At 44.0% G+C, this 144,179-nt stretch overlaps 3 protein-coding genes across 5 annotated transcripts in view; all 3 read left to right on the forward strand.

Annotated features, from left to right (window-relative positions):
* Positions 1–4,231, forward strand: part of LOC144510662 (3-phosphoinositide-dependent protein kinase 1-like) — a 94,363-nt gene extending 90,132 nt beyond the window's left edge. Inside the window, exons 13-14 of the mRNA XM_078240349.1 lie at positions 2,509–2,661; positions 3,787–4,231. Of these exons, the coding sequence (XP_078096475.1) occupies positions 2,509–2,661; positions 3,787–3,900 (267 nt within the window). The 3' untranslated portion in view covers positions 3,901–4,231. The remainder of the gene's footprint in view (positions 1–2,508; positions 2,662–3,786) is intronic.
* Positions 4,232–14,975: 10,744 nt separating this feature from the next.
* On the forward strand, positions 14,976–82,608 carry LOC144510663 (BTB/POZ domain-containing protein KCTD5-like). Of its 2 annotated transcripts, XM_078240351.1 has the most exons (8): positions 14,976–15,232; positions 53,511–53,619; positions 55,907–55,998; positions 59,066–59,161; positions 61,846–61,962; positions 74,228–74,353; positions 78,335–78,365; positions 81,995–82,608. In XM_078240351.1, exons 1-7 carry the CDS (start codon positions 15,011–15,013, stop codon positions 78,362–78,364), a joined length of 792 nt encoding a protein of 263 aa, XP_078096477.1. In that variant the 5' UTR covers positions 14,976–15,010; the 3' UTR covers position 78,365; positions 81,995–82,608. The 2 variants fall into 2 exon arrangements, with proteins under 2 accessions (XP_078096477.1, XP_078096478.1); XM_078240352.1 differs by lacking the exon at positions 61,846–61,962.
* A 16,904-nt stretch (positions 82,609–99,512) lies between these two features.
* On the forward strand, positions 99,513–132,493 carry LOC144510664 (SUMO-conjugating enzyme UBC9-B-like). 2 transcript variants are annotated; one of them, XM_078240353.1, is made up of 7 exons: positions 99,513–99,717; positions 123,481–123,557; positions 124,234–124,317; positions 124,402–124,474; positions 125,916–126,025; positions 131,677–131,756; positions 132,066–132,493. In XM_078240353.1, exons 2-7 carry the CDS (start codon positions 123,492–123,494, stop codon positions 132,127–132,129), a joined length of 477 nt encoding a protein of 158 aa, XP_078096479.1. In that variant the 5' UTR covers positions 99,513–99,717; positions 123,481–123,491; the 3' UTR covers positions 132,130–132,493. The 2 variants fall into 2 exon arrangements, with proteins under 2 accessions (XP_078096479.1, XP_078096480.1); XM_078240354.1 differs by lacking the exon at positions 99,513–99,717 and adding an exon at positions 100,363–100,370.
* The last annotated feature ends 11,686 nt before the right edge of the window (positions 132,494–144,179 follow it).

The raw sequence follows: 144,179 nt of genomic DNA on the forward strand, positions 1-144,179 counted from the left end.
CTAAATTTCTAAAGGGGGTGTGGGATCGGAGGGACCTGGGGGTGTATGTGCACAAATGGTTGAAGGTTGCAGGGCAGAGTAAGTAAGTATTTGATGAAGCATATGGGGCCCTGGGCTTTATAAGAAAGGGCATGAAGTATACAAGCCAGAACGCTCTGATATACCTGTATAAAACACTGGTTCGGTCTAAGTTGGAGTATTGCGTACAGTTCTGGGAAACCACACTCTAGGAAGGATGTGAAAGCATTGGCGATGATGTAGAAGAGATTCACGAGAATGATTTCAGGGTTGTGGAACTCAGTTATGTAGATAGATTGGAGCAGAGAAAGTTTAGAGGTGATTTGATAGTTATTGCAAAATCATGAGGGGCCTGGACGGAATTGTTCAGAAGAAACTGTTCCCAATGGAACAAGAACCAAAGGACACTGATTTAAGGTGATTGGCAAAAGAAGCAAAGGCAACATCAGGAAAAACTGCACAGCAAGTGGTAATGATATGGAAGGTACTTTGAGAGTGTGGTAGAAGCAAAATCAATTGCGACTTTCGAAAGAAAATTGGACCATTATCTGAAGAGGAAACGTTTGCAGGGGTGCAGGGAAACAGGGAAATGGGTGAATTGCTCTTGCAGTGAGCCAGTACTGACATGCTGAGCCAAAGAGCTGCCTTTGGTGTTGTAAGATTCCTTTGATCTAGTGAGAAAACTCCACAAATGTAATCTGTTACATCCCCAGGAGATGAAAAGTTTCATTACTATTACTTTTCTAATGTGGACACTTCCACATCCATATAGCCTGCAAATATTGTCTCAGCTTACTAAAGCTGAGTGAGAGGAATGGAAAAGCAGGTGTGGAATCACACTTCATAATCCACTGCCTTCATGCAATTTGTCGACCGTGTCACAAATCAAGGATGTTGCTGGACTGCAGCAAGGCAGTTATACTGCACTACCAGGAATATTTGTTGTATTTGTGTTGGTGCTACTGAAGATGGTTCTAGTTATCCTGTAAATCTGAATGGACTCTGCTCGGTTCTGCTCTCCTGCCTCGTTCTAAATTCTAAGATACGTGAGATTCACTTCAGGACAGGAGCCACAAACTAGAATGACTTTCAAATACTCTATTGTTAGAGATGCTGCACTCTTAGACTAATGGACTACTGGCCTTTATGCCAAGAGACCTAAAGTACAAGGGGGTGGATGTTACACTACAGCTATAGAAAGTTCAGATTAGATCACACCTGAAACACTGTTCAGTTCTGTGCTCCATGTCTTAGGATATATTGACTTTGGAGGGAGTGCAGCATAGATTACTACAATGATACCTGAACTCTAAGGGTTAAGTTACAAAGATTACAAAAATATTGTGCAATTTAGTGATGAATGAATTGCAGTTTTTAAGGTATTAAGGAGACCTGACAGAGTAAGAGAGGTTCTCTATGATAGGGTAGGTGCAGAGAGGCCCCCCTCCCTCTAATAGGATTAGTGCAGAGAGAGCCCACCCACCCCCCCTCTCCCCAACCCCGGATAGGGTAGGTGCAGGGAGGATGAGTAGAGATTCTAGGATGAGGGGAAAGAACCAGGCCCCTCAGGAATAAAGCTAGGAAGCACTTCTATGTGCAAAGATGGTAAATGTTAGTGATAAGAAGTGCTGGAAATACTCTGCAGGTCTGACAGCATTAATGGAGAGAGAAACAAAGTAAATATTTTGAGTCCAATATGACTTCAGAAGTTTGTAATTTCTCAACTAACAGCATTTGATGTTTAGTCAGTTGATTTGAGGTTGATAGATTTCTGATAACTGAAGGTGTTTAGGGATATGGAGCAAAGGTGAGTATTTGGAGCTAGGCAGACGTTCAGCCATGATCTGAACTGAATGATGGAACATTTGGGTGAGGTAAAGGCCTCAGGCTTGATGTTGGCCTGAACAATGATATCAAAAGGGGTTGAGGTTAGAATGATCTGTGATGAGTGGAAATGTTGGACTTGGAATAGAAGGGTTGTAAGGGGAAGGAAATGGAATTGGTTAGGTGCATTGGCCATGTTAAATTCTCTCTCCGCGTACCCAAACAGGCACCGGAGTGTGATGATTAGGGGATTTTCACAGTAACTTTGTTGCAGTGTTAATGTAAGCCTACTTGTGACACTAATAAATAACTTGAAACTTAAACTTTAAATACCACAGTGCTTGGGTAAAGTCTGTCAGAATCTGAAAGGAGAGGGGAATTGACATATCGACGGCACTGGATCGTAATACCGGGGACCAGGAGAAATAGCGGTGGATATTTGAGATACTGGTTCGCTGCTAATCAGGAAAGCTGATAACTGGTGGAACATCAGCAGTTGATTCTGGTGGGGTGGGATTGCCCAAATGAGACGGATAAACTGAGGATGTATCAGGGTTTTGTGTCCGTTATTTGCCACAATAATCTTGATGTAGCTGTGGCTTTGCCCAGCTTTGTGTTGATATAAATTGAGCTTGTTGCTTTAATTGGTGATTTTTGGTTGTGCAGGGTCTATTTGCACGACGTCGACAGTTACTCCTCACTGAGGGCCCCCACCTCTATTATGTAGATCCTGTCAACAAGATTCTGAAAGGGGAGATTCCCTGGTCACAGGAGCTGCGTCCAGAAGCCAAGAACTTCAAAACCTTTTTTGTTCATACTGTAAGTATGGGATGGACAGTTTGTTTTATGCATGGGCCTGGATCCAATAATAAAATATTGTAATTGGTAGATCCACTGCCAACTCTTCAATATTAGACACTGGCACGATATCATTCCAATGCAGGGCTTTGGCTAGAATAGTGAGGGCCAATTGTGATATTCAATCATTTTGGTTGGGCCACATGTGAAAAGGGTTAGGGAGGGAACAGTTGTGAGTGTGGACTGTTGAGAGCAGGAAGCAATGGTTTTGTTCACAGTTGTTCTGTGGCTCTGGAAGCAGCGCTCATGTCTCACTTATTACCTTCGGCCATGACCTCTGAATCGTGGCAAGAAAAGAAAAATCATGTGCCCGTGTGTCATGGGAACGTGGAATCAATTCCTGGCTCCTCTTGTCAGAATTGCCCCATGACGGTCAGCACTGCTGCCTTGGAGGAGAAGTTGTGAGTAGCAGCTTTGAGACCCCCTGGCTTAGGCAATCAATTTGGCTTCATAATATGATACAAAAAAATGACCAGGGGAGGTGTAAAGTGAAGAGCCATATGTGTGGTTTAGATTTAAGGTGCCTTTTACTATCCAAGATGTGTGCTCATGAGTCTTGAAGTCTTAAGCTACAGTTACATTAATCTATGCTGGTGCAATGCCATCCCAGTTCCTGTAGTCAGACCAAAGTCCACTTGCTAGCTTGGCCAAGGCCCTGGAATGCTTCAGTCATAGTGTCAACTGTATAAAACCCAAAAATCAAAGTGGCAGCAGTGGTGATATAAAAGCAGTTTTGAACTGGTTATGGTGTGCAGATTGGACCCTCCAGGTGACTCTGAAATACAACAGGGTCCTTGTGTGGAATTGTGCAGGAATCAATGCAGCTCAACAACCATTCTGTGCTCCATTAGGGTGTTGGTACTGTGGAAGTGCTTCGATACAAAATAATTCTGAATCCAACTCTTGGTATCCCACAGTGGGTAAATACAGCCACATTTGAACAAGAAGCATTGATGAGAATATTTTGAGTTCTCTCTCTCTCCCTTGGAGATGTGTGCAAGCAAAGTGAGTCTTTATAATGGGGAGTATCAGTGAGCTGATATGAAGCTATTACAGTGTTACTTACTTGGTTTTCTTTTTGTGCAGCCTAACCGGACATATTACTTAATGGATCCCAGTGGAAATGCACACAAATGGTGCAGAAAGATCCAGGAAGTGTGGCGACGGCGGTACCAGAGCCAACAGAATGCTGGCACCTAGCAAATTGCAGCTTACATATACGGAGAAGCTTCCTCTCGAGCTGCTGATGCTCCTCAGTCAGAGCTGTAGCACTGCAAAGAAAGCCTCCCAACCCCCTCATCCATTTCTCTCTCTTTCTCCCCCCCCCCCCCCCCCCCCCCGCTCTTTCTCCCTTCTCCCCCCCACCCCCATCGCTCTTTCATCCCCCCCCCACTCTTTCTCCTTACCCCCCCCCTCGCTCTTTCTCCTTACCCCCCCCTCGCTCTTTCTCCTTACCCCCCCCTCGCTCTTTCTCCTTACCCCCCCCCTCGCTCTTTCTCCTTACACCCCCCTCGCTCTTTCTCCTTACCCCCCCCTCGCTCTTTCTCCTTACCCCCCCCTCGCTCTTTCTCCTTACCCCCCCCTCGCTCTTTCTCCTTACCCCCCCCTCGCTCTTTCTCCTTACCCCCCCCTCGCTCTTTCTCCTTACCCCCCCCTCGCTCTTTCTCCTAACTCCCCCCTCGCTCTTTCTCCCTTACCCTCCCCCCTCGCTCTTTCTCCCTTACCCCCCCCTTGCTCTTTCTCCCTTACCCCCCCCTCGCTCTTTCTCCCTTACCCCCCCCTCGCTCTTTCTCTTCTCCCCCCCCCCCCCTCACTCTTTCTCACCCTCTTTCCCCCCCCCCCCTTTTCTTCCTAACTTAAAACGAAACAGCCTATGGCATCCAGATGAATTGTTATATTTGTGTGTGTGTGGGTTGTGGTGGGGGCAGGCTTGTTCCAACCTTTTTTTTCTTCCTTCCTTTCCATGTAAGTGGGATTGCGGGTTGCTTTGCCTGCTCTTTGTGCTGCAGGCCTATCGTATCACAGATAGGAAGCCCTTGTCTCTCTATGCGTACCGTCTGCTGTCGTTCCAGGTTGCTGAATAATTGATGCTTTTAGAAAAAAATCACGCGTTTATAAACTGCTTCACAGGCAGATTGCAAAACTCAATCTGTGCGTGTACCCGCAACCCCCATTCCAGTTCAGGCAGCCCTCCATTTACACAGGGCCTGATCTTTGTGATATTACCTTTTTATTTTTTGTTTTACTTTTTTTTAAATTATTCAAGAGCTGTGTAAATTTTCACTTCCATTCTTGCTTTCTTCTGGCCTCTTGACTCCTGCAGCATTGCTTTCTCATTTGTACGAATGCCAAGGGTATATAGTGGTACTGAGAAGTCGATCTGCATATAAACACACTTCAATGCAGAAGGAAATCCCTTATTTATGCAGTGACTTTCCCAGAGTGAAGCTGTTATTGATCTAACCTTACGGCTGGTCCTGTTTCTCCAAGTTGGTTATGGTTGATCAAGCTACACACTCAAAACAGAAGATGAAGTTTTGTAATTAATTGACCTGTTCTTATCGAACCAGTCCCATGTGCTGCGGTAGAATTCTGTACATGTCTTATTTTATATAATTGTTTGCCCGTTCTAATTCAGTTTCAAAGCAGGCTGCTGTTAAGTTGTTGCCCGTAATCAAAAGGATTTAAATGAATTATTGTTCTTAGACAGTCAGTGCATTTTGCTTGGCTGAAAATATTAATCTGAGCAAGTTGGGTTCATCACTGTGCAAAGCACTGAACTAATACACGCTTAAACCAACAAGTTATTTTGCTGCTTCTCCCTGCCCTTAAATAATTGAAGTATCCAAAACTGTTTGTGATGGTGCAATATTCGCTTGCTAAAATTTAAACTTGCTTTGTGCTAGATTTCTGTCATGGAGTCAGGCTTGTGGGCAGCTGGAAAACGTTTATGCAACCAGATGTTCACTTTCCAAGTTGCAGCATTTTGTTTACTGCTGGTGACTCCAATCTCAGCATAGTACAACATGTGCCCAAGATCTGCCTTTGGCCATTGGTCTCTGACCAACGGAACAGGGTGTTGAAGGCAACAGGGATTGAGGTACTTGGCTGTGCTCAATGCTACACACTCGTACACGTGACTGGATTTGAAAGTACCCAGTCTGCTGTGTATAACTTCTGTAAATTTTCTGTGTGTATATATGTGTGTGTGTTTGCAGGGGGTGGGTTAGAATTACGCCTGGTACTTGTGTAACCGCAGTGAGACACTTCCAGGATTCTCCCTGTGTGCGCAAACAAAATTCGGAAGGTGTTGGGGGGAGGGGGGAGGAAATCCACTTGAAGCAACAAAAATTATAGCTGGCCAGGGCTTCCCAATGCTTCACCTGTAAGTAGCTAAGTCACCTGTAAGTAGCTAAGTCACCTGTAAGTAGCTAAGTCACCTGTAAGTAGCTAAGTCACCTCTAAGTAGCTAAGTCACCTCTAAGTAGCTGAGCCACACAGACCCAGAGGTTTCTGGTTCAATTGTTGACAAGGGCAACAGTTCACCTTTGCATCCTCGGGTTAGCGCGATACAATTTAGCCCGGCTTCCTACTCCAGTTTATTATCCCTGGGCAAAGTGGATATTTAAGGAGGATGGGTTTGGACTTGGGTGTCGAGCCACTCTGCCCCACTGAGCATGAATTGCCCACTGGCTTACCATCAGGTCATCCAATGAGAATAGCCACCTCGGCAAGGACAGAAAGAGTAGTCACTGCTCATCTAACCAAACTCGATCACAATCCATATCCTAGGGAAGGGGAGAAACTAACACTGCTAATCTGTAACAGCGGGTCATGTATGGGGCAGTGCAATGCTTAAAGACTGAGGGTTTTGCCAAACCAAATGGTAATGTATATTTAAGAGTGATGTGCTGTCTAGAACAGAAACTGTCCATTACACAACAAAACCCGAGACTAATTCAATTGCAAAGTGACTTACATGAAATGTGATTTGGAATACAGGCAGTGAAGCTCTTCACTTGTTCTCCCTTTGTGTTTTGTTTTTATTTTCCCTCTGTTTTGCTACAGTCTGAGCAGCCCATGATCTGTGTGGGTGTCTGGTGAGGGACTGCTGGCTTGCAGGGTGAGCTGTGAATGCAGACGACCTGTACCCAGGGCCCTGCCCATCGGCTACCTACATTCAGTAGGTTGACCACTGCAGCATGTGACTTAAACATTTGATTTCTGATCCATCCACAGGTTGGCTGGCTACTGTAACTTGAAAGGGCAGCCTCCAGTCAGTCTTCCAGTGATCATCCAACAGCAGTATAAGCCTTGTTACAAGAGAGGGTTTGGGCCCAGGAATGGGTTGCAACTGCTAGAATAGAAACCATCTATTAACATAATCCATCACCTTGTCACTTTCCACTTTTCACCCCAGTACACAAGGTGAAACCTCTGCATTTGACCTCTGAAACCTGACCAGGTGGAGCCTCAGCTTCTGCTGTCATAGGATGGCCATTGTTGTACTAGTTTCATTTTCTCTAAGCCATCAATATCTTGTCCCAGCTAATTTTGTCCAGGTTGCAGAGCCCCGCTTCATTAGATCTTTAACTCCTGATCAGTTAATAAGTTTTATCAGGTTTTATTTTTGTAGATGTTCTTGTGTAGGTCCCTATTCAACCACAAAAGCTTTAGAAGGAGTAACCTGCCCTCTAAACACCTTTATAACAGCAGGAGCAGCCATTGGGACAAAGGGGATACTGTGCTTGCTCTCTCAAATGCTTTTACAGCATTTGTTTTGAAAGATCAATGCTTGACAACTTGCTTTTAACGGGTGACAACTGCTTATGGTGTGTGTAAAACATATGGCAGTTTCATCCCTTAAATATTGTTGTACGTGCGGGGGGTGACAAGAATTGAGAAAGGTGCAATTTGGAAAAGTGAGTTGACAGTGATGCAGATTTTACAGTTTAAAGATGAATAGGTAGGTGTTTCATCTTTGAGTGACCATGCATTGGCTGCCTCACTGACTACACTCATTAAAAGGCCTCCTTATTGCAATAGTGGAGACACAGCTGTCTTTTTTTGTGGATCTTGAGTTGTCTGTGTATTTATCAGCCCTGTAAGACACTGGGTAAAAAAAGTAAACAAGGGGAGAAGCAACAGGAATCCAGTATCTCATCACTCCCAAACCATAGCAGCATTAAAACAACATAGAGTTAGCACTTTGTGTTGTTAGCTGGTGCATATAGTTTGTGATCAGACAATGTCAATCAGAGTACAACAGTTTCCTCCCCTTATGTACTTTTGTGGGAGTGTAAGTTGACAATTTGATTATACTATTCGACATCATGGTGAGTTGTACTTTATGGATTTACTGTTCAAAACACCATTTTGTGTTTCCTTGTGATTGTACAACTGATGACAGCATCCATGGCGTGCTGCCTTAATCTGGGAGTCCTTTCCAAGTCTACTCTGAGCATGTGTGTGTTTTTGTGTAGTGTGCTTTTTTTAAAAAAATGTGATTTCACGTGTTATGCTTCACCGTGTTTGTATAAATCTGATGCACTTAGACATGCCTGCAGTGCAGTGAGAACTGAGCAAACTTCAATCTTGGCACTTTACAGCTAGTGCTCTTTCAGCGAGCAAGTGCAGATTGTTTAAGAAAATTCACCACTCCCATTCCTCCTTACCCCAACCAATTCTCAACCTTGACACATATAGTTGTAGTATTGCTAATTTCTGCAGCTAGAATTCTGTATGGTCCTGAACAGCATATGTGTGTTTGGCGCCGTTGAAACCTCACTTGCAGTAACCTTATTTATCTCAAACGGGTTAGCATCCAAATTGTGGAGCGAGGACTTTCAGATAAAGAGCAATAAGCTCACGTACTCTGATAACCCACACTGTTGATCTCAGAACCCCTGTTTCGTGAGCAATTAAGGAGAAGAAATTCTGCCTCACTCCCAAAAATTCCTTGCCGCTTGCACGTTTTGTCCAGGTTGGTGATCATAGTGATGGTCATATGGTGTCAAGATCCTGACTGGGTTAGAGACCAGCGGCACTGATGCACAAGGGCAATGAGCTAAGTAAAACCAGCCTGAAGCAAGTAATGCAATATATTAAACCCCACACACTTTATTTTGTTTTTGTCTTATTCTTGTCAGATTACTTACTGGTTAAAGCTAGCCTGTAGTTCAGTCTGTTATTTAAATTCTAATATATGAGTTGCATCTGGAGATAATTCATGTTCAGGGGCCATGTTGTGTATGTATGTGATGTTCAGCCTTTGAATATGAATAACTATTGTAAACTATAATATTTTGACTTTGTTTCCAGGCTTTTATTATATAAATTTTCTATTTGGTCAATGATTTGAATCATATTCCTCATAATTTAATGAACGTATAATACTTTCTGAATATTTGTGCTTTGGATGGAGCGGAATGATTTGAACTTTTCACGTAATGCTCAATAGTTATGTAATTAAAGCATGTAGGGGTTGTAGGTATAAAACATCAAATCTTTCTCTTGCCTCGTTATTTGAACAGTAATTTCTGTATCACAGTTGGTCACAGTATTGCCTCTGGGACAGAAGGTTGTGGTTTGAGTAGGGTTAACCCTAACTTCTGCTCCAGGCTGCTAGTGCAACCCAGTACTGAGGACGGACATACTGTCTAGTGAGCATCTAAAAGATAACAAAAACACACTTCAAAGAGCAGGGAGTTAGTTTTATTGCTGCCATTATGCCTGAAACAGCATCACCAGAAATATTTCACTTGTACATCTCATTGCTGATTCTGGGATCCCGCTTTCCTGTACAAGTGTCTCAGAGCAACTGGATGAGTGTGCGCCACCTTGATGTTCCATGAGGTGCTGTATAAATGTATATCTGGTGCTGATATTGCAAAACCTGGAGAGATGGCCTTGAGTCTTTTGTGCTTCTGCATTAGTTTGTCACTTAATATAAAAACCTGCTCGCAGTTGAGTCGTCTTAACGCAGGAAACTCCACTGCTGGCTTATCTGCTGTGTGTACCAGTCATGCACAACATGCTATGCTGTTGGCTAATTTCAGAAATGTTAGATCATAAAAAATGATGTTTGCTTCCTGATGCCTGTGTCTCGGCCCCTGTCAGGGATGGAGCCGGCTCCATAAGCACTGTACAATCCACTTTGGCCAAACTGCCTGCCAGCAGTCTTGGGCAAAATGGCCACTTGGGTGACGTGCAAGAATGTTGCTGATGTCCAGGACGTTATACTTCCGTGTGAGACAACACTTGAGAATGATACAAATTCTAGGCAATAAAATACAATCGGTTAATTGACTGTAACCCTGTGAGACATGCAGTGTGAAGTTGTGAAAAGTAGCCCAACAGTTGTCTTATTGTACTGGTGGAGATGCACCAAGTATTACACGGCTGGGGCACACAGTTGTCACTACACCATTCTGGAGGTGATAGAGCAGCTTCTTATGTTGTGGTTAGATTATGAAGAAAAATGGACCAAATGTTGCTGTGGAGGGGCATCTAATAATGTCCGCCACTTGTTAGACTCTCTAAAACATGAAGGAATGTGATACTGCACTTGTAATAATTTTCAGTGCCAAAGCTCTTGTTTAGAAGTAATATTTGGCACGTATCTCATTAAAGGTTTCTCGAACTAGACTGAACTTCCTATTTCGCGAACGTGACAACTTCACGCCACTCAATGCATTTGAATGGTGGGACATGGGGGAGGGTCATAGGACAGTTATCAGGAATGGGAATCCACTCATTGTGTCCCTATCATTCCAGCTGAGATCAGCTTCAATAAGAAGTTTCATTTGGATGTCTATAAGACTATAAGACATAGGAGCAGAATTAGGCCACTTGGCCCATCAAGTCTGCTCCGCCATTCAATAATGGCTGATTTTTTTTCTCATCCTCATTCTCCTGCCTTTTCACCATAACCCCTGATCCCCTTATCAATCAAGAACCTATCTATCTCTATCTTAAAAATACTCAATGACCTGGCCTCCACAGCTTTCTACAGTAAAGAGTTCCACAGATTCATCACTCTCCTGCTGAAGAAATTCCTCCATCTCTGTTTTAAAGGATCGTCCCTTTAGTCTGTGGTTGTGTCCTCTGGTTCTAGTTTTTCCTATTAGTGGAAACATCCTCTCTACCTCCACTCTATCCAGGCCTCGCAGTATCCTGTAAGTTTCAATACAATCCCCCCTCATCCTTCTAAACTCCAACGAGTACAGACCCAGAGACCGTTCCCCATACAAGCTCTTCATTCCAGGGATCATTCTTGTGAACCTCCTCGGGACCCTTTCCGAGGCCGGCACATCCTTCCTTAGATATGGCGTCCAAAACTGCTCACAATACTCCAAATGGGGTCTGACCAGAGCCTTATACGGCCTTAGAAGTACATCCCTGCTCTTGTATTCTAGCCCTCTCAACATGAATGCTAACATTGCATTTGTCTTCCTAACTGCCGACTACACATTGACTTTAAGAGAATCTTTAAACAATGACTCCCAAGCCCTTTTTGTGTTTCTGATTTCCTAAGCATTTACCCATTTAGAAAATAGTCAATGCCTCCATTCCTCCTCCCAAAGTGCATAACCTCACACTTTTCCACATTGTATTCCATCTGCCACTTCTTTGCCCCACTCTCCTAACCTGTACAAGTCCTTCTGCAGCCCCCATGCTTCCTCAATACTACCTGTCCCTCTACCTGTCTAGCATGCTGACCTCTTCTCCCACTGTAAATACTGACAAGTCATTATTTGGCATGCCTGTTATTTTCACTGACATCGGCTTTCAAGAGGCCCACATTGCTTTTATCCCCTCATATGTAATTGTAAAAGTTGTGTTGATTGTGATATTCCTTGTAAGTTTCTTTTCATACTGTTTCTGCATTTACTCTGTTTTGTCACCTTTTAGTGCACTTTGTATCTTTGAAGATGCTGTATTACCATAGGCCAGAATTTTTGTTTTTCCTCTTAGTTTTATGTTCTGTCTTTTCTCTTCAGTTATTCATGACTGCTTTTACTTGACAAATAAAACTCTTCCCCTTTAGGGGGATTAATGCATTGCATTAAATGCTTTATTTGAACATCTCCCGTCGATCTTCTGTCATTTTACTTGTAAATTTGCCCAGTTTCCTGTGGAAAGACTATCTCGTCACATTGAAGTCAGTTTTAATTAAATCTAGAATCATAGTAGGTGTTCCTCTCTTTCAAACTCGAATCATATTATAAATGTTAAATTGTTAACTAAATCTGGTCTCTTACTTATTAGTAAATCGAATATGACCTGACCCTTAACTATCCTGTTATCCAAGATGTTGACCCAGCAACAGTGAAGGAACTGTGATATATTTGCAAGTCAGGGTGCTGAGTGACCCTTCCAGGGTGGAGGTGTTCCCAGGTATCAGCTGCCCTTCTTCTTCGAGATGGTAGCGATCATGGGTTTGGAAGGTGCTGTCTGAGGAACACTACTGAGTTCCTACAGTGCATCTTACAGATGGTAGACACTATTGCCACTGTGCATCGATGCTGGAGGAAGTGAATGTTTGTAGAAGGGGTGCAAATCAGCAGGCTGGATGGTGTTGTGTTTCCTCAATGTTGTTGGAGCTGTACTCATCCAGACAAGTGGAGAGTCATAGAGGTCTACAGCACAGGAAAAAACCCCTTGGCCCATCGCGTCTGCACCAGTCCAAGACAAAACACCTAACTATTCTAATCCCATTTTCCAACACTTGGCCCCATAGTCTTGTATGCCTTGTCATCGCAAGTGCCCATCTAAATACTTGTTAAATGTTATGAGTATCTCTGCCTCCACCACCCTTTCAGGCAGTGTTCCAGACTCCCTAACATTGTCAATTTTTCCTTACATCCCCTCTAAACCTTCTGCCCCTTACCTTAAATACATGCCGCCCCCAAATCATTGATTTTTCCACCACGGTATTCCATCACATTCCTGAGTTTCTTGTCAATGGTGGACAGCTTTTGGAGAGTTAGGAGATGAGTTACTCGCCACAAGATTCCTGGCCTCTGACCTATTGTAGCACATTATTTATATAGCTGTCAATGGTAACTCCCAAGATGTTGGTAGTAGGGATTCAGCAATGGTAATGCCATTGAATATTGAGTGGTGATGGTTAGATCCTCTCTTGCTGGAGATGGTCATTGCCTGGCACTTGTGATGCAAATGTTACTTGTCACTTGTCTGCCCAAGCCTGGATAATGTCCAGTTCTTGCTGCATTTGGACATGGATTGCTTCAGTATGAGAGGAGTCACGAATGGTGTTGAACATTGTGCAGGCATCAGCAAACATCCCCACTTCTGACCTTATGGTGAAGCAACTGAAAATGGTTGGGCCTCGGACACTATCCTAAGGAATTCCTGCACTGACTTCCTGTAACGGAGATGATTGACCTCCAAATTACCACAACCATCTTGAGAAAATGCTGGAAAATCTCAGCAGGTCTGGCAGCATCCATAAGGAAAGAAAAGAGCTGACTCTTCTCAATTCTTCTCTCCTTACAAATGCCGCCAGACCTGCTGAGATTTTCCAGCATTTTCTCTCTTGGTTTCAGATTCCAGCATCTGCAGTAATTTGCTTTTTTTCACCATAACCACCTTCCTTTGTATCAGGTATGACTCCAACCAGCAGATACATATTTTCCCCTGATTCCTATTGACTCTTGTTTTGCTAGGGCTCCTTGATGCCACACTTGGTCAAATGCTGCTTGATGTCAAAGGTGGTTCTCTCCTCACCTTAAATGTGGTGCGATGAGTAGGAGAGTGGAATTAGACTTGGTGGGACATTAGAGGGTGCAGGGAGAGAAAGGAAAAATGAGATGAAGGATTTGAGGGGGATGGTGGAATTAGTTTGGCGGAGGAGGAGCGGTTTGTTGAAAAGAGTGGGATTAGTTTTAGTGGGTATTGCAGGATAGGCTGCTAACGGAGTGGGCTGTGTGTGGCTGGATAGAGAAGGATGAGGATTCAGAATGTGATTACAGGTTATTTTGGAATTACGTTTAAAATTATTGGCCTTGCAGAGTATGAAGTGCTCAGATACTATCTTGGTTCTTTTCCTGGACGATCTGGACTCAATAGTTCTCATTTGCATGACTGGCATTCCGCAATGCAACGGTTGAGAGATCTGATCCAATGCAGGTAAGGATTTGCGTGGAATATAAAACTACAATATTCTGCAAATATATAGTGAGGCCGCTTGCCTGTAACGTTTACAGGTCATAGAGGTTTATAGCATGGAAACAGGCTCTTCGGCCCAACTTGTCCATGCTGCCTTTTTTAAAACCCCTAAACTAATCCCAATTGCCTGCATTTGGCCCATATCCCTCTATACCCATCGTACCCATGTAACTATCTAAATGCTTTTTAAAAGATAAAAGATACTTCTGGCAGCTTGTTCCAGACACTCGCCACCCTCTGGACACTTTTGTATCTCTCACCTTAAACCTGTGCCCTCTAGTTTTAGACTCCCCTACCTTTGGGAAAAGATATTGACAATCTACCTTGTCCATGCCCCTCATTATTTTATAGACCTCTATAAGGTGTGGACGGGTGCTGATCCTCCCTCAGAATTACACCTTGCTGCCACTAGATGGCGGTTTCCACCAGGAAACGTTACAGAGACGGGTTGCAATAAGTTGCAGAACTTTCCAAATGTAATGGGAACAATGTAAACCGGACTCAGTGCAACATGTGGAAACCGTCATCTTCTCATTTCTAACATTTATGTAGGGTTGCTATATTCCAAGAGTTCCCCTGAACAAAGGCCTTTTTTACAGTAGTCAAAGAAAAACATTCCAATAGCTAAAACTGACTAAATGGTAATGCAACAGACGTTAATGCATTCGTCGTTAACATACATAAACATTTAACGTGATAAATATATCCTTTCCCATAAAGAGGAACTCTGGTAGTTTATATATAATAGGCCATCTGCCTACATACAGAATTTCTGGGACATGTCACCGAAAGAATAAATATGGCGGACGAGTGAGGTGGAACGGGACGCAGCATAGCTGCCGGAAGGTGGGGCAGTGGGTGGCGCGGAGGCTGCCGGGAGGTGGGGCAGTTGGCGGCGCGGAGGCTGCCGGGAGGTGGGGGTGGGCGGCGCGGAGGCTGCCGGGAGGTGGGGGTGGGCGGCGCGGAGGCTGCCGGGAGGTGGGGGGGCGGGCGGCGCGGAGGCTGCCGGGAGGTGGGGGGGCGGGCGGCGCGGAGGCTGCCGGGAGGTGGGGGGGCGGGCGGCGCAGAGGCTGCCGGGAGGTGGGGCGGGCGAGAGGCGCGGTGGCGGTTGGTGAGGATGGCGGCGGTGAGCGGATCGTTGTCGGAGGTCTCGGAAAACTTTAACAGTTCCCTGTGTCGGAAATGCTCCGGTCTGGAGCGTGCGGCTACTGCTGCCAAGTGGGTCCGTCTGAATGTTGGCGGCACCCGGTTTCTTAGCACCCGCCAGACGCTGTGCCGTGACCCCAAGTCATTCCTTTACCGCCTGTGCCAAGCCGACCCGGACCTGGATTCCGACAAGGTACCGAGAGGAGGGGATGGGAATGGGGGTGAAGGGATGCATGGGAGGGAGGGGGGTGTGGGGAGGGGAGAGGAGGGGAGGGGAGGGGGGTGTGGGGAGGGAGGGAGGGGGGTGTGAGGAGGGGAGGGAGGGGGGTGTGAGGAGGGGAGGGAGGGGGGTGTGAGGAGGGGAGGGAGGGGGGTGTGAGGAGGGGAGGGAGGGGGGTGTGAGGAGGGGAGGGAGGGGGGTGTGAGGAGGGGAGGGAGGGGGGTGTGAGGAGGGGAGGGAGGGGGGTGTGAGGAGGGGAGGGAGGGGGGTGTGAGGAGGGGAGGGAGGGGGGTGTGAGGAGGGGAGGGAGGGGGGTGTGAGGAGGGGAGGGAGGGGGGTGTGAGGAGGGGAGGGAGGGGGGTGTGAGGAGAAGAGGAGGGGGGGGATGGGGGTGTGAGGAGGGGAGGGAGGGGGGTGTGAGGAGGGGAGGGAGGGGGGTGTGAGGAGGGGAGGGAGGGGGGTGTGAGGAGGGGAGGGAGGGGGGTGTGAGGAGGGGAGGGAGGGGGGGTGTGAGGTAGGTGGGTGAGGTAGGTGGGTGAGGGAGGGGGGGAGAGGGTGGGTGAGGGAGGGGGGAGAGGGTGGGTGAGGGAGGGGGGGGGAGAGGGTGGGTGAGGGAGGGGGGGGAGAGGGTGGGTGAGGGAGGGGGGGAGGGTGGGTGGGTGAGGGAGGGGGGAGGGTGGGTGGGTGAGGGAGGGGGGAGGGTGGGTGGGTGAGGGAGGGGGGGAGGGTGGGTGGGTGAGGGAGGGGGGGAGGGTGGGTGAGGGAGGGGGGGAGGGTGGGTGGGTGAGGGAGGGGAGGAGGGTGGGTGAGGGAGGGGAGGAGGGTGGGTGGGTGAGGGAGGGGAGGAGGGTGGGTGGGTGAGGGAGGGGAGGAGGGTGGGTGGGTGAGGGAGGGGAGGAGGGGGTGGGTGAGGGAGGGGGTGGGTGAGGGAGGGGGGAGAGGGTGGGTGAGGGAGGGGGTGGGTGGAGGGGGGGGGAGGGGGTGGGGGGGGGAGGGGGGGGAGGGAGGGGGTGGGGGGGGGAGGGGGAGGGAGGGGGGGGGGGGAGGGAGGGGGTGGGGGAGGGAGGGGTGGGGGGTGAGTGAGGGAGGGGGTGGGTGAGAGGGAGGGGGTGGGGGAGGGAGGGGGTGGGTGGGTGAGGGGAGGGAGGGGGTGGGTGAGGGGAGGGAGGGGGTGGGTGAGGGGAGGGTGGGGGTGAGAGGTAAGGATAACCCTGCAGTTTAGGATGCAGAATTATAAACCCTCTGGTTAAAAGCGAGCAATAAACTTCCGTCAATATGGTTTGCATAAACTCTGAGCTATTGAGCGGAATGTTTGAGCAGAAATTCGTAGCGTATGACCGAGTGTCCCAGGACATGGCAATTTCCCCAGAATACAAGAACTCTTAATTCAGTATAATTGTCTGATGCATCATGACTTTAGGGAGGGGGAATAACAATTGTCAGTCTGGTAGATATTGTGTACAAACATTGAGAGCATTGTTTTCTAAGAAACGCCATGTTCATCAGCAACTGTACAAAGTTTGCAGTGGTGACAGTTAACCCTGCATCAAGAACATGTACAGGTGAGGATAAAAATGCATAGAACATATCTAAAGTTTATCCTAAACTTTATCCTTTGCTTTGCTATCCAGATGCTGATGGTGTGTATTTTCTACTATAAATTTGTCCTGAATATTAATGGTAAATTATTTTGCCTGGTTTTGTAGTATGGAAACATAGTGCCCACTGAATAAGTGTTTTACAAATTTAGCGGGCAGGGTGCTGGAGAAAGTCCACAATCCGTCGAGTTTCCTGTACTATCTAACGTAGCGGACTGAAAGGCCAATTTTGATATCTGTAAAAGACACTCATGTTTGTTCCAGCAGTTGTTTGTTGCATAGTGAGGCTTCCAGGAGGTTAGAAATTAGATGGGAAGATGCCCTGTGCTTGCTTGCTGACTTTCAGGTGAGGTGCTGTAATTGTCTTTGCCACAACAGAGAGCGTAATCTGCCAGATTTGTCAATGAATATATCTGTTGGTGAGGCTGAGTAAAGGGCAGTAAAGGGATTGGTCTTGCTTCTGATGTTCCATGATAATGGTTGATTGTCACTCGCTATCTAAGTACAAGTCAAGGAATCTAGTAGTGCTGTGCTGTCAACCAGCCATTCCAAATTTTGTTTTGGGATTCGATTTTTTTAACCTAATGAGATCACTCTTCCTTCCCTTTAAACACTATATCTTCAATCACAGCATGCATGCTAGTACACGGCTTGGAAATAACATAGCTCCATAAGAGGTCTGATTGAGATCTCACCACAGCTATTATCTATTGTCTTGGAACTTGTGTTTTAAACACATACGGAGGAATGTATCTGATAGCAGTTTGTTTGATCTTTAGAAGGAAAAGGGAAACCTGAAGGGAGAGGGTTGGACCAAAAGCAACGTTGGAAAGGTGAAGTGATGTGGGGGAATGATTTTGGGCAGGGGCTCGGGAGCAATGGGGTGTAGTGACCAGAAATGGTATAACTTTTATTGAGACAGAGTTTGCCTTATTGCGAATTGCAATCCCGCTGACCTGCCACTCTGCATATGCTTAATATAAAAATCTGTTAATCTCTAGAGGACTACAATATCCTTTACAAAAAGCCTGTTGTATCTTTTGGAACAGGCTGTTGCTTTGTTCCTGAAAATAAACTATTTTCTTTATTTGAAATGTTTAGATTTTGTCTGAACTCCTTGAATCATGTTATTGTCTAAGCTTAAGCGTGAAGCTTCTGGCCTTGTGTTTGATTTGTTGAGATGCTTGAGGCCACAATATCAAGGTCAATGGCCCTGGTTAGTAGCCAGACTGCATCAATGTAATAGACTGTCCAATGGAAAGCGTGTATAAACTGGCCAGAATTCAGTGGGTGGTGTAGCAAAGCTCAGTGAATGTCAGTTACCCGAGGATGAGGGATAGGTATAATAATCTATAGGAAGATGACAATGGGGAGATAAAACCTATCTCAATTAGGATTTCATTTCTGATGAGCTGATATTTTGAGAATGTAGGAGACTGACCGTGTCGATGTTGAACAAACTCTGAGAATTCTTGTCATATTTTTTGACTGTGGGAACAAGTGTAAACATTTCATCATCTGAAATCACTCTTTTTGTATCCACCGAGAGATTGGCCCTGAGAGCTGGCTGGGAAGAAATCCATATGCAGCTTGCAGCAGAACCATAACAGGTGCATGCAACAGGCAGGAAATCCTGCCTCTGAGAGCTGTGGAGTCTGCTGATTCCTTCCTCAGTTCGATTCCAGGCTTGGGTCGCTGTCTGTGTGGAGTTTGCACGTTCTCCCCGTGGCTGTGTGGGTTTCCTTCGGGTGCTCTGGTTTCCTCCCACAGTCTGGAAGACGTGCTGGTTAGGTGGGTTGACTCGAACAGGCGCCGGAGTATGGCAACTAGGGGGATTTCATAGTAACTACATTGCGGTGTTAATGTAAGCCTTACTTGTGACTAATAAATAAACTTTAAACTCAATCCCCTTACCCTTTATGAAAATGTAGTTGTTTTCTATCGCAGCTTCAGGCACTTCAATCAGCAAAGTTTTCCGAGGCCTTCTGGGAAGGTGCGATTCTGTCTGATTTAGTTAGGAGAAAGATGCATGTAGCAATGTACTTAAGTCAATTAAAACAACAGATTCTGTTGTGGAAAACATTTGGAGCAAATAGGATGAGAAAAAAAACACTGGATGCTGGAATAACTCAGGCAGGTATCATCTGTGGTGAGAGAAACAGTCAATGTTTCAGATTGCCTTCCTGACTTGGCGTTGAGTTCAGTCATTTCAAATCATAAACTGCTGTTCTTTTCAGACAGCAGGTTCTGGCCATACTTCTGCTCTTGCCATTGACACGTCCTCTAGATCCATCTTTTGTTTTTTTACTTCCCCTTATCGCCTACCTTTGATTTGCACCATTATCTCTTTAGTCATTTCAGTCACTCTTGCCTTCCACCCTATTGCACACCCTCCATTCTGTTCTTCCTCATCCTTCTTTTCCTGCCCCTGTGCTGGCTTAAAATCGTTGCATTTCTGACTGTTGACAGTTCTGGCAAAAGGTCATCAGCTTGAAACGTTAATTTTATCCATAAATGCTCTCTTTGGGATAAAGAAGCTTTATCCAGTAGTGAGTATGATAAACAAGCCATCTGGGCACCATGCTGGCCTGAAATTAACTTGGGAGCATGCAGCCCTAGTCATCTGTTACTACATTAAACTCCACACTGAGGCACTATTGGAAATCCACATGGGAAAAATGCAGGTGTCTGCAATCATTATTTAACTGTTACCTAGTTTTTGGGTCTTTCATCTCTCAGAGTAAACCGACATGTAATCCTCCATCTGTTATGAAAAACTACTCCAAATGTTGAGTGCTCCTCCAACTTGAACGCTGGAGTGTGTGTTGTAATTGAACTGCACTGTCGAAGGTTTCTCATCCTGTTTGCCTCTCCCAGAGTATACTCCCTCATTACTACCAGCATTTCGGTGGAGAGGAGAGAGAAACAATGCCTGTAATGCGTGTGACAAAACATTCGACAGATTGTTATAAAACTGGTACTAGTTTGATGCACTTCCATTTGGAAAGCTTCTAATTAATGCTCCATCTTGATTTATAGGAGACTGAAATATTGTTGCACTGAAATATTGTTAAATGCTTTGTACTTCAAACGTAACTTGTTATTTTATTTCACTGGTTCCCATCTATGAAATCCTGTACCAAAAAGCACAAAGAGTCTGATCTGGAATAATAGGCGAGAGATGGTAAGGATGGAGCCAAATTGAGGGCTACAGTAACCAGAAAAACGTAGACAGGATAACTGTTTTTGGAGCTCTGAGATAATCACCAATCTCTGATCTAATTTATTCGGCCTAAGTTTTGAGGTGGCACTTTTCTAATTGTCTGTACTTTTTCTGTAATGCAAAACACTGCTTTTATGACGTGCAGAATGGCATCTGCAAATTATATCAATAAACGTTGCTCCCTGAAAGTGCGTGGAAATTTGGGGCCAGAGTAGAAACAGCCTCTGAAAAAACTAAACGCAGAGGCTGATGACACCACCGTAATGGGTCGGATCTCAAACAATGATGACACAGAGTACAGGAATGAGATAGAGAACCTGGTGAACTGGTGCGATGACCATCTCTCCCTAACGTCAACAAAACGAAGGAGATTGTCATCGATTTCAGGTAGTGGAGGACATGCCCCCGTCTACATCAGTGGGGATAAAGTAGAAGTGGCCGAGAGTTTCAAGATTTTAGGTGTCCAGATCACCAACAACCTGTCCTGGTCCCCCAATGCCGACACTATAGTTAAGAAAGCCCATCAATGCCTCTACTTTCTCAGAAGACTAAGGAAATTTGGCATGTCAGCTACGACTCTCATCAACTTTTACAGATGCACCATAGAAAGCATTCTTTCTGTTGTATCACAGTTTGGTATGGCTCCTGCTCTGCCCAAGACCGCAAGAAACTACAAGAGGATGTGAATGTAGCCCAATCCATCACACAAACCAGCCTCCCATCCATTGACTCTGTCGACACTTCCCGCTGCCTTGGCAAAGCAGCCAGCATAATTAAGGACCCCAGGCATACTCTCGTCCACCTTCTTCTGTCGGGAAAAAGATATAAAAGTCTGAGGTCACGGGCTAACCGGCTCAAGAGCTGCTTCCCTGCTGCCATCAGACATTTGAATGGATCTACCTCGCACTAAGTTGATCTTTCCTAGCTATGACTATAACACATTCTGCACTCTCTCCTTCTCTATGAACGGTATGCTTTGTCTGTATAGCATGCAAGAAACAATACTTTTCACTGTATACTAATGCATGTATCAAATAAAATAATGATAGAATGAGGTGATAGAAGCCACTAGGATCCATTTGTATAATAACAGTGCCATGCTTTTTATCAAGAAAAATGCAGTCTTTTTAGAAGCTGATGGGAGTTGGAGGTTTTCACCTTTTGGCATGGTTGGTATATCTGAGCACACAGTATCAGTCTGTGCTGACAGTTTGGAACATACCCGCTTCCCGATGCTGTTGAAGCAGTATGGGTAAAAGCTATGTGTATGTACCAACAACTAGTTGGGCATATTCTCCCAGGAAGAATGTGTTAAATAACACAGGTGTGCTGTGAGCAGGGCTAGTTTACGATACTGTGAACTTGTTTATGTTGCATATCATGAGGCAGTGGTTTGAATCTCTGCCATTTCCATTGTTGGAAACAACATAGATAGTTGACCACAGGAACAGAAGAGTGATAGCTTTCTTGTAAGGGAAACAGTAGAACTGTGGTAACCACTCAGTTTCTACAATTTAAAAATGTGCAATGCTATCTTGTGAATGACAGATCAACATATATATATATTTTTTTTATATGCCCAGTATACGTGGAGCATTACAACTAATCACAAACTGCTGCCTGCCAGACCGGGGTTCACCCTTCGGGTTAAATCAAGCACCTTTAGGGTTTCTTTTACTGCAGTAGAACCTTTCCGAATGCAGATAGTTGTGGAAAATATCAGATGACTGGGACTACATCGGTGTTCTGAAACACTGCTGGGGAAGGGTATTTCCAATGGCAGTTCTGAAAGTTTCCATTACTGTAATATTTCCATTGTTGTGCACTGGGTTAGAACTCGGTCAGGTAAGTATTTTCCAACCTTTTGAAATGTTGTCACTGAGCTCTGTAATGATGGTTGCAGCTGCACATTAATGGGTTTTGCAAGTTATACATAGCCATGAGTGTGAGAAACCCAGTGGTGCAGTTGTCATAGATTTTTTTTTAAGCGAAACACAGCAGGTCAGTCAGCATCTGAAGAAAGCAGCCAGGTTGCAATTTAAGGCTTAATTAGATCTGAGGACATGAAAGGTGTAGAAAATGTTAATAAAATTAAAACAGAGTACAGGAGAGAAGTGCAGAAGTGAGCAACTTTGGCAGAATGCCCTGTACCTAGCTTCAGGCAATGGAACAAATCATTAAAGTCATTCGAAAGACAAAGATTGTGTAAATAGCTACAGCACTGATGGGCAGGAAGAGACAAAAGCTCAAAGACATGAAAACCTGTAGATCAATTTTGCAAATAAAACTTCAAATGCTATTAAATAGAATAGGGTCCACTGTGTGCCAGTGGAGTGAAAGCAGATAGAGTTTCCACCACAAGTCTCCCCTGGACGACTTATATCTTATACCTTCATCCCTTTTTACTGTAAAGAAAGCCTGTGGTTCAGGTCTAAATTGAAAAATTCACATTCAGGCCAAAAGACTGCACAGTGACTTAGATAAAGATCAAATGCCATAGCTGGAACTCGTGTTGAGCTTCTGTTAACCTTTGTATGACTGAAAATGGAGAAGCTGGAATGGGAAACGAGCAGTGGGGAGTTCATGGCCACATATAGAATGGCGAAGTTTACAGAACAGTCTAGGTGCGATTGTACTGTGAACAGTGGACACAGTGTGCTAAACTGGCAGGAAATACTTCTATATCTCACATCTAAGCTGGGCAGTGGAATGAGAGGAAATAACTGAAAAGGTGTTGCATTACCTCCGCTTGCATGGGTAGTCAAGCAGTGGAGATCTGGGGCCCGAATTCTCTGACCGTTCATCTCCTGCTGCCAGAGAGGATGGAAAATTTGGCGCTCAGCGGGAGGGGAGAATCCCACTGGCATGACTGGCTGGAGAATCTTGCCCTAGGTGTCATGGGGTGCTTTGATGCTGGTTTTTGTAAATTTTGGAAGTTATCTGGCAAATGTGAAGGATGGTGATGAATGGGAGGTGAGAATAGAAGGACCCTGCAGCGGGATTCAGGAGTGTGTGGCTACATATATATATATATATATATTAACAAGATGGAATACTGGTTGGAGTGATTGAATATTAAATAATATTGGTTGAAGTGCTGTTTTGGTGCAAGGAGCTAATGTTCGAAGATTGTGAAGTGATGCTTAGCTTGATTCTGCATCGAAACATGTGGTGTGTTCATTTAGCTTAACTCTCTGGGACAAAAACACATTCTTTAGTCTTGTTCTAACAACCTATTCCTGCTTGGGGCTATGAGGGTTGGCCTAGGCTGTTAAAAGTTACTTCTTGCTTGGGGAGAGGTGTGATGGAAGCTTTTAGTTGAGTGAAATATTGCAGCTCCACTGTATTTGTTGTGCAGAAAGCTTTTGAATTTTGTATATTAAATAGTTTGTGTGTTTGGTGGATAAAGGTAACCAAGGTCTCGTATCGTGTGACTCTTTTAAAATGTTTTAGCATTCATAACATAATTACTCTTTTGTAATCTTCAGCTCAGTTGCATTTGTTTTGCTTGTCAGGTTTTTTGGGAGTTTTTTAGCTCTCCGTCCCTCAACCTTCCTTCCATCAGTTTGGCATTCTTCAGCAACATGTAATTTCTCCACTGAGAGTTGTCTTTCTTCACTTTACAAGTGTTGGTGCTTTAATGTCTCCATTTTAATCAGTGACTTCTGTTGCATGCGTGTGTGTGCATTCTGGGTGAGACCAAAATTAGGTTTACTTCAGATACCTTGCACGATTATCCTGCTGCTGTCTAGATTCCTTTGAAGAATATCACTTGAAGCACTGCAACAGACTGTCATGTGTAAAAGCGGGCTTCAATAAAGCTAATTGTTGTGATCAACAATATAGAAATCTTATAACTTAACATTTAGTTAAGACTACATCTCAAATAATGTACCATCTGAGTTTTGGCTGGACATCAAACTCCAAACCCTTGATTTGTTGTTCAATTCGGTCTTGGTCTATTAAAAAATGCCAATTTTTCACTGGCAGATTGCAGCATCAGTCCACAACGTAGCAACATTCTGGTTCACTTAATCTGAAAGAGGTTTTGGTCAGTATTTTGTATCATGGCCATCAGATCTTTTTAGATAACTGCAAGATAAATGGGAGAAGAGAGATACAACTGACTTAGCAGTTGAAACTGAGAAGTAGTTTGGATACACCAATTCATTTTTTATCTGTGGGCATGTCTGGCAATGCCAGTAATTATTGCTGTTCGCTAATTGATTTTGAGAAGATGGTAATGAGCCATTGCATTGCATCACTGCAGTCCGCGTGGTGAAGGTGTTCATGCACTACTGCTAGGAAAGGAGATGCATGACTCTGACCTAGCCTTGACAAAGAAGCAGCAATATATTTCTAGGATTGTGTGTGATTTGATGGGATCTTTGCGCCTGTTGCCTTTGTCCTGGGTGGTAGAGGTCACAGGTTTACGTGGTGCTGTTAAAGCCTTGCTAAGTTGCTGAAGTGCATTGTATAGATGGTGCGTGCTGTAGCCACAGAGCTCTGGTGGAGCAAGTGATTTGATTTATTATTGTCACATGTATTAGCATACAGTGAAAAGTATTGTTTCTTGCGCGCTATACAACCAAAACATACCGTTCATAGAGAAGGAAAGGGGAGAGTGCAGAATGTAGTGTTACAGTCATAGCTAGGGTGTAGAGAAAGATCAACTTAATGCAAGGTAGGTCCATTCAAAAGTCTGACAGCAGCAGGGAAGAAACTGTTCTTGAGCCAGTTGGTACGTGACCTCAGACTTTTGTATCTTTTTCCTGAAGGAAGAAGGTGGAAGAGAGAATGTCTGGGGTGCGTGGGGTCCTTAATTATGCTGGCTGCTTTGCCAAGGCAGCGGCAAGTGTAGACAGTGTCAGTGGATGGGAGGCTGGTTTGCGTGATGGATTGGGCTACATTCACGAACCTTTGTAGTTCCTTGCAGAGCAGGAGCCATACCAAGCTGTGGTACAACCAGAAAGAATGCTTTCTATGGTGCATCTGTAAAAGTTGGTGAGAGTCATAGCTGACATGCCAAATTTCCTTAGTCTTCTGAGAAAGGAGAGGCATTGGTGGGCTTTCTTAAGTAGTGTCAGCATGGGGGGACCAGGACAGGTTGGTGATCTGAACACCTAAAAACTTAACTCTCGACCTTTTCTACTTCGTCCCCATTGATGTAGATGGGCATGTTCTCCTTTATGCTTCCTGAAGTCGATGACAATCTCCTTCGTTTTGCGAGAGTTTACGGTGGTGCTTAGGTACTGATCAAGTGGACTGCATGTTCCTAGTGATGTTGAACTTCATGTATATTGTTGAAGCTGTACTCATTCAGGCAAATGAGAGAGCATTCCAACACACTTCTGACTTGTGGTCCTGGATGGTGGAAAATCAGGAGGTGGGTTACTCAGTGCAGAATACTTATACCTGCTCTTATAGCTACTGTATTCATGTGACTCACCCAGTTAAGATTCTGGTCAATGCTAAGCCCTGCGATATTAATAGTGGGTGATGCCCCGTTCCCGGCGCGACTCTGCCTGACCGGCCCCGCTCCCGGCACGACTCCGCCTGACGGGCCCCGCTCCCGGCGCGCCGTCTCCGCCTGACCGGCCCCGCTCCCGGCATCTGCTTTTACAGTGCTTCATTCTACATCGGGCCTGCCATTTAATGCCCTTCCTGCTGGTGGTACAGGTTGTACTCTGGGGTGGTGATGGAGAAGTCTTGCATGTTTGTATGATTCTATGAGTATGACAATGTCAGGCTCTTAACTATCTGATTGTCAGACAGTTCCAATTTTGATAAAAGTCCCTAGATATTAGACTTTGCAGGGCCATTTGGCTAAGTGTAACCGTTGTCATATTCATTGCCAAGGTAGCCGGTCCAGTTTCGTTATAATAGTTTATCATGGCAGTTTTGCTACAGCTGAGTGGCTTGCATTGGCTACTTCAGAGGACAGTTGAGAACGAGGGTCTGGAATTGCGGACAAACCAGACCGGGTAAGGATGGCAGATTTCCGCACTGGAGTAAACCAGCTGGGTTTTTACAACTATCCTTCAAAACCTCTATTTTCAACTATTTTTCTATGGTAGTGCTGATTAAATATTGTGTAGTGCTTTCCCAGCTCCACAAGGGTGGTACTGTAGCATTTATTTTTTATGGTTTACCGCCTGGTCTTTTTGCTACCACTTTTTTCCTCCCAAATACATTACCTCATGTTTTTTGCATTACCATTCATCTGCCTTATTTATTAACCTGTCTGTGTACTTCTGATGTTGTTTAATGGCCTCTTCATGTCATTATATCCCGGAGTTAACTTACCATGCCATAGCAATATCCAACTTTTTAATTAGGCTATGACTTTTGCACTTAAAATATATTAGTTTATTCTGTCTTTAATTATTTAGCTTGTTTTTATTTAATAGATCAGAATAATAGTTAACCTTAATTGCCGTGGCTTCACTGAGCTTCATATTATGTAGTGTGAATATTTGTGTGAGATTCCTGAAGAGCTGAGTCAAACTGGTGTTTGGAGAGGGGAATCGCTAGCTTTGTAAAGAGCTGTTCTATATTTAGTGCAGGTACTGCACCAATCAGGAAGCACGGCTCATGGATTTGACTATTGCTGATGTGATTGAACAATTACATTATTTTTCTTTAATAATGAGTAAACCTGATTGCCATGCAGCCTGTGCGGGTGTGAGTTGCCTGAAGCACCAGGTTTACTAAGCAGAAAGGAAATTCCAAATCTGAAGCACATACAAAATCTGAATCATTCAAATCTTGTCACCGATTTGGAGTGGGGAGAAATGGCTGTAAAATTATCAAGACTTGTGTCAAAGAGCAATGAGATCATAAATCAAACCATCTGTCTTTATTTGTGGTCCTGGTTAAGACAGGTGATTATAAAAGGGAATTCAGATTCTTGTTAAAAGAACAATGTGGAGAAATTGGTATTTTTTGAATGGTTAGAGTATGGGATGAATTTAACAGTCCAATGGATAGCACTCTCCTCCCAAATCATATAGTCATAGGTTCAATCCAAGGACTAAAATCAAATCACAGCTGTCACTCAAGTACAATACTGAAGCAGTGCCGCAACATTGGCGATGCAGTCTTTTGGATGAGAAGTTAAACTAAGACCCTATGTCTCCACTGGATACAAAAGGTTTAAAGCTGATTTAAAGTTATTTATTATTTGATCTTATCATAGAATCACCACAATGCAGAAGGAGGCCATTTGGCCCATCGAGTCTGCACCAACCACAATCCCACCCTAGCTCTATTCCCATAATCCTATTTATTTACCCTACTAATCCCCTGGCACCAGGGTCAATTTAGCATAGTCAATCAACCTAACCCGCACATCTTTGGACTGTGGGAGGAAACCGGAGCACCCAGAGGAAACCCACGCAGACACGGGGAGAATGTGCAAACTCCACACAAACAGTGACCCAAGCCGGGAATTGAATCTGGGTCGCTGGAGCTGTTAGGCAGCAGTGCTAACCACTGCCATCGTGCCGCCCATTTTTTTTTTACCCTGGTCCTCATGCTGCCAAGCACATCAGAACCCCTCTGGAGGTTTGAACACCTTCATTCAAATATTTCAATCTATTTCTGCTATTCCCTATTTTAAAGCATTCTTGTAACCTTTCCCAGGATGGCTGATGACATTGTTCAAATATCTCCGTTCCTTGGCTTCCCTTGGTAGTTTTTCATTTACTTGCAAAAGCCACCTTTTAAAAAAATGCTCTCTCCAGTCATCCTTTTGGTAATCTTCTTTCTCCACACTCATGCTCAAAAGCATCCTACCATTGTAAAGTCTTCCAGAATCACCTTCAAATGAGAACTTACTTAATAAAGCTAGTATAAAAACAATTAATTGTAGATGTCCGTGTCAGCATAGAGCATTAAGCTGTTCCATGTCCAGGCCATGGTATTGTCAAGAGATGTTCTTTGAAGGCTAATATTTAACTGAGTGGTAAGTAGATGGAGGGGTGGGGGGAATTTCTTGCAAATACACATTTATGCTTACAGAACAGCCTCATGATATGGATTTTCATGAATCAAGTTTTTTTTCTAAACATATATAAAACATGTCAGGTACTGAACTTAGTCCATTCATTTAGTAAAAGGAGTGTGGTCTTTGGAATGTGAAGTCGTGTCTCTGAGGACTGTATTGATGTTCAGGACGTTGTTATGGGCAGTGATTTACTTAATATGACCTGACTGGTCGCAAACTTGTGTTGGATTGAGTGGTAGCATTTAGGTACTGTTTTTGTAAGAAACTGCCTATTGGTATCTGAGGCACAATCCCTGCATTATACATGAATATTAATCTGTGTGGGTGTTGCTCCTTTTTGTTTTATAGGACCAATGTCCTCCTCTCGAATTCAACAGAAACATGTCTTAGGTATCCTGAGGGCTCAGGAGCTCAATATGCTGCTGCCAAGCAACACGCACCTAAAATGTTCCAGGTCATTAACTGATCTCAATATTGGAGGGGTGATGCAGCAATGTCCTGTTCAATGCCACGGGGAAGGGAAAAATCATAGGTGCAGAAGTAGGCCATTTTGGCCACTTGAGTCTGCTACAGCATTCAACTAGATCTTGGCTGATCTTTTACCTCACATCATTTTCCTGCAATAGCCCATAACACTTGATGTCGAGAAATCTATTAATCTTTGAATTGAACATACTCAATGATTGAGCCTCCACAGCCCTGGTTTTGATCCTGCAAACTGTAATGAGTTCTGTGTGTGGATGCCTAGATGAACAGTTTTGGTTCAGCAGTAGTACTACCCCAATCCTTCTTAACTTATCAAGGAAACAGGAGAAGGAGTAGGCAATACTGCTGGTGCCTGATCTTTGAATTTATCTCCATTTTCCTGCCCTAATCCCATTATCCTCAATTCACTTGGTGTATGTCAATTTCATTCTTGATTTGAGCAGCCATAGACAGCACTCAGAGATAGAAAATTTCAAGAACTCTCAACCTTCTGAGTAAAGAAATGTCTCCTCATCTTTAAATTATTGTCCCCCTCACCCTGAGGCAATAACCCCCTCGTTCTGGACTTTCTAGTCAAGGGAAACAGGCACACAGCATCATCACGTTACGCCGCCTTTGGAAATTTGTTCATATAATTCAGTTCACTTCTCATTCTTCTCAACTCCGGAGAATCTAGGCCCATTTTACTGAATTTTCAGAGCAATCCTATCATGCAAGTGGACCTTTGTTGCAAACACTCTAAGGGAAGTAACTTCTTAACCTAAAGAGACCAGAACTGCGCACAGTACTATGGTTGTGACCCCACCAAAGTCTTTTATAATTGCAACAAGACTTCCTTCCGTTCTCTTATATTCTGACCCTCTTATGATAAAGAGTAAAACACTGCTGCTTTTCTAATTGCTTTCTCTTCCTCTATGCTAACCTTGTGATTCATACACAAGGACTTCCAAATGCCCCTGAACATCAATATTTACTAGTCTCTCGTCTTTTAAGAAATGTTTTTTATCCTTCCTACTAAAGTGGGCAATTTCACATGTACCCACATTCCTGTGCACTTACTTATCTATATCCCTTTGCGTCTCCTCATAGCTTACCGTTTTCTAATATTGTAACAAAGCAAACTTGAATACGTTTCACTCAGTCCTCTCATCCAGGTTATTGATGTAGATTGTAAATAGCTTTTTGTTTTCACTGCATCACAGAATATGAGAATCTGCAAGTCCATTCCATATCTCCAATTCAATATGAAGAATTTGATATCAGTTCTAAATTTTCCCTCATTGGTTTGAACCTGTGCCTCCTTGTTGTCTTTGAAAGTTTATTGTTACACAGTCGGTTGACTGTTCCTATGCGGTTTTCTATTTGATGTATCTCTAACAATTCAAGTGTGCAAACCCCAGGTTTCTTTGTTCCTTCTTCAAAATTCAGTTTCCTACACTGGAGACCAAACACTGAAGCCAATGAGATTTAATGCTCTGCAAAACGCTTCACATATCATCACTTTAAATTGCACTCACCACTGTCGGTGCCAGTTATACAGTTTGTCTTACATTTTTGATGATCATCTCAATGCAGCTCAGGTTTAGATGAACTGGAATTGTCTATCTATTATGCAATACTGTCTTTATTGAAGTCCTACTGAAGATACTGCCAACTATTGTGCAGAAATGGGGTATATGGCAATTTAAGATGTAGCCTCATTGGATGCTAGCTAGTAATTTTTCCAAAATCTAAATTACTTCAGTTTTTATCGTTATGCATATTATATTAAGTAGATGTTCAGTAATAGTACCTAAATTTTGTCATTAGTTCAGATTTTTGATATCCTAGTTGTTAGTGATCATATTATACATGTGCAATTAGCCAAAATGTTGCTATTTCAAAGAAGATGTACCTGTGTAGTTGGTGCATATGTTTTTGCCTTGCCAACAGTAAATCCTGCCTGAAGTGGTCACGTGAGGGTCTGTGTTACTGGATCGATAGTTCTCTCTTGGAGGAACACCTGAAATTTGATCCTGATCTAAACTGTATCATCGTGATCTTATCAGTGGAGTTCTTGGCACCAACAGAGAAATTGGTCCTGAAAGAATGAATTAGAATTGCAGATAATGCATCGATTCTTGACTTCAATATAATGTCCTAGCCAAGAAGCTTCTTTAAAGTAGCTACATTTTGGCTAATTGCACACGTATGATATGATCACTAACAACTAGGATATCAAAAAATCTGAACTAATAAATTTGGGTACTATCGCTGAACATCTACTTAATATATAACAAAACTGAAGTAATTTAGATTTTCAAAAAATTCCTAGCTAGCATCAAATGAGGCTACATCTTACATTGCCATATACCCCAGTTCTGCTCAGTAGTTGGCAGTATCTTCAGCAGGACTTCAATAAGACATTATTAAATAGTAGAATCTAGATGGGAAAATGTTGCACCATTTTTTTGGAATAGTTAAGAATGCAGAATCTGAGTAAACTCATCTTGTGGAGTATGAAGGGAACACAATGTAGTGAAAGAAGCTACATCCCTGTAAATATTAACAACCATTGGGCTCATTTTAAGATGAGTGTTTGCTGATTAGTGCAGCTCCTCATCTTCAGTTGGTTAAGGGAAACATTTCTTTTTTAAAACGCTGAATGTTTTGTTTCAAATATTTCTGTTTAAACAAAGTGCAGCTGCTTAGGAAGGAGTTACAAAGCCTGCCTAAGAGCTGCATTAACATCAGTAAGGAGGATTAACTCTGACACTTCAGCAATGTGCATTCATTGTGCTACAAGACCCAGCCATTTCTCTGCAACCACCTTCCCCACCCCCATAATATGACCACACAGATACCCCTGCAAAAATAAGTCGTATGGGGATTGAAAAACCATGAGTCTTGTGATTCCTAGCCCTACAGATCTAAAGGTCCCAAGCTTTGCCACATCTGAGTTAGCTTATGCACCTTATGGGAATTCTATATTTGACCTTTGTGATGTACGTGGGAGATGGGAAATCGGTCAGGGTTTTTGTAAGATCATTATCTAGTAACCCCCACTGTGTTGGTGAAAACAGAATTGGCCTGAAATAATGGGCATGTGAGGATGCTTTGAAGGCAGGAATATGTATGAATACTTCAAAGCAGTTATAATTGCCATTTTACTCTTTTTATCTAACTGGGAAAGACTTGCCAGACCCGCTCCAGGATGTAAACTGAACAGATCCTGATTTATTCCGTTTAACCTAACGCATTCATCTTGCCATGCTCCACACACAGAGTTATAGAGGTTTACAGCATGGAAACAGGCCCTTCAGCCCAACATGATTCTGTGGAGGAAAGGTTTATGACCTGTCGAGGTAATTCAGCCTGATTTGCTTCTGCCTGATTTGTGTTGCTAATTTAATTGTCGTTGTTTCAATCCTGTTCACTTGTTCGCAAACTAATAATTTTATTTCATGAGTCTTTTGCAAACAAATGGTCTGAGGTTACACTCTGACGTCAGGATCAAAAACTTAGTATCTTAGTCATCTAGTCAATTTGATGTAAACATTGCTATTTATCTCTAGGTGACTCATTCAATGAATAGCGCTGCGTGCAATGCTAAATACTGACGTTTACATTGTGTCATCAATTTATTTATTAACCAGATCTAGTCTTGCCATCTCCAGGTTCACCTCTCCCTCCTCACCTGGTATCTCTTAACTAAAAACAGTTGATAAAGTTTGCCCATCTGTAATCAGTTCAATTGCTGCCTTGTAAAATTTTCTAGATATCCATTATTTCATAAGTCATAGAATCATAGAAACCCTACAGTGCAGAAAGAGGCCATTTGGCCCATCGAGTCTGCACCAAACACAATCCCACCCTGGCCCTACCCCCATATCCCAACATATTTACCCGCTAATGGATGGAGGGTTATAGGTAGGCCTAAAAGGTAGGGATATGTTCGGCACAACTTGTGGGGCCGAAGGGCCTGTATTTGTGCTGTAGTTTTTCTATGTTTCTAATCCCTCTAACCTACACATCTCCGGGCTCTAAGGGGCAATTTTTAGCATGGCCAATCGACCTAACCCGCACATCTTTGGACTGTGGGAGGAAATCGGAGCACCCGGAGGAAACCCACGCAGACACAAGGAGAATGTGCAAACTCCACACAGACAATGACCCAAGCCAGGAATTGAACCCAGGTCCCTAGAACTATGAAGCAGCAGTGCTAACCACTGTGCCGCCCTGTCAGCTGATAAAAGATTTACATGACTATGTAAACAGCAAGAGCAAGGCTTTGACCAGTTTATAACCGTCACTTGAGCCACAGGTTAAGCTACTGTACTATTTATAACATAGTTAATAGAATTGAATTGCATTAAACTTGGTAATGACCAACTCAACCAAGACAGGACAATTATTATACTTTTCTCGTTTGCAGCGTGTTTAATTTCCAATGGATCCAAAATTTAGTTTAGCAATGTTTGTATTTTAATTTGCATTATAACCCATGGTAATTTTTGTCCAAGATTACTCCAGTAAATAATGTGGTGCATTTCTTCAGTAACAAACTACATTTCAAATAGTTGTTAATAGAATCCAAGTCAGTTGGTAATGACAAAACCCAGACACAGAGCTTTTCCTTTACTAAAATAGTTTATTGACTTTGTTCAGTGTCCCAGCTGTCCCCTGTTTATATGTGATTAAAATACACAAACAATGTTCTTTACCTGTGTATCTTAACAATATAAACAATATAATTGAATAGATTCCCTACAGTGCAGGAAGTGGTCATTTGGTCCATCAATCCTGCACAAACAACAATCCAACCCAGGCCCTATCTCTAATCCCGCATTTTTACCCGCTAATCTCCCTGACACTAAGGGGCAATTTTAACCAATTCTAACCCACACATCTTTGGAGTGTGGGAGGAAATCAAAGCACCTGGGGGAAACCCACGCAGACACTGAAAACATGCAAACTCCACATGGGCAGGAGTGAACCTGGTTCCCTGGCACTGTGAGGCAACAGTGCTAAGCACAATGCCACCATGCCATCCAATATAGTTAACATTGATCAGTTCTGATGAAAAGTCACAAACCTGAAATTTTAACTTTTGTTTTCTTTCCGCAGATGCTGCCTGACCTGAGTATTTCCAGTATTTTCTGTTATTTCAGAATGGCTGTTTGAAATGAATTATAAACTGTTGAAAAAAAAATTATGGCCTTCAAGTGCATTAAACCCCGTCCAGATCAGAATTTGTTAGTCTGCAATTCGCTCATATGCATCTGGGATTTTGGACTAGTCGATCATAACTTTGGAGCCATTGGAAATTTATCAACATGTAGTCAACATGACTCCTCAATGATAAAAGTACACGTGCTTTGTGAAAGGTTGGACAGGCTTGGCCTTTACCCATTTAATTTGCAGTTGGTGCTCAGAATAATGAGTGGTGATCTTACTGAAATGTATAAGATCCAGAATTTTTGATAGACTAGGGAGTTGAGAATTATGGGAGCCAGGAAAGTAGAGTTGAGACCACAATCCAATCAGCCATGATCTTATCAAATGGTGGAGTCGGCTTCAAGGGCCGGATGGCATGTTTCCTACTCATAAATCCTATATTCCTATTCCTATAAAATAATGTGTAAGTAACTAACAAAGATGCTAGGATGTTATGCAATAACATGTAGTAGACTGTAATTTCAAGCAGTATCTGCCCTGTCTCCTCAGTTGTTCACTCCAGCACCAATAGTGCTGCAAATCTCCGTGCATTCCATCACGAGGCAAATCATACAGGAATGTTTTGTTATTACCTTCATTGCTCATTACCAGATCCAAGATGGCCTGTTCCCTGGTTGGCTCCATGACATATTGCTCTAGGGAATTATCCCGATTGCACTTTAGGAATTAGTTGTCATAGCTACCCTTTCACCTTCATTAATCCAATCAACGTTTAGGTCAAAGTCACCCATGACTATTGCTCTATTCTTTTTAACATGCTCCTATTATTTGCTGATCTATACCCTTTCCTAGAGTGTGGCTACTGTTCGGGGGTCTATACACCACTTCTTTCCCTTGCTATTTTTTACCTCCAGCCAAATGGACTCTACATCATCCAAGCCTAGATTGTCTCACAACTGACCTCATTTCATCTCTTATTAAAGTGCTGCCCCACCACCTTTTCTTTCCTTCCTGTCTTTCTGAAAGGCCAAATATCCCTAAATATTAAGTTCCCAGTTTTGATCTCCTTTTAACCATGTTTCCATAATGACTATAAGATCATATCTATTTCCCTCGATTTGCGCTGTCAGTTCATTTACCTTATTCCAAATGCTTTGTGCATTAAGATACAAAGCCTCGAGGCTTGCCGTCTTGCCATTTCTAATCATCCTAACTTTACTTTGTACTATGGCCCTATTTGCTTCTCGCCCTTGATTACCCTGTTTACTGTTTTTGGATTTTACTGTTCTTTTATTATTGTCCTTGTTTCTCTTTCCCTTGTCATCCTGCTTAGGTACCATCCTCCTGCCAATCTAGTTTAAACCCTCTCCAATTACACTAGCAAATACTTGCCCTGGTCTTGCCCAATATAACCCGTCCAGTGTGCATCAGTCCCACCTCCCCCCAGATGGGTTAATAGCATTGTTTATCAAATACAAATTTATTCATAAAACAATCAAACCACCTCCTTTCTAAGGAATGGAGCTGCAAAACGGTTGCCATGGTAGTGAAATCTTGATTTGAAAGATTACCTGCTGCAGAATCCCTGCTAATATTTTTTAGTAAGCAAGACATGAAATACTGTTCAATAAGAGGTAGCTGTTGGGTAGCTCAGTAAAATCCTGCAATCACACAGCACTTTTAATGTTGAAAAGCATCACAGTTGACTTCAAAGTGAGGATACACACAACTATCCTAGTCCTACCTTACCAGACAGTGCTGATGAACATGTAAGCAGGGAAGAAAATGGGGAAAAAAATTGGACAATGCAGGTATAAGAGACCAACTGTTTATCTCAAACATAAATCCAATCTGGGATGTAAACCTCCTGTATGAAATGTGTTTGGGTCCAACACACAAAACTGGTATTAAGTGTCAATTTCAAACATTCATTAGAGGGTGGCCAGTGTTGGAAATGGAAAATGTCTCACTGGTGGAGTAATGACATGCTCTCGAGAGTTTGATGCAAAGTTCTTTGATAGCAAGAACTTTACTCAACAGTTAACTCTATTACCAGTTTTAAAAAATGCCATTCCCAAGCAATTGTCCAACAGGCTCATTTTCTCAGATGGTTGCACTTCCACGCTTTTGAGTAATGATAGCAAGAATTTTAATCAGCAGTTAACTTCTGAAATCATTCCTTTTTGACATTTGGACCACCTGCCCCAAAATCTAGCTTCCTACGCCCTACTTCCCCAAATCTCCCAGTCTCTTGTGAAGTGCTTTGAGACATTTTTACTGCACAGGTGAACTTTAGATGTCAGTGCATTTTCATGTTTGTTAACACCAGTTATCGATGGTCAAATAACTTTTGGCATAAATAGATATTGTCAATGCAAAATTTATCAAATCTTTATATAAAAATAAATTCATAGACCATGCAATAAGCAAAAGGTCAGAAAAAAATAAGGCAACGCCTATGTAATGTGTAAGGTTGGGCACTCGTGAGTTAGTCCGACACACTGCAAGCCCTACTTTCCAATCCAATGTTTGAGTCTGTGTCAGAGGGGCAGTATCTATACCACCAGCTGATATTGTAGATCTGTTAGCCTCTTTGTATTAAAGCCAACAGCAGCACATTGATATTAAAGCAGTTAAAGTACATATTAGCACTTGTATTTTAATGAGAGAAAAACTCTTGTGAAAATCTTATTTGCTGCAGTCAGGAGCAGATGTTTTAATGATTAGCTAATGTGCTATTTTAATTGAGTAGAAATTGATGGACATTTTCAGCGGAGTAAGGAATCAGCAAAAATGCCTCCTTTTATTATCTCTGCTTCCTCACGAACATGTAGTGCACTATCCTTAAAGGCCATGTCGTATTTTGCAATGTGGTTAATTCCGTCAGTGGACAGTTTAAATGTTGCTCTGCATTATTCATGTTAGTTCCATTACAGCTGCAGATGGAAGTCTTTTGCAATTTGTTGTGTAGGAACTGGCATGAAACCAATGCCTGTGCAGTGTATTAAATTATCAAACAGAGTAAACACTGCTGTTCAGATATTTCAGTGCCCCCCACCCCACAAGCCCACTTTCTCATTAAGCTCAAGTATATATTACTCAAAAGTGTGGATGTGCAACCATCTGAGAAAATGAGCCTGTTGGACAATTGCTCAGAAATAGTATTTTTATTTAAACTGGTAAAATCTGGGTGCATAGATTAACTGAAGCAGCTGAGACTTGTGCTTAATAATTGATGTTGTAGTCAGCAATTCTCTTGTTGCATAATTAATCTACCCAACTGAGTCCGAGCCATGTTTTTTTTCCCTAAGGAAGCGACCCAATATGCTACAGTACTTTACAAGGACATGACAAAAGACTGCAGCAGCACTTTTGTTTTCCCCTAAATTTGCTTTCCCACTGAGGCTATGTATCTTGCTCTGTCCTAAGCTCAACACCTGTTTCCTTTATTGTATATCATAAAATCTCTACAGTGCAGAAGGAGGCCATTCAGTCCATCAAGTCTGCACTGACTCTCCGACAGAGCATCCCACCCAGACCCGATCCCCTTAACCCCACATAGTTACCAAACTAATCCCCCCAACCTACACTTGTTGGGACACTAAGGTGCAATTTAGCATGGTCAACCCATCTAACCTGCACATCTATGGTAAACATAAGGTTAGTTCTTTGAAGCATCGTGTATCCCTGCATTAAGGAGGCAACAGGAATGCTAATGGACTCTTTGCCAAAGAAGGCCCTCCTGTTCCAACTCCTGTCGGCTCATTTTCTCTTCCCTGCCCCTAATTTTAACCTGTTTTTGAAAGATCCAAACTAAACCCTGAAAAGCTGCAGAAATGTTATTTTACAAAAAGTAAAGCCTGAAAATGTGGGGCTTCAATAACAACGCAACTTAGTACTCTGGACATTTATCCCATCCATTTCCTGTTCTATAGAATGTGTTAACATTCAAATAATAAAGGTTCTTTCTGGCCTTAAATTTCTTAATTGAGCATTGATACATTACTGAATGGAAAGCATGATGTCAATGAGCTGAGCTTGGTTTCAGTTGATTGACCACAGCTACAGGATGTGGAATTTATGGTGGTTTAATATCTGCACCTGTTTCTTGTATACAATTGCAGAAATACTCCAATGGTCCAGTTCAGTTTTTATTTTTTTAACACTGCTCAGCATTCTGACTTAATAGGGATGTTTACACTGCAGCAAAATGATAATTGGTTTGAAAAGCAAGACTGCTATGTGGAGGTGTATAGTTGGTTGTTACCATTCCCTGTTATAAGAGAATCTTTATAATTTTGCAACTCAGCTTCTGTTGATGATGGAAGAGTGAAAATCTGCAGTTGAGTCTATCCCTTCACTTCAAAGGAGTTAGTTACATGCATGTAATGCTATTTCCTACCTTTTGCTTTCCTGTTACTGTAATACTCAGCTAAAAGAGGAACCCTGCCTGTAAAACAGCCATACTGTAGACCCTCATCGTAACTAGTCTGTGTGCGCAGACTGTTCAAATTGTCAGCTACATTCAGTTGTTCAACAAGTTGCAACAACCTGGAGGAAAAAGCACCTCTACTCTAGAGACTGGAGAGGCCCAGAGGTTAAAAATAATTTGGAACGGTTCTGGTCCCCGGGCGAGAACTAACAATCATCTTGTCGCAGCTGGATTCAACTTGTCTCTAATGCATTTGAAATGTGCAAGACAAAAGGCACAGTGGATGTACAGTACTTGCTCGCGCGGGACTGAGTTTTTGCTCACTTGTATCTAGAATACTCAGTAATCTGCTTAAACTTCGCCTGCTGAACTGTAATAACTAATAGCTGAGCCAGGATAGTAGAGTCCAAACTCTTACCTGTTCTCTCTGCAGCTGTTGACAAATTTGTGTTTCTGTTGTTGAATTTCTGTGATACCAATGGGAATTCCTGTTTTTTATGTTGCTGGCGGGGGGGGGGTGTGAAAGAAGGAGAGAAACACTTGAGTGTTATTACTACTCGTAAGTATTTTTAGTTTTTAACTTCAATTCCTGGAGTTTGTTCCGTAAGCTCTACTTGGATGCAAGCAAAACTAATCAAAAGGTGCATGCTATTAGCCAAGGCAGAAATAGTATCATTGCAATTGACCTAATCTCCCTTGGACTGGGAACTAGGTAGAAACAAACCATTATGTGGTGATTCCTTTTTGAAAGGGCATGTCTGAATGTGAGAATGGGTGTAATAATGCCCTCTGTCTCCACTATGATCAAATAGTCTGCCAGCGCAGGTTGATGTAGCTCCTGTCTTTGAATATTTCCAGTGAGATGTTTGATTTCTGCCAGTGTTTGTGGAACTATTTGTAGAGGCCAACACTCAGAAGAGGAGGAGAGAAAAACTACCGAACAAAAAACTAAGAGTGCAATTGTTACTGACCATGTCAACACACGTGACAGGAATCTATCTGTTACACTGCCTCTGGTATATGTTTCCTTGTATAAGGAGACGAAATTGTACAAAGTACTTCAGGTGCGGTCTCCCCAGTGTCTTGCCTAATTGCAGCAAGACATTCTTACACTCATACTTTATTATAAAGATTGGAGTATAACATGATTTTTCCTTTCTAATTGCTTGCTGCGTCTGAACATTGTGATTCGTTATAAGAATATTCAAATCCCATGACTTTCTCCTTCACTCCCTAAAGCAGTTGAACATCTCCCTTGTTTCTTGGCCACCCAACAGCCTGCAGCAGTTAATCTTAAATGATACTGGCAACTTTCTCAAAGCCCTTAGGCACTGGGTCCAACCTTGTGACTTTTGTTTGGACCCCTTCCAGTGCTTGTCTCCCATATATCGCGATGACCAGAACTGGCTACTGCGCTCAAGATGTTCCTTGGAACATTCATAAGATAATTACAAATTTGATTTTGGTGAGGTTGGGCTGTATCCAATTGTTTCCATGGTCAGGTGCCCAAGTCACTTCACTGTAGATGTTGATTTTGTTCTTTTTCCTTTCCCTCTCCCTTAATCTTGGTATTAAACTGCTTGTTAATCTGAAGTTTGAAACATTGATCCTTCCATTTCCCTGTCTGCAGATGCTGGATGACCTGTGTCTCCAGCATTTTTTGCTTTTGATTCTCCCCACCTGCTCTTCTAATTGGCAGTAGAGCTGGTGACAGCAGATTGTTGGGCTGGCCTTCTGTTTATCTGCTTTATAAATATCTTGAAATCTCCTAAGGCAGCTTTCCATGCTCATGAAAGAAATGACATTTCTTTGACATGATAGCAGGATGGAGGGAAGGAAAATAAAGATGAAAAGGATATTTTGTGGCACCATGGGTGGCTCAGCTGCACAGGACGGGAGGAGGAAGAGTGGAAGTGTTTTGTGCTAAGGGATTCCATAGTTAGAGGAGCAGACAAGCTTGGGCATGACTCCAGGATGGTATGTTATCTCTCTGCTGCCACGTTCAAGGATGTCACAGAGTGGCTGCAGAACATTCTTTTGGGAAGGGTGAATAGCCAGAGGTCATGGTCCACACTGGGACCAATGACATGGGTAGGAAAAGTGATATGGTGATATGGTTTTGAGAACAGATTTTGAGGAGTTAGGAAGAGAGTTAAAAAGCAGTACCTCGAGCAGTGATCTCCAGATTGCACCTGATGCTGAGTGCTGGTGAGCATAAGAATAGTAAGGTTCATAGAAACCCTACAGTGCAGAAGAAGGCCATGAGGCCCATTGAGTCTACGCCAACAACAATCCCACCTAGCCCTATCCCTGTAACCCCACATATTTACCCTGCTAACATACGCATCCCGGGACACTGAGGGGCGATTTTGCATAGCCAATGCACCTAACCCGCACATCTTTGGACTGTGGGAGGGAGCCGGAGCACCTGGAGGAAACCCATACAGACACAAGGAGAACGTGCAAACTCCACACAGACAGTGACCCAAGCTGGGAATCGAACCTAGGTCCCTGGAGCTGTGAGACAGCAGTGCTAACTGCTGTGCCACTGTGCAGTTCAACACGTGGCTGGAGAAATGGAAGAGGGTTTGCAATTTTTGAGGAGTTGGAACTAGTTCTGGGGCTGGTTGGACCTGTACAAGAAGGATGGGTTGCACCTTTGATATATGGTGGCACAGTGACTAGCACTGCTGCCGCACAGTGCCAGGGAGTTGCTTTCAATTCCAGCTTTGAGTAACCGTCTGGAGTTTGCACGTTCTCCCCATGTCTGAGTAGGTTTCCTCCCACAGTCCAAAGATGTGTAGATTAGGTGGATTGGCCGTGCTAAATTGCCCCTTAGTGTCCCAAGATGTGTGGATTAGGGAGATTAATGGGTAAATACATGGGGTTACGGAGATAGGACAGGGATGGGCCTGGATAAGACACTTTGACAGAGACTTGGCGCAGACTTGATAGGCCGAAGGGCCTCCTCCTGCATTGTAGGGCTTCTACAAACTCTGTGAACTTATATGAACCTTAACAGGACTGAAACTAATGTCCATTTGGGGAGGCTTGCTCATGCTGTTAGAGAGTGTTTAAACTAGATTGGTAGGGGGGGTGGGAACCTGAGGGGAAATTTGGAGAGTAGAGAAACTGGCAGTCAGAAGTAGAGAAGTATTAACTGATAAGGAGGCTATATCAGAGAATAGTATCAAGGTAAATAGAATACTTGGAGAGTTTGATGGAATTAGAGTAGGCAATCATTAGACGGTCAGAAAAGGAGGTGGGGGAGAACTAATGATTAAGGATGGCGCATTACAGTCCTGGAGAGAAAGGATGTTCTAAAGGGGTCAAGGATGGAATCTGTGGCTGGAGGCAAGGAATGAAAAAGATGTAATAACATTGATCGGTGTAATACATAGGCCACCAACTAATGGAAGGGATGCAAAGAAACAAATTTGCAAAGAACTTAGAGGGGTGCAAGAATTATTGAGTAAATATAATGGGGACTTTAATTATCCAAATATAGACTGGGATGGGAATAGGGCAAAGGGACAAGAGGAGCGAGAGTTCCTGGAATGTGTTCAAGATCATTTTCGGTAGCAGTAGGTTTCCGGTCTAACAAGAGGGCAACAGCTGTTAGATCTGGGGAATGAATGAATCAAATATCAGTGGGAGAGCATTTGAGGACAATGACATTGTCTCATAAGGTTTAGGTTGGCCGTGAAAAAGGACAACTAACAATCCAGAGAGAGATAATTAACTGTGGGAAAGCCAAATTCCATGGCATGAGAATGCAGCTGATTTGAGGGAATTGGAATCAAATGTTGGCTGAACAACGGGGGAGGTGGCTAGATGGGTGGAGAACTGGCTTGGTCACAGAAGACAGAGGGTGGTAGTGGAAGGGTCTTTTTCCGGCTGGAGGCCTGTGACTAGTGGTGTTCCGCAGGGCTCTGTATTGGGACCTCTGCTGTTTGTGATTTATATAAACTATCTGGAAGAAGGTGTAACTAGGGTGATCAGTAAGTTTGCGGACGACACAAAATTGGCAGGACTTGCAGATAGTGAGGAGCATTGTCAGAGGCTACAGAAGGATATAGATAGGCTGGAAATTTGGGCAAAGAAATGGCAGATGGAGTTCAATCCTGATAAATGCGAAGTGATGCATTTTGGTAGAACTACTGTAGGGAGGAGCTATACGATAAATGGCAGAACCATAAAGGGTGTAGATACGCAGAGGGACCTGGGTGTGCAAGTCCACAGATCCTTGAAGGTGACGTCACAGGTGGAGAAGGTGGTGAAGAAGGCATATGGCATGCTTGCCTTTATAGGACCGGGCATAGAGTATAAAAGTTGGGGTCTGATGTTGCAGATGTATAGAACGTTGGTTCGGCCGCAGTTGGAATACTGCGTCCAGTTCTGGTCGCCACACTACCAGAAGGACGTGGAGACTTTGGAGAGAGTACAGAGGAGGTTTACCAGGATGTTGCCTGGTATGGAGGGGCTTCGTTATGAGGAGAGATTGGGTAAACTGGGGTTGTTCTCCCTGGAAAAACGGAGGATATGGGGAGACTTAATAGAGGTGTATAAAATTATGAAAGGCATAGATAGGGTGAACGGTGGGAAGCTTTTCCCCAGGTCGGTGGTGACGTTCACGAGGGGTCATAGGTTCAAGGTGAAGGGGGGGAGGTTTAACACAGATATCAGAAGGACATATTTTACACAGAGGGTGGTGGGGGCCTGGAATGCGCTGCCAGGCAAGGTGGTGGAGGCGGACACACTGGGAACGTTTAAGACTTATCTAGATAGCCACATGAACGGAGTGGGAATGGAGGGGTACAAAAGAATGGTCTAGTTTGGACCAGGGAGTGGCACGGGCTTGGATGGCCGAAGGGCCTGTTCCTGTGCTGTATTGTTCTTTGTTCAATGGGCCACCTTCAAATAAGTAGTATTACAGGAAACATCGAGTTATATTCCCTTGAAGGGGAAAGGTAGGACAAATAAATCTAGAGCACCCTGGATGACGAGAGAGATGATGGGGAAGATGAAAAGGAAGAAGTGCAGATATCAGATAGAATATCTAATGGAGAATCAGGCTGAATATAGAAGGACCAGAGAGGAAGTAAAAGAAAAGGAAGGAAAGAGCATGAAAAGAGACTGACAATTAAAATAAAGGGGAATTCTGAGGTTTTTAAGTATGTAAATAATAGAAGAGTGGTAAAAGGAAGAGTAGAGCTGATTAGGTATAAAAAGGGGACTTGCATGTGGAGTTGGAGGAACAGCAGAAGTTTAAAGGTTTACTTTGCATTTGTCTTTATAAAGGAAGAAGATGGAGGTGAGAGAGGAGGTAACTGGTATACTCAAATAATTTACAATTGAGAAGGTGGTGTTAGGCTACATGTACTTAAAATAGAAAGGGCACCAAGACCAGATGAGATGTATCCAGTCATTTTGACTTCAGTGATGAGGAAACTTCTGGAAACTATAGTTTGGGACAAATTCAACAGTCACTTGGGTAAGTAATTGCAGGGTAATTAAGAAAAGCCAGCGTGGATTCATTAAGGGAAAATCATCTTTAACTGACTTGCGAGTTTTTTGAGGAGGTAACAGAGAAGGTTGCGGCCAATGCTGTTGAGGTGATGTATATGGATTTTCAAAAGGCATTTGATACAGTGCTACACAACAGACTTGTCAGCAGAATTCTACCTTAATGGAATAAAGGGGAAAGTAGACACTTGGATAAGAAATTGGCTGAGTGACAGGAACAAGTAGCGATAAATGGTTGTTTTACAGATTGGAGGGAGATTTGTCATGGAGTTCTCCAGGGGTCAGGGTCGGGACCCTTGGTCTTCCTGATGTATATTAATGACCCAGATTGTGGTGTTCAGGGCATAATTTCAAAATTTGCAGATGATACAAACATTGTCAATTGTGAAGAGATAGTTTTGAACTTCAAAAGGACATAGTCATGTTGGTGGATTGGGCAGACAAATGGCAGATGAAGTTCAATGCAGAAAAGACTGAGGTGATTCCTTTTGTCAGGAAAAATATGAAGTGACAGTATAAAGGGAGAAACTCTGAAGAAGGTGTAGAAACAGAGGAACCTCAGTGTATATGTACATAAGTCATTGAAGATGGCAGGGCATGTTGAGAGAGCAGTTAAATCATATAACATCTTAGACTTTAATAATAGGGGCATGGAGTACAAGAGTAAGAGGTCATGTTGAATTTGTATAAGACACTAGTTAGGCCTCCTAGAGCACTGCATCCAGTTCTGGGTGCCATACTTGAAGGATGTGAAGATATTGGGGAGAGTACAGTGGAGATTCACAAAAATAATTCCAGAGATGAAAGAACTGTAGCTATGAGGATAGATTGGAGAAGTTGGGACTGTGTTTTATTTTGAGAAAAGAAATCTGAGAGGAGACTTGATAGAGGTATTCAAGATCCTGAGGGGTATGAGCAGGGTAAAGATTTGCACTGCTACCTCACAGTGCCAGGAACCCAGGTTCAATTCCAGCCTTGGGTGACTGTGTGGAGTTTGCATATTCTCCCTGTGTCTGCATGGGTTCCTCTGCATGCTCTGTTTTCTTGCACTCCCAACGATGTGCAGGTTAGATGGATTGGCCTGCAAAATTGCCCATTTGTGTCCAAAAATGTGTAGGTTAGGTGATTAGCCATGGTAAATATACAGGGTTGCAGGGATAAGTTGGCGGGTTATGCTCTTTCGGAGAGTTAGTGCAGATTCAATGGATGGAATGGCTTCCTTCTGTACTGTAGGGATTGTATGATTAAATAACGAGAAATTGTTCCCACTCGAGCATCAAGAACTCGAGGGTACAGGTTCAAAATAATTGGCAAAAGAAGTAAAAATGCCCTGAGGAAAAAAAAAATTCACCCAGAGGGTTGTTGGAGTCAGTTAAACTTCTTGAGAGGGTGGTGGTGGAGGCAGGTTCGATTGAGAGATTCAATAGGGAATTGGATTGCTATTTGAAAAAAATGTACAAGGTGGTTCTTTCACTTGATTCAATATGAAGTTTGCCAGTTTAATTGTATTCCGAACAGTGTAGTCACTTCACTGCATGTTTCAATACTGCAATAAGTGGTACAAATGGTACGTGTAGGTCTCTTTTTTCTGAGCAGTTACATTGAGTATTAAAAATCAATTAGCATTCTCAAATAATTCTGTCTGGAGCAATGATACTTACATTGCTGTTCACACTGGAAACACTGCCTTTGAGAGGAAAAGAGGAATGTTGCTGAAATCCAGATGCACAATTGCCTCATTTAAACATAATTCCTATCGCCAAATTCCTGCCCTTGTCTCCTGTAGATATTTATTCCTTACTTGGAGTTTGGTTCTGCAGTTGCTAGTCACTTCTGATACCTCACTCAAGTGACCAGAGGTTCTTTTATGCAGAGAGATGTTAGGGAATAGAGTACCTCCAGGAATCATAAAGTCCAAAGTTGATGGAAATTTGAAAACGGAGCATTAAAAAGCTGTGGGGAAAGGACAGGGAGTTTAGGACTAAGTTGATAATTTTCAGCAAAATCACACAGACTCCATAAGTGGCTGCCTCCTGGGCTGTAAATTTCTTTGACCTGGGATTTATAAATACCAGGGATCTGGAGCTGTTGTGGTTCAGTTATTAGTGCACAAACCCTACTGATTCGTAGGAAAGGAAGAGAGAAACAGACTGCTTAGATTCAACTCTATCGATCAGGTTGCAACTTTTAATCAAGAAATTTTGGCTGTTCATTTCACAAAAGCATTGTAATTATATAGCTACCACTTAGACTTTCTGCTTTAAAAAGTTTAGTGATGCGTTTGCGTTGTACTGATTTGATACTGCGTCACACAGGATTTAATTTATTGCAGCGTCTACTTTTCAAATGTCTTTTAAATGTGTTTGGATACCTAATGCAGCTTTCTGAGGCTCCTGTTTTATGGATTGCATGCTTTGAGAGTGCCACTGGCTCCCAGTGTGCACTGCCTGTCTGCACAAAGGGTCTCTAAAGTGATTAACAGGCTTCACTAAAGCTGCAAAACCCATTTTAAAATTAAACACCCAAGCCTTCCTGAAGGTGGCCTTTGGCGGCTCTCAGGTTTATTCTGGGGCTATTAATTATAAAAGCAACTAACTTTGGTATTTGCACATTCTCATGTAGTGGAGTGCTGCAAGGATCAGTATTTAGAACTTAGCTGATTACAGCCGAGATTAATGACTTAGATGAAGGACTGGAGTGTAATACATCTTGCGTTTGCTGACAAAACAAATCTAGATGGGAAAGAAAGCTATGAGAAGGACACAAACTACAAAAAGATATAGACAGGTTAATTGAGTGGGCAAGAAGATGGCAGATGGAATATAATGTGGGGTAGTGTGAGATTATTACCTTTGATAGGAAGAAGAGAAAAACAATGTTTTTTAGATAGTGAGAAACTATTAAACATTGGCCCTCGGAGGGTTCCTTGTACACACAACACCTAATGTTGACATCATGAGCTTTAGTGAAACCAGCGGCAAGAATATGAACTTGAGATAGAAGATCAGCCAACATTAAATGGCAGAGCAGGCTCATTCCTGCTTCACCCACAATGTTGACCTATCTTTGTTTGATTCCTTGTGCTCAGTATCTGGAGGAGCAATTTTGCATTGATGGTGTCAAGAAGTTGGGATAAAATGAAAATTAAGCAATCTAATAATTGAAAATGTGTTCTGGTAGTGTATGATTAAAAGATAGCAAACTATTTTTCAAATGGTAATTGGTTAGGAAGACAGATTGGCTGAGGTGAAAGAACTGAGGTCTTCTATATGCGGATTAGCCTAGCAATACCATAAACAGAGGTTTACCTAAGAGAAGTGGATAACAAGTGGGGCGGCACGGTAGCAAAGCTGCTTCACAGCTCCAGGGACCTGGGTTCGATTCCCGGCTTGGGTCACTGTCTGTGTGGAGTTTGCACGTTCTCCTCGTGTCTGTGGGTTTCCTCCGGGTGCTCCGGTTTCCTCCCACAGTCCAAAGATGTGCGGGTTAGGTTGATTGGCCATGCTAAAAATTGCCCTTCGTGTCCTGAGATGCGTAGGTTAAAGGGATTAGTGGGTAAATATGTAGGGATATGGGGGTAGGGCCTGAGTGGGATTGTGGTCGGTGCAGACTCGATGGGCCGAATGGCCTTTCTGTACTGCAGGGTTTCTACGATTCAATAGGGCATAGAATTCCAGGAATTAAAGCAAAGATTGTAAAAGTTCAAAAGAGATGAGGATGAATTTCACACTTGCATTCTAAAAGGGTGAGCTCGTGTAAGAAATGTCATTAAGACGGGCCTCTAAGACAGGCAGTTCAGGTAAGAAAAGATAAAGCAGTATATTGGTGGCAGAGTTCATCCTATACAGAGAGCTTGCCCAAGATCATGGCCACACACAGCAGGATGTTGTGTTCACTCCCAAACCAACAAATGCCTGGAGAAATCATGTTTGAACAGCCATTTTGTCTCTAAGCCAGAAGCAATACCGCAAGAGATATAGGTGCCGACTGGTAACTTGCTGTATTTTGCATATAGTTTAAACCTATGGGATGGAGCTCTGAGGCTGGAAAAGTAGAGGGATTTGGAACTGGGTCAATTTAATTGTGTATAGTTATTAATGTAGTTAAGTGTATGTTTTTAGTTGCCTTTTTTGCAGTGTTTTACTGTTTAATAAACATTTTATTTAATTATTGCAACAAGACTGGGACATTCTACCCGGTCTCCACATCGTTCCTCACATTATACCAAATTGCAAAAAATACAGTTAGGAATCAGCATTCCAAGCTGCTTCACTGGGATTTGGAATACCCGAGCATTTAACTTTGGCTGCTGGGTTCGTAACAATGGAGAGTTGTCATTGTCCCACTCATGGCCTCCACCTCCTCAGCATGTATTCTAGAAACGAGCTAGTTTGGAATTAGTTCAGTTTTTTTGCCCAGTTGCAGAACAGCTGATCATTTCTGAATTTTTCCAGTAAATTAAGTTCCTACATTACAGCAATGACAAAACTTCAATAGTACTTAATTGGCTGTAAAGTGCTTTAAAATAAGGTGTTCATGAAAGGCGCCACATAAATGAACATTGTTTTAAATTCTGTGTGAATCATAGATATGTTTTAAATTCTGTGTACTTTTAGTATCTAAGCATGTGGAGGTGCAGGATGACCTGGTGACTTGTTTTCCATGGACACCATTTGTTCAATCCCTTATATTTCTGGTAATGGCAAAGTGTTCCCTGTCTTGTGCTTGTTTTGCTATTAGCTTTTCTTTAACAGTTTTCTTGATGCAGCTGTGTTGTAGAATGGTTGCAGGCTTCTTTGTTTATCCTTAATCTGAATATTTAATGAAAAACTATGTAATTTTCCATTCAAGCAAAATAAGCATATAGATTTTAGGGGTTTTATGATGTGCTTTGAGCTTGCTGTTAGGCAGTTCAACAGAGTGATCAATTCAACAGCAGTGGAACTTTGGAGAAGCAGCTCTGGGGCCAAGGGCCAGAGGAGATCAGCAAATGCTGCTGCTGGTATTTGTGTTGAGTTCATTGTTTGATGCTGGCATATGCAAATCTTTATCATAACATCAGAAATGTTAAAGTCAGTCATAAATGTGTTCAGTCTTGAACTGCACCATCATGAACATCCCATCTCTTTCCCTTTAACCCAGTTTCTGATCTTTCCTGTGCCATGTTTAGAGAAGCCTTGTAAAGTGGTCGGAATTTTTTATACTATAATTGAAGGAAGATACTTGCCTTTCTGTAGTAGCTTTCATGTTCATTTGATGTCCCAAAGCACTTTATGTATGGTCCACTAATAACTTCTGAAGTATAGTAACTGTTGTTATAATGGTCCATTTGCACAGAACAATGTCCTACAAACAACAATAAGATAAATGACCACCAAACTCATTTGGTCAATTATCTTATCGTTGTTTGTAGGACATTGTTTGGTGGTGTGGATAAACATTGGCCAAGGCACCAGGGGATCACTCTATTTTTCTCCAAAAAGTGTCTGGGATGTTTTTTAAGGTGCACCTGAGGACAAATGGAGTTACAATTTAACATCATCTCTGACAGCACCGCATTCCCTCAATCTTGCACAGGAATATCAGTCTATAGCGGAGCTTCAGCCTTTTGAATCGGGTGTAAATGCTACCACCAGAGTTATGTTGACAATTAGAAGTGAAAGTAGCTGTAAGTGAAGGTTAGATTATTGTGAAAATTGAATGCAAACCAATCAGTGATATCCAGGATCCATGGGGTGAATGTTTAAGTCCCAGTGGGGCCAAGTATGGAATCTCGCACTGCCTGCTGGTGTTTGCCAGTTTCCTGGATCCATCCTGCCCCTGGGTTATTTTCCCAGAGGTGGATTGGGGAGTAGCAGGGCTACCCTTCCACAAGCAGCAGATAATCAAAGGTCTACTAAAGACTATTGTTGGAGGCTAACTGGAAAATTCAGGTTGGCTGCCAGATTCTTGGAGCAACCAGGAAGTAGTCCTGCCACCTCCTGATGGCAGGCCAGGAGTTTTAACGCTCCAAAAAGGCTTGGAGGCCTGCTTGCCAGGCTTCACTTGTAATCACAGGCCACCATATAGAGGGACTCCCCTTCCAGAGGTGGCCCAATGCAAAGGGCGCCCTCTCTCTCACTTTTCTTGAAAGGCGTCCTGCTACTATTGAGCTTGGCCTCTCTTTATCCCTTCACTTCAAGAACTTGTCTGTTGCCCTTATTTGAATGGTGAGCTCATCCTTTTCTGACTTCCATTTAAGCCTGATGGCCTGAATCCCACAATGAAAATCCTGCCCCATAAATTTGAATCTAATAGACTGACAAGTCTGTAACATCCTAAAACCTTGTGGTGGGCTATAGAAACCACATTTAGTCAACTACTACATGGTTGCGTTAAAGCCAGAAAGGAAGATAATGAAAGCCACTAAAACAATGGGTGACATTTTCCAGTCAATGGCTTGTTGGAGCCTGGACATAAAACTGAGATGTATGTTGGGATCCTGTGGACCACCATAGGAATTCCCCAGGAAGTTTGAATTTTCGATAGGCAATTCTGCTGCTACCCGGGATCCTTCGTAAATGTCTCCAACACTGCATTAAAGTCTGGGACTTCAGACAATAAGGAGTCTAACAACATCAGGTTAAAGTCCAACAGGTTTATTTGGTAGCAAACGCCACTAGCTTTCGGAGCGCTGCTCCTTCGTCAGGTGAGTGGGAGATCTGCTCATAAACAGCAAACGGCATATAAAGACACAAACTCAATTTACAGAAAAATGAATAATGATTGGAATGCAAGTCTTTACAATGTGAGTGGAGAGAGCATTAGCACAGGTTAAATAGATGTGTATCGCCTCCAGACAGGACAGCCAGTGAGACTTTGCAAGTCCAGGCAAGTTGTGGGGGTTACAGATAGTGTGACATGAACCCAAGATCCCGGTGGAGGCCGTCCTCATGTGTGCGGAACCTGGCTATCAGTCTCTGCTCAGCGACTCTGCGCTGTCGTGTGTCGTGAAGGCCGCCTTGGAGAATGCTTACCCGAATATCAGAGGCCGAATGTCCGTGACCGCTGAAGTGCCCTCCAACAGGAAGAGAACAGTCTTGCCTGGTGATTGTCGAGCGGTGTTCATTCATCCATTGTCGTAGCGTCTGCATGGTTTCCCCAATGTACCATGCCTCGGGACATCCTTTCCTGCAGCGTATCAGTTAGACAATGTTGGCCGAGTTGCAAGCGTATGTACCGTGTACCTGGTGGATGGTATTCTCACGTGAGATGATGGCATCCATGTCGATGATCCGGCACGTTTTGCAGCGGTTGCTGTGGCAGGGTTGTGTGGTGGCGTGGTCACTGTTCTCCTGAAGGCTGGGTAGTTTGCTGTGGACAATGGTCTGTTTGAGGTTGTGCGGTTGTTTGAAGGCAAGAAGTGGGGGTGTGGGGATGGCCTTGGCGAGATGTTAGTCTTCATCAATGACATGTTGAAGGCTCCGGAGGAGATGTCGCAGCTTCTCCGCTCCGGGGAAGTACTGGACGACGAAGGGTACTCTGTCCACCGTGTCCCGTGTTTGTCTTCTGAGGAAGTCGGTGGCTAGCACGAGGGGCCATAGCTTTAAATTGAGGGGTGAGAGATATAGGACAGATGTTAGAGGTAGGTTCTTTACTCAGAGAGTAGTAAGGGCGTGGAATGCCCTGCCTGCAGCAGTGGTGGACTCGTCAACGTTGAGAGTGTTCAAGTGGTTATTGGATAAACATATGGATGATATTGGAATAGTGTAGATTAGAGGGGCTTTAGATTGGTACCACTGGTCAGTGCAACATCGAGGGCCGAAGGGTCTGTACTGCACTGTAATGTTCTATGTTTTACACTGTGGCACGTCGGAACTGTCGATCGATGAGTCGAGCGCCATATCCTGTTCTTATGAGGGCATCTTTCAGCGTCTGGAGGTGTTTGTTGTGATCCTCCTCATCCGGGCAGATCCTGTGTATATGGAGGGCTTGTCCGTAGGGGATGGTTTCTTTAACGTGTTTAGGGTGGAAGCTGGAGAAGTGGAGCATCGTGAGGTTATCCGTGGGCTTGCGGTACAGTGAGGTGCTGAGGTGACCGTCGTTAATGGAGATGCGTGTGTCCAAGAATGCAATCGATTCCGGAGAGTAGTCCATGGTGAGTCTGATGGTGGGATGGAACTTGTTGATGTCATCATATAGTTGTTTCAGTGATTGTTCACCATGAGTCCAAAGGAAGAAAATGTCATCGATGTATCTAGTGTATAGCGTCGGTTGAAGGTCCTGTGCGGTGAAGAAGTCTTGTTCGAATCTGTGCATGAAGATGTTGGCATATTGAGGTGCTCGGATGAGGAGGATCGCAAAGGACACCTCCAGACGCTGAAAGATGCCCTCATAAGAACAGGATATGGCGCTCGACTCATCGATCGACAGTTCCGACGTGCCACAGCGAAAAACCGCACCGACCTCCTCAGAAGACAAACACGGGACACGGTGGACAGAGTACCCTTCGTCGTCCAGTACTTCCCCGGAGCGGAGAAGCTACGACATCTCCTCCGGAGCCTTCAACATGTCATTGATGAAGACTAACATCTCGCCACGGCCATCCCCACACCCCCACTTCTTGCCTTCAAACAACCGCACAACCTCAAACAGACCATTGTCCGCAGCAAACTACCCAGCCTTCAGGAGAACAGTGACCACGCCACCACACAACCCTGCCACAGCAACCGCTGCGAAACATGCCGGATCATCGACACGGATGCCATCATCTCACGTGAGAACACCATCCACCAGGTACACGGTACATACGCTTGCAACTCGGCCAACATTGTCTACCTGATATGCTGCAGGAAAGGATGTCCCGAGGCATGGTACATTGGGGAAACCATGCAGACGCTACGACAACGCATGAATGAACACTGCTCGACAATCACCAGGCAAGACTGTTCTCTTCCTGTTGGGGAGCACTTCAGCGGTCACGGACATTCGGCCTCTGATATTCGGGTAAGCATTTTCCAAGGCGGCCTTCACGACACACGACAACGCAGAGTTGCTGAGCAGAGACTGATAGCCAGGTTCCGCACACATGAGGATGGCCTCAACCAGGATCTTGAGTTCATGTCACACTATCTGTAACCCCCACAACTTGCCTGGACTTGCAAAGTCTCACTGGCTGTCCTGTCTCGAGACGATACACATCTCTTTAACCTGTGCTAATGCTCCCTCCACTCTCATTGTCTGTACCTCTAAGACTTGATTAGCTGTAAAGACTCGCATTCCATTCATTATTCTGTAAATTGAGTTTATGTCTTTATACGCCCTGTTTGCTGTTTATGAGCAGATCTCCCACTCACCTGACGAAGGAGCAGTGCTCCGAAAGCTTGTGGCGTTTGCTACCAAATAAACCTGTTGGACTTTAACCTGGTGTTGTTAGACTCCTTACTGTGTTTACCCCAGTCCAACGCCGGCATCTCCACATCATGACTTCAGACAGTACCAGTGACAGAAATTGCCACCCCCCAAGCCCCCTAACCATTTACCCATCCCTAGCATTCATTCACCAGCATTCAGACTGAATATTTAAACCTACCATACGGCAGCTAGTGCAGTAAAAATTGGGTGTGTCCTGTCGTCACCCAACTGGGACAACCAGGATCAATAATTTCCAGTGAAATACGAAGCAGTGTTCGGTAGGGAAAATTTCCAGACACACTGGCAATCTGACGATGATTGCTACTCCTCAAGATCTGAGCCAATAATTTGATGAAACTAAAATTAGTAAAAACTTGCCAATGTGATTTTTCTTTTCTAACCAATTTATTCTGTGTTTGACATTTCAGGATGAGACTGGTGCCTATTTAATAGACCGAGATCCTACTTACTTTGGGCCTGTGCTTAATTACCTGCGACATGGAAAACTGGTTCTCAATAAAGATTTAGCAGAGGAAGGCAAGACTTGTTTGTTATACCTTCAATTTTTGCTTATCATTATTACATTCTTTGATTATAAATAAAGGACATGGGGAAATGTTGTGTAACTCTTGTATTCAAATTCTACTTGTTTTGAGTGCTACCCAGTTCTGTTTTGCTGCTGCACTGCAGACATTATTCAAGATAATTGTCATACTTTTGGTGAAAAGATTCTTTCCATATCTGTTCAGGATTTATTTTCCACTAGTTTATATTTGAGGCCTTGTCTAAGCTACTGAGTAGCTTCTATACTTTATTGAGGCCCTTGAAAATTCATGGCTGTAAATTCCGATGATGGCTTTCATCCTGAGCGATGCTTTGTTGAATAAGATGAGACCAGTAAAAGGCAATATTTAAAATTGACTTTATGCCCAAGGGGTGTACCTAAAAATGTGGTGCCAATCTGGTGAAGCTGCAACACAGGACTACATGCTTGCAAAAGTGGAAGGAGCATACTGTAGACAGAACTCAGCTATCCCGCAAGCAACTAATCAGATTAAAATTCTGGAGCCCTGCCACATTCATTCGTGAATGATGATGAGCAATGAAACAGCTGAATGAGGAGGATGCTCGACAAGCATCTCATCCTCAATGAATTCAAAGACTAGTACGTCAGTGCAAAAAATAAAGCTTTTGAAGCATTTGCAACCAGCTTCAGTCTGAAGTGCCAAGTCTGAATGATCCATCTTGACTGAGGTCCCAACTAACATAGATAGCGGTCTTCGGCAATCATTCACTCCATGTGACATCAGGAAATGAGTGAAGGCTTTGTATACAGCTGTAAGACTTGTGCTCTGGAACTAGCCGCACTGCTATCCAAGCTGCAGCAGTGCAACTTTAGCACTAGCATCGTACTGACAGCGTGGAAAATTGCATGTGTGTCCTGTCCACAAAGATCAGGACAGTTCCAGCCTGGCCAATTACTGCCCCATTGGTCTACTTTCAGTCATGAAAATGGTGGAAGGTGCCATTGACAATCTTATTAAGCATCAATTACTGCTCAGTTTGGGTTTCACAGGGCCAATTGGCTCGAGACTTCGTTATAGCCTTGGTCCAAATATGGACAAAAGACTTGAACCTCAGATGTGATGCGAGAGTGACAGACCTCAAAATCGAGGCAACGTTTGACAATGTGGCATCAAGGAGCCCTAGCAAAATTGAAGTCAGTGGGAATCAGGGAGAAAACTCCCAATCAGTTGGAATCATATTTTTCACAAAGCAAGATGGTTGTGGTCGTTGGAGGCCAATCATTTCAACCCCAAGACAGTATCATGAGGAGCTTCTGCAGCAACGTCCTAGGCCCAACTATCTTTAGCTGCTTCATCAATGACCTTCCCTCTCTTATACGTACTGAAGAGGTAATCTTCACATTGTTCAGTACCATTTGGGGCTCCTCAGACACTGAAGCAGTCCGTGCCCGCGAACTGCAAGATACGGACAATATTCAGGCTTGAGCTGATAAGTAGCAAGTAACATTCATGCCAGACAAGTGCCAAGCAATGACCATCTCCAGCAAGAGAGAATCTGACCATCTCCCCATGACATTCAGAAGTGTCACCATTGCTGAATTCCCTATCATCAGTACCCTGGGGGGCACCAATGACCTGACAGGAACAGCCATATAAATACTGTGGCTACAAGAGCAGACTGTAAATTCAACAGCAAGGAACTTGCCTCCTGACTCTCCAAAACCCTTCCATCATCTGCAAGACACAAGTCAGGAATGTGTTGGAATATTATCCACTTGCCAGATGAGTGTAGCTTCAATAACATTCGAAAGCTTGTCAGCATCCAAGATAAAACAACCCACTTGATCCCCTCCACCAATGCCACACATTGGCAGCAGTGTACACCAATTACAAGGTGTATTGTAGAAACTTGCTAAGGCACCATTGACAACTTCCAAATCCGTGATCACTTCCACCTAGAAAGACAAAGGCAGCAGTCACATGGGAATACTATCCCTGGCAAATTCCCCTAGCCACACACCATTCTGACTTGGAAATGTATTGTGGTTCCTTCAGTGCCACTATGAAAATCCTGGAATTTCCTTTAACTGAACTGTGGATTTACCTATGCCAAGAAGACAGCTCATCGCTATCTTCAATTAGGATGGACAACCGATGCTGGGCTTGCCAGCAGTGCTCCCATCCCAGGAACAAATAACAAATTGCAAAATATTGAGTTGTACTTGAAAAGAACTCTCTCTAATCTCTCTGCAGTATTATAGATTGAGAATAGTTGATGCTAATTTGGTCCCTTTCAGGTGTGCTGGAGGAAGCAGAGTTTTACAACATCACATCACTAATAAAGTTAGTGAAAGACAGGATAAGAGAGAGAGACACCAAAACATCACAGGTGAGTGAAAAGATGTGAAAGTGCAAGTATGTGAAATGATCTTGGATTAATGGATGGAAGCTAGGAACCTTTAAAGGTTGGAGAGAGAACTGAACTATTTCCAATAATAGAGTTCACTCACTTTCTGAATGGATCTTTGGGACTCACTCAGTGGTATTCTCTCAGTCACATTTTTCCCTTTTATTATTGATCATGCAGCCTCTTGCAGCAGCTCTGGAAAGCAGCACATGCATGAGGACCATGAATAAAAGAGGAGGCCATTCAATTCTTTGAGCCTGTTCCACTATATGCAATTGCCTTCCACTCTCGGGCTGGGTGAGGAGGCAGGTGTCAGGTTTACCTCAGACGGAACAGGAATCAAACTCACGTTAGTATTACTCTAAACTATATTTGAATCATCATCACCAACTGAGCTAACTGGCCCCCATATCCTTGATATTCTTATCTACCAAATATCTATCCATCTGAGTCCTGAGTTGTTTCCACACATATATCACATCCATTCTTGTGGGGGTGGTCCAGATTTTCACTATCCTTTGTGTTGAAAAAATGCTCCCTGATTTTGCATGTAAATGGCCTGGCTCTAATAAGATTATGTCCAAAGCGTCTGTAATCTCCACCAGGGGAAATAATTTCTCTATCTTTTCTATAGAATCCGTCAATCATTTTAAACAATTAAATAACCCCATGACTTTCTAAACACAAGCCAGTTTTAAGCAAACCACCCTTTTGATTTAACCATTCATGCCCTGTTATTCTGGTGAATTTGTGCAGTGTCCCCTCCAAGGCCGCTGTATCCTTCCTGAGGTGCAGTGTCTAAAAATAACCACAGTGCTCCAAATGGGAGTCTGACAAAGGTCTGTACAGCTGAAGCATCATTTTCTCCACATTGTATTCCAGCCCCCTTGCGATTTAAAAACAATCATTCAATAAACACTTTGCTCTTTGTACCTGTGCATTAGTTTTTAATGATTTGTGTCCATGGATACTGGTCTATGGACTCCTCAGATCCTAATCCCTCTGCATTATTGCATGTTCTCAGCACTATTGCATGCCCCTAGTTGTTTATATCTAGATCACTGGATTGATGGTGGGCCTGCCCACCATCTAAAAGGCACAGGCCAGGAATGTGATAGGAGACTCTACCCCACTTGCTTGATAAATGCAGCTCAACGCCATCCAGAATAAAGCAGCCTGCTTGCTTGGCACCCCACTTTCCACCTTAAACATTCATCCCCTTCACCACCAACAAAATGATGTACCATCAACAAGATACACTGCCACAACTCATCAAGACTCCTTCAATAGTACCTTCCACACCTGTGACCCCTACCATCTAGAACAGCAAGGGAAGGTGACTATAAGTCACACACCACCTTGTCTTGGAACAATGTCACTGCTCATTTGGTGTCGCTGGGTCAAAGTCCTGGAACTCTCTCCTTAATGCCACTGTGGTTGTATCTACACCAGATGAACTGGAGCAATTCAAGAAGGTCGCTCACTACTATCTTCAAAGGCAATTAGGGATGGACAATAAATCCTAGCCTTGCCAGCGATGCTCACTTCCCACAAAGTATTTTTTTTAAAGTGGTTTTGTATGGGTCTCCTGCACAGGTATCAGCAAGTAACTACCCATGTTTGTGTATAAAAGTAAAGAATGAATTGACCACATAAACCTGCAGTGACCTGTAGCCGATATTGAGTTAGTTGATCAGGGTTGGAATGACATTCAGTCTCTGGATTTAAAAGAGAAAAGTCAGCTTTAAGCTTCTGTTCTTGATTACTATCCAGAGCTGGAAAAATGCACTTGGCAGTGGGTGCAAGAAAGGGTCAGACTGTGCTTGGCCCTGGATCAGATTGCCTGTTGACACTCAATCCTTAAGGCTGAAGAATGGCCAGTTAGACACAGTGTCAGAAGATGACCTGCTCAGTAGAATTGTACCATATGTGAGAGAAAGTAAAGGGGAAACCAGAAAACTTAAAATGTGGTGATGGAGATTTACATGGCGATCTAACACCCAGCGCTTTTTTCAGAAAAATTGTATTCAAGATTATATCCACAAAAAGTCCATATTTTGTAGATAAATTTTAAATGAGGTGGAGATCATTATGGATTGCCAGAATATTTATAGCGCTTATTAGAGTTAACTACTGCCAAGCAAATGCAAAGATTTCAGCAACAGTTCAGTATATTTGAAAAGTGCTGCAATAAACGTTTTCAGAAATACAAGCTGTTGTCAGAGATCTGAAAGAAACTAATGCAGTTCAGTGTGCACAGATGGTATGAGTGTTGAAAACAGTATGCTGTTTTAGTTATCGAGAGGAAAAGCTACTGAGAGGAGCTGCCAAGCCAGGTCTGTAGTTCAGTAATAGCAGTAGCTTCAACTTTGCATAGCTTGTTTAAAAAAACACACACAAAGTGCTGTGGAGCTGCAACTCCCTGCATGGTTTCATTTATACAGTGAAGCCAAAGTCCTGAGTTCAATCTTTGTCAGTGCTGAGTTTGCTGATCTAAGTTGTAACTATGTAAGAATTAATAGAATTGGCTTCTGTTCCTGTATTAGGGGAAAATCAGCCAGGATTTCTTGCTCCTTTTACCTATCCAGAAATCCCTCGTAGAAATGCATCTATCTGGGTGAATTGGGACAGGGTCAGGTTGAGCTGTGAATAACCTCATTTTTTAGTGTCATGTGAAAACTGGCCAGGTACCAAAACAAGGAGTTTGATATTGTCTGTTGGATAAAACATGATGGCTTATTTGATGGCCTAAAATAAGAGCAGTTCGCATTGAAATACACAGTACAACTGATGGGGTGATTCAACTTTCATTTATACCTGTGCACAGGATGCATGCCTTCATTGAAGTTATATATGTTATCAAATTTTGAAGGATAACATGTACCGATTATTTTTTCCTTCCTTTCAGCTGCACTTTAAGATTCTATCCCAAGATTTAATATAATTTTGCCAGCGCTATTTTCATTGTTGGGACATCCTCAATGTTTAATAACTGATTTCATTATTTTCTTTAATGGGTCTTTGATTCCTCTTGCCTTGTAACCCTCAGATTCCAATGAAACATGTGTATAGAGTGTTGCAATGTCAGGAAGAGGAGCTCACCCAGATGGTATCTACGATGTCTGATGGTTGGAAGTTTGAACAGGTAAAGATGTTAAAACAGTCACTTAGATTTTGAGATTAAATCATAGTTGGGAATAATGCAAGAACTCTCACTCTGCACCACACCATGCCATTAGAAACGAACTGATGTGCTGTATCCATTTGAAGGCAACCTCGATTGTTGGCTGAACCAAATACAGGTTCAAAGACCTGTGACATTCCTGACCAAATTCTTGTTTCAATTTTTATGGCTACACAATTAACACATTTTTTGGAGCTGTATGTTTGAAAAAAGATCTGAGTGTGACTAATCAAAAGGTGTATGAGCATTTAGTGATGTAAACAAAGTCCAAATTATCAAAGCATGCACTGTATAAATTATTTCCAAACATTCTTTGTATGATTGTGGGGATAAGGGTGGTTTTCCAATCTAAGGGAATGTTTTCTAAAAAAAAAATCCACATGCTACAATCCCCTTGCGGTAATCAGAAGCATAACTGGGCAATGTATTTATAATTGTGGCATTTGCTATATTGTAACTCAATTTTGTCATTATACCTTGACTAAAATAATTGGATCTACTAGTTTAGATGCATCAGATTGTGCTGATGGCAAATGTCCACACTGAACCCTGGAATATTACCATTCCTTACTAAGGATCACATTTATGTTGTTGCATTACTTCAACGTATCTTTTATGGGCGTGAGGTGATGTACTAAATTTTATAAATGCACATTTATGGATTAGAGCATGTAACCATAAGTTAGTATACTTGCCAAAAGTTTCCATTATAAATTTGCATACCTATAGAACTGCAGTGCTACCACTGACAGGAAGGTGTGATTACATGACCAGTTTACATGGAAAATTACTATTATAAATGTGGATCTAGGGTATTTATGATTTTTTAAAAATTCAGGATGCTTAAATATAACAGGGATAATATATCTCAGCAGGCTACTTATTATCCTAGCTGGGCTTGAGTTTGACCTCACTTGATAAATACGAATTAAGCCTTTCCATAGCAGTCACTGGGTCTTATTCAACACCAGGAACACAGAATGAGCCTGGGCTCATTGTTCTCCTGTCTTCTAACCCACCTCACCTGAAGACTACACTTTGACTCCTATGTGTAACACCACAGGAGTTCAACCAATATATGTAATATAGCTCTGCAGCCTACATCTGTCAGAGGTCCTGGAGACAGTATATTTATCTTTTTATGTTGTATTTACAAATATTTACATGGTGTCTAATTCCACTTTTCAAGCACCTCAGTGTTTGACATGCAATGGTCACATGTTACTTTTGTAAGGAATCATTGGGCTGATCGGAAAGAGATCTGCCCTTTTTTCTGAGTAGACTGAACATTCTGTATCGGTTGCATTTGGCTCTGTTTACATTACGTCTCTCTGACCTGTCCACATGCACCAAAGCTGATTGTTTGACTCTCCTGATGTCCCAAGTCCAGTAATTCTTCCCTGGCATCTGCTGTTTCCTGATTCCCAGCATCCCTTACGCAATTCAACCTTTATGACTGGGTTTGTATTTCCATCATGTTGTTTCGGAAAATGTCGATTTGACTTGAAAACTGCTGTTTCTCCTTCCAAAAATTGATTGGCCTAAATTAGCTTTTAAAAATTGAAATCAATATTTTTGTGCCATAGAAGGATCTTAAATGGCTTGGTTGAAACGCAGTAATTTTCAGTGTTGGACTTAGTAAGGATTTTTAATTCAAATAACTTTATATCTTGATCCCCTTTTTGTGAATGGTTTATATTGTAAAATTATCATGCTGCACATTCCAGAAAGTGGCCACGCTTGAACTGTGCCATTATTTTTTTCCACCACCAATTTAAATCTCACCTTTTGAATTAAAACGCAACTATTTTTCCTGCAAATCTGCCCCCCTTCTGCAAGGGATGCCAATTAGGATAGTTTTCACAGCTGCTGGGTGCACATAGGTACCTGCTCTACATGATCATTCTTCACGTATGAGCCAAGACAGTGGTGTTCACAGGATATTCTGCTATGTAGGACATCAGTGTCAGACTCCATCCTGTCCTTACCAAACATACCCTTTCTAAGAGGGTGTCAGTGGATAACTAATTGTAAGTCTTGCTGATTTTTTTCTCTTCCTCTACCCTAAGCCAGAGATACCAAGGGTGATTGTAACACCACAGCTACAGCCCTGACTAATGTGCTAATATCATGCAAACCAGGAATTGAACCTGGGATATTTGGATCTCGGTCATTCTTGTCCTCTTCCCCAACCTGCGCTTGTACTCTTTCTGTTTAAGTAAATATAGATGGTATCACTGGCAGATCTCTTGATAGCTTCTCTATAACCAGTCACTGCACTTTGTGTAGGACATATCTATGGGTAGTTCTTAATCCCTCGGACAAAAACAAAGCCTGGTCTCGATTAACTGCTTCCATCCCATATAATGACTGGCATCACTGAACGGGTAATCACAGACTATCTTTCACTACTCTGTGACACAGAAGATTCTAATGGAAAGTAGGAATTGTTTGCTGATCAATATTTCTGATGCATATTTTAAATAATTGCCACTCTACCTGTGTTGTAAACTACGGTTAGTGTATTTGAAATGTTATAAAAATATAATTTTAAAATGTGTTTAATTTACACTTTTTGAAACTTGAAATGAAAGAACTCCTTTAGCATACCTAGTGTTGCAAACTTTCTACTCTGGTTGTTACAGCTGGTCAGTATAGGTTCCCCGTATGGCTATGGGCGGGATCATCAGTCAGAGTTTCTGCTGATTGTGTCGCGGGAAGTGAAGGGGGAGGAGACCAGTTTCCACAACAGCAGCAGCGAGGTCTGTCCCAGTAATACCCTCACTCATTCTAACAACGCACGGCCAGTTTCCCTGCTTGTAACCATTGCTTGCTTTATATTACATCTTCCCATTCTTTGAAAGATCATTTTTCATCTGTGTCTCAATTCTGTGGTGTGATTATATATGTGTGAGTGTATATAATACATTTAGTGTACACACAACATATTTTTCACAATTTTGTACACTGGCTGTATGCACTGCTTAAAACATGTTTTTGCTTCTCATGTATTTTTTAACAGATTTCAAAAAATGGAGACCTAAAATACATGTTATGAAAAATAATATTCAAAAATGTTTCATGTGACCAATTTTTTATTCGAAAATTCCTGGTTTGCACAGTATTTTGGTGAAACCTGCAGCAGGCTTGGTTTAACATTTAATGAGAAAGTCAATTCTCAGCTGTATCTTGCACGATGATTGCTTTCCAATTGGGCTGTGTCTAAAAGATTTGAGAACTGCCTGTTTTTAAAAAAAGGCTATTTTATAACTATTTTGAAAAGCTTGTAGAGTTGCCCTTGAGCAGCAACATTGAAGTTCTGGTGTAAAAGCAGAAAATGGCAAAACACTCAGGCTGGTCCGTATCTCTGAACAGAGTTGTGTGAGGTTAATGTTTCTAGTAGATGCCCTTTCCCCTCTTCACGTACTTTTTCTGACCAGCTGAGTGCTTCCAGCATTTTCTGCTTATGTTTGAGTTCCAGCTTCTCCAATATTTTGTTCTTTTGTTTCAATGAAGTACTAGTGCCTGAAGTGCAGAGTGAATCTAATGAGGCAAAGAACCTCTGTGTGCACAGGCTCACTCAGCATAATCAATACAAACTGCAAATCTGCTGAGAACTCCTGTTAATTTAGGTCTAATTTCAAAGTGGAATTTTGGACCCAACAGCACAAACTATGTCCAGTGTTGCTGTTTCTTAGGACCTGATGTCAACTGAAGAATCTTATCTGCAACCTTTTTCTCTGCATGATGGTGCTAGATTTTGACAATGGCCTCTCCTCCCTGACAGTAGAGACTAGAATTAATTCCCCGTCTCTGCTTTCTTATCTGATCTCAGCTGGGGTCACATTTGGCCTCAGCACCCTTTTGAGGAGCAAATCGGGACAGGATCTTGTTCCTGACCAATGCAATTACATCCTTCGGAAGTGTGACTGGGTGAGGACTGAATCAGTCGCACCTGTCAATGCAGCATGGTGAAACAATCTTGCTAATCCCTTGTCCATTCACCTTGTGTGAACCTACTTGATCTAGGTACTGGAATGTTATAACTACCTTCAAGGGAATGAGATATAATTAGACAAAGCCATAACTAGCTGTAACCAGCTTCATTTCCATTTACCCGAAGTACTCCTGCCATTCTAGTGTCCTGCACATTGTTGTCTCATTTTCTCTTAAAACCCAAATTCAAGAACTTTTATAGGATAGTAGTTTGCTAGTGAAAGGATTTAAAACTCAACATTTTCTTTGCTGGGTCATTGCACAAAAGGAGCATATTAAATACAACTAATGCTACAATGCAGAGATAGATAGATTAGTATAGTATTGCATCTGTTTAAGTTACAGTCTCTCCTGTTGTCCTTGTTGTGTGAAATGTTGCTCCACAGAGCTGAATAATAAGTTGATACTTTGAATGCTCACTTAAGTTATTGAGCTCAAAGGGAAATATAGTGCCTCCCTTTTTAAAAGATTCATTGATAATCGTCATCTTTGGAAAATTATATCAGCTCTTGAGAACAAACTTGTCTTCTTTTATAATGGATCTTTCATTTCTATGTTGTGGTTAATAGGGTGAAATTTGCAAGATCAAAAGAAAATAGAAAGGGAAGGAAAATGCACAAAAGTACATAACTTCTGGCATTGGGACTGAAGCAACTTGTTTATGTATTTAACATGCGTACACCAAGCCAGAAATAGTGTTTCCCAATTTATTCACACCATTGAAGAACATTTGCTCGCTAAATATATCACTGCATTGAGCTTGAAATCGAGCAAGACCAAGCTTTTAAAATATTGAATGTTTGAAAGGCCAGCAGTCATCAAAATACACTGAGACTGAACAAATATATCTGGACAAGACTGAGGCCACTGCACAGAAGAAATAAGGACCTAAATTTAGGGTTTACCCCAAGAAGATTGGAATTTTATAATTCCGTGCAGTGGAGTCTGTGACAGATGGCTGGCAAAGTTTGTAAAGTATAAATTAGCAGTCTCACTAAGTCTAGACTGATAAACCAAGGATGAGCTAAGATTTCCAAATCCACGGAGATCATGATGTGCCTTTGAGTGATTTAACAGCATTGCAACTGGTGACTCATAATTAAAAGTTTACTGAATACCCAGTTTTGGCTGGACAACCTACCAGGGCAAAAAATACTTTGACAAGAGTTCTGTTATCGTAGTCACTCAAAATTCAGGTTTTAAAGTGGATCAGGCTCAATTGTAATGACAAACTATACTCCCAAAGGTATTCAGGCACTTCATGGGCGACGATGGTGTAGTGGTAAAGTCTCTTGACTAGAAATCCAGGCCAAAGTTCTGGGCACATTCTAATTTGGCAGCTGGTGGAATTTAAATTCAATTAATAAAAATATGGAATTGAAAGCTAGACTCAGTAATGGTGACAATGAAACTATCTTCAAGTGCTGTAAGCATCCATCTGATTCATTAATGTGCTTTAGGGAGGGAAATCAGCTGTCCTTACCTAGTCTGTTTTGTGTGTGACTCCAGATCCATAGCAATGTGGTTGAGTCTTGACTACCACTTGTTTAAGGTCAACTGGGGATGGGCATCAAATGCTGGCCTTGCTAGCGAAGCCTGCATCCCATCAAATAATATATATTTTAAAACTTACTATTTAACTTCAATTACAGAGTGGCGATTGGGTCAGTGTCCAGATAATGCTGATATGGAATGATCAGGATCCTGGGATTACTGGTACAGAGCAGGGATTGGGCCAGGATCCTGGGATTACTGGTACGGAGCGAGGATTGGGTCAGGGTCCTGGGATTGATGGTACAGAGCGGCGATTGGGTCAGGATCCTGGGATTGATAGTACAGAGCAGGGATTGGGTCAGAATCCTGGGATTACTGTACGGAGCGGGGATTGGGTCAGGATCCTGGGATTGATGGTACAGAGCAGGGATTGGGTCAGGATCCTGGGATTAGTGGTGCAGAGTGGAGATTGGGTCAGGATCCTGGGATTGATGGTATAGAGTGGTGATGGGTCAGCATCCTGGGATTAGAGGCACAGAGCGGTGATTGGGTAGGATCCTGGGATTACTGGTACAGAGTGGTGATAGGGTCAGAATACAAGATGACTGACACCTGTGAAACTATATTGCAGTAAAAGTAGTTTTGTAGAGTGGGAGCGAATTGGTGATGGTGCAGTCAGTGAAAAGATTTTTGTGCACGAATGCTTTCGTTCATGCTTCAGTCTGGGCTGAATCTAGAACAATTGACCATGGTTCTGAACTTCTAGGAACACTTGTACCTGGAGGGAGACAGTGGCAACAAAAAGACTATCATTTCTGTCGTGCCTCAGAACTGAGAAAGCTTCATCAGCCCAAAGCATCAATTATTTCTCACTTTCCACAAATCCGACCTGGCCTGATTATTTTCAGAATTTTCATATTTCTAGTATCTGCAATAATTTAGCATTTATGGAGATGTAGAGAAATTGTTACTTGTAGCATTTGTGCTGAGCTAGTGTTTGTAGTTGTCAAAGAGCTGACAGTCAGCTGGCAGCCATGTTATCTTCCTGAAAATTACAGAGCCAAACCTGGGCAACTTAAGTTATGAAACTTAATGTTGTGCAGTCAGTCTGGCTTTCATTATTGCTAAATAGTTCTCACTAAACACAGCAGTGGAGGGAATATGTTGAACATGCAACGAGTGATCAAAGAATATGTTTTCTGAAATGATCAGTTAGATGCTTTGTCTTCTGTTTATCATGTCTGTTTCTGTGAATCACAAGTCCCACCACATTTCCCAGCCATGGCTGATCATTGAGACTTCAGCTTTATCCCAGCCTTTCTTGTCCAACTCTCACCCAACAGTAGTTGCTTTTTCTTAAGATTATTGTGTTGGTTTCAGTAACATATTTTTTATGCAGTCCTCCTAAGTTGTAGTTGTTTCTTCTCCAGGCTTGTTCATGCTTATTCCAGCAATCTGTTCTGACAAGATTGTTTCTGACACCAAACTGAGGGGATAGTCAAGACAAAGGAAGACTGCAATAAATTGCAGGAGAAAATCAATAAACTTGTAGAATGTGTAAATGAGTGGCAACGGAGTTAAATGTGAATTGTGCATTTTGGTAGAAAGCAGAGGGAAGTCACTTATTACTTGAAAGGTGCAAGTTTAGGTGGGTTAGAGAAATAAACAGATATTGGAGTACAAATATACCAATCACTAATAGTGCACTACAGATTATTAAGGCCATTTTTTAAAAAAAAGCAATCGAAGCACTATGCTTTATTTGCAGAGAAATAAATTTGAAAAGTAGGGAAGTTATGCTAGATCTGTAATAAATCTTAGTTAGACCGCTAGAGGGTTATGCTGATTTAGATGAAGGGATGAGAGAAAGGTTAAGTGGAGTATAAATGCTGGGATGGACTAGTTGGATAGAATAAGCTTTTTCTGTGCTGTGTATCCTACGTAATTCTGTGTGAACTCTGGTTTTGAAATTTGCGTGTTGTGACTCGTCCTTGGTGCCTTGAAGAAATATCTCCCTATTTGCAGTGCCACCCCCGACAGTGCTTTTGAGATTAAATATCGTATCTAAAAAATCCTTGGGATGTTTTTCTATGTTGAAGAAGCTACGTAAATGCAAGTTGTCGTAAACATTTTTAACAGCAACAAACCAAAGTCCACTAATCCATGCCGCGGTATGTTAGCATATTTGCATATTTTCCCAGCTATTTGCCCAATATTAATTTGAGTTTAAATAGTCCAAGAAGCAAACTGAAGATTGTATGTGCAGCCTGGGTAAGAAAGGGTACAATTTCTGTAGTCAGCTGCATTTGGATTTGAATTAGATCCCGGAAAGTGTCAGCAGTTAAGGAATACAAGAAACCAAATGCTGAATCCACATCTGAAGAGAAGACAGTTTTAAATTCTGTCTTAAATTCTAGAGCTTTCCCATCTGAAACACCAAACTACTCAAAGAGTAGACTGAATAAGGCTACGAGGGAGAAAGAACAGCAGGTTGTGCTGATAGATGGGCAAAGATGGGAGGAGGCTCTAGTGGAACATAAACACCAGTATGGACTAGTTGAGCTGAATGGCCTGTTTCTGCCCTATATTCCTATGTAATCTTTTCTCTTCAAATACTTACAACCTGCTGCATGCTTCCAGTACGCGTATTCTTCCTTTCTCTATCTTACCAATGTGGTTGGTTCCCTGCTGTGTCTGTGTTAAGAACTCCTAACTTTTTTTTAGAGATAGACATCGTTTTAATAAGCTGCAGCATAGCTGATGTTTTGGTTAATGGTTGGCCTTAATAAAAAAGAATAGTTCATGAACTCATCATGAATTCACATGTTCAGGGGAAGTTATTGGGCAATTATCTCTACATTTTTGTTATGTTAGAACCTGCTTAACCACTCATGGCTTGGCTGTTTACAGTTTTGCTGTTTTTATTCTCAATTATTAGGAGTGCGATGGATTGTCTGTTGGCCCAATGTAAAATCTGACAAACAATATGCAATAGGAGGAAATCTGGTCATCTAAGAAAGTACCAACATTTCCATAGCTTTAAACATGCTCTGTCCTGTAAACCCTTCCAGTGACCAATCATGTAAATCGACACTTTCGCAACCTCCTTTGTGACCCAAGGTTAAAGTGATACGATTCAGGTGAACCGTCTAATGCAAAGCTACTTAAAATATTTCCAGGCAGGCGGATAAACATAGGTAGAATTTGAGTGAAACAGTACAACATGACCTACATGATCTGTATGTGCAAGTTTGCAGTTTAAGAACAAAAGGTGTTTTGTTTTTGGTTTGTGTTGTTTTTACATTCTTCAGTTACTGATCTTTGGCAGAGAGTTGCAGTAACTGGATATACTCAGTGGGCAGGCCAAGCATGTCTAGGCATGCGCTGGCTGAGAAGATGCACAATTTTTTCTTTCCAGTTCTAAGACCTGTGCTGGAACTGTTTGGGCAGCACAGCTAGTTGAATCTTGTGGACTGCATTGCAGTCTGGATGTTGTGTACACCACTTGCCCCAGCTGTACCACCTCCTCTACCAAGGTTAAAACATTAGAACTAGGAGCAGTATTGGCCATTTGGCCTCCTGAGCCTTCTCTGTCATTCAATAAGATTGGCCTCGACTCCCTGTCCTACATGTTTCATATAGTTCTCAACTCCCCTTTTAGCTCAAAAGTCTATGCACCTGAGCATTGAATATATTCAATAACTCAGCTCCCAAAGCTAACACTAAAATGTCATCCCTACTACCTTCCGCGGGAGTTCACCTCCGTTATCCTGATAGCAGTTTACATCCTACCCCATGCGACGTGAAGATCACGCTGGACGAAATATACACCACTACGAATAACCTTGAGACGAAACATCCCAAGGCCTTGTTCATCGTGGCCGGGGACTTCAATCAGGCCAAGCTCAAGAGTGTAGTACCAAGTTACCATCAAAATGTCTCCTGTTCCACTAGAGGCCCAAACATCCTAGACCACTGCTACACAAATATCAAACATGCCTACCGCTCTATCGCCCGACCACACTTTGGCAAATCAGAGCTTCAAGTTTTTAGGTGTCCAGATCATCAACAACCTGTCCTGGTCCCCCCATGCCAACACTATAGTTAAGAAAGCCCACCAACGCCTCTACTTGCTCAGAAAACTAAGGAAATTTGGCATGTCAGCTACGACTCTCTCCAACTTTTATAGATGCACCATAGAAAGTATTCTTTCTGGTTGTGTCACAGCTTGGTATGGCTCTTGCTCTGCCCCAAGACCACAAGGAACTACAAAAGATCATGAATGTAGCCCAATCCATCACACAAACCAGCCTCCCATCCATTGACTCTGTCTACACTTCCCGCTGCTTCGGCAAAGCAGCCAGCATAATGAAGGACCCCACGCACCCTGGACATTCTCTCTTCCACCTTACATCGGGAAAAAGATACAAAAGTCTGAGGTCACATACCAACCGACTCGAACAGCTTCTTCCCTACTGCTGTCAGACATTTGAATGGACTTACCATTAAGTTGATTTTTCTCTACACCCTAAAACTACAGTCTGCACTCTCTCGTTTCCTTCTCTATGAACTGTATGCTTTGTCTGCATAGCGCGCAAGAAACAATACTTTTCACTGTGTTAATACATGTGATGATAAATCAAATCTCTCGGGTAGAGAATTCCAAAGATTTACAACAAACAAATTGCTCCCCTTTTTCATTTTAAATGGAGGGCCCCTTGTTCTTAAATTATTTCCCCTAGTTCTAGATTTCCCCACAACATCCTTACCAACACCCACCCTATCAAGCTCTTTCTTAATCTTCTATATTTCACTAAGGTCACCCCTCATTCTTAACTACAATGAGTATAGGCCCAAACTGCTCAACCTTTCCTCCAGACCTCCTCCTCTTCACCTCAGCTACTTTTATATCTAATCCCCTTTCTTCCAGTATCGCCAGAGTCAATGGATGTTTGAATGACTTGCTGCTTCTGCTGCAGAAACTCCTGACCTATTGTCTCTGGAATGGCTGTCAGATCATACACATTTATTTCTATTTGTGCTATCAATTCATTCATCTTTAACAAGTACTGTGTACATTTAGATAAAGACCATTTAATTTTGTCGTTTTACTATTTTTACATATTTCACTCTCTTTGCTGGCGCACTCTTTTGTACGCTCTGCCCCTTGTGTTGCACTCCAGTTATCATTATCTGTATCAATACCATTCATTATTTCTTTGTCCCTTTGCTTTAACATTCTAAATTTCCCCTCATTTAAACCTTTCCCTCTGCTCAACTGTTTAGCTTAATACCTTAACTACAGCCTCAGTTATGCTTTGCACCAGAAATGCTAGTCCCATGGTTCAAATTAAGTCACTCTCAATGGAACAGCTCCCTATTTCTCAAGCACTTGTGCTATATGATTGAAAAACCATTTCTCCCATGCCAATTTTTAAGCAATGTCTTCAACTCCCTGACCTTATTTACATTATGCCCATTTATTTGCTTGTGGGTCCAGTAGTAATTCAGAGATTATTACCTTTGTAGTTCTGCTTTTTAATTTAGCCCCTAGCTGCTCATACTTCCCTTTTCTATATTGTTGAAACACTAGCCTGAGACAAACGGATAACGAGCTTTTCATTTCTACCCTTGTACTATTGGAATTTTAGACCTTGGTGACTCCCTTGGTAAAGGTGGCATCTGCATACAGACCAGGTTCAGCTCCCAACTATACTGTTAACCGATCTCAGTTGGGGTGACAGTTGCTGCCAGTATCCTCAGAAGAGAGAAAATCAGCCAAGGATGAGCCTTCCGATTGTCGTCCAGTGATCATGCATGCATGTTGGGCACGACAGTGTTGGATTTGGCTATGATGCCTCATGTAAAGGAATAGCCTGCCAACAGTGACCCTTTCACATGAGAAACGGTCCTGAGGTTAGATGCTGGGTGACCATAAACAGGGATGAGTCTGCTGCACTGGGAATCCATTGACTTTAGATATTAGAATGTGTCCTGACCAGCCTACACCTATCCTTTCCTACTCTACCGTGGTCACTCTGGGTATAGGGGTAGAAATAATGAGCTTCTGTTATCAGACTGTCTCAGGTTAGTGTTCTCAATATTTTATATGAGCTAAATCCTCTTGGTTCTCGAAAAGAAGTAAAGGTAAAGTAGACATAGTCCCTGATGACCGTAGGCTGCTCTCTCCTTTTGGTAGTGCTCTGCATCACAAACCAGCCATCCAGCCAATTGAATTAACCGACCCTCAGCTGCTCATAGTTGCACTTCTTGCTGACCACTTAACCAACACTGCCAATATCTGCAAAGCAGTAATGTTTAAATAAAAATACATTCTTTAACAGAAAAATGAACTCTGGAACGAGCTCCATATTATGAGTGTTGTCTTCACATGAGTGTCTCCTTGCTGCTTGCTTGTTTTATATTTTTGAAGCTAACTAGTTGGGACCTGAGCCAAGTGTTGGTGTTGTAGGTGTAAAATCAAGTAGCAGCTGCTTATTATTCATGGGATGAACCTGTTTACAGTATCCTGTATTCCGAGTCCCAGAAGTATCTTCCCTGGGGACCGTGTTACAAAAACACTTCATGTACTGGCACTTTGTTTTCCCATTTCTTTTACAAGGAACATAATAATTGAAGAGCTGATTTAAAACATTTACTGTTGGACTGATTATTGCAACTTTTTGAAGGGCAGAGTTTCTGTTGGGAGACACCAGCATAGGCAGACAGTGTCTTAATGGGCCAGTATGATCGGCCTTGTTGGATGTGACTGAGACAAGTTTGCTATATTACTTCCTTTCTCTTCTCAAAAGTTATTAAAATAATGGACAGGAAAACACCAACAGATCTATCCAGTTTCATGTTGTGATCCCTCGCCCAGAACTTTGTGATCTCCTGGCAGAGGCAAAAAATGAACAAAATCCCAGGCAGTTTAAGGGAGCTTGGAAAATTCCTTCAACCCTGGCAAGTTAGTTCAAATGATGTTGGCTCTGATGAATGTTATGCAGTACCACCTTTTGTATAAGGGGTTCTCTGCCCCAGCCAGGCACAGGTCCAGCTCTTGCTTGAAGTAATTCACCAAATTATGCTCCAGATCAAACAAAGGAGTATGTTCAAGCCTTGAGCGTTTTTTGAAATACCAGGGAACTTGGGGAACCAATGATGCTCCATTACTTTCTGCCTGGGCTAATCAGTGTTGACTTGTCAATTAGTCAAAACCCTTTTCTACTGAGGTATAAAGTGGTGTTATCATTTGAAACTTGGCATTCTTTTGTTTGTCCGGATGGATACAAGATAAAGAACTTCAGCAACATACCTGCCTTTTCAGTAATACACAAGAAAAGCAGAATCATCACCAATGGCTGCCTTACAAAAACAGAAAGTACAAATGAAGCAAAATTGGTGTGGGGGCGGGGGGGGGGGGAAGGGGGGGTGGTTTGAACCTGAAAGATTATAAAGTGCCTAGTCAAAAGATGAGGTGCTGTCCCTCTTGCTCACTGTCAGTTGCTGTGGATAGGAGATGGACCAGAGTGCCCAAAACTGATCACTGGCCAGCTCCTTTGCAGAGGAGGGGGGGTGGGTTGGCATACCCACTCTTGACCACTGGTAACCAGTTCAACTGGAAGTGCATGTATGTGGAAGTTGAGTGAATGTGGTACTTGGACTTGGCTCTAATACTTTGGTGAAGTAGTAGAATGTTGGGCAAAGTATCAGAGGTGCCATGTAACCCTAACCTAACTTTTGTGGAGCAGAAGGGAAGGTTGGATTAAAATATTCATTAGCAGGGTCCTGTTTGAATTTGGTGAAAAATGATCCACAGCTAAATTATCTACTTTGTATTTCCCCAAATCTCAAGAACTCTTGGAAGAAGATACTGTGCAATTATGGATCAATGTGTGAATGAAACTTGGAACAAGATTTTACTGTTTGGGTAATGTCAGGTTTCAGTGTTTGTTTACCAAACAAGATGTTAGTGTGTATTGTTGGGCCTTCACTCACCTTTTTATATCCTGGCAGCTGCACCAATGACCATCAGTCACTGCTGTGGGGCTCCCTGTATCCTTACAACTGCAGAGATGTTCACAATCACCAAAGCTGTGGTTCTAATTTAATTAAAGAATCCCTACAGTGCAGAAGGTGGCCGCACTGAGCCCACACTGACAATCCCACCCAGGCACTATCCCATAACCTCATGCATTTACCCTACTAATCCCCTGACACTAAGTGGGAATTTAGCATGGCCGATCCACCTAACCCGCACATCTTTGGAGTGTGGGAGGAAGACGGAGCACCCAGAGGAAACCCACACAGACATGGGGAGAACATGCAAACTCCACACAATCACCCGAGGCCAGAATTGAGCCCAGGTCCCTGGTGGAGAGAGGCAGCAGTGCTAACCACTGTATCAAAGACAAAGCCACATCTGAGTCCTGCTTTGTTTCTTTTTGCCCTCTGCAACAGTTAAAGCACTTTGATGCTGTAGAAACCAAACCCACAAATCACTGCCTCCTTTGTATGTAATCTTATCCACCCGTTGACCACACCACACATCTTCGCATTTTTTTAAAGTAGTGGATGTATTTAATATGTTTCAGGGCAGAGCTTATTTTACGTGCAGGTATATTTAATATATTCAGCACTCAGTTTCCCACCTTTGTTGTCCTGGGGCAGCTATCAATGACTTGAAGCTATTCAAGAGGGTTTGAATTCCAGTACCTCACAATGTACAACCTCCACCCTCCCCTAGGCACTGCAATTTGAAGGGTTGACAGGGAACTCGAAGGAGATGATAAAAAGACCAAATGAAAGGCGAGGGAGGGATCAAGACATTGCAGGGTAGGATAAAGGATGTGAGCGAAGGGAAATAAGAGAAACTGAAGGACAAAGACAAATGAAGATGTAAGCAGAGGAGGAGGGGGGAATTTTCTCGGGATTATCAGTACCCTGAGGGGATGCAAGTTATTTTTAACCAAAATCTACTTCGATTTTTGCTTGTGTATAGTATCAAGCTGATGAGTTCTATGGGTGTTCCTTGAGCAAAGGTCAGCTTCCAAATATAAATGAACTGTCACTTTGCTCCAGAGCTTTAAGACTTTGTTCCAACAGAATTGGTTGTGCCTACCCTGGTTTGTTTCAGCCAGTGTTAGTAATTCACTCATACCTGCCATTCAGTGTGCATTTTAACAGTGGTTTGGTGACCATAATCTTTGTGCCTGAAACTTTCAGCATTGGCAATTTGAGACGCATGGCCATAAGCCACCACATCTCTCTCTTTCCTCTGCCTTTATGTTGCTTGTGCTGTATGCCACTCTTATAAACACATCCAACTGTGCTTTTATTACCTAAAGTGTTGAAAGTTAAATACAATTATTGATGCTTTTGTGGGGGATGGTGGTGGGGTGTGGTTGTCGGGTGACATCCCATCAGTGTTTGTTACCAAATTTTTCTGATTGCATGAGTATCTTGGGAATCATTTCTTGATTTGTTGACATGTCTATGTGTACATTATTTTAAATTGTCTCATTTTCCCCTCCGCAGCTGGTCAGTATTGGCTCTTCCTATAACTATGGAAATGAAGACCAGGCTGAATTTCTTTGTGTTGTCTCCAGGGAGTTGCATAATGCTCCATATGGCACAAATACTGAACCCAGCGAAAAAGCCAAGGTGAGTGAAATCGGACAAAGAAATTAAACCTGGCTCATGGGCTGCAGATACTTGTTTCTGTGGTTTTCACTTCTGACATGAATCCAGCCCAGAGTGTTGTGAAAAGTCTTTTTGCTCTGAGGATAGGGTCCTAAGTGAAATGAGTTTGGAGAAGGGTCAAATAGTCAGCAGTCCCTCATGGTACACTATATTCTCACTCACACTTGGGTCCCAGGGTGACTGATATTTTTGTAAGCTTGAATTATAGCGTATGACGAGGGCATTACAGCTTTGGCTACATCTGGGATAATTTCATTCAAACATTGAGTATGGGGAGTGATGTGTACCAACCCTCACTATGAAGAACAAAAGTTATTAGATATGTTTCAAGGTCACCAGGTATACAGCTGACTGGGTATCGCTGTATATTATTTTGCCAGTTCCAGTGTCAAATGTAATGCTCAAAGCTGCTTTGTCTTAGATGGAATCTATCTGACAAAGACCATACTTTGGTCACTGCATTGCTGAATATTCTACTGGTATTTGTCACCATAGCAGTGTGTGGCTCTGCATATTCCAATGTTGTATTTAACAGTGAATGTGAAAACATTTTATATACCTGGGATTTTGAATGTACTGCTGTTTCTTTTGCCAAAAAGCATTTACTGATGGAAGGAGTGCCCCTATCCTAATATCCTGCCTTTAAGCTCTACTCATTTAACTACAGTAGAGTTTAAAGCTGGCATTTGCCATTGAACTCATCAGGCCATAAAATGAAGCACTCACTAGACTATACCTTAACAGCCATTCAAGAGATGCAGATCCTAATTCTAATTTTCCTTGTGGGCAAGTGAACAAAAATGTGGCTTGTCTGAACATTACACTGGATATTTGCATACTTTGATCATTCAAATACTGACTGACTAATCTCATTCATCAGCTCACTTTGCTTCTATTCTCTCTTCAAAAACATAGCCAAATGCACAGTGAGCAGCAATACAAGAGCAAAATACTGAAAATAGTAAGTCTGGCAATATCTGAGGAGAGAAAAACCATTAATGTTTCAGGTCTGTGACTTTTCTGAACTGGAAATAGCTAGAAATGTAATAGGTTTTGACAAATAAAATGTAGAAAGGGTGGGAAGAGGAACAAAAGGGGGAAGGTCTGTGATAAGGTCAAGAGCAGAAGAAGATAAATGACGAAAAGTTTCATGCTGCAAGACCAAAGAGAATGGTAATGGGGCAAGTAAATAAACAAAAATGTATCTAGAGGAGGTGTAATGGCAGGTTAGCTGCTATCCAAGCACCAATCATAGAATCACTTTGCATAGTGGTTTTGCACAGACATGCAAAGTAGATTTTTTTCAAAAAGTTGTAAAGCGCAGAGCCGAAAGATGAGGTACTGTTTTCCAACTTGTGTTGAGCTTCATTAGAACACCTTAGCAAACCAAGAATAGAACAGTCAGAGCAAGGTGGAGAATTAAAATGACATGCAACTGGAAGCTTCTGATCAAATGGAGATGTTTCACAAATCGGACACTCAAGTCTATGTTTGGTTCCCTATGAGATTACATTGTGAGCAACGAATACAGAATACTAAATTGATAAAAATGTAAGAAAATCACTATTTGACCTGTAGGGAGTGTTTGGGCCTTACACAGTGAGAACCGAGGAGGTAAGAGGGCAAGTGCTGCATCTCCTGTGCTTGCGTGGAAGCTCCCTGCTCACTTGGCTGTGATACTGCAAGGCTGCCCTACACCACCATGGATCGACATCTCCAGAGAAGGAAGAAGACTAAAGAAAATGCATTTTTGCATTTCAAATTCATGAGAAGAGTGGAGCGGATTGTATAACATATTTTGCAAATGACCTTCTCCACCTATTTCTATTGGGCACGATGTATAATCTTTTGTTATTGCTGATACGATACTTGATTATAGTTTGAAAGTTTAAATTGCCTACAATATTCTTTTTCCTTCCTGTTTATATTTTTGCATGCTGCATGTTGAATCCAGAGTGAAGATGAAGAAACGGATTGCGAAATGAATGACTCAGATTAATTTGAAATAAAATGTACTGGTGAGCACTGGCTACCTATAGAAACCCCCACAAACCCCTCATTTTCCCCCAGTTTGCCCTTGCCCTTGTAGAGCTGCCACCTGTGACCCTGCACTGGACCAGCCTGGATGCTCATGTGCCTGATAGTATGGTATTGTGCAATGTGTTGCCCTAGTGTTACATGCTCTGCTGTGCTTCAGGCAGAGATGCTTGGTACAGTCAGCTGTGGGGAGCCAGACTTCAATTTAGAGGACAATTGTAAAAAGCATATACCAAAAATCCAATTTTGTATCCCTTTGTCCTGCTGCCAGTTGTACGTGTCTACATGTCTCCTACACTGGGTGCTCCACGTGCTAAAATGTTGGCAATCAAAAACATTCCCCTGCCCAGGTAACACAGACCCTGCACACCAGCTCCTTCAAGAATGTAACTCAAATCTGTCCAGCTCATTGACACACGGTCTTTTGAATTTGTGGTACTGCCGCTGGCTCTGTTTCAGGGTGGAAACGTGGGAGGGAGCAAGCTATTGCCAATTTATTTCTAGCTTGAGCAAATTCAGAATACTGCCCCCAATCCGTCCTCTGTTTTTATCACCAAGATCTCTCACCATTCAGAATAGACTCTGAACTAATATACATGGGCTGTAGTGACAGCCAGGAAGTCAGTTCTCAGTCCTGCAGCAGTAATATGAGCCTTTCGGCAGGTTGCCCAGGCATTGCCTTCTGACCACAAGAAGGAGAACCTTTTGACAATCTGCCTGAGAAAAATCTCCCATTCCAGTGAGTGCTGCTCTCAGTAACTAGAAACCTTGTTTCACATTAACTCAGGTTTTAGTTTAAACAACATTACAGTTTTGAAGATGAACATTCCAAGAGAAGTGTATATTCATTCCTTACCCTGCTGGTCCATAATTGGTACTATAAACATCTTTACCCTCGAATCTTTTACTGATGGCTGCATTTTATGACTAGCCCTATAGATACAAAATGCAGCCCCCACAGATTCATTCAGATTTTTATCTGTTACATTTGTAGAAGATGGAACCTACTGTGTCACAAAACCCAGGCTCTGACTTCAGCTCTGGTGCTGACTAGGCCAGAATGGGCTGCAGCGATGATGTGATTAGCCTCAGTGCTCCATGGTTCTTAGTTTTTATCAGCCTCCATTGATGACCTTCTGGAAATGAGTGCACGCCTGTGTGCGATAGTCTCTGCAGAACAGGAATCATCTGTGATGCTGTCAATTGAATATGCTGACGATACTTAGTGTTCCATTTTGTATGTGAAAAAAATGCATCCTCATGTAACAGTTGATATGGACACTTGCCACTTGAACACTTAGTTCTGTACTGCTACTGATTGGGACATTTTCATATTTTTGATGGAGAGATGCAAGAAAGCCAGGGTATGGGATGAACCGCTGTCCTGTCGCTGTACTCCTACTCCTAATGCCTGGAAAAACTTGCTCTGAATTTTCCACATTTGCTTTCCCCCTTCCTCTGGTGGTGCTGCTGACTTTGGAATCACAGTTCCTCGGAAGCAGTTCCCCTTGAACATTTGTGAATTTAAACAAGCATCAGTTGAGTATTTAAGCACAGCAGGCATCGGAATTTAACCCAGTCCTCCTGTCAAATCATATCCACACATCCAGTAGGACCTCAATCACATTCAGAAGCAGAACCCCTGGGTAATTGTTTTCTTCTCCCTCAGGAAGTGTGTTAGAGCACATGAGTAGTGTGACTTACCTTCCCTGGTAGTCCAAAGGCAGGAGGTTATACCAAGGTGCAGCTGACTCAGTCTGTTCAGTTACTTTGTTAATCTATTGGATGGACAAATGGACTAAAGATCTAAACAGTTGCAATGTTGACAGTGGGCTGTGTTGCCAAGATCGTATATGACTATTAATACCGGGTTTCTCTCATTTATATTTTTACTTTCTCTTACAGATTCTGCAAGAGCGAGGATCACGAATGTGAAGTCAGTACTGTATTGGCCGAAGAAGCAATTTTAAGTTATTTTACTTTCTGGGGAAATGCAAGATGGAGCAGCCATGGTGTTATTCAAAACCTGGCCTCTGACATGAACATTTCTTGCAAAACCTTTAAACCTGGAACTCCCTCTCTTTCTGCCTCCACTGTACTAAGACTGAGTTTTCTTACTGATGGTAAAAATTTCAAGAGTTAGAAGCGTTAATGCATTATAAAGACAGCTGTATATCAAAGCATGTCTTACTAGCTAGGAGCAGCAGTAACACCTCAGCAATGGGATACGTCTGGCCAGAGGCGTACTCTGGTTCCATGTCCGACTCCTTGGATTAGATCAATGAATACTATTTGCAAAAGAATAAGATTAAAATGATTACTATTCTGCAAAAAAGCTGAACTGAGTATACAACAGAGATTACAGTTTATTGATATTGGAGTAAAGGCTGTGCCATATTCAACAGACACTTCCACTTAGTGACTCCTCGATTAAACTAATTTATTTAGAAATGGTTAGGTAGGCATCAGGGGGGAAAGCAGATTTAGTGGCTGGGTCATTGTCACTCACTGTACTTGTAAATCGGCTGCTTCATTTTGCTGGATGTTCTGTGGATGCTTGAGATGGGTCCAAGCAGTTCCAGCTGGAATTTGATGTTTTATTAAGGAAGTTAGTCAAGGCTGTCTATTGAAAACAGTTTATATTAAAGATCATTGGGAAAACAAACGAGTACAAAAAACTGTCAAATCCTAAAGGGATATTTTTAAACTCGTCGCATGGTGTATTGCTTTTTATTTTAATAATTGCTGTTTTAAACACCTAAGAGTGGTTTGTATGCTTTTGGATTCCCACATATGTACATATATATTTCTAGGGTCCTTGTGTATTATTAAAGACCTATAGGTTGAGCTGTTAAATCTTTCCAGTATGTTCTAAACCTTTATATTAAAAAACCGAGCCGAAGCCAACACATCAACTTGTTGAAATTTCAGCTGCTTTCAGAACAATATTTCAACAATGTTTGTGGTCAGTTCTCATTGTTGTAAACCATTGAGACCTGTCTCATTTTTAGTACATTTTAATTTGACTTTCTTCAAGAACATTGTCCATGTTCATTGGCCATTTAAACAAAAATCACCTCAAAACAATTATGCAAAAAGACTATTAAATCGAGCTGTTTGTGCTAACTAGGGAATTCCTTTTCACAAGTCTGTAGCAGAGGTTAAGGGCTTCTACTCCCTCTCCCGTTCTCTTAAGGTCTAGTTTTCTCTTTCATTTTCTTTTTTAATCTAATGTGGAAACTGTCTGTGGGGGCCATTAATACCCATGCCCTCTGACGGAGCCTTGATTTGTGTGCTCCACTATGAACCTTACAATTAACCTCCATATTCCAAAACAAAGGATGGGCAATTGGTCAGATTTCCTGTTTCTGTGTGCACAAATTGAAAACAGGATCTAATTCAGTTATTTCCATAATGAAATAGCCTCCTTAACAATCCCTCTGTAAATTCTCAAAAGAAAATTTACCATGTGGGTGAGAGTGCTGGGTACCTATTGAGTGATACCCCAGCAAGAGGGGGAGAAGCGAAATAATAGTCATGTTCCCCTGCTTTACACTTACTGGGCTGAACCAACAGCATTACACCTTCAGCTCCACGTACCATTTCCATTGTGTTTACACAGCCGCACGTACCGTTTCCATTGTGTTTACACAGCCCCACGTACCGTTTCCATTGTGTTTACACAGCCCCACGTACCATTTCCATTGTGTTTACACAGCCCCACGTACCATTTCCATTGTGTTTACACAGCCCCACGTACCATTTCCATTGTGTTTACACAGCCCCACGTACCATTTCCATTGTGTTTACACAGCCCCACGTACCATTTCCATTGTGTTTACACAGCCCCACGTACCATTTCCATTGTGTTTACACAGCCCCACGTACCATTTCCATTGTGTTTACACAGCCCCACGTACTATTTCCATTGTGTTTACACAGCCCCACGTACCATTTCCATTGTGTTTACACAGTCCCACACACCATTTCCACTTGTTTACACAGCCCCACGTACCGTTTCCATTGTGTTTACACAGCCCCACGTACCATTTCCATTGTGTTTACACAGCCCCACGTACCATTTCCATTGTGTTTACACAGCCCCACGTACCATTTCCATTGTGTTTACACAGCCCCACGTACCATTTCCATTGTGTTTACACAGCCCCACGTACCATTTCCATTGTGTTTACACAGCCCCACGTACCATTTCCATTGTGTTTACACAGCCCCACGTACCATTTCCATTGTGTTTACACAGCCCCATGTACCATTTCCATTGTGTTTACACAGCCCCACGTACTATTTCCATTGTGTTTACACAGCCCCACGTACCATTTCCATTGTGTTTACACAGTCCCACACACCATTTCCACTTGTTTACACAGCCCCACGTACCGTTTCCATTGTGTTTACACAGCCCCACGTACCATTTCCATTGTGTTTACACAGCCCCACGTACCATTTCCATTGTGTTTACACAGCCCCACGTACCATTTCCATTGTGTTTACACAGCCCCACGTACCATTTCCATTGTGTTTACACAGCCCCACGGACCATTTCCATTGTGTTTACACAGCCCCACGTACCATTTCCATTGTGTTTACACAGTCCCACACACCATTTCCACTTGTTTACATAGTCCACGTAGTATTTCCATTGAGTTTATGCAGTCCCGTGCACTACTTTCACTTGAGTTTACACGATCTGCACTGTTTCCCCTTGTGTTTACGCAATCCTGTGCACCGTCTGCCCTTGTATTTATGCAGTCCCACACATCATTTCTACTCAAGTTTTCATAACCCTATATACTGTTTCCCTGATATTTGTGTCAATCTGTGCACTGTTTTTCCAATCCTGCAATTTTCCCTGATGTTTATGCCAATCTGTGCACTGTCATTCCTTGTGTTTATGCAGTCCTGGGCATAATTTGTCCTGTGTTTACGTAGTTCTTGTGCTGTTACCCCATGTGTTTATGAAATCACAGGCATAGTTTCCCCTTAAATTTATGCAGTCTTTTGTTAGAACAGTGAAAATTGAGACAGGGCGTGGGTGAAAAATATATTCAAAATTATGTAAGATGGGACATGATTGATGAAAACTGACTGTTCACTAATAAGGAGCCATAGATACAAGGTTAAATGTAATAAATTTAGAACAGAGAGCAGGAAATAAATTAAGAGTTAAGACTGTGGAATTCACTTCCAGAGTTGATGGCTGGGGAATAAGCTGTCAATATTTCAAAATAATTGGATAGGTGGATATAGGAGAAGGGGAGATGGGATATAGGAAACGGTGGGTAAATGTGATTAAAACCCTTTGCTCATGTGGAGGGTAAACACTGACATGTATTTGTTGGACTGAATGGCCTATTTCTGTTTGTAACTTTAATGTATTTCTATATCTGTTTGTAGTTGGTATTTAAATGGTTAAATTCATTGCTCTGATTGTTTTTGGTGGGAGAGAGGAAGGAAAATAATTTTATGGCTCTGTCTACAACTGACCGATACAGACCAGCTGGTCCTAGGTTTGTTATCTGAACTGTTGACTTTGTGTTTGATCAGCAAAGCAGGAGGGACTACAATTTGCCCCAGCATCTAGCCTAAGAAGGAGAAATATTAGCCTGAGTTCCTGCTTCTGATCACTGTCCAGGTCAACGGTGCCTCATAGTCAAACAGCCTGTCAACGCTTAAGCTGTCGGTGAGGGCTAGCCACTGGGATTACTGGAGACTGACTGACACCTTTGCAAACTGTGCACCAGCGCACAGCTAAAACCATCAGCACATTAGGAGAAGAGAAAATGTTGACTTGGTCCATTTCAAGCCAAGGCTGTGGACAGCACAATTTCTTATCTCTAAATAGTTCAGGAATGGAGGCAATGAGAGAGAATCTGCTAAGGGCTGTGCTTATGTTCAAGGGGAGTCTGTTCCTTATAACAATTGCAAAAATATGGTTGGTTGATTTGGGGAATAGAATCCACAAACTGTTATCAACATATGCTGACTTTGATTCCTGAAAGAAAATGGAGAGCTTTGGGGAGTGTCATCAGCTGAACTATGTATTCCTGTTCATTCTTCCAAAATGTATTCTTCAATTTTTGTTATAAATCTACAGAAGCTGAAAATTATTTTGTAAATTGTTGGGTTTGGTTGAACACAATAAAAGCCAGTCCCTTGCTCTTGAGTGCAATGGTATCTAATACTCGTATACTGTTTGATCATACTGAAATATCCCAAACCTCTTCTCAGAATCAGTGGAAGTACAGTGACATTTGGGAAAGTGCAGCTGCCTTTCTGTGCCTACTTCCCATATTCCGCAACAAGACAGGAAACTGGGAACACTGGCAGTACCAGGTAATGTGACAGGATAGGGCCTTGTGTCATCTGAAGCATGACAGTACCCTTGCTGCCTGAATTGAGAGTCCTACAATGTTTTGGCCCATGGATGGGAGAGTTACCAAGAGCATCAAGTCAGCAATATCTGTAACTGCCAGAGTGAAAATTGGCCTAGAAAGAACATGAGTTTGATAGTTATCCTACTAAATTGACTGGTTGGGGGGCACAATTTTGTAATTGGTCTCAGCTTCTAAGCAGGTGTGGAAGAATCCAACCCCTATCTCTCATTCACTAAGAAGTGTGTTTGTAAGTCAAGGCAAGACTGAGGCTGAAATGCCCTCTACACTTGGGCCTTAAAAATGCTCTTTGTCTAAGCTCTTAGCTGAAGATTATCTGCTCGAGGTCATCAACCCAGAGAGAGCAAGAAGAGACTGTGCCTGCAAAAATGAAGGGGGGAAAGTTGGAGTGGGTGATTTGGGTATTAAATCCCAAAGACCTCCCTAGATTTCTGCCTGGGTTCAGAATTTTTCAACCATTCTAGACATCCTGGGAAAATAGAACATTAAAACTGTCATTCTCTTCATTTCAAGCTTTTGTGTCCCCACATCCCCATCCAAATCTTATCAATAAGTGAAAGTTAATTAGCTGCGGAATACTAAGTCTGGCTATCTGCCCCATAACTTTTCCTATAATTGATTTATTTCGATCCAGTCCATTAAATGGACATAATGACTTAATCTGAAAACTTTGTGTTTAACTTGCACTTAAACTACTGTTCTTGGCCTGATGTGTGTATGGAGAAGATGGTGGAGAAGGAAGTGGGGATTGCAGAAGTTCACATCTTGGTTCAGTAGACTTGCATAGTATTCAGATACAGTAACTTGGGTTGAGTTCAAAAGTATTACCACCACCAGATAGGTCAGAAATTACCCAAACTCTGAAAAGTGCAAAGCTGCAGCCTCCTACTCTTAATTGAGATGAGTTACTTTTCTTAATTTCCACCTGAATCAGCATTTGTCAGCCTGCCTAATCTTTTCCAAATCCTTACATTATTTCCTCCTCCTCCCTTTTATTTGGGTCCCAAGATCCAGTTGGTGAGCAATTCAAAATCATTACAGAAATGATCAAGGAATCTGTTGGTCACACCATGGACCTGTTATTTTATCAAAAGGCTTTGCCATAATGTGTGTGGTATTGTCCCTTTAAGGATCCATCTGCAGAGTAAGGGTCACATGACCTGGGGAACCAATCTGGGAGGAGGGTGGTGATCACTCAGGTTTCTGTTCCAGAACCTTCTCGGAAGCTGACTGGCAGACATGAGGCTGCAAGTCTCTGTTTTATAGTAATATGTAAATAACTGTTGCACTTGCTATTTACCTAACTGGTGAGTTGGAATCATTACATTGGTGATGAGGATCAAAGAAAAAACAGCGGTCCCAAGATCATGAGAATAAAGTCACGGAGTTCAGTTCAAGTTGAGAAACAAAGTGTTTGCAGATATTCCCCTAATCAGATGGGATAGATGCTAGTAGAGGATTGAGCACAATATACTGAACATTTGGGCTATTTTAAGGCCAATAGAATAGAGGAGATGGGGAAGAGAAAAGTAATCCTGGGCATGTGTGGGGCCCAGGCCCACCATTTAATAGGCAGACTTGCATCCCCAAGCGTGCCCAACTTGAATTTTACTAATCAACTATCTCAGTCATTCACTGAGATAGTTGAATTGGTAAAAACACATTACCACCTGAAACCATTGGTAATATTGCAGCAATTTAAGTTTAACTCAACTGGGAGAGCCCCTGGAGAATTTATTGCAACTTATATTACCAAGTTCAGATATTTCTGATTGCTGTGATATCAGAACCACTCAATGATATGCTGCAGGACCATTTAAGAACATAAGAAATAGGAGCAGGAGTAGGCCATCTAGCCCCTCGAGCCTGCCCCGCCATTCAATAAGATCATGGCTGATCTGACGTGGATCAGTACCACTTACCCGCCTGATCCCCATAACCCTTAATTCCCTTACCGATCAGGAATCCATCCATCCGCGCTTTAAACATATTCAGCAAGGTAGCCTCCACCACCTCAGTGGGCAGAGAATTCCAGAGATTCACCACCCTCTGGGAGAAGAAGTTCCTCCTCAACTCTGTCTTAAACCGACCCCCCTTTATTTTGAGGCTGTGTCCTCTAGTTTTAACTTCCTTACTAAGTGGAAAGAATCTCTCCGCCTCCACCCTATCCAGCCCCCGCATTATCTTATAAGTCTCCATAAGATCCCCCCTCATCCTTCTAAACTCCAACGAGTACAAACCCAATCTCCTCAGCCTCTCATAATCCAAACCCCTCATCTCCGGTATCAACCTGGTGAACCTTCTCTGCACTCCCTCCAATGCCAATATATCCCTCCTCATATAAGGGGACCAATACTGCACACAGTATTCCAGCTGCGGCCTCACCAATGCCCTGTACAGGTGCATCAAGACATCCCTGCTTTTATATTCTATCCCCCTCGCGATATAGGCCAACATCCCATTTGCCTTCTTGATCACCTGTTGTACCTGCAGACTGGGCTTTTGCGTCTCATGCACAAGGACCCCCAGGTCCCTTTGCACGGTAGCATGATTTAATTTGTTTCCATTGAGATAGTAATCCCATTTGTTATTATTTCCTCCAAAGTGTATAACCTCGCATTTATCAACGTTATACTCCATTTGCCATATCCTCGCCCACTCACTCAGCCTGTCCAAATCTCTCTGCAGATCTTCTCCGTCCTCCACACGATTCACTTTTCCACTTATCTTTGTGTCGTCTGCAAACTTCGTTACCCTACACTCCGTCCCCTCCTCCAGATCATCTATATAAATGGTAAACAGTTGCGGCCCGAGTACCGATCCCTGCGGCACGCCACTAGTTACCTTCCTCCAACCGGAAAAACACCCATTTATTCCGACTCTTTGCTTCCTGTCGGATAGACAGTCCCCAATCCACTTTAACACACTACCCCCAACTCCGTGTGCCCTAATCTTCTTCAGCAGCCTTTTATGGGGCACCTTATCAAATGCCTTTTGGAAATCCAAAAACACCGCATCCACCGGTTCTCCTCCATCAACCGCCCTAGTCACATCTTCATAAAAATCCAACATGTTCGTCAAGCACGACTTTCCCCTCATGAATCCATGCTGTGTCTGATTGATCGAACCATTTCTATCCAGATGCCCTGCTATCTCCTCTTTAATAATGGATTCCAGCATTTTCCCTACTACAGACGTTAAGCTGACCGGCCTATAGTTACCCGCCTTTTGTCTCCTTCCTTTTTTAAACAGCGGCGTAACATTAGCCGTTTTCCAATCAACCGGCACTACCCCAGAATGCAACGAGTTTTGATAAATAATCACTAACGCATCCACTATTACCTCTGACATTTCTTTCAATACCCTGGGATGCATTCCATCCGGACCCGGGGACTTGTCCACCTTCAGTCCCATTAGTCTACCCAGCACTGCCTCTCTGGTAACATTAATTGTATTAAGTATTTCTCCTGTTGCCAACTCTCTATCGTTAATATTTGGCAAACTATTTGTGTCCTCCACCGTGAAGACCGACACAAAAAACTTATTTAAAGACTCAGCCATATCCTCATTTCCCACTATTAACTCCCCCCTCTCGTCCTCCAAGGGTCCAACATTCACTCTAGCCACTCTATTCCTTTTTATATATTTATAAAAACTTTTACTATCATTTTTTATATTAATTGCTAGCCTAGCTTCATAGTCTATCCTTCCTTTCTTTATCGCTTTCTTAGTCTCTCTTTGTTGTTTCTTAAATTTTTCCCAATCACTTGTTTCTCCACTATTTTTGGCCACTCTGTACGCAGCTGTTTTTATTTTAATAATCTCCTTTATTTCCTTCGTTATCCACGGCTGGTTCTCCCTTTTCTTACAATCCTTGTTTTTTGCTGGAATATATTTTTGCTGAGAACTGAAAAGGATCTCCTTAAAAATCCTCCACTGTTCCTCAGCTATCCTACCTGCCAGCCTGCTCTCCCAGTCTACCTTAGCCAATTCATCCCTCATCCTATCATATTTCCCTCGCAAACAGAGGACACTGGTTTGGGACCAAACTTTCTCCTCTTCCATCTGAATCAGAAATTCGACCATATTGTGGTCACTAGACCCAAGAGGGTCCTTCACAATAAGATCCTTAATTCTACCTACCTCGTTACACAATACCAGATCCAAAATAGCTCGTTCCCTCGTCGGTTCCGTAACATGCTGTTCAAGGAAACTATCCCGACAGCATTCTAAGAACTCTTCCTCCATTCCACCCTTACCGACTTGAGTCTGCCAGTCAATGTGCATGTTGAAGTCCCCCATGATTATTGCCGTTCCGTTTTTACACGCATCCCTTATCTGCTTGTTTATAGCCCTCCCTACCTCAACATTATTATTTGGGGACCTATATACCACACCTACTAGTGTCTTTCTCCCTCTACTATTCCTCATCTCTACCCATAATGATTCCACGTTTTGTTCCTCAGAGCCTATGTCATCCCTCAGTACTACCCTGATATTATCTCTTATTAATAGCGCGACCCCACCACCTTTTCCTTCCTGTCTATTCTTCCTAAACGATACCCCTGGATATTCATCTCCCAGTCCTGGTCACCTTTCAGCCACGTTTCTGTAATGGCCACTAGATCGTACCCACTTGTGCTGATTTGCACCATCAACTCATTTACCTTGTTCCGAATGCTTCGTGCATTCAGGCAAAGTGTCCTTATTCCAGCTTTTATCTGGACCCGCTTTGATGAGTTGCGAACACCCTCTCCCTCTACTCCCTTATCTAAATTACCGCCTTCATTCACTTGCACCCTCTCCTCTACCATTAATTTTGTAATTCCCCTCACCCCTGCAACCTCCCCCCCCATCAATTAGTTCCTTGATCCTAGTCAACTCTTCTAGCTCCCCTCCCCCCAACCTATCTAGTTTAAATTCTCCCCAGTAGCCTTAGCCAACCTCCCGGCCAGGATATTGGTCCCCCTGTGATTCAAGTTCCACCCGTTTTTTGTATACAGATCACCCCTGCCCCTAAAGAGGTCCCAATGGTCCAGGAACCTGAATCCCTGCCCCCTGCACCAGTCCCTCAGCCACACATTCATCCTCCACCACACTCCATTCCTGCCCTCACCTTCCCGTGGCACAGGCAGTAATCCTGAGATTACTACCTTTGCTTTCCTGTTTCTCAGCTGTCTCCCTAATTCCCTGTACTCCCTTTTCATGACCCCTTCTCCCTTCCTACCCACATCAGCGGTACCAATATGTACCGCTACCTCAGGCTCCTCTCCCTCCCACCTCAGGATTTCCGGGACGCGACTAGCGACATCCTGGATCCCGGCCCCAGGGAGGCAGACCACCATGCGAGACTCCCGCCTACCTCCGCAGAAACGCCTGTCTGTCCCCTTCACCATCGAGTCCCCGATTAATACCGCCTTCCTCCTCTTTTCCTTAGCCCTCTGAGTTACAGGGCTGGACTCCACTCCGGAGACACGGCCACTGCTGCTTCCCCCAGGCGGGCTGTCCCCCCCAGCAGTACTCAAGCAGGAGTATTTGTTGTGCAGGGGCAAATCCACCGGGGTGCTCTCAACCACCCTAGCCTTACCCTTCCTGGCCGTCACCCACTTGGCCTCCTCCCGTGGCCCTGGTGTGACCACCTGATGATAGCTCTTGTCTATCACCTCCTCATTCTCCCTCATCAGCCTAAGATCCTCGAGCTGGGTAAATAATGAGGCCATCTGACAAGCTATTAGCAGAGGCAGAGATAAATTTTAAGATAGCGCTGGTGATGGAGAGTTGAGAAGGGTATACAGGAACTTCATAGTGCACAAAATGGCACGGTTCACCAGTTAGGGTGGGAAGCTGCAGTCAGCAGTGCTAAAAATGAAGTAATTTTAAGACAGAAAGCAAGTGCATCCACAAATACAATCAGTCACCTACGATTGAAGTAGTATGTTACTGGTGTGGGGGTAATTCCTCCCCTGAAGCCTGCAGGTATAAAGAGGCTGAATGTTTTTTCTGCCTCAGGAAAGGTACCAATGTAAAAGTCAGTCATCGACCTGTAATAGATTTAGTAATGCATCACAAGTACACAATATGGAAGAGTCCAGTACCATGGAATAAAATGTTCATTGTTCAACATGGAAGAGGGCAAGGTAGTCCCCATAACTGATGCTTTTGATAAACAGTAGGCCCTTAAAGATGGAAGTTGATACAGGAGCCTCTGCCCTGATGATAGGAGAACAAAGATGTGCAGGTTAGGTGGATTGGCCATGCTAAAATTGTCCCTCTGTCAGGGGGACTAGCTATGGTAAATGCATGGGGTTGGGATAGGGCCTGTGTGGGATTGCAGTCGGTGTAGACTCGATGGGCCAAATGGCGGCCTCATGCACTGTAGGATTCTATGAACGCACATTTTGAAATGGCCACTGACTCTGGCCATTGAGTTTGAGGGGTACCACAGCAAAACTAACAACTTACACGGGAAGCCATTAAGATAAGGGATATTACCACAGTACTTGTAAGTTATTGCAGCAGTCCACTCGGCTCCCGGTAATAATAGGTCAGGTCAAGGGCCAAGTCTTTTGGGCTGTGATTAGCTCACGGTAATCAAGTTAAACTGGATGGAGATCCTCCTATGGGATGGGGAACTGCCTGAGTTATTGAAGTATGAGAACTTTTTGCGACAAGTTAGGTAAAATAAAGAGCCTTCAGGTGAAGGTCTACATAGATCCAGAGGCAACCCCTCATTTTTTTAGAGCAAGACCAATCCCATATGCCTTGCGAGAAAAGTTGGACATTGAATTGAAGTCATAGAAATCATAGAAACCCTACAGTACAGAAAGAGGCCATTCGGCCCATCGAGTCTGCACCGACCACAATCCCACCCAGGCCCTACCCCCATATATTTTACCCGCTAATCCCTCTAATCTACGCATCCCAGGACACTAAGGGGCAATTTTAGCATGGCCAATCAACCTAACCCGCACATCTTTGGACAAAAGTGATTGAAAGAACTGGATATTACCCAGCCAGTTGAATTGATGGAGTGGGCAGCATCCATAGTCCCCATAATAAAGCCTGAAAAGACCGTCTGCTTCTGTGGACACTACAAATCAACAGTTAATCAGACTTACTGGGGCCCTGGACCTCAATCCTACATTACATTAGGAAGTTAGACTAGACCCCAACAATTTTTCTATTTTGGCATAAATGTGAGGATAGGATATTTCACACCAGGAGTAATTCTGCTGAAAAATTAGGAATCTTTTATAGTAAAACAAACTTAAGTTCTACTTAAACTTAATTTATTAACATAAAGCAGCTTAACTCGTACATGAAAAGAAACAACTCTAATTTCTAACTTATCACTGTTTCAGTTCCAAATAAGCAACATTTTTCTTACAGACTCAATCCACTTTAAATACAGAAAGCAACCATAAATATCCTTGCTATAATGAGTGTACACAGGCTTGAAGCATTCAGAGAGATTTTGCGGAGAGAGCAGCTTACAGACCTCGGTCTTAAACGCGAGCCAGAACTCAATTTGTTTCTCTCTGCTGTATACCTAGCTCCTTCCATTAACCACATTATCACATGACCCTACATACTTAAACCCCCTTCCATTCCTCTAATCAAAAACCCCAGGGTACCTTTTTTCTTGTAAACAAAAATCCATTTACTCTTTCCTAAGTAAACACTACATGGCGAAAATGAGTAATTATCTGGCTCTCCTAGCATCTGAGCTGTGTTCCATCCAGACATAATGACTACCTGTAGCATAAAGTTGAATTTTAAACATTCCCAGAAAACACAGAAAATTATATTGATATATATAGCAACTGTATCATCACAGGCTGCCAAGTTAGATAAGTATCTAATCGCGATTCAAGCACCAGTCTGGAACACATCATAAATGTGGATGCGCTTAGTTGCCTACTTTTGCTAGAGTGTAGCACCTCCCCCAGTACTGCAGGAAATTGTTATGGCTTTGAATTTATTACACAGTAAGAAGTTTCACAACACCAGGTTAAAGTCCAACAGGTTTATTTGGTAGCAAAAGCCCACCAGAATTTATTGCCAGTTTTGCCGCAGCAAATAAAGTGTTGACCAGCAGGGATCCGCTGTTGTCCAAAGTGAGGCACAGGATTCTAACAGGTTGGGCCAGTGAGCCAGTTTCTGAAAAGACGAAACCAGATATACAAAAGGATGAATTGAGTTGTGAAGATGGCATCATACTTTGGGAAGCCAGAGTAGTTGTCTCTGTAAAAAGAAGAGAGTTGCTCCTAGCCAAATTGCACAATGCCCATCTGGGTATTTCTAAGGTGAAGATATCTGGTGGCCTGGTATTGATGCCGACTTTGAGAGCATTGTCAAGCACTGTGAATAGTGCCAATTGCAACAAAAGTTGCCTGCTGCAGCCCCAATGCACCCTTGGGAGTGGCCTGGCCAGCCATGGGTACGGGTCCATATTAATTATGTTGGTCCATTCATTGGCACAATATTTTTGCTCCTTGTTGATGCACGTTCAAAGTGGATGGAAGTGTTTGAGCTGAAGTCTCCAACACACTACAGCTGAGAAATTATGCAAATATTTTTCCACCCATGGAATACCTGAAATCATAGTGTCTGATAATGGAACAGCCTTCATGAGTGCTGAGTTTCAGAATTTCACCGCGCTCGATGGGTATCAAGCACATTAGGACTTCACCTTACTACCCAAAATCCAATGGACTGGCTGAATGAGCCATCCAAACCTTTAAGTCAGGCCTAAAGAAGCAGGCAGGAGGGACCCTGGAGACCAGAATCTCACAATTACTTCTGGGCTATAGTACCACTCCACATGCAACAATGGGAGTCCTGCCAGCAGAGTTGTTAATGAACTGTTATCTCAGAACGAGACTGAGCCTTGTGTTTCCAAATTTGCCTGGGAGGGTAGAAGCTAGCCAAAGCAGTCAGAAGGCAAACCATGATTCATGTAAGTCAGCACCGTTGTTTTCAGCGGAAGAAGCCATGTTATATCAATTATATCCAAAACTGGACCCCTGTCTTATCAAGTGGACGTAGAAGGAAGGATCTCCAGAAACACACACACCATTTGAGAGAGCAAGAGTTGTCCCAGCAGCTAGTACTGCCATCAGGAGCTATATTGCCATCTGGGAATGTTGTTGATTATCCAAACACTGAAGTACCTGGTCTTCCAATGGCAGTCCCAACCGACCTCTCCATGGAGACAGACAGACAGAACTGCCTGTGCCTGAAGAGATACCTGTCATTGTGGTTTCAGCTGACAGCAATCTTGAGGAAACATTCCAAGCAGAGGAGTTACATCGCTCCACACGGATTCGGAAACCCCCTGAAAGACTTAATTTATAATTGACTGAATTTATGTACTAAATGTTTAATTATCTTGGACTACGTAAATTTGACATTTGTATAAAAGGACTTAAGGGGGGAAGGATGTGGTGATTGTCCCTTTAAGGATCCATCTGCCGTATAAGGGTCATATGTCCCAGGAACCAATCGGGGAGCAAGGTGAGGGATCATCCTGGTGAACTCAGGTTTCTGTTCCAGAACATTGTCGAAATCTGAATGGCAGCCATGGGGCTGAAAACCAGTACTATAGTTGGATGTAAATGGATATTGCAGTTGTTATTTACCTAACTGGTGAACTGGAATTGTTACAATATGTCTACCTGGAATCATGTCCATCTGGTCTGTTATTTCCCCTCAGAACTTATCTCTCCCAAATCCATGCATACGCTCTTGTAATTCTATATTTCTACGAGTGGTTCTTTACTCTTTCTGCTTTAGGGCAGAATTCCTTAATTTCATGGGTGAATAAACATGTGGAGGGGCAGCCAGACCCTTGACACACATCTTTAGGATAAAGTGTTTAGATATGTGGCCAGATAGGCCCAACGAGCAATTGGACACTCTTAATTAAACTGCTGAGGAAACTGAGCAAGGGTCACTGGGAACCCGGACAGGCTAAGGCCAAAAACGATACAGGTCAGGGCATGCCCCAGCAGCAGAGATCGAAAGGACTTGAACCTGACCATATTTGTCAGATAGTTGATATTCCATGATTTCGGCCAGACTCTCTGGTTCCTAGGGTTCCCTATTTGGAGGGGGGGGGCGAATGGAATATGCATACCTGGCAATGGACACCTAGAGTGCATCCTGCATCCTCCAAATAAGGAATTTGCAACCTCATTGAATGCTGTGACCCCCGCCCCCTTCAGTAACTTCATTGGCTGGGAGCCAGAGAATCTTCTGGATGGGCATGAAGAGGGGGATAAGAATAGACACCTGGAGACCACCCCAGCGAAAACTCAGCACGACCCACAGCGAGGAAGACTACAGATAAGACCCAGTGACGGATGGGCGAGGGCATACGAGAATCACCTTCGCAGACGAGGACCCTGAAATGGCAGAGGCTCAGAGAATTAGATCCGCTGCGGGATCAAATTCATCAGCACGGGTAGTATGAGAATCTTAGGCAAATAGAGGGAAGATAGTTTGGGAAAAGTAACTATTAATATTTATTGAACTTATTAATAAAATTGAGTTGAGTCTCAAAGCGAGGCTTGTCCTTTTGTTCAACCAGTAAATAAGGGCACCTGGGTAAAGTGTTTGAGATATACAAATTGGTCAAAGTGTCTGTTTACCAGACAACAGGTACGAAGAGTATATTTCCAAAACCTTTGTGTTTTCTGTTCCTGCCGCACCTAGCCCTCTACTTGCTAATGTGTATCAAGACGGTGAACCTTGTCACCGCTCAAACATGAGGAGCAGCACAATCCTGTTTTAAACATCAAAACTTAATCTTTAAGAGACTGCCCTCATGTGGTCCACAGCCACGAAGAATCAGCAGTATCCCTCAGCCCAGAGCTCGTGATGTAACCCCATAAACTACAATTTGAATCAGATTCTCATCTACAGCTGCTTTCAATTTGGATAAACTTTAGTGGTGCTTCTTCCCTTTGAATTGCTGCTGAGCTATGGTTATGAGCATTCAAAGCACTTTGCACAATCTCAGGATGTCCAAAAGTGCTTCACAGCCAGGGAAATACAGGTGGAGGTTCTGTTACAATCCCAGACTAGAATCCCAGATTGAATTATGACCTAGTTAGGGACCAGTAACTTTTTGTTTAATAAACAAAATTTGAAATCCCAGTTAATTACTAAGAAATCCACAAGATTCCATAGTTTTACACAGGCACAAGACATGCTACTATATGGAAATCAACAAATTAAACAATAAGAACTCTCAATAATAAGGAAAATACTGCAGATCCTGAAATCAAAAACAAGAACAGAGGATATTGGAAAAACTCAACAGGTCTGCCAGCATCTATTAGGAGAGAAACAGAATTAACTTTTCAGGTCCTTACTCTGTCAGAATGGGAGGGTGAATGTGTTAGAGCTGTAGGAATTGCAACAAAAAGTAGCAACTTTAAGAACAAAAGACAGATGTCCTGGTGTGAGAGCGGGGGGGGGGGGGGGGTGCATTGAAGCAATACATGTACGGAATATTAATTAAAAGGGTTTTTAAGATGGAGGAGAAAGGACAAAATCTAAAGCTGCTGAGCTCAACATTGAGTCCCAAGGGCTGCGACGTGCCTAACCAGAAGATGAGATGCTGATCCTACAGTTTGCGCCAGGCTTCACTGGAGCATTGCAGCAGTGATGTGGAGATGCCGGCGTTGGACTGGGGTAAACACAGTAAGAAGTTTAACAACACCAGGTTAAAGTCCAACAGGTTTATTTGGTAACAAAAGCCACACAAGCTTTCGGAGCTCCAACCCCTTCTTCAGGTGAGTGCACCTGAAGAAGGGGCTTGGAGCTCCGAAAGCTTGTGTGGCTTTTGCTACCAAATAAACCTGTTGGACTTTAACCTGGGGTTGTTAAACTTCTTACTGCATTGCAGCAGGCCAAGGACAGACATGTAAGCATGAGAGCAAGGTGCTGAATTAAAATGGCACGCAACAGGAAGATTAGGGTCACGCTTGTGGGACTGATATAAATATCTATCTTGTACTCTAAAATCCAGAATTAACATGCTGTAAACATGAATTAACAGGCAAACTGTGGTCAAACTGTTTGGGCGGCACGGTAGCACAGTGGTTAGCACTGCTGCTTCACAGCTCCAGGGACCTGAGTTCGATTCCCGGCTTGGTCACTGTCTGTGTGGAGTTTGCACGTTCTCCTCGTGTCTGCGTGGGTTTTCTCCGGGTACTCCGGTTTCCTCCCACAGTCCAAAGATGTGCGGGTTAGGTTGATTGGCCATGCTAAAATTGCCCCTTGGTGTCCTGAGATGCGTAGGTTAGAGGGATTAGTGGGTAAAATATATGTAGGGATATGGGGGTAGGGCCTGGGTGGGATTGTGGTCGGTGCAGACTCAATGGGCCGAATGGCCTCTTTCTGTACTGTAGGGATTCTATGATTCAAACAAATCACAAATTGCATCCTAAATGACAGATACAACCAGGACAGGTCCTACAAATTTCTTAACAACCCACCCAGATGATAGTGAATCACAAAACTTCTTCAAAACTCTGTCTCCCTCATTGTCTTTCAAAGATCTGGCTTCTGGTTCCCCCTCAGAAGCATATCCAACTCAGTCTGTCTCTATAATTGCTCGCCTCCCACTTATTCCATCTCTTCTGAGACTGCCTCCCACTGGATTCACAGCATCTCATCACCAGCACAATTCCAGCTGTTCCGAGCAGATCGCCAAGTGCCCACAGGCTTTCCTTTGTCCTGACCGCCAGGTCACAAGCAGAGAGCTTCCTTTCAGCTACAATAAGCTGATAAGTGCCTCGGCTTCCCTGAGCTCCACTGCCCAGCAGTACAAACCAGGAATCTTCCAACACCTTCTCGCCTCCTCATGGGCTTCCCTTAGCTTCTACTGCACAGAGCTGCCAAATTGCTCCCAGGGCTTCTGAGCCCACAGCACTTCAGCTGTATGGAGCCAGCCACCTTCTCTGACTGCTTCTTACTAACCTTGAAGTAACTGTTGTTCACTAACCCTTGAATTGATTTGTGTGACCTATTTAAAATATCCCATTACGATTCCGCCCCAATGGTTGAATGTAACAACTATTGGAACGTTTTTTGACTTGAATTTTACGATCTCCAGCCAACCAACTGCCATGAACAGAGACAGAAAAAAAATATTTCATCACAGTACTTTTAGAATGTGGAAATGTGATTATCGTCCATCGGCAGTGCAGCGTTTAATGGTGGAATTATTCTGTTTTCTCTGAGGTTGCAATAAAAAAACCCTCAAAACGTATTATGGCGACACAAGAATGAACGATCCAAAGGAGAGGTGGGGTGACCAAAAGCTCAGTCAATGAAGAGGGTTTAAGGAGGAGAGGCATTGGGGGATTTAGAAAGGAATTCCAGAGTTTGGAGTCTGGGCAACTAAAGGCATAGCTGCCAATGATGTGTCAAGTGTAAGGGATGCACAGATCATAAGAAATAGGACCACGAGTAGGCCATTTGGCCCACCAAGCCTGCTCCACCATTCAATAAAATCATGGCTGATCTGATTGTGACCTGAACTTCACTTTCCTGCATGTCCCCCATATAACCCTAAATTCCCTTGTTGATTAACAATCTGTCTAACTCAGTCTTGAATATATTTAATGATTCAGCCTCTGTGGAAAAATAATTCCAAAGACTAACAGAGGAGGAATTTCTCCTCCTCTGAGAGAAGGGATTCCACCACATTTCCGTCTTAAATGGGAGACCCCTCATTCTGAAACTGTGCCCCCATTTCTAGATACCCCCACAAAAGGAGATATTTTAGCATCTACCTTGTCAAGACCCCTCAGAATCTTATATGGTTCAATAACGAAAGTTCAGAATCCGGAGTGGAAAATTTTAGGATGCACCTTTGGTGCTGGATCACTGTTGGATAGAAATCGGTAAATGGACTGGGCAGAGGTGAGGCCATGTGTGGATTTAAACACAATGATCAGGATTTAAATATTGATACATTGTGGCCACCAGGTCATAATGCAAAGGAGTAGAAGTAGGCCATTCGGCCAATCGAATCTGCTCCACCATTCAATGAGATCATGACTGATCTGATATGGTCATCCTCAAGTCCTGCTTTATCCCCATAACCCTTGATTCCCTTACTGATTAAAAATCTATCTCAGCGTTGAGCATAGTTAACGACCCAGCTTCTACAACCCTCTGCGGTAAAGAATTCCATGGATTCACTACACTCTGAGAGAAGAAATTCCTCCTCCTCTATCTTAAATGGGCAACCCCTTGTTCTGAGATTACGCCTCTGGTCCTAGACTCTCCCACAAAAGGAAACAACATCTCAGCATCTACCGTGTCAAGCCCCCTGAGAATTCTATATGTCTTAATAAGTTTGCCTCCCATTCTTCTAAGCCCCAATGAGTAGAAGTATAACTCTCCACCTCGATCCCTTTGTTTTCATTTCATTTAATTTTTCACTGTTCCCTACCTTTCATTTCTTTATTGTCTTGCTTTATTTTTCTTTCCCCCACCCATTCTTTCCCCTTATTTTACCCCCTTTCCTTACCTTTTCTCCACCTTTCCCCCTTTTTCTCAATTTTACCTCTCTCCCACTCATCCCCCCCTCCCCCCACATCTTCATCTGTTACAGCTTACCCTCTGGTTTCAGCTTCTCTGCCATTTGGCCATGCACACCTTCTATTCTCTCTATGGACTGCCATTAGCAGCATTTCCCCTTGTTTTTGTGACTATAGAATCATAGAAAATCATAGAAACCCTACAGTGCAGAAGGAGGCCATTCAGCCCATCGAGTCTCCACCGACCACAATCCCACCCAGACCCTACCCCCATACCCCTACATATTTACCCACTAATCCCTCAAACCTACACATCTCAGGACTCTGAGGGGTAAATTTTTGGCATGACCAATCAACCTAACCCGCACATCTTTGGACTCATCTTTCATTCCCTCACCTTGCGGTATAAATATCTCCCACTTTCTATGCCTTTTAGCTTTGACAAAGGGTCATCTGGACTCAAAACGTCAGCTCTTTTCCCTCCTTACAGATGCTGCCAGACCTGCTGAAATTTTCCAGCATTTTCTCTTTTGGTTTCAAATTCCAGCTCCGCAGTAATTTGATTTTATTAATTAAAGTGGGGAGTTAGCTCATGTGGAGAATGAACATGGGCACAGACCCATTGAACTAAATGGCCGCTTTGCTGCAGTGTCAAATATACAGGCTATTTGTGGCAGAAATGTCTTATACAGTAATCTCAGAATAAGGGGTCGCCCATTCACCTGATGAAGGAGCAGTGCTCCAAAAGCTCGTGATTCCAAATAAACCTGTTGGACTTTAACCTGGTGTTGTGGGACTTCTTACTGTGCCCACCACAGTCCAACGCCAGCATCTGGCGTTGGACTGTGGTGGGCACAGTTTTGCCCACGAGAAAAAGCCCAGCTTCAAAAATTGCCACAATATTTAGTCTTGACCCCATTTTTTGCTGAGCTGTGAGGTCTCTCTTTGCCCTCACAAAGATGTAAAAGCAAATGAGGGAAAGATAATGTCCACAATCCACTGGGCACAGAGTTATTTTGGGGGATGGTGGTATTTATAGAATCCCTAAAATGCAGAAGGAGGCCATTCAGCCCATCAAGTCTGCACCGATCACAATCTCACCCAGGTCCTATTCCCATAACCCCACATATTTACCCTGCTAATCCCCCAGATGCTAGGGTCAATTTAGCACGGTCAATCAACCTAACCCGTAAATCTTTGGACTGTGGGAGGAAACCGGAGCACCCAGAGGAAACCCATGCTGACAAGGGGAGATCGTGCAAACACCACACACCACACAGGACTTGGGGCCAGAATTGAACGTGGGTCCCTGGCACCGTGAGGCAGTATTGCTAACCACTGTGCCACCGTGCCACACCCCCCCCCCCCCACCATTTTATTGAAGTTCTGGATCAATCTGGAGCTTCTGAGACATGCAACCAGCAGCTAGAACTAGAAAACCTGAGTGCAATATGCACAGCAAGATACCAGAACAGCAAGGGAAACTAACCATTGACCAGTAGGCTGCCAAACACTCTTACTTCAAGCAGAGGTTAGAGGTTATGAGGCTAAGTCTAAGGCATTTGGGGTCAGAGGTTATGGGCCAGTGTCTGAGACCCTCGAGGTCAGAGGTTATGGGCCAGTGTCAGAGGCCCTCGGGGTCAGAGGTTATGGGCCAAAGAGACCCTCGAGGTCAGAGATTATGGGCCAGTGTCTGCGACCCTTGGGGTCAGAGGTTATGGGCCAAAGAGACCCTCGGGATCAGAGGTTACTGGCCGGTGTCAGAGACCCTCGGGGTCAGAGGTTACAGGCCGGTGTCAGAGACCCTCGGGGTCGGAGGTCGTGGGCCGGTGTCAGAGACCCTCGGGGTTGGAGGTCATGGGCCGGTGTCAGAGACCCTCGGGGTCGGAAGTCATGGGCTGGTGTCAGAGACCCTCGGGGTCAGAGGTCACGGGCCAGTGTCAGAGACCCTCGGGGTCAGAGGTTACAGGCCGGTGTCAGAGACCCTCGGGGTCAGAGGTCATGGGCCGGTGTCAGAGACCCTCGGGGTCAGAGGTCATGGGTTTAATAAAGTTGTGAAATAGAAAATGCTCGGTTTGGTTTAGGCGGCCAGCGCGGTGCCTGGGTTGATTTTTTTGATAAGGTTGGCAGGTTTATTTTTCCTCCGCGGCCGCAGATCTATCGGGTTCGGCTGCGCGCGGGAAAACGCCAAACAGCGACTGAAATTTCCAGCGCTGCGATCAGGCGCTGCAGCGGCCACCTTCCTCCGGAGGCCTCGGGCTTCGGTTTGAAGAGCGGCTCGAGGCGGAAAGAGCGGCACCGCGGGAGGCACCGAGTGAGTAAAAACATATATATCATATAATATATACAATATATACCGTGTGTGTGAGGAAATATATATAACATCTAAATCCCGGGAGGCACCGAGTGAGTAAAAATATACATAATATATACAATATATACCGAGTGAGTGAGGAAATATATAATATATCTAAATCCCGGGAGGCAGTGAGTCAGTAAAAATATATATACATATATATCATATAATATATACCGTGTGAGTGAGGAAATATATATAAATCCTGGGAGGCACCGAGTGAGTAAAAATATATATAATATATACCATGTGAGTGAGGAAATATATACACCGTGGGAGGCACCGAGTGAGTAAAACTATGCATAATATATATCATATAATATATACTGAGTGAGTGAAGAAATATATAATATATCTAAATCCCGGGAGGCACTGAGTGAGTAAAAATATACATATATATCATATATACCGTGTGAGTGAGTAAATATATACATATACACTGCGGGAGGCACCGAGTGAGTAAAATTATATAACATATACATAATATATACTGAGTGAGTAAATATATACATATACACTGCGGGAGGCACCGAGTGAGTAAAATTATATAACATATACATAATATATACTGAGTGAGGAAATATACACATATACACTGCGGGAGGCACCGAGTGAGTAAAATTATATAACATATACATAATATATACTGAGTGAGGAAATATACACATATACACTGTATATATATATATATAATACAATTATATACCGTGTCAGTGAGGAAATATATATAATATATCTAAATCAATCCCGGGAGGTACAGAGTGAGTAAAAATACATATAATATATATATAATATCATACAATATATACCGTGTGAGTGAGGAAATATATATAATATATCTAAATCCCGGGAGGTACCGAGTGAGTAAATACATATATACATATATATAATATAATACAATACGATATATACCGAGTGAGTAAATACATATATATATATATATAATACAATATATATTGAGTGAGTAAATACATATAATATATCATACAATATATACTGTGAGTAAGGAAATATATATAATATATCTAAATCCCATGAGGTACCGAGTGAGTAAATACATATAATATAATATATACCGAGTGAGTAAGGAAATATATATAAATCCCAGGAGGTACCAAGTGAGTAAATATATATAATATACCATGTGAGTGAGTAAATATATATAAATCCCGGGAGGTACCGAGTGAGTAAATATAATATATACCGTGTGAGTGAGGAAATATATATTATATATCTAAATCCCGGGAGGTACCGAGTGAGAGAGTGAGTAAATACAATATATATAAATCAATCCCGGGAGGAACCGTGTGAGTGAGTATATATATACAAATACACCCCGGGAGGTACTAAGTGAGGTAATGTATACACCATGTGATTGAGTATATATAGAGGTACCGTGTGCGAAAGTGAGTAAATTTATATACCGTGTGAGTGAGTATATTATTTTACTCACTCACAAGGTATATATATTTACTCACTTTCTCACACGGTACATATAATACCTATAAATCAATCCTGGGAGGTACTGTGAGAGAGTGAGTAAATATATGTACTATAACATACATTGTGAAAGTATATATATAATATAATATATATCAATCCCGAGAGGTACAGAATGAGAGAGTAAATATAATATATAAAATATATATAAATCCCGGAGACACACTGTGTGAGAGAGTGAGTAAATATATACACGATAACATACACTGTGAAAGTATATATATAATACAATATATATGAATCCCAGAGACACACCGTGTGAGAGATTGAGTAAATATATATAATGTATAAATCCAGGAGACACACTGTCTGAGAGAGTGCGTAAATATATATAATATATAAATCAATCCCCGGAGACACACCGTGTGAGAGAGTGAGTAAATATATATAATATATAAATCCCGGGGGACACAGTGTGAGTGAGTAAATATATATATAATATATAAATCCAGGAGACACACTGTCTGAGAGAGTAAGTAAATATATATAATGTATGAATCCCGGAGACACACTGTGAGAGAGTGAGTAAATATATATAATGTATGAATCCCGGAGACACACCGTGTGAGAGAGTGAGTAAATATATATAATGTATGAATCCCGGAGACACACAGTGTGAGAGAGTGAGTAAATATATATTATATATAAATCCCGGAGACCCACCGTGTGGGAGAGTGAGTAAATATCATAGAAATCATAGAAACCCTACAGTGCAGAAGGAGGCCATTCGGCCCATCGAGTCTGCACCGACCACAATCCCACCCAGGCCCTACCCCCACATATTTACCCACTAATCCCTCTAACCTACGCATCTCAGAACTCTAAGGGGCAATTTTTTTTTTTAACCTGGCCAATCAACCTAACCCGCACATCTTTGGACTGTGGGAGGAAACCGGAGCACCCGCAGGAAACCCACGCAGACACGAGGAGAATGTGCAAACTCCACACAGACAGTGACCTGAGCCGGGAATCGAACCCGGGACCTTGGAGCTGTGAAGCAGCAGTGCTAACCACTGTGCTACCGTGCCGCCCTCAATATATATAACATTATATATAATATATAATATATATATAATATAACGTATTATATTATATAATATATAATATAGATAATATTATATGTAATATATAATATATATAATATACCGTGCCGCCCTCAATATATATAATATATAAATCCCAGAGACACGCCGTGTGAGAGAGTGAGTAAATATATATAATGTATAAATCCTGGGAGACACAATGTGTGAGAGAGTGAGTAAGTATATATGATATATAAATCCCGGAGACACACCGTGTGAGAGAATGAGTAAATATATATAATATATAAATCCCGGAGACACACCGTGTGAGAGAGTGAATAAATATATATAATATATAAACCCCGGAGACACACCGTGAGAGAGAGTGAGTAAATATATATAATATATAAATCCCAGGGGACACACCGTGAGAGAGAGTGAGTTAATATATATAATGTACAAATCCCGGAGACACACTGTGTGAGAGAGTGAGTAAGTATATATGATATATAAATCCCGGAGACACACTGTATAAGAGAGTGAGTAAATATATATAATATATAAATCCCGGAGACACACCGTGTGAGCGAGTGAGTAAATATATATAATATATAAATCCCGGAGACACACCGTGTGAGCGAGTGAGTAAATATATATAATATATAAATCCTGGAGACACACTGTGTGAGAGAGTGAGTAAATATATATAATATATAAATCAATCCCCGGAGACACACCGTGTGAGAGAGTGAGTAAATATATATAATATATAAATCCTGGGGGACACTGTCTGAGAGAGTGAGTAAATATATATAATATATAAATCCCGGGGGACACAGTGTGAGGCAGTGAGTAAATATATATAATATATAAATCCCGGAGACACTCTGTGTGAGAGAGTGAGTTAATATATATAATATATAAATCAATCCCCGGAGACACACCGTGTGAGGGAGTGAGTAAATATATATAATATATAAATCAATCCCCGGAGACACACCGTGTGAGAGAGTGAGTAAATATATATAATATATAAATCCCGGGGGACACTGTCTGAGAGAGTGAGTAAATATATATAATATATAAATCCCGGAGACACACTGTCTGAGAAAGTGAGTAAATATATATAATATATAAATCCCGGGGGACACAGTGTGAGAGAGTGAGTAAATGTATATAATATATAAATCCCGGAGACACACCGTGTGAGAGAGTGAGTAAATATCTATAATATATAAATCCCGGAGACACACCGTGTGAGAGAGTGAGTAAATATATATAATATATAAATCCTGGAGACACACCGTGTGAGAGAGTGAGTAAATATATATAATATATAAATCCCGGAGACACAGCGTGTGAGAGAGTGGGTAAATATATATAATGTATGAATCCCGGAGACACACCGTGTGAGAGAGTGAGTAAATATATATAATATATAAATACCGGGGGACACAGTGTGAGGGAGTGAGTAAATATATATAATATATAAATCCCGGAGACACACTGTCTGAGAGAGTGAGTAAATATATATAATATATAAATCCCGGGGGACGCAGTGTGAGGGAGTGAGTAAATATATATAATATATAAATCCCGGAGACACACCGTGTGAGAGAGTGAGTAAATATATATAATATATAAATCCCGGAGACACACCGTGTGAGAGAGTGAGTAAATATATATAATTTATAAATCCCCGGAGACACACAGTCTGAGAGAATGAGTAATTATATATAATATATAATTCCCGGAGACACACCATGTGAGAGAGTGAGTAAATATATATAATATATAAATCCCCGGAGACACACAGTCTGAGAGAGTGAGTAAATATATATAATATATAAATCCCGGAGACACACTGTGTGAGAGAGTGAGTAAGTATATATAATATATAAATCCCGGAGACACACTGTGTGAGAGAGTGAGTAAATATATATAATATATAAATCCCGGAGACACACCGTGTGAGAGAGTGAGTAAATATATATAATATATAAATCCCGGAGACACACAGTCTGAGAGAGTGAGTAAATATATATAATATATAAACCCCCGGAGACACACAGTCTGAGAGAGTGAGTAATTATATATAAATCCCGGAGACACACCGTGTGAGAGAGTGAGTAAATATATATAATATATAAATCCCGGAGACACAGAGAGAGAGAGTGAGTAAATATATATAATATATAAATCAATCGCCGGAGATACACTGTGTGAGAGAGTGAGTAAATATATATAATATATAAATCCCGGAGACACTCCGTGAGAGAGAGTGAGTAAATATATATAATATATAAATCCCGGAGACACACCGTGTGAGAGAGTGAGTAAATATATATAATATATAAATCCCCGGAGACACACAGTCTGAGAGAGTGAGTAATTATATATAATATATAAATCCCGGAGACACTCCGTGAGAGAGAGTGAGTAAATATATATAATATATAAATCCCGGAGACACACCGTGTGAGAGAGTGAGTAAATATATATAATATATAAATCCCCGGAGACACACAGTCTGAGAGAGTGAGTAATTATATATAATATATAAATCCCGGAGACACACCGTGTGAGCGAGTGAGTAAATATATATAATATATAAATCCCGGGGGACACAGTGTGAGAGAGTGAGTAAATATATATAATATATAAATCCCGGAGACACACTGTGTGAGGCAGTGAGTAAATATATATAATATATAAATCCCGGAGACACACCGTGTGAGAGAGTGAGTAAATATATATAATATATAAATCCTGGAGACACACTGTGTGAGAGAGTGAGTAAATATATATAATATATAAATCAATCCCCGGAGACACACCGTGTGAGAGAGTGAGTAAATATATATAATATATAAATCCCGGGGGACACAGTGTGAGAGAGTGAGTAAATGTATATAATATATAAATCCCGGAGACACACCGTGAGAGAGAGTGAGTAAATATATATAATATATAAATCCCAGAGACACACCGTGTGAGAGAGTGAGTAAATATATATAATATATAAATCCCGGAGACACACCGTGTGAGAGAGTGAGTAAATATATATAATATATAAATCCCGGAGGCACAGCGTGTGAGAGAGTGGGTAAATATATATAATGTATGAATCCCGGAGACACACCGTGTGAGAGAGTGAGTAAATATATATAATATATAAATCCCGGAGACACACCGTGTGAGAGAGTGAGTAAATATATATAATATATAAATCCCCGGAGACACACAGTCTGAGAGAGTGAGTAATTATATATAATATATAAATCCCGGAGACACACCGTGTGAGAGAGTGAGTAATTATATATAATATATAAATCCCCGGAGACACACAGTCTGAGAGAGTGAGTAAGTATATATAATATATAAATCCCGGAGACACACTGTGTGAGAGAGTGAGTAAATATATATAATATATAAATCCCGGGGGACACAGTGTGAGAGAGTGAGTAAGTATATATAATATATAAATCCCGGAGACACACCGTGAGAGAGAGTGAGTAAATATATATAATATATAAATCCCGGAGACACACCGTGTGAGAGAGTGAGTAAATATATATAATATATAAATCCCGGAGACACACAGTCTGAGAGAGTGAGTAAATATATATAATATATAAATCCCCGGAGAGACACAGTCTGAGAGAGTGAGTAAATATATATAATATATAAATCCCGGAGACACAGAGAGAGAGAGTGAGTAAATATATATAATATATAAATCAATCCCCGGAGACACACTGTGTGAGAGAGTGAGTAAATATATATAATATATAAATCCCGGGGGACACAGTGTGAGAGAGTGAGTAAATATATATAATATATAAATCCCGGGGGACACACCGTGTGAGAGAGTGAGTAAATATATATAATATATAAATCCCGGAGACACACCGTGTGAGAGAGTGAGTAAATATATATAATATATAAATCCCAGAGACACACCGTGTGAGAGAGTCAGTAAATATATATAATATATAAATCCCGGAGACACACAGTGTGAGAGAGTGAGTAAATATATATAATATATAAATCCCAGAGACACACCGTGTGAGAGAGTGAGTAAATATATATAATATATATAAATCCCCGGAGACACACCGTGAGAGAGAGTGAGTAAATATATATAATATATAAATCCCAGGGGACACAGTTTGAGAGAGAGTGAGTAAATATATATATTCAAATCCCAGGGGACACAGTGTGAGAGAGTGAGTAAATATATATAATATATAAATCCCGAAGACACCCCGTGTGAGAGAGTGAGTAAATATATATAATATAAATCCTGAAGACACACCGCGTGAGAGAGTGAGTAAATATATATAATATATAAATCCGGGGGACACACTGTCTGAGAGAGTGAGTAAATATATATAATATATAAATCCCGGAGACACACCGTGTGAGAGAGTGAGTAAATATATATAATATATAAATCCCGAAGACACACCGTGTGAGAGAGTGAGTAAATATATATAATATATAAATCCTGGAGACACACTGCGTGAGAGAGTGAGTACATATATATAATATATAAAACCTGGAGACACACAGTGTGAGAGAGTGAGTAAATATATCTAATATATAAATCCCCGGAGACACACCGTGAGAGAGAGTGAGTAAATATATATAATATATAAATCCCAGGGGACACAGTGTGAGAGAGAGTGAGTAAATATATATAATATATAAATCCCAGGGGACACAGTGTGAGAGAGTGAGTAAATATATATAATATATAAATCCCGAAGACACACCGTGTGAGAGAGTGAGTAAATATATATAATATATAAATCCCGAAGACACACCGTGTGAGAGAGTGAGTAAATATATATAATATATAAATCCCGGAGACACACTGTGTGAGAGAGTGAGTACATATATATAATATATAAATCGCAGAGACACACTGTCTGAGAGAGTGAGTTAATATATATAATATATAAATCCCGGGACGCATAGAGAGATTGTGAGAGAGAGACTGATATATACAGATCAATCCAGGAAGCACAGAGAGAGAGATTGAGAATATAATATATAAATCCCGGGAAGCACTATGCAAGTGAGTTTATATATATAAGTATAGATCAACCCAGGAAAGTCACACCATGAGAGAGAGAGAGTAAATATATAATATATATATCCTGGGAGGTACCGAGTCCGAGTTATAGATCAACCCGGGTGGTACCGTGTGAGACAAAGTGAGTTTTATCTATATAGATCAATCAATAGAGAGATCCATTTCGGGCTGAGAGAGTGAGTGTGTGTAAATATAAATAGATATAGAAAGATTTTGGGCTAAGAGGGTGAGTGATATGTATAATATACTTAGATATTTATCAATCATGGGCTGAGAGTCAAAGTGAGAATGCATATATAAATATATTATATATATGGATCAATCCTGGGTTGAGAGAGAGAGACAGAGTGCGGACGAGTAAATATATGTAATAGATATATATATATATAGATCAGTGTGAGGTGTGTGTTCTACTGCCTCCTGTTTATGTGTGCTTTTTACTGCCTCCTGTGTCTGTGTGTGCTCTTTACTGCCTCCTGTGTCTGTGTGTGTTCTTTACTGCCTCCTGTGTGTGTGTTCTTTACTGCCTCCTGTGTGTGTGTGTGTTCTTTACTGCCTCCTGTGTGTGTTTTTACTGCCTCCTGTGTGTGTTCTTTACTGCCTCCTGTGTGTGTGCTTTACTGCCTCCTGTGTGTGTGCTTTACTGCCTCCTGTGTGTGTTCTTTACTGCCTCCTGTGTGTGTGTTTTACTGCCTCCTGTGTGTGCTCTTTACTGCCTCCTGTGTGTGCTCTTTACTGCCTCCTGTGTGTGTTCTTTGCTGCCTCCTGTGTGTGCTCTTTACTGCCTCCTGTGTGTGTGTGTTTACTGCCTCCTGTGTGTGTTCTTTACTGCCTCCTGTGTGTGTTCTTTACTGCCTCCTGTGTGTGCTCTTTACTGCCTCCTGTGTGTGTTCTTTACTGCCTCCTGTGTGTGCTCTTTACTGCCTCCTGTGTGTGTTCTTTACTGCCTCCTGTGTGTGTTCTTTACTGCCTCCTGTGTGTGCTCTTTACTGCCTCCTGTGTGTGCTCTTTACTGCCTCCTGTGTGTGCTCTTTACTGCCTCCTGTGTGTGCTCTTTACTGCCTCCTGTGTGTTCTTTACCGCCTCCTGTGTGTGCTCTTCACCGCCTCCTGTGTGTGCTCTTCACCGCCTCCTGTGTGTGCTCTTTACCGCCTCCTGTGTGTGTGTTCTTTACTGCCTCCTGTGTGTGTTCTTTACTGCCTCCTGTGTGTGTTCTTTACTGCCTCCTGTGTGTGTGTTCTTTACTGCCTCCTGTGTGTGTGTTCTTTACTGCCTCCTGTGTGTGTGTTCTTTACTGCCTCCTGTGTGTGTTCTTTACTGCCTCCTGTGTGTGTGTGTTCTTTACTGCCTCCTGTGTGTGTGTGTTCTTTACTGCCTCCTGTGTGTGTGTGTTCTTTACTGCCTCCTGTGTGTGTGTGTTCTTTACTGCCTCCTGTGTGTGTGTGTTCTTTACTGCCTCCTGTGTGTGTGTGTTCTTTACTGCCTCCTGTGTGTGTGTGTTCTTTACTGCCTCCTGTGTGTGTTCTTTACTGCCTCCTGTGTGTGTGTGTGTGTTCTTTACTGCCTCCTGTGTGTGTGTGTGTGTTCTTTACTGCCTCCTGTGTGTGTGTGTGTGTTCTTTACTGCCTCCTGTGTGTGTGTGTGTGTTTACTGCCTCCTGTGTGTGTTCTTTACTGCCTCCTGTGTGTGTTCTTTACTGCCTCCTGTGTGTGTTCTTTACTGCCTCCTGTGTGTGCTCTTTACTGCCTCCTGTGTGTGCTCTTTACTGCCTCCTGTGTGTTCTTTACTGCCTCCTGTGTGTGTTCTTTACTGCCTCCTGTGTGTGTGTGTGTGTTCTTTACTGCCTCCTGTGTGTGTGTGTGTGTGTTCTTTACTGCCTCCTGTGTGTTTTCTTTACTGCCTCCTGTGTGTGTGTGTGTGTGTGTGTGTTCTTTACTGCCTCCTGTGTGTGTGTGTGTGTTTACTGCCTCCTGTGTGTGTTCTTTACTGCCTCCTGTGTGTGTTCTTTACTGCCTCCTGTGTGTGTTCTTTACTGCCTCCTGTGTGTGCTCTTTACTGCCTCCTGTGTGTGTTCTTTACTGCCTCCTGTGTGTGTTCTTTACTGCCTCCTGTGTGTGTTCTTTACTGCCTCCTGTGTGTGTTCTTTACTGCCTCCTGTGTGTGTACTGCCTCCTGTGTGTGTGTGTGTGTGTACTGCCTCCTGTGTGTGTGTGTGTGTACTGCCTCCTGTGTGTGTGTGTGTACTGCCTCCTGTGTGTGTGTGTGTGTGTACTGCCTCCTGTGTGTGTGTGTGTGTGCGCTGCCTCCTGTGTGTGTGCGCTGCCTCCTGTGTGTGTGCGCTGCCTCCTGTGTGTGTGCGCTGCCTCCTGTGTGTGTGCGCTGCCTCCTGTGTGTGTGCGCTGCCTCCTGTGTGTGTGCGCTGCCTCCTGTGTGTGTGCGCTGCCTCCTGTGTGTGTGCGCTGCCTCCTGTGTGTGTGCGCTGCCTCCTGTGTGTGTGCGCTGCCTCCTGTGTGTGTGCGCTGCCTCCTGTGTGTGTGCGCTGCCTCCTGTGTGTGTGCGCTGCCTCCTGTGTGTGTGCGCTGCCTCCTGTGTGTGTGCGCTGCCTCCTGTGTGTGTGCGCTGCCTCCTGTGTGTGTGCGCTGCCTCCTGTGTGTGTGCGCTGCCTCCTGTGTGTGTGCGCTGCCTCCTGTGTGTGTGCGCTGCCTCCTGTGTGTGTGCGCTGCCTCCTGTGTGTGTGCGCTGCCTCCTGTGTGTGTGCGCTGCCTCCTGTGTGTGTGCGCTGCCTCCTGTGTGTGTGCGCTGCCTCCTGTGTGTGTGCGCTGCCTCCTGTGTGTGTGCGCTGCCTCCTGTGTGTGTGCGCTGCCTCCTGTGTGTGTGCGCTGCCTCCTGTGTGTGTGCGCTGCCTCCTGTGTGTGTGCGCTGCCTCCTGTGTGTGTGCGCTGCCTCCTGTGTGTGTGTGCTGCCTCCTGTGTGTGTGTGCTGCCTCCTGTGTGTGTGTGCTGCCTCCTGTGTGTGTGTGCTGCCTCCTGTGTGTGTGTGCTGCCTCCTGTGTGTGTGTGCTGCCTCCTGTGTGTGTGTGCTGCCTCCTGTGTGTGTGTGCTGCCTCCTGTGTGTGTGTGCTGCCTCCTGTGTGTGTGTGCTGCCTCCTGTGTGTGTGTGCGCTGCCTCCTGTGTGTGTGTGCGCTGCCTCCTGTGTGTGTGTGCGCTGCCTCCTGTGTGTGTGTGCGCTGCCTCCTGTGTGTGTGCGCTGCCTCCTGTGTGTGTGCGCTGCCTCCTGTGTGTGTGCGCTGCCTCCTGTGTGTGTGCGCTGCCTCCTGTGTGTGTGCGCTGCCTCCTGTGTGTGTGTGTGCGCTGCCTCCTGTGTGTGTGTGTGCGCTGCCTCCTGTGTGTGTGTGTGCGCTGCCTCCTGTGTGTGTGTGTGCGCTGCCTCCTGTGTGTGTGTGTGCGCTGCCTCCTGTGTGTGTGTGTGCGCTGCCTCCTGTGTGTGTGTGTGCGCTGCCTCCTGTGTGTGTGTGTGCGCTGCCTCCTGTGTGTGTGTGTGCGCTGCCTCCTGTGTGTGTGTGTGCGCTGCCTCCTGTGTGTGTGTGTGCGCTGCCTCCTGTGTGTGTGTGTGCGCTGCCTCCTGTGTGTGTGTGTGCGCTGCCTCCTGTGTGTGTGTGTGTGTGCTGCCTCCTGTGTGTGTGTGTGTGCTGCCTCCTGTGTGTGTGTGTGTGCTGCCTCCTGTGTGTGTGTGTGTGCTGCCTCCTGTGTGTGTGTGTGTGCTGCCTCCTGTGTGTGTGTGTGTGTGCTGCCTCCTGTGTGTGTGTGTGTGTCTACTGCCTCCTGTGTGTGTGTGTGTGTCTACTGCCTCCTGTGTGTGTGTGTGTACTGCCTCCTGTGTGTGTACTGCCTCCTGTGTGTGTGCTGCCTCCTGTGTGTGCGTGTGTGCTGCCTCCTGTGTGTGTGTGTGTGTACTGCCTCCTGCGTGCGTGCGCGCTGCCTCCTGCGTGCGCTGCCTCCTGCGTGCGTGTGTGTGTACTGCCTCCTGCGTGCGTGCGCGCTGCCTCCTGCGTGCGTGCGCGCTGCCTCCTGCGTGCGTGCGCGCTGCCTCCTGCGTGCGTGCGCGCTGCCTCCTGCGTGCGTGCGCGCTGCCTCCTGCGTGCGTGCGCGCTGCCTCCTGCGTGCGTGCGCGCTGCCTCCTGCGTGCGTGCGCGCTGCCTCCTGCGTGCGTGCGCGCTGCCTCCTGCGTGCGTGCGCGCTGCCTCCTGCGTGCGTGCGCGCTGCCTCCTGCGTGCGTGCGCGCTGCCTCCTGCGTGCGTGCGCGCTGCCTCCTGCGTGCGTGCGCGCTGCCTCCTGCGTGCGTGCGCGCTGCCTCCTGCGTGCGTGCGCGCTGCCTCCTGCGTGCGTGCGCGCTGCCTCTTGCGTGCGTGCGCGCTGCCTCCTGCGTGCTTGCGCGCTGCCTCCTGCGTGCTTGCGCGCTGCCTCCTGCGTGCGTGCGCGCTGCCTCCTGCGTGCTTGCGCGCAGCCTCCTGCGTGCTTGCGCGCTGCCTCCTGCGTGCTTGCGCGCTGCCTCCTGCGTGCGCGCGCGCTGCCTCCTGCGTGCGCGCGCGCTGCCTCCTGCGTGCGCGCTGCCTCCCGTGCGCGCGCGCTGCCTCCCGTGCGTGCGCGCTGCCTCCCGTGCGTGTGCGCAATGCCTCCCGTGTGTGTGTGTACTGCCCCCTGTGTGTGTGTGTACTGCCCCCTGTGTGTGTGTGTACTGCCCCCTGTGTGTGTGTGTACTGCCTCCTGTGTGTGTGTGTGTGCACTGCCTACTGTGTGTGTACTGCCTCCTATGTCTGTGTGTGTGTGTGTATACTGCCTCCTATGTGTGTGTATACTGCCTCCTATGTGTGTGTGTACTGCCTCCTGTGTGTGTGTGTGTACTGCCTCCTGTGTGTGTGTGTGCACTGCCTACTGTGTGTGTACTGCCTCCTATGTCTGTGTGTGTGTGTGTATACTGCCTCCTATGTGTCTGTGTACTGCCTCCTGTGTGTGTGTGTGTGCTGCCTCCTGTGTGTGTGTGTGCTGCCTCCTGTGTGTGTGTGTACTGCCTCCTGTGTGTGTCCTGTGTGTGTGTGTGTTGCTTCCTGTGTGTGTGTGTGTGTACTGCCTCCTGTGTGTGTACTGCCTCCTGTGTGTGTACTGCCTCCTGTGTGTGTGTGTGTACTGCCTCCTGTGTGTTTGTGTGTACTGCCTCCTGTGTGTGTGTGTACTGCCTCCTGTGTGTGTCCTGTGTGTGTGTGTGTTGCTTCCTGTGTGTGTGTGTGTGTACTGCCTCCTGTGTGTGTACTGCCTCCTGTGTGTGTGTGCACTGCCTACTGTGTGTGTGTGTGTACTGCCTCCTATGTGTGTGTGTGTGTGTGTGTGTACTGCCTCCTGTGTGTGTGTGTGCTGCCTCCTGTGTGTGTGTGTACTGCCTCCTGTGTGTGTGTACTGCCTCCTGTGTGTGTCCTGTGTGTGTGTGTGTGTGTTGCTTCCTGTGTGTGTGTGTGTGTACTGCCTCCTGTGTGTGTGTGTGTACTGCCTCCTGTGTGTGTGTGTGTGTACTGCCTCCTATGTATGTGTGTGTATACTGCCTCCTGTGTGTGTGTGTACTGCCTCCTGTGTGTGTGTGTGTACTGCCTCCTGTGTGTGTGTGTGTACTGCCTCCTGTGTGTGTGTGTGTACTGCCTCCTGTGTGTGTGTGTGTACTGCCTCCTGTGTGTGTGTGTGTACTGCCTCCTGTGTGTGTGTGTGTACTGCCTCCTGTGTGTGTGTGTGTACTGCCTCCTGTGTGTGTGTGTGTACTGCCTCCTGTGTGTGTGTGTGTACTGCCTCCTGTGTGTGTGTGTGTACTGCCTCCTGTGTGTGTGTGTGTACTGCCTCCTGTGTGTGTGTGTGTACTGCCTCCTGTGTGTGTGTGTGTACTGCCTCCTGTGTGTGTGTGTGTGTGTACTGCCTCCTGTGTGTGTGTGTGTGCTGCCTCCTGTGTGTGTGTACTGCCTCCTGTGCGCGTGTGTGTACTGCCTCCTGTGCGCGTGTGTGTACTGCCTCCTGTGCGCGTGTGTGTACTGCCTCCTGTGCGCGTGTGTGTACTGCCTCCTGTGCGCGTGTGTGTACTGCCTCCTGTGCGCGTGTGTGTACTGCCTCCTGTGCGCGTGTGTGTACTGCCTCCTGTGCGCGTGTGTGTACTGCCTCCTGTGCGCGTGTGTGTACTGCCTCCTGTGCGCGTGTGTGCTGCCTCCTGTGTGTGTGTGTGTGTACTGCCTCCTGCGTGCGTGCGCGCTTCCTCCTGCGTGCGCGCGCGCTGCCTCCTGTGTGCGTGTGTGTGTACTGCCTCCTGCGTGCGTGCGCGCTGCCTCCTGCGTGCGTGTGTGTGTACTGCCTCCTGCGTGCATGCGCACTGCCTCCTGCGTGCGTGCGCGCTGCCTCCTGCGTGCGTGCGCGCTGCCTCCTGCGTGCGTGCGCGCTGCCTCCTGCGTGCGTGCGCGCTGCCTCCTGCGTGCGTGCGCGCTGCCTCCTGCGTGCGTGCGCGCTGCCTCCTGCGTGCGTGCGCGCTGCCTCCTGCGTGCGTGCGCGCTGCCTCCTGCGTGCGTGCGCGCTGCCTCCTGCGTGCGTGCGCGCTGCCTCCTGCGTGCGTGCGCGCTGCCTCCTGCGTGCGTGCGCGCTGCCTCCTGCGTGCGTGCGCGCTGCCTCCTGCGTGCGTGCGCGCTGCCTCCTGCGTGCGTGCGCGCTGCCTCCTGCGTGCGTGCGCGCTGCCTCCTGCGTGCGTGCGCGCTGCCTCCTGCGTGCGTGCGCGCTGCCTCCTGCGTGCGTGCGCGCTGCCTGCTGCGTGCGTGCGCGCTGCCTCCTGCTTGCGTGCGCGCTGCCTCCTGCGTGCGTGCGCGCTGCCTCCTGCGTGCGTGCGCGCTGCCTCCTGCGTGCGTGCGCGCTGCCTCCTGCGTGCGTGCGCGCTGCCTCCTGCTTGCGTGCGCGCTGCCTCCTGCGTGCGTGCGCGCTGCCTCCTGCGTGCGTGCGCGCTGCCTCCTGCGTGCGTGCGCGCTGCCTCCTGCGTGCGTGCGCGCTGCCTCCTGCGTGCGTGCGCGCTGCCTCCTGCGTGCGTGCGCGCTGCCTCCTGCGTGCGTGCGCGCTGCCTCCTGCGTGCGTGCGCGCTGCCTCCTGCGTGCGTGCGCGCTGCCTCCTGCGTGCGCGCGCGCTGCCTCCTGCGTGCTCGCGCGCTGCCGCCTGCGTGCGCGCGCGCTGCCTCCTGCGTGCGCGCGCGCTGCCTCCTGCGTGCGCGCGCGCTGCCTCCTGCGTGCGCGCGCGCTGCCTCCTGCGTGCGCGCGCGCTGCCTCCTGCGTGCGCGCGCGCTGCCTCCTGCGTGCGCGCGCGCTGCCTCCTGCGTGCGCGCGCGCTGCCTCCCGTGCGCGCGCGCTGCCTCCCGTGCGCGCGCGCTGCCTCCCGTGCGCGCGCTGCCTCCCGTGCGTGCGCGCTGCCTCCCGTGCGTGCGCGCTGCCTCCCGTGCGCGCGCGCTGCCTCCCGTGCGCGCGCGCTGCCTCCCGTGCGCGCGCGCTGCCTCCCGTGCGTGCGCTCTGCCTCCCGTGCGTGTGCGCAATGCCTCCCGTGTGTGTGTATACTGCTTCCTGTATGTGTGTGTACTGCCCCCTGTGTGTGTGTGTACTGCCTCCTGTGTGTGTGTGTGCACTGCCTACTGTGTGTGTGTGTGTACTGCCTCCTATGTCTGTGTGTGTGTGTGTATACTGCCTCCTATGTGTGTGTGTACTGCCTCCTGTGTGTGTGTGTACTGCCTCCTGTGTGTGTGTGTGCTGCCTCCTGTGTGTGTGTGTACTGCCTCCTGTGTGTTTGTGTGTACTGCCTCCTGTGTGTGTGTGTACTGCCTCCTGTGTGTGTCCTGTGTGTGTGTGTGTTGCTTCCTGTGTGTGTGTGTGTGTACTGCCTCCTGTGTGTGTGTGTACTGCCTCCTGTGTGTGTGTGCACTGCCTACTGTGTGTGTGTGTGTACTGCCTCCTATGTGTGTGTGTGTGTGTACTGCCTCCTGTGTGTGTGTGTGCTGCCTCCTGTGTGTGTGTGTACTGCCTCCTGTGTGTGTGTACTGCCTCCTGTGTGTGTCCTGTGTGTGTGTGTTGCTTCCTGTGTGTGTGTGTGTGTACTGCCTCCTGTGTGTGTGTGTGTGTACTGCCTCCTATGTATGTGTGTGTATACTGCCTCCTGTGTGTGTGTGTATACTGCCTTCTGTGTGTGTGTACTGCCTCCTGTGTGTGTGTGTGTACTGCCTCCTGTGTGTGTGTGTGTACTGCCTCCTGTGTGTGTGTGTGTACTGCCTCCTGTGTGTGTGTGTGTACTGCCTCCTGTGTGTGTGTGTGTACTGCCTCCTGTGTGTGTGTGTGTACTGCCTCCTGTGTGTGTGTGTGTACTGCCTCCTGTGTGTGTGTGTGTACTGCCTCCTGTGTGTGTGTGTGTACTGCCTCCTGTGTGTGTGTGTGTACTGCCTCCTGTGTGTGTGTGTGTACTGCCTCCTGTGTGTGTGTGTGTGTGTACTGCCTCCTGTGTGTGTGTGTGTGCTGCCTCCTGTGTGTGTGTGTACTGCCTCCTGTGCGCGTGTGTGTACTGCCTCCTGTGCGCGTGTGTGTACTGCCTCCTGTGCGCGTGTGTGTACTGCCTCCTGTGCGCGTTTGTGTACTGCCTCCTGTGCGCGTGTGTGTACTGCCTCCTGTGCGCGTGTGTGTACTGCCTCCTGTGCGCGTGTGTGTACTGCCTCCTGTGCGCGTGTGTGTACTGCCTCCTGTGCGCGTGTGTCTACTGCCTCCTGTGCGCGTGTGTCTACTGCCTCCTGTGCGCGTGTGTGTACTGCCTCCTGTGCGCGTGTGTGTACTGCCTCCTGTGCGCGTGTGTGTACTGCCTCCTGTGCGCGTGTGTGTACTGCCTCCTGTGCGCGTGTGTCTACTGCCTCCTGTGCGCGTGTGTGTACTGCCTCCTGTGCGCGTGTGTGTACTGCCTCCTGTGCGCGTGTGTGTACTGCCTCCTGTGCGCGTGTGTGTACTGCCTCCTGTGCGCGTGTGTGTACTGCCTCCTGTGCGCGTGTGTGTACTGCCTCCTGTGCGCGTGTGTCTACTGCCTCCTGTGCGCGTGTGTCTACTGCCTCCTGTGCGCGTGTGTCTACTGCCTCCTGTGCGCGTGTGTCTACTGCCTCCTGTGCGCGTGTGTCTACTGCCTCCTGTGCGCGTGTGTCTACTGCCTCCTGTGCGCGTGTGTCTACTGCCTCCTGTGCGCGTGTGTCTACTGCCTCCTGTGCGCGTGTGTCTACTGCCTCCTGTGCGCGTGTGTGTACTGCCTCCTGTGCGCGTGTGTGTACTGCCTCCTGTGCGCGTGTGTCTACTGCCTCCTGTGCGCGTGTGTCTACTGCCTCCTGTGTGTGTGTGTGCTGCCTCCTGTGTGTGTGTGTACTGCCTCCTGTGCGCGTGTGTGTACTGCCTCCTGTGCGCGTGTGTGTACTGCCTCCTGTGCGCGTGTGTGTACTGCCTCCTGTGCGCGTGTGTGTACTGCCTCCTGTGCGCGTGTGTGTACTGCCTCCTGTGCGCGTGTGTGTACTGCCTCCTGTGCGCGTGTGTGTACTGCCTCCTGTGCGCGTGTGTGTACTGCCTCCTGTGCGCGTGTGTGTACTGCCTCCTGTGCGCGTGTGTGTACTGCCTCCTGTGCGCGTGTGTGTACTGCCTCCTGTGCGCGTGTGTGTACTGCCTCCTGTGCGCGTGTGTGTACTGCCTCCTGTGCGCGTGTGTGTACTGCCTCCTGTGCGCGTGTGTGTACTGCCTCCTGTGCGCGTGTGTCTACTGCCTCCTGTGCGCGTGTGTCTACTGCCTCCTGTGCGCGTGTGTCTACTGCCTCCTGTGCGCGTGTGTCTACTGCCTCCTGTGCGCGTGTGTCTACTGCCTCCTGTGCGCGTGTGTCTACTGCCTCCTGTGCGCGTGTGTCTACTGCCTCCTGTGCGCGTGTGTCTACTGCCTCCTGTGCGCGTGTGTCTACTGCCTCCTGTGCGCGTGTGTGTACTGCCTCCTGTGCGCGTGTGTGTACTGCCTCCTGTGCGCGTGTGTGTACTGCCTCCTGTGCGCGTGTGTGTACTGCCTCCTGTGCGCGTGTGTGTACTGCCTCCTGTGCGCGTGTGTCTACTGCCTCCTGTGCGCGTGTGTCTACTGCCTCCTGTGCGCGTGTGTCTACTGCCTCCTGTGCGCGTGTGTCTACTGCCTCCTGTGCGCGTGTGTCTACTGCCTCCTGTGCGCGTGTGTCTACTGCCTCCTGTGCGCGTGTGTCTACTGCCTCCTGTGCGCGTGTGTCTACTGCCTCCTGTGCGCGTGTGTCTACTGCCTCCTGTGCGCGTGTGTCTACTGCCTCCTGTGCGCGTGTGTCTACTGCCTCCTGTGCGCGTGTGTCTACTGCCTCCTGTGCGCGTGTGTCTACTGCCTCCTGTGCGCGTGTGTGTACTGCCTCCTGTGCGCGTGTGTGTACTGCCTCCTGTGCGCGTGTGTGTACTGCCTCCTGTGCGCGTGTGTGTACTGCCTCCTGTGCGCGTGTGTGTACTGCCTCCTGTGCGCGTGTGTGTACTGCCTCCTGTGCGCGTGTGTGTACTGCCTCCTGTGCGCGTGTGTCTACTGCCTCCTGTGCGCGTGTGTCTACTGCCTCCTGTGCGCGTGTGTCTACTGCCTCCTGTGCGCGTGTGTCTACTGCCTCCTGTGCGCGTGTGTCTACTGCCTCCTGTGCGCGTGTGTCTACTGCCTCCTGTGCGCGTGTGTGTACTGCCTCCTGTGCGCGTGTGTGTACTGCCTCCTGTGCGCGTGTGTGTACTGCCTCCTGTGCGCGTGTGTCTACTGCCTCCTGTGCGCGTGTGTCTACTGCCTCCTGTGCGCGTGTGTCTACTGCCTCCTGTGCGCGTGTGTCTACTGCCTCCTGTGCGCGTGTGTCTACTGCCTCCTGTGCGCGTGTGTCTACTGCCTCCTGTGCGCGTGTGTCTACTGCCTCCTGTGCGCGTGTGTCTACTGCCTCCTGTGCGCGTGTGTCTACTGCCTCCTGTGCGCGTGTGTCTACTGCCTCCTGTGCGCGTGTGTCTACTGCCTCCTGTGCGCGTGTGTCTACTGCCTCCTGTGCGCGTGTGTCTACTGCCTCCTGTGCGCGTGTGTCTACTGCCTCCTGTGCGCGTGTGTCTACTGCCTCCTGTGCGCGTGTGTCTACTGCCTCCTGTGCGCGTGTGTCTACTGCCTCCTGTGCGCGTGTGTCTACTGCCTCCTGTGCGCGTGTGTCTACTGCCTCCTGTGCGCGTGTGTCTACTGCCTCCTGTGCGCGTGTGTCTACTGCCTCCTGTGCGCGTGTGTCTACTGCCTCCTGTGCGCGTGTGTCTACTGCCTCCTGTGCGCGTGTGTCTACTGCCTCCTGTGCGCGTGTGTCTACTGCCTCCTGTGCGCGTGTGTCTACTGCCTCCTGTGCGCGTGTGTCTACTGCCTCCTGTGCGCGTGTGTCTACTGCCTCCTGTGCGCGTGTGTCTACTGCCTCCTGTGCGCGTGTGTCTACTGCCTCCTGTGTGTGTGTGCTGCCTCCTGTGTGTGTGTGTGTGCTGCCTCCTGTGTGTGTGTGTGTGCTGCCTCCTGTGTGTGTGTGTGTGCTGCCTCCTGTGTGTGTGTGTGTGTGTGTGCCGCCTCCTGTGTGTGTGTGTGTGCTGCCGCCTCCTGTGTGTGTGTGCTGCCTCCTGTGTGTGTGTGTGTGCTGCCTCCTGTGTGTGTGTGTGTACTGCCTCCTGTGTGTGTGTGTGTACTGCCTCCTGTGTGTGTGTGTGTACTGCCTCCTGTGTGTGTGTGTGTACTGCCTCCTGTGTGTGTGTGTGTACTGCCTCCTGTGTGTGTGTGTGTACTGCCTCCTGTGTGTGTGTGCGTACTGCCTCCTGTGTGTGTGTGCGTACTGCCTCCTGTGTGTGTGTGCGTACTGCCTCCTGTGTGTGTGTGTGTACTGCCTCCTGTGTGTGTGTGTGTACTGCCTCCTGTGTGTGTGTGTGTACTGCCTCCTGTGTGTGTGTGTGTGTGTACTGCCTCCTGTGTGTGTGTGTGTGTGTGTACTGCCTCCTGTGTGTGTACTGCCTCCTGTGTGTGTACTGCCTCCTGTGTGTGTGTGTGTGTACTGCCTCCTGTGTGTGTGTGTGTACTGCCTCCTGTGTGTGTGTGTACTGCCTCCTGTGTGTGTGTGTACTGCCTCCTGTGTGTGTGTGTACTGCCTCCTGTGTGTGTGTGTACTGCCTCCTGTGTGTGTGTACTGCCTCCTGTGTGTGTACTGCCTCCTAGATCATAGATCATAGAATCATAGAACCCTACAGTGCAGAAAGAGGCCATTCGGCCCATCGAGTCTGCACTGACCACAATCCCACCCAGGCCCTACCCCCATATCCCTACATATTTACCCGCTAATCCCTCTAACCTACTCATCTCAGGACACTAAGGGGCAATTTTAGCACAGCCAATCAACCTAACCCGCACATCTTTGGACTGTGGGAGGAAACCGGAGCACCCGGAGGAAACCCACGCAGACACGAGGAGAATGTGCAAACTCCACACAGACAGTGACCCGAGCGGGAATCGAACCCAGGTCCCTGGAGCTGTGAAGCCGCAGTGCTAACCACTGTGCTACCGTGCCGCTGTGTGTGTACTGCCTCCTGTGTGTGTACTGCCTCCTGTGTGTGTACTGCCTCCTGTGTGTGTACTGCCTCCTGTGTGTGTACTGCCTCCTGTGTGTGTACTGCCTCCTGTGTGTGTACTGCCTCCTGTGTGTGTACTGCCTCCTGTGTGTGTACTGCCTCCTGTGTGTGTACTGCCTCCTGTGTGTGTACTGCCTCCTGTGTGTGTACTGCCTCCTGTGTGTGTACTGCCTCCTGTGTGTGTACTGCCTCCTGTGTGTGTACTGCCTCCTGTGTGTGTACTGCCTCCTGTGTGTGTACTGCCTCCTGTGTGTGTACTGCCTCCTGTGTGTGTACTGCCTCCTGTGTGTGTACTGCCTCCTGTGTGTGTACTGCCTCCTGTGTGTGTACTGCCTCCTGTGTGTGTACTGCCTCCTGTGTGTGTACTGCCTCCTGTGTGTGTACTGCCTCCTGTGTGTGTACTGCCTCCTGTGTGTGTACTGCCTCCTGTGTGTGTACTGCCTCCTGTGTGTGTACTGCCTCCTGTGTGTGTACTGCCTCCTGTGTGTGTACTGCCTCCTGTGTGTGTACTGCCTCCTGTGTGTGTACTGCCTCCTGTGTGTGTACTGCCTCCTGTGTGTGTACTGCCTCCTGTGTGTGTACTGCCTCCTGTGTGTGTGTGTGTGTGTACTGCCTCCTGTGTGTGTGTGTGTGTGTACTGCCTCCTGTGTGTGTGTGTTCTTTACTGCCTCCTGAATTGTTCTCCCTGGAAAGATGGAGGCTGAGGTGTGACCTGATAGAAGTTTATGAATTTATGAGGGCATAGATAAGGTGAACAGTTGGAAGCTTTTTCTCAGGGCAGAAATGACAATTACAAGAGGGCACGAGTTTAAGGTAAGCGGGGAAAGGTTCAGTAGAGATGTGCAGGAGAAGTTCTTTTTTACACAAAGGGTGGTGGGGGTCTGGAATGCACTGCCAAGTGAGGTGGTTGAGGCAGACACATTAGTGACATTTAAGACTTACCTGGATAGACACATGAACAGGTGGGGAATAGAGGGATACAGGCGGCTGGTCTAGATAGACAACGTGATCGGCACAGGTTTGGTGGGCTGAAGGGCCTGTTCCTGCGCTGTACTGTTCTTTATATTTCTTTAAGTTACTCATTCATTTTCTCTCGGCCTGGGATTGATCTATATTTATTTACTCAGTCACTCATTCTCTGAGATCTCTCTCTCTCCCTTGGCTCAGAGTTTATGTAAAATATTTATTTATTTACTCAGTCAATCACTCTCTCTCTCCCACAGTCCAGAATTGATAAATATATATTTATAATGAATATCCATTTACTCACTCTCTCTCAGCCCGGGACTGATGTATATAATATTTATTTATTTACTCACGCACTTGTAGCCCCAGGTTGATATTTATTTACACACTCACTCTCTCTTTCTCTCTCCCCCGGCCTGAGGTTGATGTATATTCATAGAATCCCTACAGTGCAGAAGGTGGCCCTTTGGCCCATCACGTCTGCACCGACTCTCCGACAGAGCATCCTACCCAGGCTCATCCCCCTATCCCCATTACCTCGCACACTTACCCCACTGATCCCCCATATTGTTCCAAAATACCTTCCTGGACACACTTAACAAATTCCTCACCGTCCAGACCCCTAGCCCTCAGGGATTTCCAGTCAATATGAGGAAAATTAAAGTCTCCCACTACAACAACCCTATTATTTCTATATCTGTCCAGAATCTGCTTACACATCCATTCTTCAACAACTCTTCAATCCTGGGCTAGGAGAGAGGGGGAGTGAGTGTAGATCCATCTTGGACTAGGAGACAGAGAGAGAGAGAGAGAGAGAAAGAGTATAGATCAATCCTGGGCCAGGTGATAGAGAAAGAGAGACAGTATAGATCCATTCCAGGTTGGGAGACAGACAGAGAGAGAGTGAGTGAGTATAGGTCAATTCCAAGGAGAGAGAATATGTAAAACCCAGCCCCCGGTAGTTAATCTGTCCAGCACCCCTGACAAAGTTTCCCCGCCTCCCCGGAGATCTGCATGCAGCCACGAAACTTACACTGGGTTTCATTTATGAGCTCTAATTTGCTGCCAGATATTTGGAAATGGGGGTGCCAGCCTGGCTTGGATCTATATTGATCCAAGGCAGTTCTCATTCTTCTGGCTCCACATTCAGCCCATGATCAAATCGGACCAGACCTGTGCCTTCCAGGTAACCTTTTATTCGTTTGTTACTGGCATGGCCAGCATTTATTGCTATCCCTAATTGTCTTTGGAAGTTGATGGCGAACTGTTTTCTTGAAGACAACAGTGTGGCCATTTCAGAAGGCAGTTAAGGTTTTAACCACATTGCGATAGTCACACATAGGCCAGACCAGGTGAAGACGTCAGATTTCCTTCCCCAAAGAACAAATGGGGATTTTTACAACAGTTGTGTAATATGCTGATAACAGCTTTTTATTTCAATTTACTTAATTAACTGAATTTAACATTTTAGTCGCTGTGATGGGATTTGATCTTGTGTCTCCAGATTATTAGTACAGGCCTCTTGATTGCTAGTTCAATAACATAACCACTATGCCTACCATATCCTTTTGCTGATTCCAGTCCAGGAGCACAGGCCCCAAATAAATATTGGCAAAGAGGCATTGCCATGGATCCTCTTGTTGGGTTGAATGGTTATTTTAAATTCTCACCTCATTCTCACACAGCTTTCAGCCACAGTTCAATATTTACCTGGGAAGTAGGTGCTCAGTTGAGCCTAGAAACTATTACAGAGCTCAGAGTTAAAAACAGAGTGCTGGAAATACTCAGTAGGTCTAGCAGCATTTTTGGAGAGAGAAACAGTGTTAAAGGTTCGAGTCAAATAGGACTGTTCGGAACCCAGAAGCTCTGAAACTTTGGTTTAAGTAGACAGGACCTGTATCTTTTTAGACTGTGTGTTGGGGGCTTGTCAGGAGTTTTTGTGTGGCAATGCAGCAAGTATTTCTGTTGGAATTCAGTCACCAGTTGAGGTTGTTTCTATAACTGCATTTACTGATGCATTTTTGTTCCTGCTGTGCTGGCTTCCTTCAGCTCGGGTGCAGCACTGAGGGTGCTGGCAGTTACCTGTGTGCATTTGCAGGTTGTTCAACTGGGGGGGCCATCACAGCCAAGCCTTGTCCAGGGCTCTGAAATCCGCACATGGTGGAGAGGGGGATTGCAATGTTGAGGGGTTGTAGGGCTGCGAAATGTCCAAGGATGAAGTACTGCATTATATATGCTGGTGCAATGGCACTCTAAACCTTGAGACCAGGTGCCTGACTCAGTTTCTTTCTGATTTTCTGCATAGCTTTAACAGTGCTTTATAAATGGTTCAATGATGGGGCCTTGTTTTCATCTGCAATATAAATACACAGCATGAATCTTACTGTCTGCTCTCCTCCCATTCCTAGGAACTCAGAAGATGTCGGGGATTGCCCTGAATCGCCTCTCACAAGAAAGAAAAGCATGGAGGAAAGACCATCCATTTGTACGTATGTTTACAGGGGATGCATTCTGATTGCACATAATGTCTGCCCCTATAACACTTGATGTAGGTTTATTTTTACAGTCTCAAACATTTTGGGTGAGTAGAAGAAAGAATTTGGATTCCTACAGAGGGCAGTAGTATAATGGCAATGTGACGACTAGAAATACTGAGGCCCGGACTAATGCTCTGGAAACATGAGTTTAAGTTCCACCATTGCAGCTGGGGGGGTATTTAAATGTAATTAATTAAAAAGCTGCAATAACTTATACCTCATGAACTGTAGTGATTCAAGAAGGTGGCTCATTACCACCACCTCAAGGCTTAGGGATCAACATAAATAATGCTCTTGCCAGCGACACTTGCATCTCAAGAACAAAAAGAATCATCCCAAGAGTGTCCATGAGCAGTTCGTAGTCAAACTGCTTCTTGGAGTGCAGTTAAAAGAGAAGCAGGTGAAATGACTTGAGGTGCCAAGACTCTTTAGTGTGTGGGTATTTTGAGGGGTCAGTGACTTTAATGTGAGAGTCTGGATGGTATTTAACAGGTCAGTGTCCTTGTGTGGGACTAGATGGTATTTCATTGCCTCTAGTACAGGCAACTGAATGGTATTTGAGAGGGTTGTGTTCATAGCATTGCTGTCCTTTGTGTGTTTTAAGCTCTTGTGACTGTTCTGCAGGGTTTTGTGGCTGTGCCTGTGAAGAATCCAGATGGCACGATGAACCTGATGAATTGGGAGTGTGCTATTCCAGGCAAAAAAGGGGTGAGTAAACTGGCCAAGGTCACATTACACTGAATTAATCCAATAAACCTTAACATAAAACCATGTTGCCTTTCACATCAACAGACAACTTGGGAAGGAGGCTTGTTTAAACTACGGGTGCTTTTTAAGGATGACTATCCATCTTCACCACCAAAGTGTAAGTATCTGCAATAGAAGGGCATTCTTGTGTAGAAGCAAAAAGTATGAAATGTTATCTTCTGATCATCTTGTGTCGTGCAAGACCACTGGTTCCAGGGTAATCTGCAGAATAGTTAGGGTACATTACTGTCACGCCGTTGTCTGGGGAAATTTCACCTGAACTGCTCATTCACTATATTTTGCTTTGATGTAGTGGTGAGAGTAAAGCAATTTATTTTTTTATTTATTCATGGGAAGTGAGTCACTGGCAAGGCCAGAATTTATCCACATTTAGTTCCCGTCCATGATTGCCTTGAGAAGGTGATGGTGAGTCTCCTTCTTGAGCCAATGGAGCCCATGTGGTGTAGGTACATCCTGTTAGGGAGAGCATTCCAGGATTTTGACCTAGCAACAGTGAAGGCACGATTATGTAGTTCCAGGTCAGGATAATGTGTGACTTTGATGGGAACTTGGAGTTGGTAGTGTTCCTCTGCATCTGCTGCCCTTGTTTCTCTCGGTGGGTTTGGAAAGAGGCTTGGGCTTTGTTATAGTGCATTGTAAGATGGTACACACAGCTGCTAGCTGTCCAGCAGGTGCAGACTCGCTCAGTATCTGAGGAGATGCCAATGGTAATGAATGTCATGTAAGCAGGGTGGCACAGTGGTTAGCACTGCTGCCTTCAGTGCCATGGACCCAGGTTCGTTTCCAGCCTTGGGCAATTGTATGGGTGGAGTTTGCACGTCCTCCCCATGCTGCGTGGGTTTCCTCCGGGTGCTCCAATTTCCTCCCACAGTCCAAAGATGTGCAGGTTAGGTGGATTGGCCATGCTAAATTGCCCCTTAATGTCCCAAAATGTGTACCTTAGGGGGATTAGTGGAGTAAATATGTGAGGTTAAGAGGATAGGGTGAGGGTGGGCCTGGGTAAGGTGCTCTGTTGGAGAGTCGGTACAGACTCGATGGGCCAAATGACCACCTTCTGCACTGTAGGGATTCTATGATCAGCAAATATCCTCACATCTGACCTTATGATGAAGGAGCTGAAGATTATTGTGTCTAGGACAATACCCTGAGGAACTCCTACAATGGGGTCCAGGAACTGAGATGATTGCCCTCCAAACGCCACAATTATTTGTGCTAGGTATGCCTTAGTCAATTGAAATGAAGGATCTCATGGGGCCACTTTCAGATGATTTCAGTTTGTAACTTTGTTGTACAGTCTACTCTAGTTCATTCAGTGTGGTTCAGTGCTGATGATTACAGACCTTGTGTTGATGAATTAAGTACACTGTATCAGGATGGACTCTTGAATTTAATGATGACACAGCTGCACTGTGTGTCAGTCACAATCTGTGAGCGTGATTGACGCTTGCTGTGCATGGGCATGGGAAGACATCTGTTTTTAATTTGCTTAATTACCTCCATTACTCCAGTGCCTTTCAAACTTTTGCTCTTCGTTTAAGGCAAATTTGAGCCACCAATATTCCACCCAAATGTGTATCCATCAGGAACTGTGTGTCTGTCAATTCTGGAAGAGGAGAAGGACTGGAGGCCAGCAATCACCATCAAGCAGGTCAGCATGATGTAAAGTAGGTTGTGACATGGGGTTTAATTGCAACTTTGCAGACAGCATTTTCACTAATTAATTTAGTAGTTTGATCCTTTCCTATTGGTGGGATTGAGGGATAAGGCAGGGTTTTAGAGGGAATAATCGGTCTAAATTTGGAGAAAGGAGATGCTATCTGCTTGGTTACAATATCCTGCAGTGACAGAATAGATTGTTTCTTAGTTCCCAGTCAGTTGATCTTGGTGCAGATCTCTGTCTTTTATGTGACTGGTACCAGAATTCAATAGTTTATTTTCCTCTGTTCTTCCCCTTCCTTCCCTAAACCAAATCTCATTATGGCCCCACTGATATCCTCCCATGTGAGAGTCCAAAGATATGCAGGTTAGGTGGATTGACCAAATTAAATTGTTCTTTTGTATTAGGGGGATTAGCAGGGTAAGTGTGGGGTTACGGGTATAGGACCTGGGTTAGATTGTTATCAGTGCAGGCTCAATGGGCTGAATGGCCTCCTACACTGTAGGGATTCTATGATTTTATCTGCTTTTTTGAAGAGGATTGCAACAGGACCTACCTACTGGTGTAAAATCAAATTTTTGAAATCAGCTTTTTAGGCCAGAAGTCGGAATTGACTTTTTCACAAGTAATGTTTTTGAGGGATTTGCCGTGTGGGTGTGTTGATTTGGGCCCAAAAATGACTGTTGGATTGGAATGAAGGAAAAACCAACAATGCTGAAGAACGTACTTGTGATTCCCAGACCATTAACTGGATGCAAATCAGTTTCATGCTGGCCTCCAGCGGGTTTCCAGCAGAAAGCACCAACGGGAAGATCCTGCGGGAAATTGACACTGGCCTAAAACCAATTATTGGACTCCCACCTTCCTTCTGAAATATTGTCATTGTTGTAGTGTAGGAAATGTTGTAGTGTAGGAAATGCTGCAGCCAAGTTGCACACAGGAACCAGGTATGTCCAATTTACCCTCTAGTTGGCCATGTCGGGTGGCACAGTGGTTAGCACTGTTGCCTCACAGCGCCAGGGACCCAGGTTCAATTCCTGCCTTGGGTCACTGTGCGGAGTTTGCACATTCTCCTGGTGTCTGCATGGGTTTTTTCTGGGTGCTTTGGTTTTCTCCCACAGTCCGAAAGTTGCGCTGGTTTGGTGGATTGGCCATGCTAAATTGCTCTTTAGTGTCCAAAGATGTGTGGGTCAGAGGAATTAGTGGGGTAAATGTGTGGGGCTATGGGGAATAGGGCCTGAGTAAGTTGCTCTGTCGGAGAGTCGGTGCAGATTTAATGGGCCGAATGGCCTCCTTCATTGTGGGGATTCTATTCTCTGTCAGCTCCTCACTCCCAGCCTCTTGGCTGTCTGAGTGGATAGATGCACCACCTGGTACGGTTCGTTCGTTGGTCTAATCTTCCTGCCAGATGGTTGGTTGCCGTCCTGTGCTGTCCTTCCACACCGGATTACGTTCAGTCCATTATGTCAATCTTCCATCTCCTCGTTGGCTTCCCTCTCCTTTACTTTCCTCTGCCTTCCGCCTGCTCTAATAATGCAATCAGAATATTGTATCTTCCTCCTTCCGATGTTCGACACTCAGGATGAACACACACAATCTTTTTCCTGGGAAAGGGAACTGAAAACTAGAGGGCACAGGTTTAAGGTGAGAGGGGAAAGATTTAAAAGGGACCTGAGGGACAACTTCTTCACGCAGAGGGTAGTGCATATGTGGAATGAGCTGCCAGAGAAAGTGGTTGAGGCAGGTACAATAGCAACATTTAAAAGCATTTGGATAAGTACATGGATGGGAAAGGTTTAGAGGGATGTGGGTCAAATGCAGGCAATTAGGACTAGCTGGAAGGGTACCATGGTCGGCATGGACCAGTTGGGCCGAAGGACCTGCTTCTGTGCTGTATTGCTCTATGACTCTATAATTGATATTAATTCTCTAATACATTTATTTAGTTTATTATATTACGAACTATATATACATTTCATACAACATAGTATAAATATATACCATAACAAATTCACTACAACACTTCACATTGAAATCCTTCAAATTCACTCTGATCACTATCTGAAACTCAAAGATTCATCCCAAATATCCTGGTTGTATAGCATCATCATATGAATCTTCCTCCGCATCATCGGTGGTAATACTGGTAACCTCTGCATCAGTCCATAAGTAGTGATTCCTGGTATTGTTGAGCATGCTCGATTTTCCATACTTTAGAAATTATTTTTTGATAATGTTGGAATCAAGTTCATTCCATGAGTCTTTGACCCATTGACACAATGTTGCTAGTGAGGATGCTCGCATATTTCCACCGTTAAAATTTGCCTTCCAACATCCAGTTTCATATCTTTTGGAAACTGCCCCTGAGAGATTTATTCATACACACATCTTCCTGGTCTCAAATTCCGCATTTCATTTATCCATTCCTTGCAATTCCTTCACCCACCTCGCCTTCCTTGTGAACATGGACGACAACGCCTTTATGAAACTGCCCTTTGAGGACAGCTTTGCACTTGAGTATCACCTTCAGCTTTAATTTAGTGCCATCTGCCACACAAGATGCAGCCACAGTGAGCTGTGTCTTGCTGTGAATAGTTGTCGTTATAAGGATGCTTTTTCACCAATCATGCTGGCAAGCATGTCGAAGTTCATTGGCGTTTCATTCATATTTCCAATGCAGGCCAATCAATATGCATTCTTCCCTTAATGTTGGATGAAATATGACGATTTTGTCGTCAGGTTCAGATGGCAGATACTGTGAAAGTTTTGTTTTCTCAGCGTACTAAATTGTGTTTTTTCATGAATTTTATGCATCTTTGCCATCTTTCTTCACTTAAAATCCCTCACTTCTCTGAGTACGCACGGTCGAATGACACTGAAGGGTGATATTATGACCATTTTACTGATGCTCAATAACCCATTGTGCCACTTTTTTCTCCTGTCTAAAGTGAACTGGCTACTTGTTGTTCTTTCATGAAAGCATAAGTATACATTGGTCTTGTCGATTGGCAAGGAGATTCCCGCTAGAATTGGCACAGGGAAAATCTAAAGGTTCCAATGCATATTACTGAGCTGTAGACGTTTTAAAAATTAATTTATGAGATGTGGGTGTCACTGGCTAGGCCAACATTTTATTTTCCATCCCTCATTGCACTTGAGAAAGTGGTGATGAGCTGCTGTCTTGAATTGCTGCAGTCTCTGTGGTGCAGGTACACCCACAGTGCTGTTAGGAAGGGAGGTCCAGGAATTTGACCCAGTGATAGTGAAGAAATGGCAATATATTTCCAAGTCAGGATAGTGAGTGACTTGGAGGGGAACATCCAGGAGGTAGTGTTTCCATGAGTTTGCTGCCCTTCTCTTTCTAATGTTCGTGGATTTGGAAGGTGTTGCCTGGGCAGCCTTGATGAGTTCCTGCACTGCATCTTGGAGATGGTATGCACTGCATCCTGGAGATGGTATGCACTGCTGCCACTATTCATAGCTGGTGGAGGGAGAGAATGTTTGTGGAAGGGGTGCCAATCAAGCGACTGTTTTGTCTTCAATGAGTCGAGCTTCTGAGTGTTGTTGCAGCTGCACTCATCCAGGCAAGTGGAGAATATTTCATCACATTCTTGACTTGTGTAGATGGTGGACTGGCTTTGGGGAGTCAGGATTCTTGCCACAGTATACAACTAGTACAGTTCAGTTTTTGGTCAATGATAACCTCCAGGATGTTGATAGTGGGGAATTCAGCAATGGTAATGCCATTGAATATCAAAGGGCGATGATGGTTAGATACTCTCTTGTTGGAGAAGGTCATTGTGTGCTGTGAATGTTACTAACCACTTGTCAACCCAGCCAAAAGTCTTGCTGCATTTGGACATGGATTGCTTTAGTATCTGAGGAGTTGCAAAGGGTGTGGAATATCGTACAATCATTGGTGAACATCCCCACTCCTGACCTTATGGTGAAAGGAAGGTAATTGATGAAGCAGCTGAAGATAGTTGGGTGTAGGACATTACCCTGAGAAATTCCTTCATTGATATCCTGGAACTAAGGATTGACTTCCAACCACCATAACCACCTTCCTGTGTGCCAGGTATGACTCCAATATTGCTAGGGCTCCTTATCACTGCACTCAGTCAAACGCTTCCTTGATGTCAAGGCAGGCACACTCACCTCAGAAATTTGGTTCTTTTGACCATGTTTGAACCAAGGCTGTAATGAGGTCAGGAGTTGAGTGACCCTTGCAAAATCCAAACTGTGCATCAGTGAACCAGTTATTGCTAACCAAGTGCCTCTTGATAGCGCTATTGACCCTTTCCATCAATTTGCTGATAATCAAGAGTAGATTGATGGGTTGGTTTTTTTTAAACATTTGCAGTAATCGCCAAACCAGGCAACAGATTCTGCACTGGGTAAATGGAGCTTTCCAAGTCCTCTGCTGAATTTTGTTAGAGGGCAGTCTTCAATGGTGTGAGTCATTGAATGGGATGCACCGCAGCTGCAGTCTGGGTTCCCTGCAAGGCCCTATTTGTGCCAATTTGCTGCACAAAGGCCAAGGCCAATGCGGAAATGGTTGAGAAGTGCCCAATGTTGACGTGGCAGGTTGAAGCAGATGGGTGGTAATCGGCCAGGTTGGATTTGTCCTGCTTTTTATGTACAAGACATACATGGCAATTTTCCACATTGCTGGGTAGATGCCAGTGTTGTAGCTGTGTAGGAACAGTTTGGCATGTCTTCAGTACTATTGCTGGAATATTGTCAGGGCCCATAAGTCTTTGCAGTATCCAGTGCCTTCAACCATTTCTTAATATCACATGTTGTGAATTTAATTAACTTAAGATTGTCATCTGTGATGACAGTCTGTGATGCTGGAGACCTTGAGTAATTAATAATCACAACATGGTTTGATCCCTGGAAAAACAAAGGTCAACCTCTAGATTCGGTATCTGAAAAATGATGTTTTGTTTTGAGACTCAGTCACAGGGTGAATGTTTGGATGAGTTTTTTTGATAATGCTGCCCTCACCAAGTGTGCATTTGCCAACAGGTGCCACTGGATGGCGATCAGGAGCTTTGGGGTTTTCATGTTGCCCCTTTCCCTACTCGCACTTTGCACTTGGATTTCTGCCCTGCCCAGATCAGCTAACACAGACTAAGCACCTTCTTGGTCTGTGTGGCTTTACCCTACGGGGAGCTCTTCCAGTGTCCTGGCCATCATTCCTCCTTCAAATAACTGCACAAACAACAAACTCGTCACTCAGCTTGTTGCCGCTTGTGTAACAAGCTGCATCAGCTTTGCAAATGTAACTGACTGCATATCATACCAGAAACACCTTTTGGGTCAAAGATATGACTATTGCTGTATGAGGAAAGAGCGCCTGAGGGTCCCTAAAAGCTTCAAACCCCAAAGCTTCAACGCTTTGATATTAGAATTGAGTAGCTCATGTGATGGGGTTATTAACATGTTAACAAACAGCACTTAGCAGTTTCCTTAGCCTCCTGAACCCTGATCTTCAGATAAGATACTTCTCTGTTTTCTTTTTTCTTCTTTTGCTGCCTTCCCCAGGAGATTTGTCATCTTGGGGTAGTACAAAATGTCTGGGCTGCAAAGGTTGCATGCAGTGTTCACATTTTGCTTTTTTATTTTTATTCTCCTAGATATTATTAGGTATTCAAGAACTTTTAAATGAACCAAATGTTCAAGATCCTGCTCAAGCAGAAGCCTACACAATTTACTGGTAAGCATCAGCTCCTTGTGCATTTTGAACCGCTGTCATTTTTAGGGGACAGACCTGAAAATCTGTGATGTGGCTTTTTGTCTGAAATTCTGTCAGCTCAGCTACACTTGCAATAGAGTTTCATTTTTGTGTGTGTTGATTCTGCCAAAAAAGCAGGCACTGAATGCAGTTTGAGATCTCAAATTTTTTTAAAAAAAGCTCGGCTGTTGCAGTAGAATAGTCTGATCACTTTCACCCATTCAGTAGATTGTATAGCCTTGCACAGCGTGAACGTATTGTTGGGTAATGCTGTTCACATTCCTTTTGCAGCCAAAACCGTTTGGAGTACGACAAGAGGATTCGTGCACAGGCCCGACGATTTACACCTACATAGATATGAGCCAGAGTCGGTTGTGAGATGGACGACAGAAGATGGCGGGGAAATTGCTTGGCAAGACCTTGTGGGTTTTTTTTTAACTAAAGTGACCAGAATTTAAATTGGGCCTTTGTTTTATAAAGTCCCGGTGTATTCTTTCCACCAGGAACTATCTGATGACTGACGCTTTGTTTGTTTTCCCTTTCCTTCTGTCCCAGATTTTTGTTTTTGCTTCATGTTGTTGCCCCCTGTGTGGAAATGAGCATTGGTCACTTAACAAGCCAGGTACTTGCTGACTTGGCTTAAGCCAAACCACTTTCAGGCTCCTGACTGACAATTTGTATTTTTGATGGTTTATGATAAAATATAAAGATGAAATGAACTTGCTTTTATTTTCATAAAGAAGAAGCTGATATTCCGAGTGCTGTAAAAAGCTAAAACTTTTATACTTTCCATAATACACAAGTCAAGATAATAATGCCATCTCCATTTATTATTGTCAGTGTTTAATGAGAGGAATATTGTTTGTATTGTGCTATTTACGCAGATGTAGAAGGCACATTTGAACATCCTGGGGTTATTTTGTGCTCCACCAAGAAGCATGCCCAACTCCAACTCAGTACAGTCTGTGCTACATTTCCTCTGTTTACACAGCCTTGTGTTCATGTGTGTCTTTAGAAAGATAATAAAGGATTCATACAAAATATTCTAGCATGTCTGTTACTGCATCCATCCTGGGCAGTACTGGTTTACCTATTCCATGGGACTTGGCATTCCTCACCAACATTCAAGCTCCATGCCTGACCACCTCTGCTTACTCTGATCTCAAATCCAGGGGCTAATTATGCCAAATCAGGCAGATAATGGAAACCCAAGTGCAGTGTCTCAATCTTTACCCTTCCCCGACAGAGGTTCTTGCTGCTTCTGTGAATGTGGGAAAAGTCTGTAGGGTGGCTCAGCAAACTGACCTTGGCTCATGGTATAGGATGTCATTCAAGGAACTGTGAAAAGGAATGTGATAATAGTAGGGAATAGTATAGTTGCTGGAGATAAGTACTGTTCTCTGCAGCCATGAACTGGAGTCCTGAAGGTTGTATTGTCTGCTGTTGCCAGGGTTAAAGACATCTCCTTAGGATTGGAAACAACTTGGAGAAGGAAGGGACGATTCGGTTGGTGTGGTCCATGTTGAAACCAACAACATGGTTAGAACTAGGAATGAGGTTCAGCTAGAAGAGTTTGAGGACCTTGTGTCATTTAAAGCACAGAACCTGAAAGGTAATAATCTCTAAATTACTATCTGAGTCGTGTGCAAATTGGCATAGGCACAAACATTTAAAAGATTAAAAGGATTGTATCTAAATGCATGTAGCATTCAAAACAAAATAGATGAACTGAGTGCAAATAGAAATGAATAATGATCTGAGAGCTATTACAAAGACAGCGACTTTACACAGTGACTGGATGACAGATTGGCACCTGAATATTGAATGGTATGTGACATTTGGGAAGGACAGGAAATTAGGAAAAGTTGGAGGGGTGAGCTTGTTAATTAATGATGGTACGAGCACATTGGAGAGGGATGTCCTAAGTTGAGGAAACCAGGATGTAGAAGAGGTTTGGGTTGAAATGAGAAATGGTAAAGTCAAGAAGTCACTTTTGGAAGTGGTGCACAGTCTCCTAATTGTAACTGCCCAGTAGGGTAGAGTGTAAAGGAAGGGATAATGGGAGCTTGTCAGAAAGTTGCGGAGATAATCATGGGGGATTTTAATCTACATATAGACTGGAAGAATCAGATAGGTCACAGTAGCATAGATGAGGAAATCAGAATGTTTCCAAGGTAATTTCTTACAGCAACACATTCTGGAGCCAATCAGAAAGTAGGCCATATTAATAAAGCAAAATCCTGCAGATGCTGGAAATCTGAAATAAAAACAGAACATGCTGGAAAAACTCAGCAGGTCAGGTAGTACATGTGAAGAGAGCAACAGATTTAACGTTTCAAGTTCGTACGACTTCAGAGCTGAAGACATATAGAAATATGATGGACTAGACCTGGTATTGCCCACTGAGATGGGATTAATTGATCATCTCATAGTAAAGGCACACCAGGTAGCAACAATCATAATATTGAATTTTATATTCAGTTTGAGGGAGAGAAGAGTGGGGTTCAAGGCTAGTGTGTTAAACTTAAATAAGGGGAATTATGAGGGCATGAAAGCGAAGATAATTAAAGTGAACTGGCAAATGAAGTTAAGGGATAAGTTAAGAGAGATGCAGTGGCATACCGAGTTTCTATAGATAAGTAAACTTGAATTAACAAAGTGAATGTTAGTTCTATAGAAAGTGAGTCTGGGGAATTCATAATAGAAAGTAAAGAGATGGCAGATGAATTGAGCAGACATTTTGCATCAATCTTCACTACAGAGGATACAAGTAACATCCCAGAAAAAGCTGCAACTCAGGAAATGGGAGGAGCAGAGGAACTTGGGAAAATTACAATCAGCATGGAAGTGGTATTGTCATGCCTGGGGTGAGGTGCCCCATTTACTATGATTCTGGATGGGGTATTATTCTGCTCGCAAATGAGAAGGGATGAACTGGGGTGTTGAGATTGTTGTCACATCATGGTCATATTGAATAGCAGAGCAGGCTCCAGAGGCTGAGTGGCCTACCAATGCTCTAAATTTGTATGTTTGTATGCAGGTTAACTCAGTGGCTGGGAGTGTTGTTTCAATTTGTGAGGCAAGGGTACCAGTACTGGGGAAAGAAGGAGCTGTTCCATTGGGATAAGTTCCATTTAAACTGGCTCAAGCCCTTTGCCCTGGAAAATTGAATAACACGAGCAGTAGATGGGACTTCAAACAAACTGTGGGTAGGAAGATTCAGGAAAGGATGAATTCAGTACCAGTAAAAGATGAGGCTATGGAACATAATGGTGATTTGGCTAAAAATAGGCAGAGTGGATCAAGAAGGGACAGGTAATAAGGTATAAGAAACTACAGTAACATTAGGAAAAAAGAAACACAATACAGTTAAATGCATTAAATCTGTGTGAAGCATTCACAACAAAATAGATGAATTAATAGCACAGATAGAAGTAAATGGGTTTGACCTAATAGCCATTAGAGATATGGTTGCAAAATGATCAAAGCTGGGAGATAAATGTTATGAAATACTTGACCTTTAGAAGAGAAAATGAGGCTCTGGGTAAGCACTGATAAAGGATGGGATAATGATAGTAGAGAGGAAGACATTTGGCTTGGAAACTCAAGATATAGAATCAGCTTGTGTGGCGCTAAGAAATAGCAAGAGGCAGTAAATATTTGGAGTTTGCAAATCACTAACATGTAATGTCAGGCAGAGCATAAATTGTGTAATAATTATTCCATACAAACCTAAGCAAACCAAATTTGCAACAATAGTATGGAGGATGAGTTCAGCAAATGTATTGAAGATCAGTATGTTAGGGAAATAACTAGGCAACAGACTGTTTTCTACCTAGTGTTGAGTAATGAGCAAAGGTTAATAACATTGTAGAAAAACAGGTTCTGGGAAAGTATGATCATGAGCTTTATATTGAGAGTGATTTAAGTCTGAAACTAGGCTAAATAAGCTATGTAGGTCTGAAGAGCGAGTTGACTAAACTAGAATGAGAAACCAGATTTAAAAATATGATGGTAAATATGCAATAGATAACATTTAAAGTATTAATTCATAACTTGCAATAATTTTACATTCCCTTAAGGAATAAATAACCCATGGGATAAGTGGTCCAAATATGGCTAAAAGGAATTGAATTGCGTTTGGGACGGTATAGTGACACAGCAGTTCGCATTGCTGCCTTACAGCACCAGGGACCCAGGTTTGATTCTGGGCCTTGGGTGACTGTGTGGAGTTTGCACATTCTCCCCGTGTCTGTTTGAGTTTCCTCCAGGTGCTCCGGTTTCCTCCCACAGTCCAAAGATGTACAGGTTAGGTGGATTAGCCATTGGCCATGACCCCAGGGTTACAAGGATAGGATGGGGAGGTGGGTGTGGGTGAGGTGCTCTTTCAGAGAGCCATGCATACTTGATGGGCCGAATGGCCTCCTTATGCACTTTAGGGATTCTATGGTTCATCTTGAGCTGCCAATGAAGTTAATTTCTTGAAATCAGCAAACTTCCACGAACAGCCATGACAAATTTGGCATGTCTGCTATGACTCACCAACTTTTACAGATGCACCATAGAAAAAATACTGAATTGTTGTTTCAGCTGTGGTTCAATTGATAGCACTCTTGTCTCTGAGTCTTAAAATCAGGTCCCACTTTTGAACTTAAGCACAAAAATCAAAGTTGACATTCTGGGGCACTGCTTGGCATGTTGCACTGTTAGAGATGCTGCCATCTGCATGAAAACAAAGGGCCCCATCTGCCTCCAGTAGTGTATGGAAAAGATCCCATGACACTATTTTGAAGGTGTCCTGGCCAATATTTATTCCTCAATCAATATAGGATATCTGTCACTATTGATTGGCTGTTTGAGTGCTTGCTATGCTCAAAATTGACAGTTGCATTTCCTGCATTAAAACGGGATGTAGGGTGATTTGCTGCCACTCTGGTTTGATGGGTTCTGAAATAGTTGGTAAGTTCAATGCATAATCTGCAGACTCTGCCACATGTGGGGCAGGTGGTGCTTGAAGGATTGGGTAAATGAATTGTTAGAAGGTTTGTACACTGTCTCTGACACCTCAACTTTGCCCCTACATGTTTCTGGCAAAGTCTCTGAATGTGTATGGTGTCTTCCTGAATGAACCTTCTCCATTTTGGTCAGTCACAAGCCAGGGATTCCTATGAATCGGTGGGGGTGTTTGAATGGATGGAAGGAATGGATTGAGGATATCATTTAAGTCCTGGGGGTCTTTTGTCATGATCAAGTTCAAGTAAAGCAGTTGCTTCAAGAATCTGGTGTCAGGCATACAAACAACATGTCCTGTCCAACAACACTGTTTTTAAGTGATTAGCACCTCAATGCTGGCTACATTAGCTTGGGAGCAGACGCTGCTGTTGGACCACCTTTCTTGCTACCAGATTTGGAGGATGTTGTGAAGACATTGCAGTTGGTACTGCTCCAGTGCTTTGAAGTGCAAGATTAATGAAAGAAGTTTATAACCAAGCCAGAAAGAGTAGTAAGCCTGAGAATTTGGGGGATTTTAAGGTTCAGCAAAGAAACTGATAGACAGAAAATAGAATAAAAATTCACCAGTAAGGAAGATAAAATGGATTGTAAAAGCTTTGATTGGTACAGATAGAGAAAGTGATTAGTAAAAGTGAATGAAGTTAGAGAAGGAGACAGGAAAAAGTATAGTGGGGAATTAAGAAATCGCAACAATATTGAACAAATACTTCATATTTGTCTTCACAGTAGAAGACATTGAAACAGTCTTGAAATAGCAAGGGTCCAGCAAGAATGAGAAAATTAAAGAAATTGTACTGAAGAACTTAATGGGACTAAACGTTGACAAATCCCCTGGACCTGATGGCCTGCATCCTAGGATTTCAGAAGAGGCTAAACTAAAAGATACAATTTTAAAGGGGGGATGGTTGCAAAAACAGATCTAGGGGTATATGTACACAAATAATTGAAGGTGGTAGAGCAGGTTGCAAAAGCTATTAATAAGGCAGACAAAATCTTGGGCTTTCTAATAGATTACAAAAGCAAGGAAATTATGATCAACCTTTATAAAACACTTGTTCATCGTCAGCTAAAGTATTGCCTCCAATTCTGGACATCACACTTTAGGAAGGATGGAAAGATTTTAGAGAGAGTACAGAAAAGCTTTAGAAGAATGGTTCCAAGGATAAGGGACTTCTGTTATGTAAATAGATTAGTGAAGCTGGAATTGAGTTTAAAGAAGAGATGGTGGAAAGGAGATTTGATGGAGATCCTCAAAATCATGAGAGCTCTTGACAGAGTAGATGGAGAGAAACTATTCTTATTAATGGAAGGGTCAAGAACCGGAGGACACCAATCTAGTGATTGTCTAAAGAACCAAAGGCAACATCAGAAAATATTTTTTTATGCAGTGAGTGGTTCTGTAGCATTCATTGATTGAAAGGGTGGTGAAAGCAGTTTCAGTTGTGGCTCTCAAAAGGGAGTCAGATAATCCGAAGTGTAAAATTGCAGGGCTACAAGGAAAGGTCAATGAAATGGAAGTAACTAAATTGCACTTGCAGCGACCCAGCATTAACTTGATGGGCCAAAGGTCCTCCTATACAATACTCATTCTATGATTATAGGTAGCTATAAAGGTATGGGTGCATTCACTTTGATCTTCCAAAATTCCTTAGATTCTAGAATGGTCCTGATGGATTGGAATTTAGCAAATGTAACCTTGCTCCTCAAGAAAGGAAGGAGTGCAGGGCGGAGAACTATAGGCCAGTTAGCTCAACATCAGTAGTAGGGGAAATATTAGAATCTAGTTTGGCACGGCTTTGAGATCGTAACCAGTGTGGGGGCGGGGTCCAGATAAAGGGGAACCATGGGATGTAGTGTTTTTGGATTTTAAAAATGTATTCAATAAGGTGACATACAAGAGGTTATTACGCAAAATTAAGGCTCATTGGTTTAGGCAGTAATATATTCATATGAATTTATGATTGGTCAATGGGCAGAAAACAAAGTAATAAATGGGTCACTTGTGTGTTGACAGGTTTATAACTGGGATGGAGATTTACAGCAAGAGTCAGCTATTTACAATCTATATCAATGACTTAGATAAAGGGACTGAAAGAATGAATCCTAGTTTGCTAACAATACAAAGTTAGATAAAAATGTAAGCAAAGAGGAGAATCCAAAAAGAGAAATGGACAGGTTAAGTGGGCAAGGTCATGTTAGGTGGAATATGTGTAGAAGCAAGCTATCCATTTTGCTAGGGAGAATAGAAAAGCAGAATATTTTTAAAATGTCAAGAGACTGGGAAATGTTGGTATCAGTGGGACCTGGGTGTCCTTGTACACGTTACAAAAAGTTAACATACAGAAACAGCAAATAGGTAGGAAAGGAAATGTTATTTTAGCCTTTATTACAAATTATTGGAGTAAAAGTAAATAAGGACCTTGGTTAGATCTGGAGTACTGTGTACAGTTTTGGCCTCCTTACCGAAGGAAGGACATACTTGTCCAAGAGGGAGGCATTGAAGGTTCACTAGATTGGTCTTGAGTTGAGATTATCCTTGAGATAGATTATATCTATATTCCTTAGAGTTTAGAAGAATGAAAGGTGATCTAACTGAAAAATAAAATTCTTAAGGGGCATGCAGAATATTTCTCCGGAATAGGGAACCTGCAACAAGGGCCACAACCTCAGAATAAAGGTTCAGCCATTTAAGATTGAACCATGGGACTATAGAATCCCTATAGTGCAGAAGGAAGCCATTTGGCCCATTGAGTCTGCACCAACTCTCCAAAAGAGCATCTTACCCAGGCCCATCCCCCACTCTATCCCTGTAACCTGGCATATTTACCATGGCTAATCTACCTAACCTGCACATCTTTGGATACTACGCAACAATGTATCATGGCCAATCCACCTAACCTGAACATCTTTGCACTGTGGGAGGAAACTGGTGCACCCAGAGGAAACCCATGTGACAGGGGGAGAATGTGCAAACTTACACAGACAGACACCCAAGGCTGGAATCAAACCTGGGTCCTTGGCGCTGTGAGGCAGCAATGCTAACCACTGTGCCATGAAATAAGCAGAAATTTCTTCATTCAAGGCTCGGTTATCAGATCCAACCCATGATAGGAAATGAGTTTCAGACAACTGACCCAATATGAGATTCACCAAGAAATGAAATGTGAAAGAAGGATAGTTTGCCCAGGGCTCCAGAATGGCTGTGATAGTAAGGGCCACTGCAGACAGCTGATGTGTATCTACAGTAAGTAACACCTGATCTCAACATATTCTGCATTATAGGTCTGAGCTTAATGTATAATTATGGGTCAGCAGTATGAGCACTGGGTCAGGAAGGGGTCAAACAGGGTTCTGTACTATAGGTCACTGTCTAATGATCCAGGGCTCTCTCAAGAGATTTAACATTGAGAACATTTACACCGAATAACAAATACCACAAATCATTTACAACAAGAGACCAAATCCAAGATTCTGCTTACACTGTGAGACCAAATCCAGGGAATCAAGATGCGTCACAATGGACAATGGGCGTGTTGGTGAAACCAGCTCCAGTGAAGGCAAAGGTAGGAAATGGATAAAGACATGATGGTGAAATCAGAAAGCGCTGGTGGATTCTAGTGACATGATATTGCCTGAAACCCTTTGCAGTGAGCTGAATATTTGAAGGTAACCAACAGAACACTTGTTCTTGTGTTTAAAATTTAATATTCTTGATGTCTTTTACCTTTAAGAAATATGAAACAAGGGAGGAAATCAGGCTCAGACCAGAAGAAGATTCCTTAGATGAGCAATTCAACAGGCTGTTTTCTAACTCGTGGTTAATAAAAACACATGCAATATAAAAAGACATGTCTAGAGTCAGTGGCATTGTCAATGGCGGGTTCCAATCCTAATCTTAACAAATAAAGTTTAACGGAAAATCCCTTAGTCGGTACACTCTGGCACCCGTTTGGGTACACTCAGGGAGAATTTAGCAAGGTCAATGCACCCAACCACTAATCCTAAATTGTGCAATGTCAATAGAATGCTCTAAACTATGTTGCAGTGTACAGGTCAGCTGCATTGTCAATAGTCACTCCAAGTGAGGAAAAGGTCATACAAAGAAACAAAAAAAAGGCCTGATGGGCTATCCTTCATTTGAACCATAAAAGTAATAGAGTAAAGCATGTAGTAAAGCCATGGGAAAGATCAATTCCTCTTTCTCCAACTTCATAGTTTTGTTCCCCATAGTGGTTGACCCAGAGATAATGCTTGCAGGCATTTACAACAGAGAGTGTGGCTGTGTTTCAGTAGTGAATATAGGTTAGGAGGATGGGAGATCAAACAGTTAGGTTCTGACCAAGGTGGTGAGTGGCTGAGTCTCAGGCTTATTCTGACTCTGTAGTCTTTCTATTAGTCTTTCTATTAGGACTCAACATTCTCACATTCAACATTTATTCCAGGTTGCAATGACAGAAATGTTTTTAATGAAAGACGGAATGGGTAGACAGAAGCAGACTGTTTCAAGTAGTTGCAGTGTCAAGCCAAGAAACTATGGCCTGGAGTTACATCGGCAAGGTGGGTAGTGAGAGTTGGTAAAATTCCGAGCTCGGCCTGCCAAGAATACATAATAAGACTTGGGTCAGAGCTCAGAAATCCATTACAGTTCCAAATGTCCTGAGTCCCAGGGGAAACATTGCTTGATTGACAGCTCTGGTTCTCTGATCTCTTCTGCCAATTGCACATTATACATTTACACGAGATGAAGACATTTCAGGTATTTGCAGTTTCAGCTACTGAAACTTGAAAGGGCCTGGATGATTCACTCTTTTATTGGGTTATAATGGAAGGACTTCTTTAACATAGTGGAAAGTAATAACAAATGATTTTTTAAAAACTCTTTTTTAATACATCCTAATGTCACTATTAGGTTCATTTCTTCTACATGGTGGATAGTGGATGAATAGGCATGCAAGTGTAATAGCTTTACATGGGCATAAGATGGGGGTTGGGTGGGGACATACCATGACAAAACAGGCATGGCAGGCCATAGGGATAAGAGGGGGTTTTGGGCACAAGGAGAGCCTTTTAAACTTATCTTTTGAAAAGGTCCCCTTATGCAGACTGTTGTTCACAACTCTCTGAGGAGCTGAAACCCACAAGCCGTTAAAACCTGGCCTTCCTCCATGAAATTTACACACTCTACAATGAAATGACCAGGTCAGGGGTACAGGATTCAGGTTTTTTACTAGAAACAGCCAGCATCCTTAAATGCCTGAAAATTGCACAGCCCGGGAATGGGGCCAGGGATCTCAGTATCGGCATTTGCCCACCATTTTAAAGAGCTCCCAAGTGGTCTTAACTCATTGAAAATCCAGGCCTATAGATATATGATTAAATATAAGAGATTGAGAACAGTGATCAAGATAAATATATTTACTCAGAGTTCTGAAGCTGTGGAATTCATGGTGACACAGTGGTCAGCACAGCTGCCTCACAGCGCCAGGAACTCGGGTTTGATTCCCGGCTTGGGTGACTGTCTGTGTGGAGTTTGCACGTTCTCCTCGTGACTGCGTGGGTTTCTTCCGGGTGCTCCGGTTTCCTCCCACAGTCCAAAAGATGTGCTGGTTTGGTGCGCCCTCAGTGTACCCGAAGAGGCGTTGGAGTGTGGTGACTAGGGGATTTTCACAGTAAATTCATTACAGTGTTAATGTAAGCCTACTTGCGACACTAATAAACAAACTTAAAACTTCACTTACTGGATTAGAAATATTGGCACAAAGTTGTTTAGTGACAAGCTGTCTTCATGTTTTTATCCAAAATAGACATCAGCCCAGTTATTTGCTCCAAATATTGATACAATGGTTCAAGCTAAGAAGTGCCAGATATGGCAAACAGCAGTATCAGGGAATAAAATCTAAATGCAAAATGCCAATATTGTTTATCTTCAACTGTTTTGGATCTAAAACTTTTGCTGACTGCGGCCAATGCCTAGGGCTCGGATATCAGATCCAACCCATGATAGGAAATGAGTTTCAGACAACTGACCCAATATGAGATTCACCAAGAAATGAAGTGTGAAAGAAGGATAGTTTGCCCAGGGCTCCAGGATGGCTGTGATAGTAAGGGCCACTGCAGACAGCTGATGTGTATCTACAATAAGTAACACCTGATCTCAACATATTCTGCATTATAGAACATAGAACAGTACAGCACAGAACAGGCCCTTCGACCCACGATGTTGTGCCGAACTTTATCTGAAACCAAGATCAAGCTATCCCACTCCCTTTCATCCTGGTGTGCTCCATGTGCCTATCCAATAACCGCTTAAATGTTCCTAAAGTGTCTGACTCCACTATCACTGCAGGCAGTCCATTCCACACCCCAACCACTCTCTGCGTAAAGAACCTACCTCTGATATCCTTCCTATATCTCCCACCATGAACCCTATAGTTATGCCCCCTTGTAATAGCTCCATCCACCCGAGGAAATAGACTTTGAACGTTCACTCTATCTATCCCCTTCATCATTTTATAAACCTCTATTAAGTCTCCCCTCAGCCTCCTCCGCTCCAGAGAGAACAGCCCTAGCTCCCTCAACCTTTCCTCATAAGACCTTCCCTCCAAACCAGGCAGCATCCTGGTAAATCTCCTCTGCACTCTTCCCAGCGCTTCCACATCCTTCTTATAGTGAGGTGACCAGAACTGCACACAATATTCCAAATGTGGTCTCACCAAGGTCCTGTACAGTTGCAGCATAACCCCATGGCTCTTAAACTCCAACCCCCTGTTAATAAAAGCTAACACACTATAGGCCTTCTTCACAGCTCTATCCACTTGAGTGGCAACCTTTAGAGATCTGTGGATATGGACCCCAAGATCTCTCTGTTCCTCCACAGTCTTCAGAACCCTATCTTTGACCCTGTAATCCACATTTAAATTAGTCCTACCAAAATGAATCACCTCACGGTCTGAGCTTAATGTATAATTATGGGTCAGCAGTATGAACACTGGGTCAGGAAGGGGTCAAACAGGGTTCTGTACTCTAGGTCACTGTCCAATGATCCAGGGCATAAGTATGTGTGGGTGGACATCTGTTGAGGTTAGCATCAAGTTTGACTGTATTTTGTTTTCATTTGAATCGCCTGAAATTGTAATAAGAATTCCATGGGGAGTGGCTGCTTGGACAACAGTCCAGGGAGAAACCACTGGAACTGTTTCCCAGCAAGTGGGAGAGAATCACCCATTTCAGAATCTGTGGGTGATTGGGGTGCTCCTGTTTTAGCTCCCTACTGTGTTATCACTGTGCATATCAATCATCTGCCTTAAGGTGTCAGTGTTGTACACTCTAGAATTCAGTTTGTGCATTCTCACTTTGGTGCCTTTCCTGTACACCACCCCCATGCACGGAGTA

Source organism: Mustelus asterias, chromosome 23, assembly GCF_964213995.1.
Source record: "Mustelus asterias chromosome 23, sMusAst1.hap1.1, whole genome shotgun sequence".
Lineage (NCBI taxonomy): Eukaryota > Metazoa > Chordata > Chondrichthyes > Carcharhiniformes > Triakidae > Mustelus > Mustelus asterias.

Excerpts from the sequence above, each read along its gene's own strand:
- LOC144510663 (XM_078240351.1), top strand. The coding sequence starts at position 15,011 with ATGGCGGCGGTGAGCGGATCGTTGTCGGAGGTCTCGGAAAACTTTAAC. Across the intron at positions 15,233-53,510 it reads CGGACCTGGATTCCGACAAG|GATGAGACTGGTGCCTATTT; the intron begins GTACCGAGAGGA and ends TTGACATTTCAG. Across the intron at positions 55,999-59,065 it reads GAGACACCAAAACATCACAG|ATTCCAATGAAACATGTGTA; the intron begins GTGAGTGAAAAG and ends TGTAACCCTCAG.
- LOC144510664 (XM_078240353.1), top strand. The coding sequence starts at position 123,492 with ATGTCGGGGATTGCCCTGAATCGCCTCTCACAAGAAAGAAAAGCATGG. Across the intron at positions 124,318-124,401 it reads CTATTCCAGGCAAAAAAGGG|ACAACTTGGGAAGGAGGCTT; the intron begins GTGAGTAAACTG and ends TCACATCAACAG. Across the intron at positions 131,757-132,065 it reads GAAGCCTACACAATTTACTG|CCAAAACCGTTTGGAGTACG; the intron begins GTAAGCATCAGC and ends TTCCTTTTGCAG.